The 144,179-nt window shown below is 40.8% G+C and overlaps 5 protein-coding genes, 2 long non-coding RNA genes and 2 pseudogenes across 39 annotated transcripts in view; 7 read left to right on the top strand and 2 right to left on the bottom strand.

Moving 5' to 3' along the window:
• Window positions 1-16,606, top strand: part of ZNF780A (zinc finger protein 780A) — a 20,861-nt gene extending 4,255 nt beyond the window's left edge. For 4 of the 9 annotated variants that reach the window (XM_063719491.1, XM_009232602.4, XM_063719492.1 and 1 more), the window contains 4 exons: window positions 1,849-1,902; window positions 3,426-3,552; window positions 5,743-5,841; window positions 11,477-16,606. In XM_063719491.1, the coding sequence (XP_063575561.1) occupies window positions 1,894-1,902; window positions 3,426-3,552; window positions 5,743-5,841; window positions 11,477-13,170 (1,929 nt within the window). In that variant the 5' untranslated portion in view covers window positions 1,849-1,893 and the 3' untranslated portion in view covers window positions 13,171-16,606. Of the gene's footprint in view, window positions 1-1,848; window positions 1,903-3,006; window positions 3,125-3,425; window positions 3,553-5,742; window positions 5,842-11,476 lie in introns of all 9 variants that reach the window. The other 5 variants (XM_063719493.1, XM_009232604.4, XM_063719494.1 and 2 more) reach the window with 2 other exon arrangements.
• Window positions 13,198-16,606, top strand: LOC103888607 (zinc finger protein 383-like; the record flags this gene model as incomplete). Its single annotated transcript, XM_063719789.1, has 1 exon — window positions 13,198-16,606. A coding segment is annotated over one exon (891 nt), but the record flags the coding sequence as incomplete, so codon positions are not given.
• Window positions 16,607-30,668: 14,062 nt separating this feature from the next.
• Window positions 30,669-57,081, top strand: ZNF780B (zinc finger protein 780B). Of its 17 annotated transcripts, none has more exons than XM_054538906.2 (6): window positions 30,669-31,494; window positions 37,334-37,387; window positions 38,654-38,792; window positions 38,914-39,040; window positions 40,230-40,328; window positions 51,375-57,081. In XM_054538906.2, the coding sequence occupies exons 4-6, from the start codon at window positions 39,007-39,009 to the stop codon at window positions 53,642-53,644; spliced, it is 2,403 nt and encodes an 800-aa protein (XP_054394881.2). In that variant the 5' UTR covers window positions 30,669-31,494; window positions 37,334-37,387; window positions 38,654-38,792; window positions 38,914-39,006; the 3' UTR covers window positions 53,645-57,081. The 17 variants fall into 17 exon arrangements, with proteins under 17 accessions (XP_054394881.2, XP_054394880.2, XP_054394879.2 ...); XM_054538905.2 differs by having other exon boundaries at window positions 30,669-31,582; XM_054538904.2 differs by having other exon boundaries at window positions 30,669-32,267.
• Window positions 57,082-62,399: 5,318 nt separating this feature from the next.
• On the top strand, window positions 62,400-63,110 carry LOC100443106 (protein PAT1 homolog 1-like; annotated as a pseudogene).
• Window positions 63,111-63,751: 641 nt separating this feature from the next.
• On the top strand, window positions 63,752-64,589 carry LOC129047372 (protein PAT1 homolog 1-like; annotated as a pseudogene).
• A 4,694-nt stretch (window positions 64,590-69,283) lies between these two features.
• Window positions 69,284-98,275, bottom strand: ZNF546 (zinc finger protein 546). 5 transcript variants are annotated; one of them, XM_063719486.1, is made up of 7 exons: window positions 96,595-98,275; window positions 93,217-95,678; window positions 92,272-92,325; window positions 84,153-84,239; window positions 82,941-83,067; window positions 81,775-81,870; window positions 69,284-76,679 (listed from the first exon to the last, which is right to left on the bottom strand). In XM_063719486.1, the coding sequence occupies exons 2-7, from the start codon at window positions 93,442-93,444 to the stop codon at window positions 74,563-74,565; spliced, it is 2,709 nt and encodes a 902-aa protein (XP_063575556.1). In that variant the 5' UTR covers window positions 93,445-95,678; window positions 96,595-98,275; the 3' UTR covers window positions 69,284-74,562. The 5 variants fall into 5 exon arrangements, with proteins under 5 accessions (XP_063575556.1, XP_054394873.2, XP_054394872.2 ...); XM_054538898.2 differs by lacking the exons at window positions 93,217-95,678; window positions 96,595-98,275 and adding an exon at window positions 93,027-93,111; XM_054538897.2 differs by lacking the exons at window positions 81,775-81,870; window positions 96,595-98,275 and having other exon boundaries at window positions 93,217-94,809.
• LOC129051772 (uncharacterized) lies at window positions 93,183-107,798 on the top strand. Its single transcript, XR_008516240.2, has 3 exons — window positions 93,183-93,376; window positions 98,219-106,495; window positions 106,999-107,798. It is a non-coding gene; the product is annotated as an uncharacterized LOC129051772 (long non-coding RNA).
• An 879-nt stretch (window positions 107,799-108,677) lies between these two features.
• PSMC4 (proteasome 26S subunit, ATPase 4) lies at window positions 108,678-119,451 on the bottom strand. Of its 4 annotated transcripts, none has more exons than XM_003779182.4 (11): window positions 118,876-119,451; window positions 117,867-117,965; window positions 117,555-117,741; window positions 115,700-115,846; window positions 115,507-115,616; window positions 115,312-115,405; window positions 110,134-110,301; window positions 109,972-110,048; window positions 109,664-109,832; window positions 109,401-109,456; window positions 108,678-108,927 (listed from the first exon to the last, which is right to left on the bottom strand). In XM_003779182.4, exons 1-11 carry the CDS (start codon window positions 118,909-118,911, stop codon window positions 108,814-108,816), a joined length of 1,257 nt encoding a protein of 418 aa, XP_003779230.1. In that variant the 5' UTR covers window positions 118,912-119,451; the 3' UTR covers window positions 108,678-108,813. The 4 variants fall into 4 exon arrangements, with proteins under 4 accessions (XP_003779230.1, XP_054394884.1, XP_054394886.1 ...); XM_054538909.2 differs by having other exon boundaries at window positions 109,401-109,482; window positions 109,568-109,832; window positions 118,876-119,075; XM_054538911.2 differs by lacking the exon at window positions 118,876-119,451 and adding an exon at window positions 118,415-118,579.
• LOC129051773 (uncharacterized) lies at window positions 118,566-125,495 on the top strand. Of its 2 annotated transcripts, none has more exons than XR_008516241.2 (3): window positions 118,566-118,812; window positions 119,595-119,747; window positions 124,866-125,495. It is a non-coding gene; the product is annotated as an uncharacterized LOC129051773 (long non-coding RNA). The 2 variants fall into 2 exon arrangements; XR_008516242.2 differs by having other exon boundaries at window positions 118,580-118,812; window positions 119,666-119,747.
• Window positions 125,496-144,179: the final 18,684 nt, after the last annotated feature.

Genomic DNA, 144,179 nt, shown 5'->3' with positions numbered 1-144,179 from the left:
GAATCCCATATACTAAGATAGGGTTTTTGTATAAGAATTCTATAAGAATTCTATCTAAAGGCATTCTATAAGAATTATATCTAAAATAATATTTTAATTGGTTATTTGGTGAAGAAGGGAACCAAGCATGGTGGTGTATATTCCACAAATTTTCTCACATAGTTTGCAAATGCCGCTTATCTGCATTGTGTTCATTCAAAGAAGAATCTTGATAATGAGAATATCTAATTATATTGGTGAGATACAGCTAAAGGATATTAAAACTAGCTGATGTTATTTGTTATAGTCACTTTAACCTCTTTTGTTGAATCTCATGACAGGCTCAGGTTTTTTTCCTGATAACTCTGTTTTTATTTTTTACTTCAAAAGTAGAAGTAGATTATCATTAATGCATACAGGACACTGGTTGAGGACTTGTAGACAATTTTTTCTAGAGATTGCTCCAACATACATAGAAAAACATAGACATCTTAGTGTTGGTCAAGAATTGGAAAATAAAGGAAACAAACTCGTTAAGTAAAAACAACAGCTCATTAGAGTATCCTGATTTTCCCCCCAAGTTCAAAGGGAGATATCTAAATAAAAAGTGTCTTTCATCTAATTTGGAGAAGTTTCCTCATAGGAAAGAAATGTGTATGTACATTTGTATATGTCCATATATAGAGATGCATACACACACGTGTGTGTGTATATATATATTTATATATATATGTGTGTGTTTGTGTGAATATAACTATATATATTCCAGGTTAATGCCTGGATGTAGTTACAGCTTTTTTTTTTTTTATATGAGGGTTCGCTCTGCTGCCAGGCTGGAGTGCAGTGGCGCGATCTCAGCTTACTGCAACCTCTGCCTCCTGGGTTCAAGCGATTCTTGTGCCTCAGCCTCCCGAGTAGCTGGGATTACTGGCATGCGCCACCACACCCAGCTAATTTTTGTATTTTTAGTAGAGACGAGGTATCACCATGTTGGCCAGGATGGTCTCGATCTCCTGACCTTGTGATCTGTCTGCCTTGGCCTCCCAAAGTGCTGGGATTACAGGTGTGAGCCACCGTGCCCGGCCGTGAAGTGCTCTTAAGCAAAAAGAAGAAAATTGGAGCTACAATACACAGAGGAGAACTCTTAACATGTATATAATTTTCTAAATTTTTTTCTATTAATGTCTGTTAGTCTTTTTATTAGTATTTCTATATACATATATTTTACAAATGTAATCATATTATCTATCCTGTTTTGTAACCTGATTTTTCTGTTAATCATATATCTTGAACATTTAATATTTACTTTGTATTCTATTAAGTGGATATTCTGAACTGTATTAACCAACTGGCTTTTGGTGAACTCAGAATGCTGAACACTGCCGGTGCAATTCTGTCTATATCCTTTCCAGTTCTCATGCCTTCCCCCACTGCACCCAATCCTGATTTCACAAAGAGGTTCTGGTTTGGATGATGTGATCCCTTCTCAGCTCTGAAAGGTGGGACTAGGGGAGGAGGATCTGCTAAGGGCAGGATCAGAGGTCCAGTCCTAGGCCAAGATAGGTATCCCAAGAATGGAGGACTGGCTGGAAGCCACAACTTCAAGGCAGAAATGCCTGTGCACGGCATTCATGCTTCTGCCGCAGGTTCCCTGGGATGCAGGCGAGGGCTTGGTTTCATCCCTTCTCTACCCGTTCACTGCCAGTTTATTTGTGAGAGAGTGTGTGTGGCGACAAGGGGAGTGATGGGAGGGGGTGGAAGTCTGCGTGTTAGCAGGAGTAGTTAAGAAATAGGAACGGAGGATAAAATAGTTATTTGCTTTTGAGACACAGCTTTAATTGTGGCCTTTTTGTTGTTGTTGTTTTCCAGGGGAGAAGCCTGAGGAAGATTGACCAGTTTTGTAATTCTAGAAACATGGTCCATGTAAGTTGGTATTTCTCTCTTTTCCTTGAAATATGATGACTTTCAGGTTAGGTGATGGTTATTATTTAACCTGAAGCTTCTTACCTAGAATCCACAATCTTACACCCCAGTTTGTCCCTTTACAGTAAAGGTTGGTGACAAAAAAAAAAAAAAAAAAAAAGGCACTGCTCTTCCTATTTGTACCTCTTTTTCCTACTGGCTTTGATGTTTTCTTTGAAAAAGTTATTCAGTCTGTGCTCTGTGCTCAGACCTTGGTCAGGAAGAATATTGGAACAGTGGAGGAATCAGTCCCCACAGGGAAACAGGGTCTTATGGGTTTGATAAGTTACAGATGATTGACCACACTTGGGAACACTTTGAAACTTTACAGACTAGAGCTTTCCAGGTAGCTAGGGTAGAATTCCATAGTGAGTGGCCTCAGTCTGCAAGTGTGACAAGGTGATCTGCTTTATGAGGCTTTTAGGAAAATGATCGGTGAGGACAGTGGGCAGTAACAAGGAGAAGATAATTCAGGGCATGAATGGTAGGTGATTACAGATTCTCTGGCTGGACGTGGTGGCTCACGCATGCAATCCCAGCACTTTGGGAGGCCGAGGTGGGTGGTGGATCACTTGAGGTCAGGAGTTTGAGACCAGCCTGGCCAACATGGTGAAACCCCATCTCTTCTAAAAAAAAAAAAAAAAAAAAAAAAAGATTAGCCTGTTGTGGTGGTGCGCACCTGTAATCCCAGCTGCACAGGAGGCTGAGGCAGGAGAATCACTTGAACCTGGGAGGTGGAGGTTGCAGTGAGCCGCGATCGTGCCACTGCACTCCAGCCTGGGTAACAGAGTGAAACTCTGTCTCAGAAAAAAAATAAAAAATAAAAAATTCTCAGAATTGGGGAAATCCTTAGAGGCCCTGGCCATCCTCAATGTATAAATAAAAAAAATGAATAAATCTAATATGTCAGTTCTATTGACTTTCATGCAGCTTATAAAAATCATTTGTCATGACAAGAAAAAATACTTTTGCTATCATCTCATACCATAATGTGAACTTGAGGATTAAGAACATTCTTCAATTGTACGCCACCTTTTTTTTTTTTTTTTTTTTTCTCTGAGACAGAGTCTTGCTCTGTGGCCCAGGCTGGAGTGCAGTGGCATGATCACAGTTCACTATAGCCTTGAACTCCTGGGCTCAAGCGATACTCCTACCTCAGCCTCTCGAGTAGCTGGGACTACAGGTATGTGATACCACACACAGTTACTTATTTAATTTTTGCAGAGACGGGATATCATTATGTTACCCAGGCTGGTGTCAAATTTCTAGGCTCAAGCAATCCTCCTATCTCTGCCTCCCAGAGTGCTGGGACTACAGGCATGAGCCAGCATACTCAGCCAGCAGGAGGCTTCTTGAAGAATGTTCAGGCACTCTGTGAATTTCCATATTACTTTTTTCTTGCAGTACACTCCTTCACTTCCTCTCCTTTCATCTTGAAACAACTTTCTTCGATTTCACCATAATACATATGTTTGTGTTTTCAGGGATCAGTGACATTCAGGGATGTGGCCATTGACTTCTCTCAGGAGGAGTGGGAGTGCCTGCAGCCTGATCAGAGGACCTTGTACAGGGATGTGATGTTGGAGAACTACAGCCACCTGATCTCACTGGGTAAGGTCATTGGTTCCAGCTATTTTTATATGTTTTCTGGAATATCAGCTTTCTTCACCGTGAATTTTAGGGCTATCTTTTAAGAGGTGGCTGAATTCCTTCTTCTTGTTCCCAAAGGAATGGATTGAGATTTGTTGGGTTGAAAACAGGCACCTCCCTGGAGTCTCTGCATCTTGCCTACTCCACAGTGGCCTCCTCCATTAACGCTGGTCCTCTCTGTAATTGTCTGTCTCTTCATGACCATGGGGCTGAATTTGAAATCTTGTACATTCATTGTAAGATATTGTCTAAGAACCAGGTTTCATATTATGTTTGATCTCAGAATTACTGTAGATTTTCTTTTTTTTATTTTTATTTTATTATTATTATACTTTAAGTTTTAGGGTACATGTGCACAATGTGCAGGTTTGTTACATATGTATACATGTGCCAGTTGGTGTGCTGCGCCCATTGCCTCGTCATTTAGCATTAGGTGTATCTTCTAATGCTATCCCTCCCCCCTCCCCCCACCCCACAACAGTCCCCGGTGTGTGATGTTCCCCTTCCTGTGTCCATGTGTTCTCATTGTTCAATTCCCACCTATGAGTGAGAACATGCGGTGTTTGTTTTTTTGTCCTTGCGATAGTTTGCTGAGAATGGTGGTTTCCAGTTTCATCCATGTCCCTACAAAGGACATGAACTCATCATTTTTTATGGCTGCATAGTATTCCATGGTGTATATGTGCCACATTTTCTTAATCCAGTCTATTGTTGTTGGACATTTGGGTTGGTTCCAAGTCCTTGCTATTGTGAATAGTGCCGCTATAAACATACGTGTGCATGTGTCTTTATAGCAGCATGATTTCTAATCCTTTGGGTATATACCCAGTAATGGGATGGTTGGGTCAAATGGTATTTCTAGTTCTAGATCCCTGAGGAATCGCCACACTGACTTCCACAATGGTTGAACTAGTTTACAGTCCCACCAACAGTGTAAAAGTGTTTCTATTTCTCCACATCCTCTCCAGTACCTGTTGTTTCCTGACTTTTTAATGATCGCCATTCTAACTGGTGTGAGATGGTATCTCATTGTGGTTTTGATTTGCATTTCTCTGATGGCCAGTGATGATGAGCATTTTTTCATGTGTTTTTTGGCTGCATAAATGTCTTCTTCTGAGAAGTGTCTGTTCATATCCTTCGCCCACTTTTTGATGGGGTTGTTTGTTTTTTTCTTGTAAATTTGTTTGAGTTCATTGTAGATTCTGGATATTAGCCCTTTGTCAGATGAGTAGGTTGCAAAAATTTTCTCCCATTCTGTAGGTTGCCTGTTCACTCTGATGGTAGTTTCTGTTTGTTGGTTTGTTTTTGTTTTTCTAACCCACCTGTAAGGAGCAGAGTGTCTTGAATTTTTCTACCATAGAAACCTCTATGATCACTGGGAGGTTGAGGCTGCAGTAAGCTGTACCCATCACTGCACTCCAGCCTGGGCAATAGACCGAGACCCTGTCTCAAAACCAAAAACAAACAAACAAAAATGTCTGTTATTTACATATACTGATTGGGTTGACAGAAATTCATTTAACACTAAAGTGAATGCATTTCATTTCCTTTAATAAACATTCTGTTGTTTTGTAGTTGAAAGTTTCAGGCCATGGAGTTTATGTATTTTCATTGAGTGAATATACTGAGTGAGCTGTAAATGTCTAAGGATGCAAAATAAATGACAATAATAAACATAATAATTCTTGACTTTGTGCTACTGTGTATCAGGCAATGTTAGCAGTATTTTGCATATATATAACTTATTTTGTCTTAGTATCAATCCTATAAAATAGGTATTATATCATCCCTATTTTAAAATTGGGAAAACTGAAGGACAGAATTTAAGTGACTTACCTGAGGTCATACTGCTAGTGAGTAGCAGAGACAGGATTTGAATCTGCCAGTCTGGCTTGAAGTTTCCTGCTCTCAACCATTCAGTTATACCTCTTTTCGAGGGATAAGATTCTGAGTTTAAATGAAAGAAAGTCCTTTTCTAACATAGTTAGGAAAGAGTTCTCAACCTCTTTACTTACTCAACCTCTCACTCTTATCTGAAGTCTCTTCTCAATATTGTTTTGACTTGTAATTTATTGTAAGTTTAAGCAGGTCACAAAGATTTGAAAAAAAATTTTGTATTAAAAAAATTCTACATGTGTCATTTCTTTTAAGCAGGAAGTTCCATTTCTAAACCAGATGTGATTACGTTACTAGAGCAAGAGAAAGAGCCCTGGATGGTTGTAAGGAAAGAAACAAGCAGACGGTATCCAGGTAAGTGAGGGTAAAGCAGGCGGGGGGAAGCCATCATTGTCCCGGACATGTGCTCAGAGAGGAGTCATACCCTTGAGATGTGGTTTGAAAAGCTTTCTTCAATGACCCAAGTCCTGTTGGGTAAAAATGCCCAAGACCTGGGAAGGAGGTAAAGATTACAGCAGAAGCCATCACCAAGGAACTTCATCATTTACTAATCACCTAATTTCTGTTCTCTTATTTCCTTCCCCTTTTAGTGGAGTAAGTTCCCTCTTTTTTTCCCAGTGTAAACTTTTTTTTTTTTTAAGGTGGAATCTTGCTGTGTCCTGCAGTGTGGAGTGCAGTAATGTGATCTTGGCTCACTACAACCTCTGTCTCTTGGGTTCAAGCAATTCTCATGCCTCAGCTTCCCAAGTAGCTGGGATGATGGGTGCCCACCTCCACACCTGGCTAATTTTTGTATTTTTAGTAGAGATGGGGTTTCACCATGTTGGCCAGGTTGTTCCTGAACTCCTGACCTCAGGTGATCTGCCTGCCTCAGCCTCCCAAAGCCCTGGGATTACAGGTGTGAGCCATCGTGCCCAGCCCATTTGCCAACTTTTTAATTGGATTTTTTTTTTTTTGCTGTTATTTGAGTCTCTTGTCAGAGAAATAGTTTGCAAATAATTTCTCTCATTTAATTTTGTCTATTCCCTCTGACGATAGTTTCCTTTGCTCTGCAGAAGCGTTTAGTTTAATATAGTCCCATTTGTCTATTTTTGTTTTTGCTGCCTATGCTTTTGCAGTGTTAACCAGAAAATTTTTGCCTAGGTCAATGTCCTGAAGTACTTCCTTTATGTTTTCTTTTAGTTGTTTTATAGTTTTGAGTCTTACATTTAAGTCTTTAATCCATTTCCAGTTGATTTTTGTATACGGTGAGAAATAGGGTCTGGTTTCATTCTATCACATATGGATATCCAGTTTTCCAGCACCATTTATTTATTTATTTTTAGTTATTATTTTCCAACTTTTATTTTAGGTCCAAGGGGTACATAAGTGGGTTTGTTATATGGGTAAATTGCATGTTGTGGTGGGTTTGGTGTACAGATTATTTCACCACCCCGGTAATAAGCATAGTACCCAATAGGTAGTTTTTGGATCTTCGTCCTCCCACCCTCTACTCTCAAGTAGGCCCTAATGTCTGTTTTTCTGTTCTTTGTGTCCATGTGTACTTGGTGTTTAGCTCCCATTTATAAGTGAGAATATGTAGTATTTGGTTTTCTGTTCCTTAATTAATTTGCTTAGGATAATGGCATCCAGTGCCATCCATATTGCTACACATAATCTTGTTCTTTTTTATGGTTGCATCGTATTCCTTGGTGTGTATGTACCCCATTTTCTTTATCCAGGTAGCCATTGATGGACATTTAGGTTGATTCCATGTCTTTGCTATTATGAATAGTGCTACAATAAACATAGGCATTCATGTGCCTTTAGGTTAGAACTATTTTCTTTTTTTGTTTCTTCCTTGTCTGGTTTTGGTTTCATGGTATGCCAGCTTCATAGAAAGAGTTAAGGAGAATTCCCTTCTCTGAAATTTTTTGGAATAGTTTGAGGAGAATTGGTATATTAGTTCCTTGAGAGTTTGGTAGATAGAATTCAGCAGTGAAGCCATCAGTCCTGGAGTTTTCTTTTTTGGGCGACATTTTATTACTGATTCAATCTCATTACTCATTATTGGCCTGTTCAGCTTTTCTATTTTGATGATCTTTTCTGTTTCTGTGGTGTTAGTGGTAATATCTCCTTTTTTATTTCTGATTTTACTTATTCTCTTGTTGGTTAGTCTAGCTAGTGGTTTATTAATTTTATTTATGTTTTTTAAAAAACAACTTTTCATTTCATTGATCTTTTGTATTATTTAGCCTGTATTTTATTTAGTTCTGCCCTGATTTCATTAGATTGTTTATTTGAAATCTTTCTACTTTTTCAATGTAAATGTTTATTGCCATCAACTTCGCTCTTAGCAGTGCTTTTGCTGTATCCCATAGGTTTTGGTATGTTGTATTCTGATTTTCATTTGTTTCAAGGAATTTTTTAATTTCCTCCTTAATTTCTTTCTTGACCCAGTGGTTATGTAGGAGCAGGTTGTTTAATTTTCATGTGTTGTACAGTTTCCAAAGTTCCTCTTGTTACTGATTTCTCGTTCTATTCCATGTCTGAGAAAAGACTTGATATAATTTTGGTTTTGAAGAATCTGTTAAGAATTGCGTCTTAACATATGGTCTATCCTAGAGAATGTTCTGTGTGCTAATGAGAAAATGTGTATTCTATAGCTATTTGATGAAATGTTCAGTAAATGTCTGTTAGGCCTGTTTTGTCTAATGTGAAGTTTAAATCCAATGTTTCATGTTAATTTTCTATCTAGATGATCTGTGTAATTCAGAGTGGGGTGTTGAAATCCCCAACGATTATTGCACTGGAGTACATCTCTCTCCCTTTTGGTCTAATAATATTCACCTTATATATCTGGGTGTTCCGGTGTTGGGATAATAGTATGTTTAGAATTGTTATATGCTCTTACTGAATTGATCCCTTTATCATTATACAGTGATCTTCTTTGTCTCTTTTTTGCTGCTTTTGACTTAAAATCTTTTTTGTCTGATATAAATATAGCTATTCCTGCTCACTTTTGGTTTCCATTTGCATGGAATGTCTTTTACCATTCCTTTACTTTCAATCCATATGTGTCTTTACCAGTGAGATGAGTCTGTTGGCAGCATATAATTGGGTCACTTTTTAAAAAATCCATTCCATCTATATCTTTTAGATGAAAAGTTTAATCCATTTAGATTCAATGTGATTACTGATATGTGAGGGCTTATTCTTGTCATTTTATTAATTGATTTCTAGTTGATTTGTGTATCCTTTATTCCTTTCTTTCTCTTTTATTTTTTATCGTTGTGGTTTGGTTGTTTTCTATAGGGGTAACATTTGAGTTCTTTCTGCTTATTTTTGTGTTTGCTGTGTCAGTGGGTTTTATAATTTTGTGTGTTTTCACAATGGTAGATATTCTTTCACTTCTAGGTGTAGGACTCTTAAGCTTATCTTGTGGAGCTGGTCTGCCCTCAGCTTTTGTCTGGGAAAGATTATTTCTTCTTCATTTATGTTTTATAATTTGCTGAGGATAGTATCCTTGACTGGCAAGTTTTTTCTTTCAATACTTTGAATATATCATTTCATTCTCTCTCCTTTCTTTCTGTTGAGAAATCTGCTGTTCAGCTGATGAGAGTTCCCTTGTAAGTGACTAGATGCTTTTCTCTTGCTGTTTTTAGTATTCTCTCTTTGTCTTTGACTTTTGTGTTTTGACCATAATGTGCCATGGAGAAGACCTTTTTGTGTCGTTATCTATTTGGGTATCTCTGAGCTTCCTGTATCTGGATGTCTACATCTCTTGCTAGAATTTTATATATTCTATATATATAATATATAATAACAGTTTTCAGCTGTTATTTCATTAAATAGATTTTCTTTCCTTTATTTTTTCTCTTCATCTCTGGGACCTCAAAATTTCAAATATTTGGTTGTTTTATGATGTCCCATATAGGGTCTTTGTTTCTTCTTCTTTTTTTGTTTTTCTATTTTTGTCTGACTGGGTTATTTCAAAAGAATTGGCTTTATGTTCTGAGATTCTTCTACTTGATCTAGTCTGTTGTGGAAGATTTTGAATGTATTTTATATTTTATTCAATGAATTATTCAGTTTCAGAATTTCTGTTTGGTTCTGTTTTATGATGAAATTGGTGAATTTCTTCTTCTTATCCTGAGTTTTTTTTTTTTTTCTGATTTCTTTGTATTGTTCTTCCAAATTCTCTTGTATCTCACTTAGCTTCTTTAATATAATTATTTTGAATTCTTTTGCTAGGATATAGCATTTTTACCCCATTGGAATGTTTCTGGAGAATTATTATGTTCCTGTGGAGATGTCATGTTTCCTTCTTTTTTTTTTTTTTTTGTTATTTCCTGTGTTTATTCTTATTTTTTTGAATTTGCTTTTGTAGGGGAGGCTTTTTTCCTAAAGATGTATCTATGGTTAATAGGGTTGGATAGGGCATTTTCACTTTGATTCTGGGTGTGTGCAGTATTGTTGTTATGTAGTGTTATGATTTTTTTTTTTTTGGCTGTAAACAGTGCCTTTGGTGTCTGTGATTTCTTCATTGGCTTTGGTTGTGATGGTTAGTGGAGGGTACGGTGAAGTTTTATTGGGGATGAGGAGTGATACAGTTTAGATATTTTCCCCTCCAAATCTCATGTTGAAATGTAATCCCCAGTGTTGGAGATGGGGCCTGGTGGGAGGTAATTGGATCATAGGGGTTGCTTTCTCATAAAAGGCTTATGGTGCTGTCCTCACAATAGTAAGTGAGTTCTTGCAAGACCTGGTTGTTTAAAAGTATATGGTACTTCTTCTTGTTCTCTTTCTTGCTCCTTCTCTTGCTGTGTGACATTCTTTGTCCTGTGTTGCCTTCTTTTATGAGTAAAAGCCCCCTAAAGCCTCCCCAGAAGCTGAGCAGATGCCAGCGCCATGCTTGTACAACCTGCAGAACCATGAGCCAGTTAATACTCATTTTTTCATAAATTACCCAGTCTCAGTTATTCCTTTAATGCAAGAATGGCCTAGCACAAGGACACAAGGTAGGCAAGTCCTTGGGCTCTGGTGGTGGCAGTGGCGGTCCAGACATGCCTGTTTTGGGGCCCCAGCGTAGTGTATGCTGGTACTAGTATTAGTGTGTCTAGGCACATTTATTCTTTGGCCTCCTTATAGTTTGGATGGTGCTGGCAATGGTAGTGGTATGCTGGGTAGGTGGATGGGTTCTTGGATTCTTGGGCAGCAAGTGTGGCATGGGTGATGGCAGTAGTAGTGAACAGGACAACCTTCTGGCTCCCAAGCAGTAAGTGCTTGGTGTTGGAGGTGACTGTGATGGACTGGGTGGGCCAGTCCCCAGAACTTCCGGTTATGAGTACCGGTGGGTACCAGTTGTGGAGGAAACAGCAGGTTGTATGGGTCCGACCTCAGGCTTCTGTGATGAGTGCTTAGGTAGCAAAGGTGGTAGATGGATCAGGGTGATCCCCAGTCCCCAGATGGTGTGCTTGGGGACTTGGGCACAGAGCTGGGTCTGCTGGACCTGACCTTAGGCCCCCCAGTTGTATGTGCTGGTTCTTCTGGTAAGCAGGGGTGGGGTGATCCCCAGGCCCTTGGCAGAATGCTGCTATTGATTTTCTTTTCCAATGTGAGTTGAAATTTTCTTGTATATGCCAGTATATTTGGACTGTATCCTGGACATTCTAATTACTGACTATGAAGCTATGGGTCTCATGGTCTTAAGTCCTATAGAACATATCAATATGTTTCAACAGATAGTCGACCTAGTTAGGTTCAACCTTCTGTGGTTCATTTTTCTATTTTTACATGTACATAACCAGGCTGGCTCAGATGTGCATTTGCTTCCACTGGAAACAGAAGTGATATGAGAAAGGTTCTATCTACCAACTTTGTTGGTTTTGGCTAATAAAACCAATAAAGGTTTTATTGGTTTGAATTGATGATTTCAGTTGATGAAAGGACTTTGTATGATGTGTGTTATAGGAAAATAAAATAGGTTTGCTTTCTTCATTTCTTTCAGATTTGGAGTCAAAATATGGACCTGAGAAAGTATCTTCAGAAAATGATACCTCTGAAGTAAATTTACCCAAACAGGTTATAAAGCAAATAAGTACAACTCTTGGCCTTGAGGCCTTTTATTTTAGAAATGACTCAGAATATAGAAGATTTGAGGGACTACAGGGATATCAAGAAGGAAATATCAATCAAAAGATGATCAGCTATGAAAAATTGCCTACTTATACTCCTCATGCTTCTCTTATTTGCAATACACATAAACCGTATGAATGTAAGGAATGTGGGAAATACTTTAGTCGTAGTGCAAATCTTATTCAGCATCAGAGTATTCATACTGGAGAGAAACCCTTTGAATGTAAGGAGTGTGGGAAAGCCTTTCGACTTCACATACAATTTACTCGACATCAGAAATTTCATACTGGTGAGAAACCTTTTGAATGTAACGAATGTGGAAAGGCCTTTAGTCTTCTTACCCTGCTTAATCGCCACAAGAACATTCACACAGGTGAGAAACTGTTTGAATGTAAGGAATGTGGGAAGTCCTTTAATCGTAGTTCCAACCTTGTTCAACATCAGAGTATTCATTCTGGTGTAAAACCATATGAATGTAAGGAGTGTGGGAAAGGCTTTAATCGTGGTGCACACCTTATTCAGCATCAGAAAATTCATTCCAATGAGAAACCCTTTGTATGTAAGGAATGTGGGATGGCCTTTCGATATCATTACCAACTTATTGAACATTGCCAAATTCATACTGGTGAGAAACCCTTTGAATGTAAAGAATGTGGAAAGGCATTTACTCTTCTGACAAAGCTTGTTCGACATCAGAAGATTCATACTGGTGAGAAACCCTTTGAATGCAGGGAATGTGGGAAGGCCTTTAGTCTTCTCAACCAGCTTAATCGCCATAAGAACATTCACACTGGTGAAAAACCGTTTGAATGTAAGGAATGTGGGAAGTCCTTTAATCGTAGTTCAAACCTTGTTCAACATCAGAGTATTCATGCTGGTGTAAAACCATATGAATGTAAGGAGTGTGGGAAAGGCTTTAATCGTGGTGCACACCTTATTCAGCATCAGAAAATTCATTCCAATGAGAAACCTTTTGTATGTAGGGAATGTGAGATGGCCTTCAGATATCATTGCCAACTTATTGAACATTCTCGAATTCATACTGGTGACAAGCCATTTGAATGTCAAGACTGTGGGAAGGCCTTCAATCGTGGCTCAAGCCTTGTTCAACATCAGAGTATTCACACTGGTGAGAAGCCCTATGAATGTAAGGAGTGTGGGAAGGCTTTTAGACTGTACCTACAACTTTCCCAACATCAGAAAACTCACACAGGTGAGAAACCATTTGAATGTAAGGAATGTGGGAAATTCTTTCGTCGTGGTTCAAATCTTAATCAACATCGAAGTATTCATACCGGAAAGAAACCCTTTGAATGTAAGGAATGTGGGAAAGCCTTTCGACTTCATATGCACCTTACTCGACATCAGAAATTGCATACTGGTGAGAAACCCTTTGAATGTAAGGAGTGTGGGAAAGCCTTTCGACTTCATATGCAACTTACTCGACATCAGAAATTGCATACTGGTGAGAAACCCTTTGAATGTAAGGAAGGTGGAAAGGTTTTTAGTCTTCCCACCCAGCTTAATCACCATAAGAACATTCACACAGGTGAGAAGCCATCTTGAATGTAAGGAATGTGGAAAGTCCTTTAATCGTGTCTCAAACCATGTTCAGCATCAGAGTATTCGTGCTGGAATAGGCTTCATTCCAGTGTGGGAAAGGCTTCATTCGTGGTTCAAACCTTACTCACCATCAGAAAATTCATTCCAGTGAGAAACTCTTTGTATGCAAGGAGTGGAGGAAGACCTTTAGATATCATTACCAACTTATTTAACATTACCAAATTCACACTGGTTAAAAACCCCTTTGAATGTAAAGAATGTGGAAAGGCCTTCAGTTTTCTGACACAGCTTGCTGGACTTCAGGTCATTCATACTGGCGAGAAGCCATTTGAATTTGAGAAATGTGGGAAGGCTTTTAATAGTGGCTCAAACCTTGTTCGACATCAGAGTGTTCATACTGGTGAGAAACTCTACAAATGTAAGGAGTGTGGGAAAACTTTCAGATTTTGTTTGGTCCTGACTGCATATCAAAGAATTCATACTGGTATGAAACCCTGTGAATGTACAGAATTTGGGAAGACCTTTAGTTGTAGCTCAAACATTGTTCAACATGTTAAAATTCATACTGGTGGGAAACCCTATAATGTAAGGAATGTGGGAAAGCATTTACTGTGGATGATCAGCTGTCTCAACATCAGAAAATTCATAATAGTTAGAAATTTTGTGACTATAAGGAGTGTGGACAAGCCTTCACTGTGTATGAAAAATTTACTCAACACCATAGAGCTCATATTGATGAGAAATCTTGTGAACATAAAAGAATGTGTGAAGAACTTTCATCACGGCCTGGGATTTGCTCAACTTCTGAGTATTCATACTTCTGAGAAATCTTTGAGTGTAAGGAATATGGGGCGTTTTATAGCCACACTAAATACCTTGGGGTTCGGAGAAGATAATTCTTGTGAGAAAGTCTTTGAATGAGGAATATAGGGTAGCTGTCATGTTCACAATATACTCCCTATGAAATAATTTACCAGATACAGGCATACCTCGCTGAATTGTGCATTGCAGTTATTGTGTTTTATACAAACTGAAGGTTTGTGGCAACCCTGTGGTGAGCAAGACGATCAGGTCCATTTTCCCAACATCAGATGTGCATTTCGTGTCTTTATGTCACATTTTGGTAATTCTCAGAATATTTCAAACTTTTTCATTGTTATATATCTATCATGGTGATCAATGACCAGTGATTTTTGATGTTACTATTGTAATTGCTTTGGGATACCACAAATTCTGCCCATAAAAGATGGTAAACCTAGTTGATACTTGTTGTGGGTTTTGAAAGAATAGTCAAATATACAATCATATACCCCACCCTAGATTCAAAATTGTTAACAATTTGCACGTTTATTTTTTGTATATTTGTTGTACCATTGAGAATAAGTTTTAGACATCATGACACTTTACCCTTTATTTAATCAACATGTGTATCAACCAAACATAAAGACAATATCATATAGCCATTGTACCATAATTACCCTTAAGGAAAGTATTCATAATTCTGTAATATCATTCCATTTTCAGATTTCTTCATTGGCTTCCAAACCATCTTTTACAGCTATTCATATTCAAAGGAGAATCCATTGCAGAATCTGCATTGCATTTGGTTATCTCTCTTTAGTAGCCTGGAAATCCTATGAATGTAGACTCTCAAATTTTGGTAGGTATTAGAATCAACAGTGGAACTTAGTAAAGCTACAGAGGCTTAAGCCCTAGCTTATAATTCTGGGCCTCTATGTTTTTTATTATTTCTCCAGGTGATTGTGATACCAACCAGAGTTAGAGAGCCACTGACCTAGAACATTTCTCCTCTCTCCTCATTCTTTTTTTTTTTTTTTTGCAGTTGCAAGATTTAATAGAGTGAAAACAGAGCTCCCATACAAAGGGAGGGGACCCAAAGAGGGTAGCCGTTGCCGGCTCGAATGCCTGGGTTTATATCCTGATCATTGTCCCTCCCACTGTGCTCTCAGGCAATAGATGATTGGCTGTTTCTTTACCTCCTGTTTTTGCCTAATTAGCATTTTAGCGGGCTGTCTTTCCTACCTGATTGGTCGGGTGTGAGCTAAGTTGCAAGCCCCGTGTTTAAAGGTGGATGTGGTCACCTTCCCAGCTAGGCTTAGGGATTCTTAATCGGCCTAGGAAATCCAGCTAGTCCTGTCTCTCAGTACCCTCTCTCAACAGGAAAACCCAAGTGCTGTTGGGGAGGTTGGCCAACAACTGCTCTAATTGCTTCCTGCTGAATTGGGGTGTAGTAGGAGTTGTGCAGTTGAGATTTCCTCGGGACGGGTGCCTTTGATGTCATTAACATTGGAGCATGGGCTAGCAGGCCGGTCCAGGGTCCGTGGTAGATTTTAGTCATGGACTGCATCTGGGGCCCCATTTGAAGAACTATTTGTAGCTTTACAGCTTCGATTCTGGAAAAGACAAACTTAACAAGGAGGTTAAAGATACAGGGATTGAAATGTATGGCCTGCAGTGCAGGGGATTATTTCTTTGGCACACTTCACAGGCCCTGACTATCTGCTTGATAGTTTTGAAAAGGCCTGGTCCATCTCCTCATTCTTAAAAAATGAGATTGAATTTTGATTAGCCCAGGAAAGTTGTCTATGTGTTTAGATTTCTTTCTTTATAGTGTCATTTAGTCTTATTCTCTTTGTTGCATATTCTGTACAAGGGAATTTGAGTCCAGAGGCTCTGTTAGGTCAGATTGAACATTTTGGGGAAGAATACTTTGTAGGCTATTTGTATGTCATGTTTTACTGTCAGAAAACATTTAAGTACAGGTCCTTGCATTAGTGAAACTAAGTTTGATCATTTGGGTAAGCTGGTAACCACCATAAGTCCATCGTAAAGATCTAATTTGTAGTGGGTAAATAATCTATGGAGAGACTTTGACCTCTGGATATTTATAGTCATGTGTATTTTAGCTGTGGATTGAATACAAAATGAAAATTGAGATAGACTATTCAAAAATGAACGCCATTAAGGTTGTCAACATAAGTCAACTTGTGTGATAAGGCTGACAGTATACGCAGTACAAAATTAGCACCCTCTAGTTTATTCAGGGAGCCAAGATTGTTTTGTCTGGAACCTTGTTTTTGTTCAGCATTTATCATCAGCACCTATATACATCATGGCTGGTACGTGAGCTGTTGATAAACTTTGAAAAAAAATTAAGCCTTTAAATCAAGCTATAAAACATGATCCCATTGTGGCATCATGAATTAGAGAGATTAACTTTTTTAAAGATCAATAATAATCCTTTGTGATTTTATTCCAGTGCATTTAAAAATCTATAAAATGATAATTTATATTGATAGCTTTCTTCTTTCTGTGAATATACCCTTATCAGATTATTATGCTTTTGATAGACTACTTAATTCTATTTCTTAACATTTAATTGTATCTATAATCATAAGTAAAGTTATAATTTTCTAAACATTTTTCAGGTTTTGTTAATGCAATGATCTTATAAATCTTACAAAACGAGGCTATTTAAAACCTGGCTTTCTAGTCTCATGTTCCTATTTTTTATTTCCAGTTTCATCTTTTTCGTATTGATTGTCTTTGACTTTCTTTTTTGAACTCAACAGATTCCGTGGGTATTAAGCCAGCACAACTCCTTTATGGGTCATTGCACATTCTGGTATCTCATTAAGAACTGTCATAAAAGAAAGATCCCTGGAGGCCTTCCAGTGAAACTCTATCATCATGCAATATTGGGATTTCTAAGCTGGAAGTCACAGTCCCTTTGCAAACATAATAAAACACTTTAAAATATTTGCTAAAGTTACAAACCAAGTATGTAAAAATTTAAAAATCACCTACTACTTTTAAAAGCAGAGAAGGCATCCATAGACTATTTCCTTGCTTACAAGCTCAGTGAACATAGTGAATTCACTTACGAAAAGAATTTTCTCAATTTTAGTTGCTTTTCAAAAAAATTCTTATTCCTTTTATTTGTAATTCTTTGACATTGTGGCTGCTTCACGGTTTTGGTAATTGGACAGTTTGGTCTTTATTATGCTATTAACATTTTTACCTGTCCTGAAACAATGAAATACAATCAAAGAAACAGAAGATTGCTGGACCTTGAACCACATTATGATATCAGATGACCCAGAGTCATGGTTACTAAGTTGCTTAAATTTTTAGTAACAAAGATGTATTAGAAAGTGACAGGTCAATTAAATAATGGTTTTTTTGGATACGTTTAATTATATAATCCCCTTAAGTTGTGCTTAGTCAGCAGTATTTAATCTGTTGTCTATTATATATCTAACTAGTCTGGTATGTTTATTATATATTTATGTATTGCTTATTCATATCTTATTGGAGTAACTCATTTTTAAAACAATATATTTCATCTCCTAGGAGAAGAGGATCAAGTATGTGTTTTTATTCTTTTTCTTTAGGACATTGGGGTATATTCTTATTGTGAAATGTATTGAATATTTCATTTATTTGGTTTGTGAGTCTGACCTTCACTCCCTAGCACTGATTTTTATTTGGACCTCCTTTTACCTGATTCATAGGAGTTATGAGTAGCCATTAATATGGATACATTTTTCCCATTTCTAGTACACTGCCCCTTCCAAAAGTGTCTGACTTACTCAAACTTCTCTGTATTTGTTCCATCTTGCTTTTACAGATCAATACAAATAGGTAACTATACCTTCTAAACAAACATCAAGTTAGTGGAAAAAAGGCATATGAACAGTTCTTTCTCACCTACTATCAACAGTAAATTAAACATTCCTAACTGCAGCCTCCTTTTGTAAAATTTATAACCATTTATCTTTTGAGTGTGACATGATACTAGATGTATGATAATAATGTTTTGTGTATCAGTATGAACATGATTTTTAACAGACTTGTTCCAATGAACTATTATAGAGATGGTCCCCAACAATGTCAACTAACAATTTCTCAGCTTTATGATGGTGCAAAAGTGATATGTTGCTATAGTTTGGATATTTGTCCCTCCAAATCTCATGTTGAAGTTTGATCTCAGTGTTGGAGGTGGGGCCTAATGGAAGGTGTTTGGGTCATGGCGGAAGATCCCTCATGAATAAATTAATGCCCTCTCTGGATTGAGGGGTGAGTAAGCTATCACTCTGTTAGTTTTTGTGAGAGCTGGTTGTTCAAAAGAACCTGGCACCTCCTCCCTCACCCTCTTGTTTTCTCTCTTGCCATGTGATGTCTGCATACACTGGCTCTCCCTTCATCATCTGCCATGAGTGGAAGCAGCCTGAGACCCTTAGCAGAAGCAGATGCTGCACCATGATTCTTGTACATTCTGCAGAACAGTGAGCCAAATAAGCCTCTTTATTAATCACCCAGCCTCAGATATTCTTTTATAGCAATACAAAATGGACTCAGACATACTTAGTCAGAGTATGCTCCTCAAATTAAGATGGGGCTATGTTACGTTGAAAATATTGTAGGTCATAAATACACATTTGGCATATGATGTGATGGGTTTATTTGGATATAACGCTGTCATAAGTTGAGAAGCATCTGTAGTAATTATGATAATTTGATGTGTAGCCAGTAGGAGTCCAGTTACATTTGTTTTTTTGACTTCTTTTTTTCTTTTCACTTTTTAAACGAATATTGTGTTCAGGTCCTAAGAAGATGTTTTAGACTGATCCTTCTTTGTTGGTCCATGTCCCCCATGCCTCTTGTCCTGAGTCATGGAATCAACCCACAATTCAGTACCCTCGTAAGGTGTCCTGGTTCTATTTAGAGGAAAAGAGCCTTAGAGACCAAGAAATCTGGCTGCTGTGGGTGCACATGGCAGTTACAGGTATGGAAAAAAGATGCTGCTTTTGTTAGAATTCTTTTAATAGTTTCAGAGTAGAAAATGTCATCGTCAGGTCAGAAGTTCACTCTGATTTTTCTCAACTTACATTTCTATGATCTGCTCTTGTTTGCATTTGGTATTTTATTGAATTATAAGGTTTTATGTATGGTGATAGCTGAGAAGTTTATCTCCTGCTAGGGCCTGCCTGAAATGACATATTAATCTGCTTGCCCATTTTTGGAGATATTGGTCTGATTCAAATTTGTCATGGTGTTTCTGAGCAGTGTTATGAAGAACATTCAATAATGGATAATAGATAGACAGATAGATGGATAGATAGATAGATAGATAGATAGATAGATAGATAGATAGATAGATTTATATTTGAGATGGAGTTTTGCTTTTGTTGCCCAGGCTGGAGTGCAATGGTGCAGTCATGGCTCACCACAACCTCTGCCTCCCAGGTTCAAGCGATTCTCCTGCCTTAGCCTCCCAAGTAGCTGGGATTACAGGTGCCTGTCACCATGCCCAGCTAATTTTTGTATTTTTAGTAGAGACAGCTTTCAGCATGTTGGCCAGGCTGGTCATGAACTCCTAACCTCAAGTGATCCGCCCGCCTCAGACCCCAAAGTGCTGGGATTACAGGTGTGAGACATCTCGCCCAGCCGACAATAGATAATATTTTGAATGTTCATAGATTCCCCAGAAAAAAACTGGACAGAAGATTTCTGTCATCCTTTTTTTTTTTTGAGACGGAGTCTCGCTGTCTCGCCCAGGCTGGAGTGCAGTGGCTCGATCTCTGCTCACTGTAAGCTCTGCCTCCTGGGTTCACGCCATTCTCCTGCCTCAGCCTCCTGAGTAGCTGCGACTACAGGAGCCCGCCACCATGCCCGGGTAATTTTTTTTTTTTTTTTTTTTTTTTAGTAGAGACGGGGTTTCACTGTGTTAGCCAGGATGGTCTCGATCTCCTGACCTCGTGATCCGCCTGCCTCGGCCTCCCAAAGTGCTGGGATTACAGGCATGAGCCACAGCGCCCAGCCTTCTGTCATCCTTTTATAGGGTATTATGATAATCCAGTTTGCAGTATGGGGGATGAGAGACCTGTGTGTTCTAATTTCTAGGATACCATTCCATTTCTATGAGTCTTCTGCACAAGTGTGGTCTCTCGGGTTTCACTGTGGTTATTTGTAATTGCTGAAAGTGAAACTTTCTCCTTGGATTCCCCAGCGGGTCAGAGTCTGTTATTATAGATTAGAGTCCAGGATTATAGATCTAGTAATTTTTATTAACAGTTGGCTATGACTATCTAGAGTAAGGACTGCATTTATTTTTCCAAGATGTTGTCATGTGACATAACTTATGGCCAGTAGGATGTAAGTGAATATTTTGGCAGTTCTAGAAACCTCTCTTAAAACACAGCTGGCTTAATATATTAATATTTGAGAAATCTGGGTGAAGGATATCCAGAAATTCTTTACGATTTTTCCCAGTTCTGTGTAAGCCTGAGAGCTCATACCATTCTGATGCCAGAAGTGGAAGAATTCATGATTGGTTTGGAACAAGGCCACAATATCAGGCTTACATCCATATTATATGACAGAGAAATTGACCTTATCTTGTTTTATCCGCTTTAATTTGGTGCAGTTTTACTATTTTACTCACAACCAAATTTAATCTTAAATGATACACCTAGATTGTCATATATTAAGACTAAGAACAGTCAATGTATTCTATGTTTTGTAGCTCAAAAGCACAGATCTGCAGAGAGGAGAGCATCTATCCCATGCGTGTTGTCATGTGCTTATCCCACACCCTATTAAAACCACAGTACCTGTAAGGGAGACATTTTTTTTTCTTCAAGAATATGTATTTCTGCCACATCTATGATTCTCCAAAATGAGATGACAGAAAATGCTAAACAATTGTTAGATGACTGTATGAAGTTCCACTTCTGGATAATAGGATACGGAGACTCTGCAGGCTCATTTACCAGCAAGACAAGTAAAAGTGGAAAAAAAAAAAACCCAAAAACTATTTTTAAAACCTTACTATTTGAGATCTGAAAGAGTGCAAAGAGTATACAGTGAATGAAATATCTAACAACAAAGTCTACTAAAACTTGGTAAGAGCAGTGAGAATTCATGGTATTTAAGACACAGCCCACTCTTTTCTTGTCTTCACAGCTCAGTTTTATGGAAGCTTCACACTGGGTGGATGCTGCCAAGATTATGTGGCTACAGCTCTCAATCAAGTTTTATAACAACAGGAGGGTCAGGCTTCCAGGGATTCTTATTCCCACCTCCTCTCAGTTGAAGAGGCTAAATTCCTGGTGATACAACTAAGAGGCTTGGGGCTCCATTGCTTCCCCCGCTCCCACCCATAGGTTGGAAGCTCTACCCAGGCACAGTGAACTCAGATTTGGGCCCTGATTGCCTTTGCCTCAGCTTGCTTGAAGGCAGAGGTTTCACAAGAAGAGAAACAAAATGGCTACCACCCAGCCCATTGCCCAGAATGGTGGTTCAGACATTTTGTCCAGAGGGAGAGACAGTCTATAAGAATAGAGCTCTGAAGCTCTCTCGAGAAGAATGGAATTTATTTGAAACAGTGTCAAAAACTTCCCTTAATTAAAAACAACATGAACCATAAGTCAGCTAGTTAATCAGATAATTCCAGGGGAAGACACAGCTAAGGAGCCCTCCTAAAGTCAAAAGAAACCTTAAAGACTGGCCTCGAAAACTAGCCCTGCTTGGCTTAAATTATACCAAACTGCTTAGTAATGAATGCTCCAAGGAATTGTTAAGAACAGTAGAGTGATCAGACAGAAGCCAGTGGAGCCTAGTGGGCTAGAAATAATATCAAAGGAGACAAACATCTTAACACAGAGATCAGGGAAAGATGGTCAAAGAGACTCCTGTTTAAAACCATACCAGGGTATACTCTGCATATGTCCAAGGCTGTACCCTCTGAAGAGCAACAAAATGCTTCCCATTGCAAACTATTTCACTAAAATAGCTTAGTGAAAACACAAAACAAATAACTACGGGTAACTCTGCGTATGTCCAAGGCTGCACCCTCTGAAGAACAACAAAATGCTTCCCACTGCAAGCTATTTCACTAAAATAGCTTAGTCAAAACAGAAAACAAATAACAACAAAACAAAACAAACAACAAAACCACTCTGAAGAACAACAACAAAAACCACTCTGAAGAAGGGGACAGGGAATCAGTATCCAGAATTGCCATAGTATGTTACCTAATATGTCCACTTATCAACAAGAAATTGTAAGACATACAAAGAAACTAAAATGTTCGACTTACAAACAGGAAAAAAGCAGGCAACAGAAATGGCCTTTGACAGGAAACATATCAGATTTAAAAGACAAAAACTTCAAGGTAGCCATTATATATACATTCACAGCAGTAAGGGAAAATATAATGTCTCATCAAATAAAGAATATCAATAAGGGAAATCATAAGATGAACCAAATGTAAATTCTGGAGTTGAAGGATATAATAACCAATATAAAAAAATCATTAGAAGGGCTAAATAAGTTTGAGCTGGCAGAAGAATTAGAAAACTTTCAAATAGATCAATAGAAATTATGCATCCTCAATTCCATCTTCCCATTAGAAAATAGAATAAGAAAATGAAGAGATAGGATGAGAAAATAGAACAAAGAAATATAAACAGAGCCTCAGAGAAATTCAGGACGCCTTTCAGTGCACCAATGTACATGTAATGAGAATACCATAAAGTGGGGAGAAAGAAGCACAAAAAGATTCAAAGAAATAATGGCTAAAAAATCCATAATTTGTCGAACAAACATTAATCTATACTCACAAGCATCTCAACAAACTGTGAACAGAATGAATGCAAACATGTCCACAAACAGACACATCATAGTAAAAATGTTAAAAGTGAAAGGAAATGTTGAAAGCTGTAAGAGAAAAACAATGTGCCACAAGGGTACCCCAATAGATTAACAGCAAACTTCTCATCAGAAACAATGGAGGGGATGTAAGACACTGGGATGATATATTCAAAGTACTCAAAGGACAAAAGCTTTGTCAGCCATGATCTTATGTCTAGTAATGCTGCCTTCAAAAAAAAGGTGAAACAAAGCCCTGCCAGATCTGCCATATGAGAAATTGTAACAAAAAAAATTATTAATTCTGAAAGCAAGTAAAACACATGAAAATTAAAAATCACATTTTTAAAAAGAACAAAATTAATATTTATAATTAAAGGTAATTATAGCCAGGCACAGTGGCTCACGCCTGGAATCTCAGCACTTTGAGAGGCTAAGGTGGGCAGATTGCCTGAGGTTGGGAGTTCAAGACCAGCCTGGCCAACATGGCAAAACCCCGTCTCTACTAAAAATACAAAAATTATCTGGGCATGGTGGCGTGCACCTGTAGTCCCAACTACTTGGAAGGTGAGGCAAGATAATCACTTGAAACCAGGAGGCAGAGGTTACAGTAAGCTGAGATCATGCCACTTCACTCCAGGCTGGGCAGCAAAGTGAGACTCTGTCTCTCACACACACAAAATGGCAATTATAAAAGGCAGCATAAGTGCACATTTCTTTTACTTTTTTCTCTTAATAGATTTAACAAGCAATTGTATAATACAATATGTACATAATTGTATTATTGGCCATATGACATGGAAATGTAATATATTTGACAATAGCAGCATAAAGGAAGTAAATGACAGCAGAGTTGTATTGGAGTAAAGAAATGATACACGATAGTAACTAGAATTCACAGGAATGAATAAAAAGAAGTAGAAATAGTAAATAAAAAGCTATATATTAAAAATACCATATAAATATATATATATTCTTTTCCATCCTTAATAGACATAAACCTATACAGAATAAGTATAATGTATTTTTGAGTCTGTAGCATGTGTAGACATAATAATGTAGAACAATAATAGAATTAAAAAGTAGGATAGATTAGAGCTACATAAATAACATTTATATATCTCACTGGGATCAAGTTAGTATTATTCTGAAGCTGATTCTAAGATGTATATAATAAACCCTACAGCAGTCATTAAGAAAATAACAAAAATACAATGAATAAAAAAGAAATTTAAATGTGTTATTGTAGAAAATCAACACAGAGGAAGGCAGTAAGAAAAGAAATGTGGGACTGGGTGAACTATAATACAGAAGAAAAACAACATGGCAAAAATAAGTCATTCCTTATCAATAGTTACTTTAAATGTAAATGGATCAAACTTGGCAATCAAAAGACATAGATTGGCAGATGATAAATGAACGAGATCCAACTAAATGCTATCTATAAGAAAGTCACTTTAGATCTAAGGACACACATAGTTTGAAAGTGAAAAGATGGGCCGGGCGCAGTGGCTCACGCCTGTAATCCCAGCACTTTGGGAGGCCGAGGCGGGCGGATCATCTGAGGTCAGGAGTTTTAGACCAACCTGATCAACATGGAGAAACCCCGTCTCTACTGAAAATACAAAAACTTAGCCGAGCTTGGTGGCGAGCGCCTGTAATCCCAGCTACTTAGGAGGCTGAGGCAGGAGAATGGCGTGAACCCGGGAGGCGGAGCTTGCAGTGAGCCAAGATCGTGTCACTGCACTCCAGCCTGGGCGACAGAGCGAGACTCCGTCTAAAAAACAAACAAACAAACAAAAAGAAAGTGAAAAGATGAAAAAAGATATTTCATGCAAACAGCAATTAAAAAGAGTGGGCATGGCTATATTAATATCAGACAAAATATACTATAAGTTAAAAAAGGTTAGAAGAGACAAAGAATATATAATAAAATGGTCAACTTACCAAGAAGATATATCAATTACAAATACATATACACTAAACACCTGAGCTCCAAAATTTATGAAGGAAACATTGACAGAATTGAAGGAAGAAATAGACATCTATGCAATAATAGTAGGAGACTTCAATACACTACTTTTAATAATATGTAGAGGAACAGGACAGAAGATAAATTAGGAAATAGGGGACTTGAACCAATTGGACCTAACACACATATATACATAACATTTCCACTCAACAATAGCAGAGTGCACATTTTCCTCAAGTGCATGTGGATTATTATCCAGGATAAACTATGTCTTAGGCCACAGAAGAAGTCATAATGTTAAAATATTGAAACTAGAATTCAATAGCATAAGTAAAACTGTAAAATCCACAAGTATATGAAAGTTAAGTACACTCTAAACTAGTGGATCAAAGAAGAAATCAAAACAAATGAAAATGAGGTAAATGAAAACACAACATACCAAATTTATGGGATGCAGCAAAAGCAGTGTTAAGGGAATTTTATAGCTGTTAGTGTTTACATTAAAAAAGATTTCAAGTCAGCAACCTGACTTTATGCCATTAGAAACTAGAAAAGAAGAAGAAACTAAATCTGAAGCTAGTGGAAGGAAATGAAAATATTAGGCTTGAGATTAACATATTAGAGAATAAAAAATAGAGAAAATTAGTAAAACTAAGAGTTGGTTATTTTAAAAGTTCAACGAAATTGAGAACCATTAGGCAGATTGATTAAGAGAGAAAGACTGAAATAACTAGGATCAGAAATGAAACAGGGAACATTCCATTCCTACCAACTGTATACTAATAAAAAGCATTATTCAAGAGTACTTTTTACAATGGTATTCCAATAAATTTGATAACCTAGACAAAATGGAAAAGTTTCTAGAAACACACACCTTTCTAAGACTCAATAATGAAGAAATAGAAAATCTGAATATACCTATGACCAGTAAGGAGACCGAATAGTAATCTAATACCTCCTAACAAAGAAAAGCCAAAGACTACATGGTTTCACTGGTGAAGTCTACCAAATGATTTTACATCTTTATTCTTTTCTAGCACTATAGGCATTTAAAGCTAAAAATAAAAACATATTTAGCTGCTCCAAAAATTTGGATTGTTTTTGTTTTTATTAAAAATGCATTCTAGGCAAGGTGCGATGGTTCATGCCGGTAATCCCAGCATTTTGGGAGGCCGAGATGGGAGGGTTGCTTGAGGCCAGGAGTTTGAGACCAGCCTGGTTAACATAGTGAGATCCCCATCTCTATTTTTAAGAAGTAAAATAAAAATTACATCCTAATCTCTCTTATAATTTATGCTTTGATCCATGGAGTATTTAGCAATGTGTTGAATAATTTCAAAATATTTTTACATTTCCCAAATTTCCTCAGTGTTTGATTTCTAATTTTATTTTCACTGTGGTCAGATAATATACTTAGCATGACTTACTTTTAAAAAATATTATGATTTGCCATATATAGGTCTAGTATATTGTTTAGTTTAGAAAATGTTGCATGTTGAGTATGTATTTTATTGTTGGTTGAGTGTTCAACCAACCATCAGTTAAGACAAACTAGTTTGTAGTGTTGTTGAAGTCTTCTATATCCTTGCAGATTTTCTGTCTAGTTGTTATATGTATTGAGAATAGAGTGTTAAAATCTCCACCTTCTATTGTTGAGCTGTCATTTTCTCCCTTCAGTTTTGTCAGTTTTCCTTTCATGTATGTAGTCTTCTGTTTTTAGGAGCATATATGTTCATTGTAGTTATATTTTTCTGATTAACTCGCCCTTTTATCATTAAATAAATCTCTCTCTTTTTCTCTAGTAACATTTTGAAAGTCTGTTTTGTCTGATGGTAGTATAACCATTCCTGTTCTCTTCTGATCACCATTTGTATGGTATCTATTTGTATGTTTTTCCATCCTTTTGTTTTCCATCTGTTTTCAGCTTTTAAAAAGAACTAATGTATATCTTAGCTTAAAAAAATCTATTTGAGATTATTGCTAAAATAATAACAATAGTCGTCAGGCATGGTGGCTCACACCTGTAATCCCAGCACTCTGGGAGGCTGAGGTGGAAGGATTGCCTGAGCCCAGGAGTTCACGACCAGCCTGGGCAATATAGTGAGACCCTGTCTCTACAAAAAATTAGAAATAAAATTTTAAAAATCAAGATAAATAAAATAATATCAATAGTGTACAGAAAGTTTACTCCAATATAGCTCCCTTCCTTTGTGCTATCATAGTAATATGAATGTGACACAAATTACAACTTTATACATTATGGACAAAATAATACAATTATATAATTATGGTTTTATGCAGTTATCTTTAATCAGTTAAAATAAAAAAGTAAAAGTGTATATTATCTTTTATTTACCTACGTAATGACTTTAATCAGTGCTCATTATTTCTTTGTGTGGATTCCAGTGACCATCACCTTTCATCCTAAAGAACTTTAATATTTCTTATTAGGAAAGTCTGCTAGCAACAAAGGCTTTCAGTCCTTATCTGCAATTCTCTTTATTTTGTCTATATTTTGAGAGAGAATATTCTGGATATAGAATTCTTGGTTGTCTGGTGGGGTTTTATTTGTTTTTTTGTTTTGTTTTGTTTTTTGTTTTTGTTTGTTTGTTTTTAGTACTTTGAATCTCATCCCACTGCCTTTTGGTCTCTGTTGTTTCTGATGAGAAGTCAGCCAATAGTCCTGTTGAGAATCTCGTTTATATGATGAATAATGTTTCCCTTGCTGTTTTCAAGATTTCCCTTTGTTCCTGGCTTCTGACAATTTGACTCTGGGGTAGCTCTCCTTGAGACATGTTGATTAAGTATTAATATCTGGGTTTATCTCACTTGGAGTGTGTTCACATTCTTGTAAATGTAGGTGTGTGTGTGTGTGTGTGTGTGTGTGTGTGTGTGTGTGATCAACTTCACAAAGAGTTTGGCCATTATTTTTCAAGCATTTTTTCTTTTTCTTTCCTTCTGACCCTCCTCTTATATGTATGCTGGTTTGCTTGATGGTGTGCTACATGTCTCTGATGCTTTCTTCATTTTTATTCCTTCTGTTTTTCTGTTCTTCAGACTGCATAATTTTATTGACCTATTTTCAAGTTCACTAATTATTTTTTCAGGTTAAATCTGCTATTGAGTTCTTCTAGTGAATTTTTCATTTCAGTTATTGTACTTCTCAACTCTAGAATTTCTACTTGATTCTTTCATTGCAGTAATAATTTCCATCTCTCTGTCGATAGTCTCTGGCAGGACATTATTGTCATACTCTTCTTTAAATTCTTTACATATGGCTTGTTTTAGTTCTTTGAACATAATTAAAATAGCTGCTTTCAGATCTTTGCTAAATCCAACATTTTTACTGTCTCAGAGACAGTTGTCTACTAGCTGCTTCATTCCCATCTTCTCTGAGTGAGCTACTTGGATTCTTTAGCTCCTGTGAAAGTTTGTTCATGCATAGATAGAAGTTTAAATTGATGTTTCTGTGAGAGCTAAGTGCTGGAAAGTCCCATTCTGCTATCTTGCTGACATCACTCCTGTTAAGATTTTCTATTTTTTCTTGAGTCAGTGATAGTTTGTGTGTTTCTAGGAGTTTTTCCTTTCCATTTAGGTTATTTTGTTGACATACAATTGTTTATAATTTTCTTCTATCATCATTTTCATTTTTGTAAGTTTAGTAATGTCTCCACTTTCAGCTCTGACTTTAGTAATTTTGGTGTTTTCTCTTTTTTCTTGTTCAGTCCTGCTACAGTTTTGCCACTTTTTTTGATCTTTTCAAAGAACCAGCTTTTAATTTTGTAAATTTTTTCTATTATTTTTCTATTTTCTATTTAATCTAACCTCACTTTTATCTTTATTATTTCCTTTCTTCTCCTGGTTTTGTTCTTTTTTTCTATTTTTCATATTCTAATTCCTAAATGTATACAGTTAGGTCATTGATTTGACATCTTTCCTCCTTTTTATAGGCATGTAGAGCTATAAATTTTTCCCTGAGTAGTAAGCATCTCATGAACTTTAGTGACATGTGTTTTTATTTGTATTTATCTAAAATGTTTTCTAAATTCTCTTTTTATTTGTTCTTTAACCCTTTGGTTGTTTAAGATTCTGTTTATTTGGCACAAAACAGCAATATCATCTATCCTTACTCCTATTCAGTATAGAAATTCAATAGAATTTCAGTTATCAGAACTTGCCAACATGAAGACAATGGGATTTAGTCCTACAAATTAAGGAAGAAACTGAATGAATAAAGTCATGAACTAACATATTATATACAGGATTTAATTTTGAAATTCTTCAATTTTGCATAGGAATTTCTTCAGTTATGGCAGTAGGCTTTTGATGGTGCTCCCATTTTTAACTGGATACATTTACAATTTGTGTTAGAATGGAATGCAATTGAGAAGGTTTATGTTTCTGTAACACCTAAATTTGGCTTAACATTCAAAGGTATCATAAATTGAGCCAATTTGTTTGGCTTTAGGAATAATTTTTAAATAAATGTACCCTTCCTAGACTAAGTGGCAAAAAAAAAAAAAATAGAGATGTCCTGTGAAGGCAAAATACGTCAACTGCTAAAATATTTGCAATCTAATATTCCATATTCACAATACTCATGAGGATATTTTCCATTTCATTGGATATATTCTAAGACTTCTGATTACCTTAGTATATGCAGAGTATATATCTCAATTTAAAAGGTATGGTGTTGAGAGAAGTGCCATTTGAAGGTAGCTATAATTTCAAGTTTATTAACCATAAAGTCCAGCATTGAAGATTACATAAAATTTTATCAAAATTTAAAAATAATAGACTGTTTTGAAAAAATATCCTTAAAAATATGGTGATACTGGCTAAGAAATTGATTAAAGCATTGGAATATATACCAAAAATAATTATTCTGCTCTTTAATGTACAGTCAATATACATAGCTTAAAATTTTTTCCTTACTACAAAAACATTATTTTGTTTTAATGCAAATATGTTATTGTTTACCCTTTAGGATATAACAGAAAATTATGACTCATAAAGGAAATTTTCAAACATTATATAATTTCAATTATCATAGTATTCATACATTTTAAAATTTTTACTACTTTGGACAATATATAGTGAGCTGTTATTGATTTCTAATTTAATTCCATTTTTGTCAAAAACATGCTTTGTATGACTTGAGTCCATTTACTCATTTATTGAGACTTGTTTTATGGCCCAGAATATGGTATATGCTGGTAAGTGTCCCCTGTCCACCTAAGATGAATTTTACTGTCTTTGAGAAGAGTGTTCCAGAAGTGTAAATGAGATCAAGCAGGTTGATATGTTGTTTAGATAATCTATACCCTGTTGCTTTTCTGCATTAGTTCTATCAATTACCAAGAGAGATATGTTGAAATATCTGATTATAATTGTGGATTTGTCTGTTACTTTATTGATCTAACAGGTTTTTACTCACATACTTACAAGCTGTATTAAGAGCATAATTTAGGTTTGTTCTTTCCACTGGATGAACTGTATCCTTCATCATTATTATGATGTAACTTTCTTTATCCCTGATATAGTCTTTTTGGTGAAGTCACTTTGTTTTTAATATAGCCACTCCAGCTTTCTTTTGACTAGTGTTAGGATGGTATATATTTTTCCATCCTTTTACTCTTAACCTATTAGTGCTTTTATATTTTAAGTATTACCTGTAGGTAGCACGTATTTGGGTCTGACTTTAAAAAAAAAATCCAACCTGACAACCTTCTTAAGTTAAGGTGTTAGACCAGTTACACTTAATGTGATCATTGATACAATTAAGTTTGATATGTTGCTATTTGTTTTCTGTCACAGTCGGGAACGAAAAGACATTTTGCTCTTCATTATTCCATGTTTCCGCTTTATGTAGCATAAGAAACTACAAAAATCATTTTGAAAGTTCAATGTTGCTAGATTACAACAGTGAAATCAAGCTTTTCCTACGAAAAACAAACCCCCTTTGGCATTTGTTTAGACTGTTTTAAGAAAATGTGTTAATTATTTCATCCTTCAAGATAAGGCAAGTAATTCTCTGTGTACTTTATCTGTTTCCATGCCGTCCTGAATCACGTTTTTCTCTCCAGGTAACAGGAAGATTGTCTTGAAGAATCAAGTATATTTGATTCTGAAATCTCTCATGTAAACCACACTTCCTCTTCTAGTATAAAACCAACCATTCCTTTTCTTTCTTTTTTTTTTTTTTTTTTTTTTGAGACGGAGTCTCTCCATTTCCTTAGTTCAGGCTTTTCAAATTTATCCTAAGTCCCTTCAAATAGCACAAAGGGGAAGCCTATGCTCGGATTTGAGACGAAGAGGTCAAAGCAGCTACATTTTGACGTAATTTTACTTTAAATTCTTCTTTAAAAGTTCTGCTCATTTGCATTCTTCTGCATGGAGAGAAAAGGTAATTTACACTGACGCACCGAAAACAGCAACGCTCCTCTCAGATGGGGATCCTCGCCCGTAGCCGCAACCTCTGCACCCCACGGTCTGGAACTCCCACAAATCCATTAGGCTAGGGTCCCTTAGGAGCCCCCAATGTATGCTGGGATCAACCTGAACAGACTGTAGACCAAGGCTTCTGAGGTTCTTTCTGCTCAGGACTGTATTTCCCAGAGGCCACCGCACCGGAATTAACGGTTCCACTTCCTGTCTCCCGGGGTTGACGACGTAGCTGGGTAAGGTCTTCACGTCCTAGGAAGAAATCGGTGGCTGCGGGAGGTCTTCGTGGACTGGGACTCGAACCTGACCGAGCCGGCAGTGCGGGTGGGCGAGAGCGAGGCGCTCAGAGGAGGAACCCGGGGCGCAGACGGAATCTGCCAGATCCCTAGGCGTGCGTGTGCGCGGGCAACAGAGGATGGGGATTGTGCGATCTTGAGTGACGGAGGGGACTGTGTGAGTGTGTGCGTGAGGCCCTGTGCACAGGACCGGGACGGCGTGTGGACGCAGTGCGTTTTGCTGGGGATGTGTGAGTGTCACTGTGCCGGTGGTACTAGGCTCCTGCTGCTTCCTCCGTCTTTCCCCTTCGAAGCTGCGGAGGCTGCAGCAGAGGAATGAAAATGGCCCCAGTAGGGAGGTCAGATATTGAACCGAGAATGCAGCTTTGCACAAGAAGGCGCAGATCTGGACTCGGGGTGGGAATATGAGAGCTGGAAGTGCCTCTTGAGGGTCCCCCAGGAGGGCAGCTACATGTTGAGAACCCAGCGTTCCTCAGAGATCTGTCCCCAGGAACCAGCTTCAAACTCAGACCGATTCCTCCTCCTTTTATTTCCTTCTCATTTCGTACGAAGTGAGGGAAGTTGTGGCCATGGAGGGTGCTTTCAAACTTAGTCTGCGCTCCAAGAAAAGCCTGGAGTCTCACGCTTGCTGTATCCTTCTCCAGTCGTATTATTATCCAAAAGAAGGACCGGGAGGAGGATGAGAGCGTTATTGTTGCACACTTAAGTCAAGGGTGAGTTTGTGCTTTGTATTTGTTTAAGACATGCGTTTTTGATTTTAGAATATAGAGGTTCCTGTAAATTTTTAGTGCATTTCAGGAGAATATGCAAATTGATTCTTGCCCCCTCCCATTGTGCCGCCTCCCAGTGAGCCGTTCCCTGCCCTGCCTGCTCCCCACCTTTCCATTGAATATTCACAGAACCATTTGGCAAATCGTTCACACTGTCCTGTACGCTCTCTTCTTCTAAGCTGGTATAAAAATAGTCCTCCAGAGGTTTATATTAAAGCTTTATTTTAGACTGTGCTTTGAAAAGAAGATTAGTTTGTGGAATCACACGCCAGGTACCTGACTATCTTTACAGGCCTCCTTTTCCAAGTAGGGAAGAATGGAGATGATTGGGTGATTTCCATTCGTCTGTGAGGCTTTCAGGAATCGGACAGTGATTGCACAGAAATTGGTATCAACCAGAGTCAGGATTTTTCGGGAGAGTCCATGAGATGATAATTGTAATTCTTGCCAGATCTCTGTGAGATTTGGCAGTTCCGGTTGCGTTTTGGGCTATTTGGGTGTGTGAACTGTGAGAGGCAGTACGCTGTTGTGGTTAAGAATAGGGGAGTGGATCCAGAGTATCTGGGTTGGAATGTTTGTTCTGTCCGTTTCTGGTCTTCTCAGGCTTGTAATGAACATTAGAATGAATTAATACTCTAAAACCTCTTAGAGCAGTGCTAGGCATATAATGATAAATATTTAATGTTTTAACTTTTGTTTTTGTATGGTCATTTTAGGTCATTTCCCTTGACTTTCTATAGGACAGGAGCATTGGGAATATGTGATTCATTGTGATTGCTGCTTGCGTAGTAAGAAAATGAGTGAGTTGCTCAAATGATCTAGGACAGAAATTCTTTTTAAATTGACAGATAAAATTGTATGTATTTATCGTGTGCAACATGATGTTTTATAGTATATGTACATTGTGGAATGACTAAATCTAGCTAATTAGCAATGCATTACCTCACATAGTTATCATTTTTGTGGTGAGAACACTTAATATCCACTCTCTTAGCATTTTTCAAGACTACAGAATAGTTATTAATTGTAGATAAGTTGTTGTGTAATACATTTCTTAAGCTTATTTCTCTTATCTTCCTGCAATTTTATATCCTTTGACCAACATTTCCCCAGCCAACACCACCTTCCCTCCCTCACCCACATTACCCCCAACCTGTAAACACCATTCTCTTCTCTAATTCTATGATATCAAGTTTTTTCTTTTTTTGAGAGAGTCTCGCTCTGTTGCCCAGGCTGGAGTGCAGTGGCGCGATCTCGGTTCACTGCAACCTCTGCCTCCCAGGTTCAAGTGATTCTCCTGCCCCAGCCTTCTGAGTAGCTGGGACTACAGGTGCGCGCCACCACACCCGGCTTATTTTTGTATTTTTAGTAGAGACAGCGTTTCGCCATGTTGGCCAGGGTGGTCTCGAACTCCGGACCTTAGGTGATCTGCCTGCCTCGGCCTTCGCCTCCGCTTTCAAAAGTGCTGGGATTACAAGTGTGAGCCACCACACCTGGCCTATATAAACATTTTTTAGATTCCACTGATGAGTGAGATCGTCTGTCTTTCTGTGCCTGGCTTACTTAATATAAATTTCTCCAGATTCATCCATGTTGTTGCGAATGACATCATTTCCCTTTTTCTATGGCTAGTTATCCATTGTGTATATATACCTGCATATATGCCGCATTTTCTTTATCCATTCATTGATAGACACTTAGATTGATTCCATGTCTTGGCTATTGTGAATAGTGCTGCAATAAACATGAGTGTGCAGATGTCTCTTTGATATATGGATTTCATTTCCTTTGGATAAATACCCAGTGGTGGATTGCTGGATCATATGGTAGTTCTATTTCTAATTTTTTGAAGAACCTCCGTACTGTTTTCCATAATGTCTGTGTCACTTTACATTCTCACCAACAGTGTGCAATGGTTCACATTTCTCTACATTCTCACCAACATTTGTTAACTTATGTCTTTTCAATAGCCACCCCAACACATATGAGGTGATATCTTATTGTAGGTTTAATTTTCATTTCCCTGATGATTAGTGATGTTGAGTATATTTTCATATACTGTAGGCATTTATATGTCATCTTTTGAGATATGTTTATCAGGTCCTTTGCCCATTTTTTAATTGGGTTGTTTTCTTGCTGTTGAGTTGAGTTCCTCACACATTTTGGATATTAACCCCTTATCAGATACATGATTGCAAATATTTTCTCTCATTCTGTAGGTAGTCTCTTCACTTTGCTGTGCAGAAGCTTTTTTAGCTTGATGTAATTTCATTTGTCTATGTTTGCTTTTGTTGCCTGTGCTTTTGAAGTCATTTCCAAAAAAAAAAAATTATTGCCCAGATCAATGTCATGAAGCTTTCCCCATACGTTTTTTTCTGTTTGTTTCATAGTTTGGGATCTTACATTTAAATCTTTAATCCATTTAGAGTTGATTTTTGTATAATGGTTTGAGAAAAGGGTCTGATTTCATTCTTCTGTGTATGACTCCCCAGTTTTCACAACAGTATGTATTGAAGAGACTGTCTTTTCCTTATTGTATGTTCTTCGCACCTGTCTCAAAAATCAGTTGGTTGTAAACATATGGATTTATTCTGGGGCTCTCTATTCTGTTCCATTTGTCTAGGTGTCTGTTTTTATGTCAGTACCATGCTGTTTTGGTTACTATAGCTTTGTAGTATATATTGAAGTCAGGTAGTTTGATGCCTCCAACTTTGTTCTTTTTGCTCCAGACTGCTTTGGCTATTTGGGATCTTTTGTGGTTCTATACAAATTTTAGGATTTTTGTTTTTCTATTTTTGTAAAGAATGTAGGACTGAAATTCTTAACCTGAGTTCCTGTAACTCCACTTATAGTCTTGGGGACCACAAAGCTCTTGAAATAATATGTTGAAGTACTATGGAAATTTATCAATGTGGATTTTAGAGGGAGAAATAGTATATCATTTCATAAGACTATCAAAACTGCATGTGACCCATGAGGTGTGGATCCATTGATCTAGATAGAACATTGATTCTCAGCGGGGGTGATGTTTAAAAACTTTTGGTTGTCACACTGTGGGGGAGGTGCTACTTAGATCTAGTGGATAGAGGTCAGGGATGCTGCTGAACATTGTACCGTGCACAGGATAACCCTCCCTATAGCCCCAACAAAGGATTATACAGCACAATATGTCAGTAGCGCGTAGGGTGAAAAACCTTAGTCTAGAATCAAAAGATTGTGATACCTGGAATGACACTGTAAATGATCTTATATAAATCAAGTGTCCTGTAATATGGAAATCACTAAGCAAATTATACTAGACTCAAGTGATAGAGTATTATGCAGCTAATAAAATGATGTCTATAAAGAATTATGAAAAGAAAAATATTTGATATACCATTAAGCAGTATTCATGCTGTGAACAATGATACTCAAGAAAATGTTACATGTATATGAATCCCATATACTAAGATAGGGTTTTTGTAAGGCATTTTGTAGGAATTATATCCAAAATGATATTTTAATGAGTTATTTGGTGAAGAAGGGAACCAAGCATGGTGATGTATATTCCACAGATTTTCTCATGTAGTTTCCAGATGCCACTTATCTACATTGTGTTCATTCAGAGAAGAGTCTTGATAATGAAAATGTCTAATTATATTGGTGAGATACAGCTAAAGGATGTTAGAACTAGCTGATGTTATTTGTTATAGTCACATTAATCTTTTTTGTTGATCCTCATGACAGGCACAGTTTTTTGTTTTTTATGATTAAAAGTACTCACTCTCTGATAACTGTTTTATTTTTATTTTTGAATTCTGTTGTAGAAATATGACCATCATTAATGCATACAAGAAATTGGTTGGAGACTTGTAGACAATTTTTTTTAGAAATTGTACTAACATACATAGAAAAACATAGACATCTTAGTGTTGGTCAAGAATTGGGAAATAACGGAAACAAACTTATTACATAAAAACAAGAGCTCAGTAGAGTTTCCTTTTTTTGTCCCCAAGTTGAAAGGAAGATGTCTAAATAAAAGGTGTCTTTCATCTAATTTGGAGAACAATTTCCTCACAGGAAAAAAAAAATGTGTATGTACATTTAAATATGTACATATATAGATACATACACATGTGTATATATATGTGTGTGTGTGAATATAATTATATATTCTAAGTTAATTCCTGGGCATAGTCACAATTATGACATACTCTAGCAAAAAGAAGAAAATTGGGGCTACAATACAGAGATAAGCACTGTTAGCATGCATATACCTGTCTAAATTGTTAATATGCAATACATGCATATACTATATTGATGTCTATTAGTCTTTTGCTTAATATTTCTATATACATATATTTTACAAATGTAATCATATTGTTTATCCTGCTTTGTAACCTGATTTTTCTGTTAATCATACATCTGGAACATTTAATGATTACTTCGTATTCTATTACATGGCTATTCTGAACTGTATTAACCAGCTGGCTTTTGGTGAACTCAGAATGCTGAACACTGCCCGTGCAATTCTGTCTATATCCTTTCCAGTTCTCATGCCTTGCCCCATTGCACCCAATGCTGAGTTCACAAAGAGGCTCTGGATTGGATGATGCAAGCCCTTCTCAGCTCTGGGACTAGCGGAGGAGGATTGCTTACAGCAGGATCAGAGGCCCCGTCCTAGGCCAGGATAGGTATCCCAAGAGTGGAGGACTGGCTGGAAGCCCTCCTGCTGGAGTGTCTTTTGAGCAACTTCAAGGCAGAAATGCCTGTGCTCGGCATTCATGCTTCCGCCGCAGGTTCCCTGGGTTGTAGGCGAGAGCTTGGTTTCATCCACACTCCACCTGTTAACTGCCAGTTTATTTGTGACAGAGTGTGTGTAGGGAAAAAGGGAGTGATGGGAGAAGGGTGGAAGTGTGCATGTGAGCAGGAGTAGTTGAGAAATAGGAATGTAGGATAAAATATTTATTTGTTCTAGTGCTTTTGGACACAGCTTGACTTATGGCCTTTTTTTTGTTGTTGTTTTCCAGGGGAGAAGCCTGAGGAAGATTGACCAATTTTGTAATTCTAGAAACATGGTCCACGTAAGTTGGTGTTTCTGTCTTCTTGAAATATGGTGACTTTCAGGTTAGGTTAGGTGACTGTTATTATTAAACCTGAACCTTCTTACCTAAGGATCCATGATTTTTTTTTTTTTTTTTTTTTTTTTTTGAGATGGAGTCTTGCTCTGTCACCCAGGCTGGAATGCAGTGGCGCGATCTTGGCTCACTGCAACTTCCGCCTCCCGGGTTCAAGCAATTCTCCTGCCTCAGCCTCCCGAGTAGCTGGGACTACAGGCACCCACCAGCACGCCTGGCTAATTTTTTGTATTTTTGGTAGAGACGGGGTTTCACCGTGTTAGCCAGGATGGTCTCGATCTCCTGACCTCATGATCCCCCTGCCTTGGTCTCCCACAGTGCTGGGATTACAGGTGTGAGCCACTGTGCCCGGCCAGGATCCACGATCTTACACCCCAGTTTGTCCCATTACAGTGAAGGTTGGTGACCAAAAAATAAAAGTCAGTGCTCTTCCTATTTGTACCTCTGTTTTCCCACTGGCTTTGATGTTTTCTTTGAGCAGGTTATTCAGTCTGTGCTTAACTCAGTCCTTGGTCAGAAAGAATGTTGGAACAGTGGAGGAGTCGGTCCCCACAGGGAAACATGGTCTTGTGGGTTTGATAAGTTACAGATGATTGTCGCATTTGACCACACTTGGGAATACCTTGAAACTTCTCCACAGACTGGAGCTTTCTAGGTAGCTAAGGTAGAATTCCATAGTGAGTGGCCTCAGTCTGCAAGCGTGACAAGGTGTTCTGCTTTATGAGACTTTTAGGAAAGTGATCAGTGAGGACAGTGGGCATTAACAGAGAAGATTATTCAGGGCATGAGTGGTAGGTGATTATAGATTCTCTGAATTCGGGAAAACCTTACAGACTCTGACCATCTTAAATGTATAAATAGAAAAATATAACTAAATCTAATATGTCAGTTATTTTGAATTTTACGCAGCTTATAAAAATCATTTGTCATGACAAGAAAAAACACTTTTGCTATCATCTGATACCACAATGAGCTTGAGGATTAAGGGCATTCCTCAATGTATGCTTACCACCTTTTTTTTTTTTTTTTTGAGATAGGGTCTCACTCTATAGCCCAGGCTGGAGTGCAGTAGTGCCATCACACTTCACTGCAGCATTGAACTCCCAGGCTCAAGCGATACTCCCACCTCAGCTTCCCAAGTAGCTGGGACTACAGGCACATGCCACCACGACAGTTATTTCTTTCTTTCTTTCTTTTTTTTTTTTTTTTCAGGGAGTGCATCTTGTTATGTTGCCCAGGCTGCTTGCCAACTCCTGGGCTCAAGCAGTCCTTCCATCTTGGTCTCCCAAAGTGCTGGTATAAGAGGCATGAGCCACCACACCAGGCCAGCAGCAGGATTCTTGAAGAACATGTAGGCACTCTGTGATTTTCCATATTGCTCCTTTATTGCAGTTTAATCCTTCACTTCCTCTCCTTTCGTCTTGAAACAAATTTCTTCAGTTTCACCATAATACATGTGTTTGTGGTTTCAGGGATCAGTGACATTCAGGGATGTGGCCATCGACTTCTCTCAGGAGGAGTGGGAGTGCCTGCAGCCTAATCAGAGGACTTTGTACAGGGATGTGATGTTGGAGAACTACAGCCACCTGATCTCACTGGGTAAGGTCATTGGTCCCAGTTATTTTTGTATCTGTTCTCTGGAATATCAGCTTTATTCATCATGAATTTCAGGGCTGTCTTTTAAGAGGTAGTTGGATTCCTTCTTCTTGTTCCCAAAGGAATGGATTGAGATTTGTTGGGTTGAAAACAGGCACCTCCCTGGAGCCTCTGCATCTTGCCTACTCCACTGTGGCCTCCTCCATTATGCTGGTCCTCTCTGTAATCCCCTCTCTCTTCATGACCATGGGGCTGAATTTGAAATCTTGTATATTCGTTGAATGATATTGTTCAAGAACCAGGTTTCATATTATGTTTGATCTCAGAATTACTGTAGATTTTCTTTGTTTGTTTTTGTTTTTCTGGCCCACCTGTAAGGAGAAGAGTGTGTTGAGTTTTTCTATCAAAAGAGCCTCTATCATTGCTTGAACCTGGGAGGTCAAGGCTGCAGAGAGCCATGGTCATGCCACTGTACTTCGGCCTGGGCAACAGAACAAGACACTGTCTCAAAAAAACAAAACAAAACAGAGCCTCAGTGATTTACATATACTGCGTGGGTTGACAGAATTTCTTTAGCACTAAGTCAATGTATTCCATTTCCTTCAACAAACAGTCCGTTACTTGTTTTGTAGTTGAAAGTTTCAGGCCATGAAGTGTATGCTTTTCTGTTGGGTGAAAATTCTTAAAATGAGCTGTGAATGTCTAAGGATGCAAAATAAATAATGACAATAAACACAATAATTGTTAACTTTGTGCTACTACATATCAGTGAAAGTTAGAAGTATTTTACATATATTACCTTATTTAATATTAGTATCAATCCTATAAAACAGGCATTATTATATTTCTGTTTTAGAGTTGGGAAAACTGAAGGACAGAGAGTTCAAGTGACTTGCTTAATGTCAAAGTACTAGTAGGTGGCAGAGACAGGATTTCAACCAGGTAGTCTGGCTTGAAGTTTCCTGCTGTTAACCACTAAATTATACCTCCTCTTGAGGGATAAGTTTCTATTATGAGTTTAAATGAAAGTCCTTTTTTTCTTTAAACATAGTTGATCCCCTACTCAATCCTCTCTTATCTGGAGTCTCTTCTCAATATTGTTTTGGCTTGTAATTTATTATAAGTTTAACTAGGTCTCAGGGTTTTAAAAACATTTTTATATTAAAAAAAATTCTACATGTGTTCTTTTAAGCAGGAAGTTCCATTTCTAAGCCAGATGTGATTACATTACTAGAGCAAGAGAAAGAGCCCTGGATTGTTGTAAGTAAAGAAACAAGCAGATGGTATCCAGGTAAGTGAGAGTAAAGCAGGCAGGGGGAAGCCATCATTGTCCCGGACAGCCCATGTGCTCAGAGAGGAGTCACATCCCTGAGATGTGGTTTGGAAAACTTTCTTCAGTGACCCAAGGTCCACCATTGGACAAAAATGCCCAAGACCTGGGAAGGAAATAAGATCACTATAGGAGCTGTCCCCAAGGAACTTCATCATTTACTAATCACCTAATTTCTGTTATTTTCTTTCTCTTTTAATGAAGTGAGTTTCTTCTTTCTTTCCCAGCATAAACTTTAAACAGTTTTTAAAATTATTTTTTAAGAGACAGCATCTTGCTATGTTGCCCTGGCTGATCTTGAACTCTTGGCCTCAAGTAGTCTTCCTGCCTCAACCTCCTAAGTAGCTGAAATTACAGGCATGAGCCAATGCTTCTGGCCCCCAGTGTAAACTCTCCTGGCCCCCAGTGTAAACTTTTAACACGTATTTTAGATCCAGCTACTTTCCAACTCTGCTTTTGCATTTAGATTTCTACATGTGTTTTCACTAAGAAATGTATTCATGTTCAGTAAATATGTATCAAGTGCACATTCCTAGAAGGCATGTGCTTGGCTCTGGTCAATACTGTAATGTACAGGTAATGAACAAGACTGAGAAAGTCACTGCTGTCATGGACTTTACCAGCAGTTGGTGAGACATGCCTCAAACAAGTAAGCAAATGAATAGATAAGGAATACCAAATAATCATGCTCTAGAGACAAGGAAATAGGAGTGACGGGGTGAGAATGGCAGCACTTGGGTGCTTAGGGCACCTGTCTGGAAGTGCGCTTGCTTGCATAGAGATGTGAAGTAAGGGTTCAAGTACTCTAGTCAGACTGAGCAGGAAACACAAAGGTGGAGTAAGTAATGGAACAGCGGGAAGAGAGGTCTGAGAGTTAGGTCAGAATCGTATCATACAGGGTTTTGACTGTCATTGTGAGGAATGTGGGAAATTCTTTGAGAGTTATTTATTCATTTTTAATTGATACCCAATATTTGTACATATTTATGGAATACATGTTATGTTTTGTTCCATGCATAGAATGTGTAATGAGCAAGTGTCACGGTATTTGAGGTATTCATCAGATCCACCAGAGGAGTGTTTATCATTTCTTTCTGATAGGAACATTTCAAGTCTTCTAGCTATTTTGAAATATACAATACATTGTTGTTAATTAGAGTCACTCTACTCTGCTTATGAACATTAGAAGTCATTCCTCATATTTAACTGTATGTTTGTAACATTAACCAACTCCTCTTCATCCCCCACCCCTCACCCACACACCCTTCCCAACCTCTGGTTTCTATCATTCTATTCTCTACCTCTGTGAGATCTTTTTTTAGCCTCCAGATATGAATGAGAACATATGATATTTGTCTTTCTTTTTTTTGAGTTGGAGTCTCATTCTTGTCGCCCAGGCTGGAGTGCAGTGGTGTGATCTTGGCCCACTGCAACCTCCACCTCCCGGGTTCAAGCAATTCTCCTGCCTCAGCCTCTTGAGTAACTGGGATTACAGGTGCGTGCCACCATGCCTGGCTAATGTTTGTATTTTTAATAGAGACAGGGTTTCACCACGTTGGCCAGGCTGGTCTCAAATTCCTGACTTCAGGTGATTCACCTACCTCAGCCTCCCAAAGTGCTGGGATTACAGGCGTGAGCCACTGTGCCTAGTCTGATATTTGTCTTTCTGACCTCCGATTCCCTCCATGTTGCTGCAAATGACATGATTTCATTTTTTAAATGCCTGAATAGTATTCCATTGTGTTTGTGTCACATTTTCTTTATCTGTTTGTCTGTTGGGGGACACTTAGGTTGATTCCATACCATTGGTATTTTGAATAATGCTACAATAATCATACAAGTGCAGGTATCATTTTGATATACTGATTTCTCTTCCTTTGGATTAATACCCAGTAGTGGGATTGTTGGATCATATGGTAGTTCTATTTTCAGGTTTTTGAGAAATCTGCATGCTGTTTTCCATAGTGATTGTACTAATTTATATCCCACCAACAGTATATAAGAGTTTCCTTTTTCCCTCATCCTCTCAGGTATGTTTAAACCCAATGTTTCTTTGTTAATTTTCTCTCTAGATGATCTAATTCTGAGAGTGGCACATTGACGTCCCCAATGATTATTGTACTGCAGTATCTCTCTTCCTTTTGCTCTAATAATATTTGCCTTATATATCTGGGTGTTCTGGTGTTGGTATTATATGTTTAGAATTGTTATATCCTCTTGCTGAATTGATCCCTTTATCATTATATGATGACCTTCTTTGTCTCTTTTTGCTGTTTTTTACTTAAAATCTGTTTTTTTCTGATGTAAATGTAGCTATTTCTACTCACTTTTGGTTTCCATTTGTATGGAATATCTTTTCCTGTTCTTTTACTTTCAATCCATATGTGTCTTTACCAGTGAGAAGAGTTTCTTGTAGGCAGCGTATAGTTGGATCATGTTTTTTCATCCATTCAGCCCGTCTGTATCTTTTAAATGAAGTTTAATCCATTGACATTCAATGTGATTACTGATATGTGAGGGCTGATTCTTATCATTTTATTAATTGATTTCTAGTTGTTTTGTATATCCTTTGTTCCTTTCTCTTTTATTTTTTATCATTGTGGTTTGGTTGTTTTCTTTAGGGGTAGTATTTGAGTCCTTTGTCCTTATTTGTATGTTTGCTTTGTCAGTAGGTTTTATACTTTTGTGTGTTTTCACAATGGTAGATATTGTCCTTTCACTTCTAGGTGTAGGACTCTTGAACATATCTTGTAGGGTTGATCCAGTGGTGATGAATTCCATCACCTTTTGCTGTCTGGGAAAGACTATTTCTTTTTCATTTTTGTAACATACATTTCATGTATGTTAAACATTGGGTTTAAACATACCTGAGAGGATGAGGGAAAAAGGAAACTCTTATATACTGTTGGTGGGATATAAATTAGTACAATCACTATGGAAAACAGCATGCAGATTTCTCAAAAACCTGAAAATAGAACTACCATATGATCCAACAATCCCACTACTGGGTATTAATCCAAAGGAAGAGAAATCAGTATATCATTTTTGTAGAATACTTTGCTGAGGATAGTGTCCTTGACTGGTGATTTTTTCTTTCAACACTGACTGTATAATCTCATTCTCTCTCATTTCTCTCTGTTGAGAAATCTGCTGTTAGGCTGATGAGAGTTTCCTTGTAAGTGACTAGATGCTTTTCTCTTGCTGTTTTTAGTATTCTTTTTTGTCTTTGACTTTTATATTTTGAGCATAATATGCCATGGGGAAGACCTTTTTGTATTGTATCTATTTGGGTATCTCTGAGCTTCCTGTATCAAGACATCTGCATCTCTTACTAGAGTTGGAAAGTTTCCTGCTATTATTTCATTAAATAGATTTTCTATCCTTTATGTTTTCTCTTTGTCTCTAGGACCTCGAAAATTCAAATATTTTGTTGTTTTATGATGTCCCATATGTTATGGAGGCATTATTCATTCATTCAGATGTTCTGAGGAAAACATTTATCCTAAGGCTTAAAAGATGAGTTGGGAAAACATTTATCCTAAGGCTTAAAAGATGAGTTGGGGGGTGGAGTCAAGATGGCCGAGTAGGAACAGCTCTGGTCTACAGCTCCCAGCATGAGTGACGCAGAAGATGGGTGATTTCTGCATTTCCATCTGAGGTACCGGGTTCTTCTCACTAGGGAGTGCCAGACAGTGGGTGCAGGACAGTGGGTGCAGCGCACCATGTGCGAGCTGAAGCAGGGCGAGGCATTGCCTCACTCGGGAAGTGCAAGGGGTCAGGGAGTTCCCTTTCCTAGTCAAAGAAAGGGGTGACAGACGGCACCTGGAAAATCGGGTCACTCCCCCTCTAATATTGTGCTTTTCCAATGGGCTTAAAAAACGGCACACCAGGAGATTATATCCCGCACCTGGCTTGGAGGGTCCTATGCCCACAGAGTCTCGCTGATTGCTAGCACAACAGTCTTGAGATCAAACTGCAAGGCGGCAGCGAGGCTGGGGGAGGGGCACCTGCCATTGTCCAGGCTTGATTAGGTAAACAAAGCAGCCGGGAAGCTCAAACTGGGTGGAGCCCACCACAGCTCAAGGATGCCTGCCTGCCTCTGTAGGCTCCACCTCTGGGGGCAGGGCACAGACAAACAAAAAGACAGCAGTAACCTCTGCAGACTTAAATGTCCCTGTCTGACAGCTTTGAAGAGAGTAGTGGTTCTCCAGGCACGCAGCTGGAGATCTGAGAATGGGCAGACTGCCTCCTCAAGTGGGTCCCTGACCCCCAAGCAGCCTAAGTGGGAGGCACCCCCCAGTAGGAGTAGACTGACACCTCACACGGCCGGGTACTCCTCTGAGACAAAACTTCCAGAGGAACGATCAGGCAGCAGTATTTGCAGGTCACCAGTATCCACTGTTCTACAGCCACTGCTGTTCTGCAGCCACCGCTGCTGATACCCAGGCAAACAGGGTCTGGAGTGGAACTCTAGCAAACTCCAACAGACCTGCAGCTGAGGGTCCTGTCTGTTAGAAGGAAAACTAACAAACAGAAAGGACATCCACACCAAAAACCCATTTGTATGTTACCATCATCAAAGACCAAAAGTAGATAAAACCACAAAGATGGGGAAAAAACAGAGCAGAAAAACTGGAAACTAAAAAGCAGAGCGCCTCTCCTCCTCCAAAGGAATGCAGCTCCTCACCAGCAATGGAACAAAGCTGGACGGAGAATGACTTTGATGAGTTGAGAGAAGAAGTCTTCAGATGATCAAACTACTCTGAGCTACAGGAGGAAATTCAAACCAATGGCAAAGAAGTTAAAAACTTTGAAAAAAAATTAGATGAATGGATAACTAGAATAACCAATGCAGAGAAGTCCTTAAAGGACCTGATGGAGCTGAAAGCCAAGGCTCGAGAACTACGTGAAGAATGCAGAAGCCTCAGGAGCCAATGCGATCAACTGGAAGAAAGGGTATCAGTGATGGAAGACGAAATGAATGAAATGAAGCGAGAAGGGAAGTTTAGAGAGAAAAGAATAAAAAGAAATGAACAAAGCCTCCAAGAAATGTGAGACTATGTGAAAAGACCAAATCTACATCTGACTGGTGTACCTGAAAGTGACGGGGAGAATGGAACCAAGTTGGAAAACACTCTGCAGGAGATTATCCAGAAGAACTTCCCCAATCCAGCAAGGCAGGCCAAATTCAGATTCAGGAAATACAGAAAACGCCACAAAGATACTCCTCGAGAAGAGCAACTCCAAGACACATAATTATCAGATTCACCAAAGTTGAAATGAAGGAAAAAATGTTAAGGGCAGCCAGAGAGAAAGGTCGGGTTATCCACAAAGGGAAGCCCATCAGACTAACAGCGGATCTCTCAGCAGAAACTCTACAAGCCAGAAGAGAGTGGGGGCCAATATTCAACATTCTTAAAGAAAAGAATTTTCAACCCAGAATTTCAATTGAATCCAGCCAAACTAAGCTTCATAAGTGAAGGAGAAATAAAATACTTTACAGACAAGCAAATTCTGAGAGATTTTGTCACCACCAGGCCTGCCCTAAAAGAGCTCCTGAAGGAAGCACTAAACATGGAAAGGAACAGCCGGTACCAGCCACTGCAAAAACATGCCAAAATGTAAAGACCATCAAGGCTAGGAAGAAACTGCATCAACTAATGAGCAAAATAACCAGCTAACATCATAATGACAGGACCAAATTCGAACATAACAAAATTAACTTTAAATGTAAATGGGCTAAACTCTCCAATTAAAAGACACAGACTGGCAAATTGGATAAAGAGTCAAGACCCATCAGTGTGCTGTATTCAGGAAACCCATCTCACATGCAGAGACACACATAGGCTCAAAATAAAGGGATGGAGGAAGATCTACCAAGCAAACGGAAAACAGAAAAAGGCAGGGGTTGCAATCCTAGTCTCTCATAAAACAGACTTTAAACCAACAAAGATCAAAAGAGACAAAGAAGGCCATTACATAATGGTAAAGGGATCAATTCAACAAGAAGAGCTAACTATCCTAAATATATATGCACCCAGTACAGGAGCACCCAGATTCATAAAGCAAGTCCTTATTGACCTACAAAGAGACTTAGACTCCCACACACTAATAATGGGAGACTTTAACACCCCACTGTCAACATCAGACAGATCAATGAGACAGAAAGTTAACAAGGATATCCAGGAATTGAACTCAGCTCTGCACCAAGCAGACCTAATAGACATCTACAGAACTCTCCACCCCAAATCAACAGAATATACATTTTTTTCAGCGCCACACCACACCTATTCCAAAATTGACCACATAGTTGGAAGTAAAGTACTCCTCAGCAAATGTAAAAGAACAGAAATTATAACAAACTGTCTCTCAGACCACAGTGCAATCAAACTAGAACTCAGGATTAAGAAACTCACTCAAAACCACTCAACTACATGGAAACTGAACACCTGCTCCTGAGTGACTACTGGGTACATAACGAAATGAAGGCAGAAATAAAGATGTTCTTTGAAACCAATGAGAACAAAGACACAACATACCAGAATCTCTGAGACACATTCCAAGCAGTGTGTAGAGGGAAATTTATAGCACTAAATGCCCACAAGAGAAAACAGGAAAGATCCAAAATTGACACCCTAACATCACAATTAACTAGAAAAGCAAGAGCAAACACATTCAAAAGCTAGCAGAAGGCAAGAAATAACTAAAATCGAGCAGAACTGAAGGAAATAGAGACACAAAAAACCCTTCAAAAAATTAATGAATCCGGGAGCTGGTTTTCTGAAAAGATCAACAAAATTGATAGACCGCTAGCAAGACTAATAAAGAAGAAAAGAGAGAAGAATCAAATAGACGCAACAAAAAATGATAAAGGGAATATCACCACTGATCCCACAGAAATACAAACTACCATCAGAGAATACTACAAACACCTCTACGCAAATAAACTAGAAAATCTAGAAGAAATGGATAAATTCCTCGACACATACACCCTCCCAAGACTAAACCAGGAAGAACTTGAATCTCTGAATAGACCAATAACAGGCTCTGAAATTGTGGCAATAATCAATAGCTTACCAACCAAAAAAAGTCTAGGACCAGATGGATTCACAGCCGAATTCTACCAGAGGTACAAGGAGAAGCCTGCACCATTCCATCTGAAACTATTCCAATCAATAGAAAAAGAGGGAATCCTCCCTAACTCATTTTATGAGGCCAGCATCATCCTGATACCAAAGCCTGGCAGAGACACAACCAAAAAAGAGAATTTTAGACCAATATCCTTGATGAACACTGAAGCAAAAATCCTCAATAAAATACTGGCAAACAGAATCCAGCAGCACATCAAAAAGCTTATCCACCATGATCAAGTGGGCTTCACCCCTGGGATGCGAGGCTGTTTCAACATACGCAAATCAATGAATGTAATCCAGCATATAAACAGAACCAATGACAAAAACCACATGATTATCTCAATAGATGCAGAAAAGGCCTTTGACAAAATTCAACAACGCTTCATGCTAAAAACTCTCAATAAATTAGGTATTGATGGGACGTATCTCAAAATAATAAGAGCTATCTATGACAAACCCACAGCCAATATCATACTGAATGGGCAAAAACTGGAAGCATTCCCTTTGAAAACGGGCACAAGACAGGGATGCCCTCTCTCACCATTCCTATTCAACATAGTGTTGGAAGTTCTGGCCAGGGCAATCAGGCAGGAGAAGGAAATAAAGGGTATTCAATTAGGAAAAGAGGAAGTCAAATTGTCCCTGTTTGCAGATGACATGATTGTATATCTAGAAAACCCCATTGTCTCAGCCCAAAATCTCCTTAAGCTGATAAGCAACTTCAGCAAAGTCTCAGGATACAAAATCAATGTACAAAAAATCACAAGCATTCTTATACACCAATAACTGACAAACAGAGAGCCAAATCATGAGTGAATTCCCATTCACAATTGCTTCAAAGAGAATAAAATACCTAGGAGTCCAACTTACAAGGGATGTGAAGGACCTCTTCAAGGAGAACTACAAACCACTGCTCAATGAAATAAAAGAGGATACAAACAAATGGAAGAACATTCCATGCTCACGGGTGGGAAGAATCAATATCGTGAAAATGGCCATCCTTCCCAAGGTAATTTATAGATTCAATGCCATCCCCATCAAGCTACCAATGACTTTCTTCACAGAATTGGAAAAAACTACTTTAAAGTTCATATGGAACCAAAAAAGCGGCCACATCGCCAAGTCAATCCTAAGCCAAAAGAACAAAGCCAGAGGCATCACACTACCTGGCTTCAAACTATACTACAAGGCTACAGTAACCAAAACAGCATGGTACTGGTACCAAAACAGACATATAGATCAATGGAACAGAACAGAGCCCTCAGAAATAATGCCACATATCTACAACCATCTGATCTTTGACAAACTTGACAAAAACAAGAAATGGGGAAAGGATTCCCTATTTAATAAATGGTGCTGGGAAAACTGGCTAGCCATATGTAGAAAGCTGAAACTGGATCCCTTCCTTACACCTTATAAAAAATTAATTCAAGATGGATTAAAGACTTACATGTTAGACCTAAAACCATAAAAACCCTAGAAGAAAACCTAGGCAATACCATTCAGGACATAGGCATGGGCAAGGACTTCATGTCTAAAACACCAAAAGCAATGGCAACAAAAGCCAAAATTGACAAATGGGATCTAATTAAACTAAAGAGCTTCTAAACAGCAAAAGATACTATCATCAAGAGTGAACAGGCAACCTACAAAATGGGAGAAAATTTTCACAATCTACTCATCTGACAAAGGGCTAATATCCAGAATCTACAATGAGCTCAAACAAATTTACAAGAAAAAAACAAACAGCTCCATCAAAAAGTGGGTGAAGGATGTGAACAGACACTTCTCAAAAGAAGACATTTATGCAGCCAAAAAAAAAACATGAAAAAATGCTCATCATCACTGGCCATCAGACAAATGCAAATCAAAACCACAATGAGATACCATCTCACACCAGTTAGAATGGCGATCATTAAAACGTCAGGAAACAACAGGTGCTGGAGAGGATGTGGAGAAATAGGGAGACTTTTACACTGTTGGTGGGACTGTTAACTAGTTCAACCATTGTGGAAGTCAGTGTGGCGATTCCTAAGGGATCTAGAACTAGAAATACCATTTGACCCAGCCATCCCATTACTGGGTATATACCCAAAGGAGTATAAATCATGCTGTTATAAAAACACATGCACACGTATGTTTATAGCGGCACTATTCACAATAGCAAAGACTTGGAACCAACCCAAATGTCCAACAATGATAGACTGGATTAAGAAAATGTGGCACATATACACCATGGAATACTGTGCAGACATAAAAAATGATGAGTTCATGTCCTTTGTAGGGACATGGATGAAACTGGAAACCATCATTCTCAGCAAACTATCGCAAGGACAAAAAACCAAACACCACATGTTCTCACTCATAGGTGGGAATTGAACAATGAGAACACATGGACACAGGAAGGGGAACATCACACTCCGGGACTGTTGTGGGGTGGGGGGAGGGGGGAGGGATAGCATTAGGAGATATACCTAATGCTAAATGACGAGTTAATGGGTGCAGCACACCAACATGGCACATGTATACATATGTAACAAACCTGCACATTGTGCACATGTACCCTAAAACTTAAAGTATAATAATAATAAAATTAAAAAAATATATATATAAACAGAAAAAAAAAAAAGATGAGTTGGATGTTTGTTATAAAGAGCAAGGCCAGAGGATTCTTGGAAGATGAAGCAGTCTAAGCAAGCAAGAAGATAAGAGAAAGGTTATATCATGTTCTGGTTGCTAAAAGGAGGGAGTGGTTAGAGATCAGCCACAAATGAGGACAGTGCCCCGATAGGAAGTTTTGTTCTCTGTGTTAAGGTTTTTGGATTTTGTGTTAAGACTAAAGATAAATCATTCAAACCAGTTTTAAGTATGATCTGTAAACTTTTATCTGAATCAGAATCATCTGGTAGAGATATTAAAAATACAGCTTTGGCTGGGTGTGATGGCTCCCACTGGTGATCCCAGCATATTGGGAGATCAAGACAGGAGGATTGCTTGATGCCAGGAGTTCAAGACCAGCTTGGGTAACATGGTGGGACACCATCTCTACAAAGTAAAAATAAAAATAAAGTAAAAATTAGCCAGACTTTGGTCTGCAAGAAGACTAAAGAAAAAAAAATTGTCCAGACATAGTGGCATGTGCCTGTAGCTGTAGCCACTTGGGAGGCTTAGGCAGGAGGATTGCTTGAGCCTGGGAGTTTGAGGCTGCAGTGAGCTGTGATCATGCCATTGCACTATAGCCTATGTAACAGAGACCCTGTCTCTTAAAAAAAAAATAGAGGCCGGGCGCAATGGTTCACACCTGTAATCCCAGCACTTTGGGAGGCCAGGGTGGGTGGATCACCTGATGTTAGGCATTCCAGACCAGCCTGGCCAACATTGTGAAACTCCTTCTCTACTAAAAATACCAAAATTAGCCAGGCGCGGTGGCAGATGCTTGTAATCCCAGCTACTCTGGAGGCTGAGGCTGAGGCAAGAGAATCACTTGAACCCAGGAGGTAGAGGTTGCAGTGAGCTGAGATTGTGCCATTGCACTGCAGCCTGGGCAACAAGAGTGAAACTCCGTCTAAAAAAAAAAAAAAGCTTTTTTCACTAAAAATTCTGATTCTGTACATCTGAGTTGCTTGAATATCAATATATTTAATCTTACCAAATGGTTTTGATTCACACCTAAATTTGACAAAGTTAACCTGTTCCCTTATGCACACCACCATCTTACTTACATAAACTTTCTTCATTATTGGCACCCTTTTCCTTTTTCAGATCCCTTCCCTGAAAGTATTATATTTTATACTTAGGCCATTTGTTTAATGGATTTTGTATGCATGTGTGTTATAGGAAAATAAAATAGGTTTGCCTTCTTCATTTCTTTCAGATTTGGAGTCAAAATATGGACCTGAGAAAATATCTCCAGAAAATGATATTTTTGAAATAAATTTACCCAAACATGTTATAAAGCGAATAAGTAAAACACTTGGCCTCAAGGCCTTTTATTTTAGAAATGACTCAGAATATAGTAGTAGATTTGAGGGACCACAAGGACATCAAGAGGGATATATCAATCACAAGATCATCAGCTATGAAGAAATACCTGCTTATACTCATGCTTCTCTTATTCATAATACACATAAACCATATGAATGTAAGGAATGTGGGAAATACTTTAATCGTGGTTCAAATCTTATTCAGCATCAGAGTATTCATACTGGAGAGAAACCCTATAAATGCAAAGAATGTGGGAAAGCCTTTCAACTTCACATACAGCTTACTCGACATCAGAAATTTCATACTGGTGAGAAAACTTTTGAATGTAAGGAATGTGGAAAAGCCTTTAATCTTCCCACCCAGCTTAATCGCCATAAGAACATTCACACAGGTGAGAAACTGTTTGAATGTAAGGAATGTGGGAAGTCTTTTAATCGTAGCTCAAACCTTACTCAGCATCAAATTATTCATGCTGGTGTAAAACCATATCAATGTAAGGAGTGTGGGAAAGCCTTTAATCGTGGTTCAAATCTTATTCAGCATCAAAAAATTCATTCCAATGAGAAACCCTTTGTATGTAGGGAATGTGAGATGGCCTTTCGATATCATTACCAACTCATTGAACATTGCCGAATTCATACTGGCGAGAAACCCTTTGAATGTAAAGAATGCAGAAAGGCCTTTACTCTTCTGACAAAGCTTGTTCGACATCAGAAGATTCATATGGGTGAGAAGCCCTTTGAATGTAGGGAATGCGGGAAGGCCTTTAGTCTTCTCAATCAGCTTAATCGCCATAAGAACATTCACACAGGTGAAAAACCCTTTGAATGTAAAGAATGTGGGAAGTCCTTTAATCGTAGTTCAAACCTTATTCAACACCAGAGTATTCATGCTGGTGTAAAACCATATGAATGTAAGGAGTGTGGGAAAGGCTTTAATCGTGGCGCAAATCTTATTCAGCATCAAAAAATTCATTCCAATGAGAAACCTTTTGTATGTAGGGAATGTGAGATGGCCTTTCGATATCATTACCAACTTATTCAACATTCCCAAATTCATACTGGTGGGAAACCCTTTGAATGTAAAGAATGTGGAAAGGCCTTTAGTCTTCTGACACAGCTTGCTCGACATAAGAACATTCACACTGGTGAGAAACCATTTGAATGTAAAGACTGTGGGAAGGCCTTCAATCGTGGCTCGAACCTTGTTCAACATCAGAGTATTCATACTGGTGAGAAGCCCTATGAATGTAAGGAGTGTGGGAAGGCTTTTAGACTTCACCTACAACTTTCTCAACATGAGAAAAGTCATACAGGTGAGAAACCCTTTGAATGTAAAGAATGTGGGAAATTCTTTTGTCGTGGTTCAAATCTTAATCAACATCGAAGTATTCATACCGGAAAGAAACCCTTTGAATGTAAGGAATGTGGGAAAGCTTTTCGACTTCATATGCACCTTATTCGACATCAGAAATTTCATACTGGTGAGAAGCCCTTTGAATGTAAGGAATGTGGCAAGGCCTTCAGTCTTCACACCCAGCTTAATCGCCATAAGAACATTCACACAGGTGAGAAGCCATTTGAATGTAAAGAATGTGGGAAGTCCTTTAATCGTGTCTCGAACCTTGTTCAACATCAGAGTATTCATGCTGGTGTGAAACCATATGAATGTAAGGAGTGTGGGAAAGGCTTTAGTCGTGGTTCAAACCTTATTCAGCATCAGAAAATTCATTCCAATGAGAAACCCTTTGTATGTAAGGAGTGTAGGAAGACCTTTAGATATCATTACCAGCTTACTGAACATTACCAAATTCATACTGGTGAGAAACCCTTTGAATGTAAAGAATGTGGAAAGGCCTTTAGTCTTCTGACACAGCTTGCTCAACATGAGATCATTCATACTGGTGAGAAGCCATTTAAATGTGAGGAGTGTGGGAAGGCCTTTAATCGTGGCTCAAACCTTGTTCAACCTCAGAGTATTCATAATGGTGAGAAACCCTATGAATGTAAGGAGTGTGGGAAGGCTTTTAGACTTCATCTACAACTTTCTCTGCATCAAAAACTTGTACAGGTGAGAAACCCTTTGAATGTAAGAAATGTGGGACAGCCTTCAGACATCAGTAGCAACTTACTGAACATCAGAAAATTCATACTTGGGTGAAAACCTTTGAATGTAAGGAATGTGGGAAGGCCTTTCAATATCATTACCAATTTCATGGACATTATAGATTTCATATTCGTGAGAACCCTTATGAATGTCAAGGATGTGGGAAATGCTTTACCAGTGGTAGAAACCTTAGAGTACATCAGAGAATTCATACTGGTGAGAAACCATATCAATGTGAAGAATGTGGGAAAGCCTTTAGTCATAGTTCAAACCTGTTAAACATGTTAAAATTCATACTGATGAGAAACCCTATGAATGTCAGGAATGTGAAAAGGCCTTTAGCAGTAATTATGAACTTACTGTACATCTGAGAATCCATACTGCTGAGAAACCCTGTGAGTGTAAAGAATGTGGAAAACTTTTGGATTTAGCTTAGTCTTTACTGCACATCAAAGAATTCATACTGGTATGAACCGTATGAATGTAAAGAATGTGGAAAGACCTTTACTTGTTGCTCGAGCCTTGTTCAACATGTTAAAATTCATACTGGTGAGCAACCCTGTGAATGTAAAGGATGTGGGAGGACCTTTAGACTTAGTTCAGTCCTTTCTGTACATCACAGAATTCATACTGGCATGAAACCCTACGAACGTAAAGAATGTGAGCAAACCCTTACTGTGAATGATCTGCTTACTCAACATCAGAAAATTCATTGTAGTTAGAAGTTTTATGAATATAAGGAGTGTAGACAAGCCTTCACTGTGTATGAAAAATTTACTCAACACCAGAGAATTCATATTGATGAGAAATCCTGTGAACATAAAAGAATGTGTGAAGAACTTTCATCGTGGCCTGGGATTTGCTCAACATCAGAGTATTCATACTGTTGAGAACTCCTTTGAGTGTTAAGGAATGTGGGATGTTTTATAGCCACACTAAATGCCTTAGAGTTCAGAGAAGGTAATTTTGGTGAGAAAGTTATTGATGTGAGGAATGTAGAATAGCTGCCATGTTCACAGTTTACTACCCATGAAATATTTTACTGGATACAGGCATACGTTGCTTAATTGTGCATTGCAGTTACCGCATTTTATACACATTGAAGGTTTGCAGCAACCTTGCAGTGAATAAGTCTATGAGCACCATTTTCCAAACAGCATGTGCACATTTCATGTCTTTGTGTCACACTTTGCTAGTTTTCATAATAGTTCAAACTTTTTCATTGTTAAATCTGTTATGGTGATCTGTGACCAGTGTTTTTTGATGTTACTAGTGTAATTGTTTGGGGATACCACAAATCCTGCCCATAAAAGATGGTGAACCTAGTTGATAATTGTTGCAGGTTTTGAAAGAATAGTAAAATATATACCCATATCCCCCCCCACCTAGATTCAAAATTGTTAACAATTTGCCACATTTATTTTTTGTATATTTGTTGTACCATTGAGAATAAGTTTTAGACCATTGAGAGTAAGTTTTAGACATCATGACACTTTACCCCTTGTTACATCAGCATGTGTGTTACCCAAACATAAAGACAATATCATATAACCATAGTACCATAATTACCCTTAAGGAAAATATTCATAATTCTGTAATATCATTCCATCTTCAGATTTCTTCATTGGCCTGCAAACCATCTTTTACGGCTATTCACTTTCTCTCTCTTTTTTTGTTTTTTTTTTGAGATGGAGTCTCGCACTGTCGCCCAGGCTGGAGTGCAGTGATGCGATCTGGGCTCAATGCAAGCTCCACCTCCCAGGTTCACGCCATTCTCCCGCCTCAGCCTCCCGAGTAGCTAGGACTACAGGCACCCGCCACCACGCCCAGCTAATATTTTGCATTTTTAGTAGAGACAGGGTTTCACTGTGTTAGCCAGAATGGTCTCGATCTCCTGACCTCGTGATCCACCCCCCTCGGCCTCCCAAAGTGCTGGGATTACAGGCGTGAGCCACCGCGCCTGGCCTACAGCTATTCATTTTCTAAGGAGTATCCATTGCAGATTCTGCATTGCATTTGGTTATCTCTCTTTAGTGTATTGTAGCATGGAAACCCCATGAAGGTATGCTCTCAAATTATGGTGGGTATCAGAATCACCTGTGGAACTTGGTAAACCTACAGAAGTGTAGACCTAGCTTATAAGCCTGGGCCTCTGTTTTTTATTATTTCTCCAGGTTTTGTGTCTGTGATACCAACCAGAGTTAGAGAGCCACTGGTCTAGAAAATTTCTCCTCATTTAAAAAAAAATGACATTGGAGTAGCCCAGAAATGTTGTCGGCTATGTGTTTAGATTTCTTTCTTTATAGTGTCATTTAGCCTTGTTCTTGGTTGTATTTTCTGTACAAGGGAATGTAAGTCCAGAGGCTTTCTTAGGTCTAGATTAAACGTTTGGGGAAGAATACTTTGTAGGTTATTTGTATGTCATATTGTACTGTCAGAAAACATTTAAGTACAGGTCCTTGCATTAGTGAAACTAAGGATGATCATTTGGGTAAGCTGGTAACTGCCATAAGTCCATTGTAAAGATTTAGTTTGTAGTGGGTAAGTAATCTATGGAGAGACATTGTCATCTCTGAAAATTTATAGTCATGTGTATTTAAGCCCTGGATTGAATACAAAATGAAAATTGAAATAGACCATTGAGAAATGAATGCCATTAAAGCGTCAACATAATTCAACTTGTGTGATATGGCTGACACTGTACTCAGTACAAAACTGGCACCCTTCGGATTATGTAGGGAGCCAAGATTGTTTGGAACCTTTTTTTTTGTTCAGCATTTATCACCAGCCCCTATACCATGGCTGGTACATGAGCTGTTGATAAACTTTGAAAAAAAATTAACCCTTTAAATCAAGCTGTAAAACATGATACCATTAGGCCAGGAGCAGTGGCTCATGCCTGTAATCCCAGCACTTTGGGAGGCCAAGGTGGGCAGATCACCTGAGGTCAGGAGTTCGAGACCAACCTGGCCAACATGGTGAAACTCCATCTCTCCTAAAAATAAAAAAATTAGCCGGACGTGATGGCACATGCCTGTAATCCCAGCTACTTGGGAGGCTGAGGCAGGAGAATCACTCGAACTTGGAAGGTGGAGGTTGCAGTGAGCCGAGATTGCACCACTGCACTCCAGCCTGGGCGACAGAGTGAGACTTCGTCTCAAAAAAACCCCAAAACAAAACATGAGACCAATGTGGCATCATGAATTAGATTATTTTTTTTTTACGATTAAGAATAATCCTTTGTGATTTTATCCCATTGTGTTAAAAAATCTATAAAGTGATAATTTATATTGATAGCTATCTTCTTTTTATGAATATACCCTGGTCAGGTGATTTTTCTTGCGATAGACTACTTAATTCTATCTTTTACCATTTAATTGCTTCTATAATCATAAGTAAAGTTATAATTTTCCAAGTATTTTTCAGGTATTGATATTGCAATGATGTTATACAACTTATAAAACAAGATTATATAAAACTTGGCTTTCAAATCTTATGTTCCTACTTTTTATTTCCAGTTTCATCTTTTTTCTATTCATTCTCTTGAAATTTCTTCTTTGAAATCAAAAGATTCCCTGGGTATTAACCCAGCGCAACTCCTGTATGGGTCATTGCACATCCTGGTAGTATCATTAAGAATTGTCATAAAAGAAAGATCCCTGGCAGCCTTTCAATGAAACTCTATCATCATGCAATCTTGGCAGTACTATGTTGGAAGTCAGAGTCCCTTTGCAAACATAATAAAACACTTTAATATATTTGTTAAAGTTACAAACCAAGTATGTACAAATTTAAAAATCATGGCCAGGCTTGGTGGCTCACGCCTGTAATCCCCAACTTAAAATGGTTTGACTTATGATTTTCAGCTTTATAATAGTACTAAAGTAATATGCTGCTATAGTTTGGATATTTGTCCCCTCCAAATCTCATATTGAAGTTTGATCCCAATGTTGGAGGTGGGGCCTAATGGGAGGTGTTTGGGTCATGGGAGAAGATCCCTCATGAATAAATTAATGTCCTCTCTGGATTGGGGGGTGAGTTATCACTCTATTAGTTCCTTTGAGAGCTGGTTGTTCAAAAGAGCCTGGTACCTCCTTCCTCACCCTCTTGCTTCCTCTCTTGCCATGTGATGTCTGCATACATTGCCCCCTTTCATCTTCTGCCACGAGTGGAAGCAGCCTGGGGCCCTTACCAGAAGCAGATGTTGCACCATGATTCTTGTAAATCCTACAGAACAGTGAGCCAAATAAACCTCTTTCTTTATTAATTACCCAGCCTCAGACATTCCTTTATAGCAACACAAAATGGACTAAGACATACTCAGAGTATGCTCCTTGACTTAAAATGGGGCTATGTCTAGATAAACCCATAGTTAAATTGAAAATATTGTAGGTCATAAAAATGCACATATGGTGTATGATGTTTTCAATTTATGATGGTTTATTTGGATATAACCCCACCATAAGTTGAGAAGCACCTGTAGTAATTATGATTATTTATGCTCAAATTGACATAATGTGGCCAGTAGAAATCCATTTGCTTTTTTTTTTTACTTCTTATTTTTTTCTTTTGATGTTTTAAAGGAATATTGTTTTCAGTCCGTAAGAAGATATTTTAGACTGATCCTGTTTGTTGGTTCATGTCCCCCATGCCTCTTGTCCTGAGTCATGGAATCAACTCATTATTTAATACCCTCTTATTTTAGGGAGTCCTGCTTCCTTTTAGAGGGAAAAAGCATTAGAGACCAAAAAATCTGGCTGCTGTGGGTGCACATGGCAGTTACAGGTATGGAAAAAAAGATGCTGCTTTTGTTAGAATTATTTTAGTATTTTCAGAGTTGAAAATATCTTCATAAGGTCAGAAGTTCACTCTGATTTTTCTCAACTTACATTTCTATGATCTGCTCTTGTTTGCATTTGGTATTGTATTGAATTATGTTTTATGTAGGGTAACAGCTGAGGAGTTTATCTCCTGTTAAGGCCTGGCTCAAATGATACATAAATCTGCCTCCCATTTTTGGAGATACTGCTCTGATTCAAATTTGTCATGGTGTTTCTGAGCAGCGTTGTGAAGAAACTTGTTTTAGAATATTCAATAGTGGATGTTATCTTGAATGTTCATAGACTCCCCAGAAAAGAAGAAAAAGTAGACACAAGATTTCTGTCATCATTTTACAGGGTATTGTGATCATCCAGCTTGGGGTATGAGGGATAACAGACCTGGGTGTCTTAATTTCCAGAATCCCATTCCATTTCAATGAGTCTTCTGCACAAGTTGTAGTCTCTAGGGATTCACTGTCTTTATTTGTAATTGATCAAAGTGAAACCATCTCCATGGATTCCTCAGTGGGTCAGGATCTGTTATTTATTAGGCCCCCATATCCATTCTATCCTGCTTGCATGATTATAGAACCAGTAATTTTTATTAACAGTTGGCTATGACTGTCTAGAATAAGGACTGCAGTTATTTCTCCAAGGTGTTGTCATGTGACATAACTTATGGCAAGGAGGATGTAAGTGAATATTTTGGCAATTCTGGAAACTTCTTAAAACACATTAGCTTAATATATTAATATTTGAGAAATCTGGGTGAAGGGTATCCAGAATTATTTACTATTCTTCCAAGTTCTGTATAAGTCTGAGTGCTCATTCCATTCTGATGCCAGAATGGTAAAATTCATGATTGGTTTGGAGCAAGGCCACAATATCAGGCTTACGTCCATATTATATGACAGAGAAATTAATTTTTATTATCTTTTATCCACTTTAATTTGGGGCACTTTTACTATTTTACTCACAACCAAATTTAATCTTAAATGCTACAACTAGATTGTCACATGTTAAAAGTAATAACCATCAATATATATTATGTTCTCTAACTCAAAAGCACAGATCTGTAGAGAACAGAGTGTCTATCCCATGCATGTTGTCATGTGCTTATCCCACACCCTATTGAAATCACAGTACCCATAAGGGAGACATATTTTTTTCTTCAAGAATATGTATTTCTGCCACATCTATGATTCTCCAGAATGAGACGACAGAAAATGCTAAACTATTGTTAAATGACTATATGTAGTTCCACTTCTGGATGGTAGATGGGGGGCTCTGCAAACTCATTTTCTAATAAAACTGGCAAAAAAATGTATAAAAACCTTGCCATTTGAGGTCTGAAAGTGTCCAAAGAGTATATAGGAAGTGAAATATCAAGAAATTCTACTAAAACTTGGCAAGAACCAAGAACTTGGTAAGAGAATTTGTGGCATTTAAGACACAACCCACTCCCTTTTACTCCTCACAGCTCAATTTGATAGAAGCTTCACTGTGGGTGGATGCTGCCAAGATGATGGGGCTGCAGCTGTCAATCAAGGTTTGTCATATATCAACAGGAGGGGCATGCCTCCAGGGTTTCTTATCCCCAACAGCTCTTGGTTAAAGTGGCTAAATTCCTGGTGAACGCAACTAAGAGGTTGGGGGCTCCTTTGCTTCCCCCAGCCCCACCCACAGTTTGGAAACTCTACCCAGGCACAGTGAACTCGGATTTGGACCCAGATTGCCCTTGCCTCCACTTGCTTGTAAGGCAGAGGTTTCATAACATAAAAAACAAGATGGCTACCACCCAGCCCATTACCCAGAATGGTGGTTCAGAGATTTTGTCCAGAGGGAGTGGCAGTCCGTAAGAACAGAGCTCTGAAGCTCTCTCCAAAGGAATGGAATTTATCTGAAACAGTGTCAAACAAATAGCTCCCCTAAAGTAAACACAACAACATAAACCATAGGCCAGGTAGTTAATCAGATAATTCCATGGGAAGAGACAGCTAAGGAGCCCTCCAAAGGTCAAAAGAAACCTTAAGAACTGGCCTCAAAAACTAGCCCTGCCTGACTTAAATTATATTAAACTGCTTAATAATTTATGCTCCAAAGAAATGTTGAAAACAATGGAGTGACCAGATAGAAGGCAGCGAAGCCTAGTGGGCTGGAAATAATACCAAGGAGGCAGTCATCTTAACAGAGAGATAGGGAAAGATAATCAAAGAGACTCCTGTTTAAAACCATTGTCACACCAGGGTAACTGCATATGTTTAACACTGAGGAACAACACAAAATACTTCACACGGCAAGGGGAAAGGGAAATCAATTTTACTAAAATAGCTTAGCCAAAACACAAAATACATAACCAAGCAAACAACAACAAGAACAAGCTCTGGAGAGTGGACAGGCAAATCACTACAGTATGTTTCCTAATATGTCTACTTATTAGGAAAATAATAAAAACATTGACATGCAAACAAATGGGAAAGTTGGACCTATACACAGGAGAATAGCAAGCAGGCCAGGTGTGTGGGTCACATCTGTAATCCCAGCATTTTTGGAGGCCAAGGTTGGCAGATCACTTGAGCTCAGGAGTTTGAGACCAGCCTGGACTACATGATGAAACCCCATCTCTACTAAAAATACAAAAATTAGGCAGGCATGGCAGCATGTGCCTATAACTAGGCTAAGACACAAGAATCGCTTGAATTCAGGAGGGAGAGGTTGCAGTGAGCCAAGATCACGCCACTACACTCCAGCCTGAGCAACAGAGCAAGACTCTGTTTCAAAAAACAAAACAAAACAAAAAAAACAAAACAACAAAAAAACAGGCAACAGGTTGGCCTATGACAGGGAACAGAAGTCATATTTAATAGACAAAAACTTCGATGTAGCCATTATATATTCACAGCAGTAAAGGAAAATATAAAGATAACGTCTCATCAAATAAAATCAATAAGGAGAAATGACAAAATGAACCAAATGTAAGTTCTGGAGTTGAAGACTACAGTAACCAAAATAAAAAATTCATTAGGAGGGCTAAATAAATTTGATCGGCAGAGTAAATAGAAAACTTTCAAATAGATCAATGGAAATTATGCAACCTCAATTCCATTTTCCCACTAGAAAAAAGAATAAGAAAATAAAATGTAAAATAGAATGAGAAAATAGAACAAAGAAAATATGAACAGAGGCTTGAAGAAATAACTTTTAAGTGCACGAACATACATGTAATGAGAATACCAGAAGGAAAGGACAAAGAGAAATGAGCACAAAAATATTCAAAGAAATAATGGCTAAATACATCCACAATTTGTTGAATAAACATTAATCAATACCCACAAGCATCTCAAAAAACTGTAATCAGAATGAATGCGAAGATATCCATGAACAGACCTATCACAGTAGAAATGCTACAAGTGAAAGAAAATGTTGAAAAATACAAGAGAAAAATGATGTGTCACTTACAATGGAACACCAATCGACAGCTGACTTCTTATCCAAAGCAATGGAGGGGATGAAGGTAGTGGGATGATATATTCAAAGTACTCAAAGGACAAAAGCTCTGTCAAGCAGTAACACACTGTCTTTCAAAAATGAAGGTGAAATAAAGCCCTTCCCAGACCTACCACATAAGAAATTGTAAAGGTTATTCAAACAAAGCAAGTAAATCCACATGGAAATTCAAAATCACATTTTTAAAAATAACTAATATTTATAATTAAAATTACAAAAGGCAGTACAAATGCACATTTCTTTTACTTCTCTTAATAAATTTAAAAGGCAATTGTGTAATACAATATGTACATAATTATATTGTTGGGCCTATAACATGGAAATGTAATATATTTGACAATAGCAGCATAAAGGAAGTAAATGACAGCAGAGTTGTATTGGAGTAAGGAAATGATACATGACAGTAACTAGAATTCATAGGAACAAATAAAGAGAAACAGAAATCGGTGGCCAGGGGTTGCGAGCTGGTGGAGGACCTGCCCATGGAGGAGCCCGGGGAGTCAGTTCTTCTTCCTTCCCTCCCCCACTCCCCTTCCCGCTCCCTCCCCACTTCCCCAAGAATGTTCCACTATGAGTCTTGGGAGGATTGTCTTCTGGATGAAGATGAAGATGGATTTCAGGGACTGAGAGAAGAAGATGAGGAGATTGATCAATGATGATACACTTGGGTCAGGTGCAGTTGATGATGATTGGCAGGAAGCACGAGTGCCTGGCTGAATTGGAAGCTACCAGTGGCAGTTAATGAACAAACAGGCAATGGAGAAAGGGAAGAAATGGACTTGTTGGGTGACCATGAGGAGAATCTGGCAGAAAGGCTCAGTAAGATGGTGATTGAAAATGAACTAGAAGATCCAGCTATCATGAGGGCAGTGCAGACCAGGCCAGTTTTACAACCCCAACCAGGAAATCTGAATTCTAGTATCTGGGATGGATCTGAAGTTATGAGGCAATTCCGAGGGCCACTGCTCGCTTAGGAAATGTCTGCAGTGTCTGTATTAGAATATGCCTTGCCTCAGAGGCCCCCCAAGGGTCCAGAAAATGATTGGGACCTTTCTGAACATGCATTACCAAGGTGGTCAAGTTCACCTGTCATTGGCAGTCCTCCTGTTAGAGCTGTCCTCATAGGCACCCCACCTGAGCAGATGGCTGTACCCAGCTTTACCCAACAGAGCCTGTGCAGTCCTATTCCATAGACTTTCCTCCACCTGAAACCAGCAACTGAAAAGGAAAGCCAATTTGGAAGACTCTGCGTTCGAAGCCTGTCCATGTTCAGCCCCCAATGCCACCATGTTATCCTGGCCCCTATGATGAGAGGATGTCTCCAAATCAGCTCTACAGTGTCCTGAACTCTTCCCTCCTGGGTCACCCTTTTCCTCCTAGTGTTCCTCCTGTTCTCAGCCCCCTTCAGAGAGCACAGCTTCTTGGAGGAGCACAGCTACAGCCTGGACAGATGTCTCCCAGCCAGTTTGCATGGGTCCCTGGATTTGTTGGTAGTCCACTTGCTGCTATGAATCCCAAGTTGCTACAAGGGCAAGTTGGGCAGATGCTTCCCCCAGCACCAGGCTTCCATGCCTTCTTTAGTGCTCCACCCTCTGCTATACCACCTCCACAGCAGCGGCCTCCTGGCCCAGGACCTCACTTGCAAAACCTAAGATCTCAAGTCCCAGTGTTTAGACTGGACACAACTCACCTCCATCCTCAGCACCATTGACTCTTGCATCAGAGGCAGCAACAGAATAGAAATCAGCATCAGAATCTCAGTGGTGCAGGAGATAGAGGAAGTCACTGGAGCAGTCATCAAGATCATCTCCGAAAGGATCCATATGCCAATCTGATGTTGCTGCGGGAAAAGGATTGGGTCTCTAAAATTCAGATGATGCAACTGCAAAGCACTGATCCCTACCTGGATGATTTTTATTACCAGAATTACTTTGAAAAACTGGAGGAACCATCAGCTGCTGAAGAAATACGAGGTGATGGCCCCAAAAAAGAGCACACCAAGCTTATCACCCCTCAGGTGGCCAAACTGGAGTGCACCTATAAGCCAGTACAATTTGAGGGCTCTTTGGGAAAGCTTACTGTTTCTAGTGTGAATAATCCCCGAAAAATGATTGATGCTGTTGTGACATCTTGGAGTGAGGATGATGAGACAAAAGAAAAACAAGTTTGAGACAAGAGGAGAAAAACCCATCATAATTGAGAAAACCTACAGTTTACTCCTTGCTGTGGAGGACTATGAAAGACATTATCTCCTAAGTCTAAAAGAGCGACCTGCTCTAATGGATGAGCGAAAGTGCAGAATTTGTAGCATGTATGACAACTTAAGAGGGAAACAGCCTGGACAAGAGAGGCCTACTGATGACCACTTTGTGCAGATCATGTGTATCCAAAAAGGGAAGACAATTGTTGCCCGTATTCTTCCTTTCCTCTCCACAGAGCAAGCAGCTGACATTTTCATGACAATAGCCAGGGACCTCCCTTTCCTTATCAAGAAAAATGCACAAGATGAGGTGCTGCCATGCTTACTGAGTCCCTTCTCTCTCCTCCTCTATCATCTTCCAACAGTGACTATCACCAGCCTTTTACAACAGCTAATGAACCTACCTCAAAATGCAGCTACACCAGCACCCTCCAATCCTCACTTCACTGCTGTGCTCCAGAACAAATTCTGACTGGATTCCACTGAATCCCTAGATCAATTTGAGAAATGACTTCTAAACATTGGGTCTTCTCATCTGTGATTATGGTGGATGTTTCAATTTATTAAGGCTTTCCCTAGCTTCTCTCAACAAAATTGTGTAATTTTTAGGTAGTAGTCTTGCATGTGTTTTGTTAAATATATTCCTAAGTATTTTATGTTCTTTATCAATGAAAAATTTTTTTATTTCATTTTCATTTGTTTGCTGTGACAGAAAAATTCAATATTTTTGGTATATTGTCCTTGAAACTACCATTAAAAATCCTTTCCACAAAGAAAGGTTGACTCAGATGACTTCAATGGCAGATTGATCCAAGATTTGTCAAAAAAACAGAAAAACAAAAAGAATATCTAAGGAAAATAAACAGCTAACATAGAACTTTATGATAAATTATTGACGGCTTTTTCACTAAAGTCAGACTCAAGGTAAGGATGTCTGCTCTGATAATATTTTTTTTAAGACAGCATCTTGCTCTGTCACCCAGGCTGGAGTGCAGTGGCACGATCTTGGCTCACTGCAACCTCCATCTCCAGGGTTCAAGCGATTCTCCTGCCTCAGCCTCCTGAGTAGCTGGGATCACAGGTGCACCACCATGCCCAGCTAATTTTTGTATTTTTAGTAGAGATGGAGTTTTGCCATGTTGGCCAGGCTTGTCTCAAACTCCTGACTTCAGGTGATCCAACTGCCTCAGCCTCCCAAAGTGTTGGGATAACAGGCATAAGCCACCATGCCTGGCCTTGCTTTGAGCATTTCCATTCAACACTCTACAGAATGCCCTAGCCTGTGCAGCATGGCAAATAAAGGAAGTATAAATTAAAAGGAACTGTCTTCACAGATGTCCTGATTGTGTTTATAGAAAATTCTAAGTAATTTATAAAAAATAAGCCCTGCTAGGCCGGGCGCGGTGGCTCACGCCTGTAATCCCAGCACTTTGGGAGGCCGAGGCGGGTGTATCACGAGGTCAGGAGATCGAGACCATGGTGAAACCCCGTCTCTACTAAAAAATACAAAAAATTAGCTGGGCGTTGTGGCGGGCGCCTGTAGTCCCAGCTACTCGGGAGGCTGAGGCAGGAGAATGGCGTGAACCCGGGAGGTGGGGCTTGCAGTGAGCCGAGATTGCGCCACTGCACTCCAGCCTGGGCGACAGAGCCAGACTCCATCTCAAAAAAAAAAAAAAAAAGTCTCTCAGCATTTGCTTGTCTGTAAAGTATTTTATTTCTCCTTCACTTATGAAGCTTAGTTTGGCAGGATATGAAATTCTGGGTTGAAAATTCTTTTCTTTAAGAATGTTGAATATTGGCCCCCACTCTCTTCTGGCTTGTAGGGTTTCTGCCGAGAGATCTGCTGTTAGTCTGATGGGCTTCCCTTTGATGGTAACCCGACCTTTCTCTCTGGCTGCCCTTAACATTTTTTCCTTCATTTCAACTTTGGTGAATCTGACAATTATGTGTCTTGGAGTTGCTCTTCTCGAGGAGTATCTTTGTGGCATTCTCTGTATTTCCTGAATCTGAATGTTGGCCTGCCTTGCTAGATTGGGGAAGTTCTCCTGGATAATATCCTGCAGAGTGTTTTCCAACTTGTTTCCATTCTCCCCGTCACTTTCAGGTACACCAATCAGATGTAGATTTGGTCTTTTCACATAGTCCCACATTTCTTGGAGGCTTTGCTCGTTTCTTTTTATTCTTTTTTCTCTAAACTTCCCTTCCCGCTTCATTTCATTCATTTCATCTTCCAGGGCTGATACCCTTTCTTCCATTTGATCGCATCGGCTCCTGAGGCTTCTGCATTCTTCACGTAGTTCTCGAGCCTTGGTTTTCAGCTCCATCAGCTCCTTTAAGCACTTCTCTGTGTTGGTTATTCTAGTTATACATTCTTCTAAATTTTTTTCAAAGTTTTCAACTTCTTTGCCTTTGGTTTGAATATCCTCCCGTAGCTCAGAGTAATTTGATCATCTGAAGCCTTCTTCTCTCAGCTCGTCAAAGTCATTCTCCGTCCAACTTTGTTCCATTGCTGGTGAGGAACTGCGTTCCTTTGGAGGAGGAGAGGTACTCTGGTTTTTAGAGTTTCCAGTTTTTCTGCTCTGTTTTTTCCCCATCTTTGTGGTTTTATCTACTTTTGGTCTTTGATGATGGTGATGTACAGATGGGTTTTTGGTGTGGATGTCCTTTCTGTTAGTTTTCCTTCTAACAGACAGGACCCTCAGCTGCAGGTCTGTTGGAGTACCTGGCCGGCCGTGTGAGGTGTCAGTCTGCCCCTGCTGGGGGGTGCCTCCCAGTTAGGCTGCTCGGGGGTCAGGGGTCAGGGACCCACTTGAGGAGGCAGTCAGCCCGTTCTCAGATCTCCAGCTGCGTGCTGGGAGAACCACTGCTCTCCTCACAGCTGTCAGACAGGGACATTTAAGTCTGCAGAGGTTACTGCTGTCTTTTTGTTTGTCTGTGCCCTGCCCCCAGAGGTGGAGCCTACAGAGGCAGGCAGGCCTCCTTGAGCTGTGGTGGGCTCCACCCAGTTCAAGCTTCCAGGCTGCTTTGTTTACCTAAGCGAGCCTGGGCAATGGCGGGCGCCCCTCCCCCAGCCTCGCTGCCGACTTGCTGTTTGATCTCAGACTGCTGTGCTAGCAATCAGCAAGACTCCGTGGGCGTAGGACCGTCTGAGCCAGGTGCGGGCTATACTCTCCTGGGGCACCGTTTCCTAAGCCCGTCGGAAAAGCACAGTATTCGGGTGGGAGTGGCCCGATTTTCCACTGGCCATGAGAGAAATGCAAATCAAAACCACAATGAGATACCATCTCACACCAGTTAGAATGGCAATCATTAAAAAGTCAGGAAACAACAGGTGCTGGAGAGGATGTGGAGAAATAGGAACACTTTTACACTGTTGGTGGGACTGTAAACTAGTTCAACCATTGTGGAAGTCAGTGTGGCGATTCCTCAGGGATCTAGAACTAGAAATTCCATTCGACCCAGCCATCCCATTACTGGGTATATACCCAAAGGACTATAAATCATGCTGCTATAAAGACACATGCACACGTATGTTTATTGCCGCATTATTCACAATAGCAAACACTTGGAACCAACCCAAATGTCCAACAATGATAGACTGGATTAAGAAAATGTGGCACATATACACCATGGAATACTATGCAGCCATAAAAAATGATGAGTTCATGTCCTTTGTAGGGACATGGATGAAATTGGAAATCATCATTCTCAGTAAACTATCGCAAGAACAAAAAACCAAACACCGCATATTCTCACTCATAGGTGGGAATTGAACAATGAGAACACATGGACACAGGAAGGGGAACATCACACTTCGGGGACTGTTGTGGGGTGGGGGGAGGGGGGAGGGATAGCATTGGGAGATATACCTAATGCTAGATGACGAGTTGGTGGGTGCAGCGCACCAGCATGGCACATGTATACATATGTAACTTACCTGCACATTGCGCACATGTACCATAAAACCTAAAGTATAATAATAATAATAATAATAATAAAAGAAAAAAAAAACAAAAACAAACAAACAAACAAAAAAGACCCTGCTAAAGCTAAGTGAATTTAGCAAATCATAAAATATAATATCAAGATACAAAAATGTAAATACTTTAAGGACAAGTTGTTTCTAGGTGTTAAAGAACAGACCATTACAACTCTAAAATCTTATCAATAAAATAAAAAGAAACTATAATACTGCCTTATTTGGCTATAGATGAAAAAGTTCTAATTAAAATATCACCAAATGGACTCTAGCAGTATGACAAAAATTATAGCGTATTACAAGAAATGTTTAAAATTTAAGAAAGTCATAAATACAAATCAATACATCAATAAATTTAAGGAGAAAAACATAAAATTAAAATAGATAACAAAATGGCCTTGGACAAAATTCAGCAGTTTTTAAATTAACAATCACTAAAAAAGTAGGCATCCTCCCTCTGCCCCCGCATATATTGAAGGAAATTTAAAGTCAGCAGAGAATTTATCCCCAAATGAAGAGTGAATATTATAGTAAATGATTAAATGTAGGTTCTTGAGTAAACATAGGACCAAAGAAAAAAATGTTGGGAAATATTCCATTAAATTTGGAAAAAAAGATACCTATTACCATAATATTCAACTGTGTTCTGAAGATTCTAGCTATTGCAATAAGAAAAATAAATATAAATACTGGAAAATAAAATTTTATATATTCTGCAAAGATTACATAACTGATAACCTATAAATCTTAAAATGTCTCATAAAGAGAGAATGCATGGTCAGACTATATGCATGTAGGTAGAAAATACTTCATCAATATAGCAAAGTATCCAGAATGACATTCAAGTCAATTAGAGGGAAGAAAAAAACAAGACAAAAATAATGGAGAAAGCCAAGAATATGAAAGTCAAAGTAAAGGAATGATGATAGGCCAAGAAATACATTTGAAAAGTGGCTTAAGTCAAAATTTAGGAATACATACAAAAACATACCTAAACTGAAGCTATAGCACTCAATTTACCAGTTCTCAGGAGTCTAAGAGAACAATTTGGAAATATCTAGTAGGGTATACAGAATCTATGGTTGATTTAGTATTATCTAACATAACTGAAAGAGTGTATGATGTAAGAGCAATTGTACTTCCATGTATATACAGCTACTGAAATTCCAATTCACATAAACCAATGATCACAGACAAGGATATTTATTGAAGTATATTTGAAATTGTGAAAACCTGTTAAAACATAAATACCAATGAAAGTTTAAATTCATTATAGTATGTTCAAATAAAAAATTGAGCCATCCTCATTAGTATAGTAGTGAGTATATAAAAACAAAACTGGGCCAGCAATTTATTGCAGAGGAATATGTGAGCAGCAGAGAAATATACCATTCATTTCCTTTCCCAGCATAGCTAAGCATCTGCCATTAGATCTGAATATTCTATCTTTAGGGCCACTCTTTTTTGGTTATGGCATTTCCAGTGTGGGCTCACGTCCCAAAATATTAGATATTCTGAATGAGACTTCCTTAGTAAAGTTTATCATGCATTAGATAAAATTAAGCAAATTTTCTTTATTGTAAGACTCAAATCTTTTGATAGCCTGATAATAAGCATTTTTTTAAAAAAGGGATTTAGTATTCAAAACTTCAGAAGGCTGTGTGCCCACAAACCATTTCTCAAGTGCCATTAAGTACTACTGTTCCCAGAGACGTTCTTTTAGATATGTTGTGTTAAGGCACTGGTACTTTGGAGGAACAATCCACTGATACATTAACAATATTTTGCATTAATATATGTCTCAAAATACTCTGCTTTTTGTTACATCCAATTATTGTTATTTGTAAAAATAATTTGTGAATGTTGAGCAATGATATAATTAGATAGTAAATGACTTGTACAATGATATATTATGGCTGTCTTATTTGCATAAAATGGACCTGGAGTTGCAAATCATAATGGATCCATGAGATCCCAGACATTTTGGTTGACAATGGACATTAGTCTAAGTTGAGGAAAGTGGTAGTATGGTAGTCTTCAAGAAATGAGTTACAGTTCTTTTTAGGGAAGAATTGAATTTCAACTGTATATATTCACGCAAACCTCTACATGCCATTAAATCTATATATTTTGGTGCAGGTGCTTTTGTATTCTTACCAGGAAGGCTTTTCACAAAACTGCTTGATGACTGCCACCTGGTTGGAAGTATTGTCAGATGCCATAAATTTTAAGATACACCTTGATTTCAAATATGTGAAAAATTGTGCTCAGTGTTAAGCATTGAGGAAATTATCATATCCAATCTAAGCCATAATTTGGCCATTTAAAGCTAAGAAAAACTGAGAACATGGGTCTTGAAGATACTTGGACTGGATCAGCTCTTCCTTTCCCATCATTAATTTGGAAAACTAGAACAGATCTATCCCTGGACAGTCCAAGTAAATAAATTATTTTGCTTAATTGCTTTACTAGGTTTTTGAATGAATGTGCTGATGGTTTAGAATTTCTGCTTTCTTCATAATGACTCACCTACATTTTTGCCTTTTAAGAACTATCCTCATCTGTTGTATTAGGATTATAATATCAGTGTAGAAAGAGCTAGTGAAATTTTGATAGTACCTCCTCCTTGAAATTTTCAATAAAACAAAAAATATCTCCTCCATCTGTACTTACATCCAATTCTCATTCACAATGCTGTAATTATCTTTTTCCTTTGATTAGCTATACTAAAATCAAGTATTAATATTTTTTCACAAAGCCTTAATAAGTCTACTTTATTTTCAAATTCATTAACTCCTTTTAATGATCCTCCCTTCTTTCTTATATTGACTTATTTTTCCCTTAGTTTCTTGAGTTTAATGCGTCTTCATTCTTTTAACAGTTTTATAAGTGATTATTATGTTAAAGAAACAGTATTAAGTCACTGGGAGTAGAGTGGTGAGCAGGAGAAACAAAGTGCTGGCTCTCAATATTTGTTTCCTGAATACATTAACAGGTTATTGATTTTTCACTGAGCACAGGTTTGGCCACATTCACAAATTCTGATCTCACCATTCATTTCTAAATTGTCCTTTATGGTTTCATTTTCTTTTTAATCTGGTGTCATTATATTATTGGAGATTTTAAAGTTCCAAAATGCCAAAGTACTACTCTACAGATCATTTACTAAATTAAAAGAAATATTTAGCTCTACAACAGAGAAACTTGGTGATTACCATATGAAGCAAGTATTTCAGTTACCTATTGCTGTGTAACAAACTACACCAAAACTTAGTGGCTTAAAACAGACCATATTTTACACGTAAATCTGCAATTTGGGCAGGCTCATGGGGGAAAGCTTTTCTCTGCTCCACTTAGCACCAGCTAGGACAGCCTGAAGGCTAAGGGTTAGAATCATCTGAAGGCTCATACCCTCATACACTTGGTGCTGGATGCTGGCTGTTACCTCAGCTACAGCTGTAATCAGGACAGCTTTACTTAGCTTTTCTATGTGGTTACTTGGCATCTTCATAGCATGGTGGCTGGGCTTCATCCCAAGTGGGTCAGGCAGAAGCTGTATTGCCTTTTGTGACTTAGTTGTGGAAATCACAGTGTTACTCCTGCCATAAACACAGGCCCACCTGGCCAGATTCAAAAGGAAGGACCATGAGCTCTACCTCTTGGGGAGTGTCGGTATCACCTTGTAAGGTAAACATGCAGAATGGGATATATTGGTGTGGCCATCTTTGGAATGTATGTTCTGCTACACCAAGTGAATGAACTAAGGATACCATACTGGTATAATGACACTGTATGCCACCTAATGGGTTACAAATTGAAATACAAAATTTCTCCCATTAAGTATTCTCGCCAAAATATTTAATCTGTCCCTAATTGGGTCTCTAATCCCAAATTCCAGTTAATGGGAAATATTGGGGATAAAAAAACACATTTAAAAATACTTTGAGAACGCCAGGTGCGGTGGCTCACGCCTGTAATCCCAGCACTTTGGGAGGACGAGGCGGGCGGATCATGAGGTCGGGAGATCGAGACTGTCCTGGCTAACACGGTGAAACCCCATCTCTACTAAAAACACAAAAAATTAGCCGGGTGTGGTTGAAGGCGCCTGTAGTCCCAGCTACTGGGGAGGCTGAGGCAGGAGAATGGCCTGAACCCGGGAGGCGGAGCTTGCAGTGAGCCGAGATCGCACCACTGCACTCCAGCCTGGGCGACAGAGTGAGACTCCGTCTCAAAAGAAAAAAATATATACTTTGAGAAAATGAGAAAAATCCAGAATGTGATATTCTATAAGACAACTATCCTGAGTGCTTAAAAAGTTAATGTTGCAATAAAGTTGTGGGGGGAAGGGCCATTCTTATTTTAAGAGACGAACAATGCAAAAATGTAATTCATGAATTTGGTTCCTGAATTTAAAAATAACCTATGAAAAGCATTCTTTACACAAGTGAAAAGAATGAACACAACTGAGAATATGAACACAGACTGAATATCACAGATTATGGAATTATTGCTAATCTTCTTAGGTGTGAAGTTACTGGGGGTCAAATCTTTTGGCTTCCCTGGGCTACACTGGAAGAATTATCTTGGGCCACACATAAAATATACTAACAATGGCGGATGAGCTTAAAAAAAAATCACAAAAAAATCTCATAATGTTTTAAGACAGCTTACAAATTTGTGTTGGACTGCATTCAAAGCTGCCCTGGGGCACAGACAGGTTGGACAATTGTTATATAGCAATTAAGTAGGAGGCAGCCTTTATTCTTAGATGTGATGTGTTTTATAGTATCTACAATTTATACTCAAATACTACATATTTACAAATATGTAAATACTATGTATAAGCAAACCAAATGTGACAACATATTAACAACTGCTGAATCTAGATAGAACATAACAGTGTTCATTATTCTTTTAAGTTTTCCAAATGGATAGTGGCTGTTTTTAATTTATCATTGTAGGCAGAAAAAGCAGACTGACATACCTGCTTTTTGGGTTTAAAAAGAAAAAAGCATTACAGCTATCCCTGAGTCTTCAAAACTTTACTCTCATAATCTTCACACCCATCAAATCTAGAGATTTCTTTCTCACATTAATTTTCAGAGATGGGTTCTGACTTTATAAATGGAAGTTTAATCTATTTTACTGGATATTATCCCCAGTTAATTATCCCAATCTAAATAAGGAATTAAAGGTAATGGACGGTTTTTACAAATTCCTGACACCCACAGGGCCTTTCTCTCACATGAATGTACTAAGTGTATCCCTAATGAAAAAAATAAAGCAATATTTATTGATAAAATGCTGTGTGCCAAATACTCTTTTAAAGGTTTTATCTTTTATTAGCATTTCATCCTCACAAAAATACTATTAGGTGGTACTATTAATTATTACCATTTTAAAAACCAAGGCACAGGGACATGTTTTGCCAAACACCACATAGGCAGAGGTGGAATTATGAGAATTATATTATTTTTATATATCATAAAGATATGCCAAGGCTGGTCTTTCCCATGTTCATTACATTAACAGAATCATTTTCCATTATAGTGCTATATAAAGTGTGGCCATGTGTTGACACTGGTCCACAAATTGTTTGCAAAAGTTATAGATACTGAGAGCAAGTATTTAGAAATGTTTGCAGCAATCTGATAGAGTTAACTCAGTTAAATACCATAATAAAAAACTGGGGCTTTTATTTTGCATGTCTGTTTTTTTTCTTTTCATTTTTCTGGTAATCTATTTATTTAAGAGACGGAGTCTTGCTCTGTCGCCCAGACTAGAGTTGCAGTGGTGTGATCTCGGCTCACTGCAACCTCTGCCACCTAGGTTCAAGCAATTTTCCTGCCTCAACCTCTTGAGTAGTTGGGATTACAGGCACCCGCCACCACGCCTAGCTAATTTGTGTATTTTAGTAGAGAAGCGGTTTCACCATGTTGGCCAGGCTGGTCTTGAACTCCTGACCTCACCTGGTCACCTGGGCCTCCCATAGTGCTGGGATTACAGGTGTGAGCCACTGTGCCTGGCCTACGTTTTACTTATTTATTTAGAGACAGGATCTCACTCTCACCAAGCTGGAGTGCAGTGGCACAATCTTGGCTCACTAAAGCCATGAGGCAGGGTCTCACTATGTTGCCCAGGCTGGTTTTGAGCTCCTGTCTTTCCACGTGCTGGGATTACAGGTGTGAGCCACTTCACCTGGCCCATTATTATTGCTATTCAACAACAGTTTGCAGGGGAAAGGTCCTTGATGGTCTGGGATGCAGTGCATCAGTATCAATCTTCTAAAGTCTAACAGGGACTGAGTGATGCTATAGTCTTTCAATTCTTTAACATATGAAATAATTTCTGATAAATTGTGAGCATGAAGTAAAGGGGATTCCCACATGTTCCGTAACAAACAGAAAATTTCTTAAATTACAAATTCTCTGCTAAAGGGCATTTTCTAAAAGCCATCATATTCTCTTTATATTATGCATAAGACTTCCTCACTAATATGATTTCTCTGATGTAAAGTAAGTTGATCACTACGAATAAAGTCTTTTCCACATTCTTTACATTTATAGGGTTTTTCACCAGTATGAATTCTGTGATGTCGAGTAAGTCCTGAATTAACACTGAAGGCCTTCCCACAGTCGTTACATTTATAGGGTTTCTCACCCGTGTGAACTATGTGATGTCGAGTAAGTTCTGCTTGAAGACGAAAGGCATTCCCACATTCTTTACAGCTATAAGGTTTCTCACCAGTATGAAGTCTAAAATGTTGAGTAAGATGATACCGACGACTAAAGGTCTTTCCGCATTCCTTACATTCATATGGGATCTCACCAGTGTGAATTCTTTGATGTAACGTAAGTCGATAACTGCAAATAAAAGCATTCCCACATTCATTACATATGTAGGGCTTCTCACCAGTATGGCCTCTGTGATGTTGAGTAAGATGATAGTGCCGACTAAACGTCTTCCCACATTCCTTACATTCGTAAGGTTTCTCGCCAGTATGAATTCTGTGATGTTGCGTGAGATGAGTGCTACGAATAAAGGCCTTCCCGCATTCTGTACATTTATAGGGTTTTTCACCAGTATGAATTCTATGATGCTGAGTAAGTTCTGTTTGAAATCGAAAGGCTTTCCCACATTCATTACATATGCAGGGTTTTTCACCAGTGTGAATTTTAAAATGTTGAGTAAGATTATAGCGACGACTAAAAATCTTCCCACATTCCTTACATACGTAGGTGCTCTCACTGGTGTGAATTCGCTGGTGTGAAATAAATTGATTGCTACGAATAAAAGCCTTCCCACATTCCTTACATTCATAGGGTTTCTCACATATATGAATTCTGTGATGTCGGGTAAGTTCTGCTTGAAGACGAAAGGCTTTTCCACATTCGTTACATATGTAGGGTTTCTCACCAGTATGAATTCTGTAGTGTTGAGTGAGATGATAGCGACTACTGAAGGTTTTTCCACATTCCTTACATTCATAGGGAATCTCACCGGTGTGAGTTCTCAGATGTAAAGTAAGTTGATAACCACAAATAAAGGCCTTCCCACATTCCTTACATTCATAGGGTTTCTCACCAGTATAAGTTCTATGATGCCGAGTAAGTTCTGTTTGAAGACGAAAGGCTTTCCCACATTCTCTACATTCATAGGGTTTCTCACCAGTATGAATTCTATGATGTCGAGCAAGTTCTGCATGAAAACTAAAGGACTTACCACATTCTTTACATTCATAGGGTTTTTCACCAGTATGAATTTTCTGATGTTGAACAAGGTATGAGCCATGACTAAAGGCCTTCCCACATTCATTACATTTATAGGGTTTGACACCAGTATGAATTTTCTGATGTTGACTAATATGTCGTTGTACCCTAAAGGTCTTGCCACAAACCTTACATTCATAAGGCCTCTCACCAGTATGAATTCTTTGATGTTCAGTTAGTTGATAATGAAGTCTAAAGGCCTTCCCACATTCTTTACATTCATAAGGTCTCTCTCCAGCATGAATTGTCTGATGTACTCTAAGGTCTCTAACACGACTAAAGGCTTTCCCACATTCCTTACACTTGTAGGGTTTCACACCAGAATGTATTCTCTGATGTTCAGTAAGGTGATAATGAAGTCTAAAGGCCTTCCCACATTCTTTACATTCATAGGGTCTCTCCCCAGCATGGATGGTGTGATGTACTCTAAGGTCTCCTACTCGACAAAAGGCCTTTCCACATTCCATACATTTATAGGGTCTCTCACCAGTGTGAATTCTCAGATGTTGAATAAGGTATGACTGTTGTCTAAAGGCCTTTCTACATTCCTTACATTCATATGATTTCTCTCTAGCATGAATTTTTGGATGTAGAGGATGAGATATTTGTTTTTGGGTTAGCGTTTGACTAACGCATCCCATCTGATGTCTCTCTTGTCTCTCAAATTCATGTTTACACTGCAAACCATTTCTGAAAATGGTATCCTCATGGATGGTGTTTTTACTTTTTTCTCCTGTCTGCAATTGAGATAAATAGATTTTGCAAACATTCTTTTCTGAAAGTAAATTCTTGGTAATATACTTGTATTCCAAATCTGCAAAAAAAAAGCAAAGAGCAAACAAATGCTATAATGCTATTTTTCTGTGTTGGGGCAGGGATGGGGGTTGTACCTTATAGTAGAAATAAAAGATAAACAGAAATAACATACATTAGAAATAAATGGTTTAGAGCAAGATTCAACAAACTTTTTCTTTAAAAGACCAGATAGTGAAGATGTTAGGCCTTGCGAGGCATATGGTCTCTGTCACAATTACTTAGCTCTGTTATTACAGCACAAGGGTAGCCACAGATGATAATAAGTGTGGCTGTGTTATAATAACACTTGACTTATGGACACTGAAATTTGAATTTCAAAAAGTGTTTACATGACACAAAATCTTGATTTTTTCAACCATTAAAAAAATGGAAAAACCAGTTGTAACTTATGAGCCATGCAAAAACAGGCAGTGAGTTATTTGGCTCATGGGCTATAGTTTGCTGGTTCCTGGCTTAGAGAACTCTAAATTATTGTAGTGCAATTTAAAAGAAGGCAAAATACCTCAGAAAATGATGTGACTTTTAAGAATGGTAAAATAGGCCGGGTGCGGTGGCTCATGCCTGTAATCCCAGCACTTTGGGAGGCTGAGGCAGGTGGATCATGAAGTCAGGAGATTGAGACCATCCTGGCTAACATGGTGAAACCCCGTCTCTACTAAAAATACAAAAAATTAGCTGGGCGTGGTGGCAGGTGCCTGTAGTCCCAGCCACTCGGGAGGCTGAGGCAGGAGAATGCCGTGAACCCGGGAGGTGGAGCTTGCAGTGAGCCAAGATTGTGCCACTGCACTCCAGCCTGGGTGACAGAGCGAGACTCTGTCTCAAACAAACAAAAAAAAAAGAATGGTAAAATAGCTGAGTAGGATAATAGGGTAAATCAGTGGTCCTCTTATTTAGGATGGATTTAGGGGAATTTCTTACATATACTGTTCTTCAGGCACCAAACCAGACAAAATCAAAATCTACAGGAGCAAGTCCTGGATATGTGCATTTAAAATCTTTTTCATCACATGGCTTTGATGGAGATCATTTTGAAAATCTGTACCTAATTCTTCTCCCTTTAGAATAGAGTTTCTCGCTCCCCCTAGAATAAAACCCAAACATATTACCATTGATAAAAAGACCTTTCTTATTTGGAAGACCTCTGGAAACCACCTCTGTAAATATTACAAACAAGTCACTGAGAGGGCAGCTAAGTATAATAACTTCATTTCCCCAAATTGCAACATAGTTATGAATATATCTTCCTGATTCCAATCTCATCCTACCTAGTACAGCAATTAAATATGCTCTTTCCTGGATCACTTCCCTTCTGAAAGGGAACAAAGGTACATCCAAAATTGCTCAGTCAAAAGTATAAATGGAAAAGTCATGTTTGTATTTCATCATTTTCCAATTACCTATTGTTACCTTGAACATTAGGCATCTCCAAAACTGTTTACATTTGCCCTGTGTGTGTGTGGCTACTGTTCCTTCTCTTTGTCTCTGTCCCAACTCAAGTACTGAGATATTTTATTTGGTGAGCATCAGTTGTGTTTTATCATTACTCATTCACAGATCCTCAAACTCATTGCTAGTCAATAATTACACTGCAGGTCCCGGCTAGTAGAGTAAGGCAAGGTGAAAAACACAGGCTTTAGAAAGGAGAAAAATAAATGCCTTTATTCTCAGATGTAGTAGGTTGAATTGTGGCCCCCAGAAAAGACATGTTCCTAACTCCCAGTGCCTGTGAATGTGACCTAATATGGAAAAAGGGTGGGCCCTAAATCCAATAACAGGTGTACTTATAAGAGCGAGGCACAGGGAGATCAAGAGAGGGTGCCATGAAGATGGAGGCAGAGACTGGAGTGATGCATCTGCAAGCCAAGGAACACCAAGAATGGCCAGTAACTACTATTCTTTTCATAAATTGTTGGATTCAAATGGCTAAAACTTAGTCTAGAATTTTTGCATTTGTGTACACGAAAGATACTGACTTATAGATTTCTTTTCTTATAATGCCTTTGTCTGGTTTTGGTATCAGGGTAATGCTGGACTTGAAGAGTGAGTTTGGAAGTATTCCCTTATCTTAAAGTTTCTGGAAGAGTTTGTGTACAATAGGTACACAAATGTAAATCTAAAACTATAAAATTTCTAGAAAAGCTGGGGGCAGTGGCTCACGCCTGTAATCCCAGCACTTTGGAAAGCCCAGGCAGGCAGATCATGAGGTCAGGAGTTTGAGACCAGCCTGGTCAATATGGTGAAAACCTGTCTCTACTAAAAATACAAAAATTAGCTGGGCGTGGTGGCGTGTACCTGTAGTCCCAGCTACTTGGGAGGCTGAGGCAGAAGAATTGCTTGAACCCGGGAGGTGGAGGTTGCAGTGAGCCGAGATTGTGCCACTGCACTCCAGCCTGGGTGACAGAGCGAGACTCTGTCAAAAAAAAAAAAAAATTATAGAAGAAAACAGAAAATTTTTGTACTTTTTATACTGGGCAAAGATTTCTTAAATATGATCTGAAAGGACAATCCATAAGAGAAAAATGTGATAAATTGAACTTAATCAAATTAAGAGCTTATGCTATTCAGAAGACACTGTTAAGAGTTTACAGATCATACATTTGATAAAAGACTATAAGGGACTCTCGAAACCCAATAATTAGCAAACAACCAATGCAATTAGAAAATGGGCAGAAGGCCAGGTACAGTGGCTCACGCCTGTAAGCCCAGCACTTTGGGAGGCTGAGGCGGGTGGATCTGAGGTCAGGAGTTCGAGACCAGCCTGGCCAATGTGGTGAAACCCCATCTCTACTAAAAATGCAAAAATTAGCTGAGCATGGTGGCACATGCCTGTGGTCCCAGCTACTCAGGAGGCTAAGGCAGGAGAATTGCTTGTGCCCAGGAGGCGGAGGTTGCAGTGAGCCGAGGTCACGCCACTGCATTCCAGCCTGGGCAACAGAGCGAGACTCTGTTTCAAAAAAAAAAAAGAAAGAAGGAAAGAGAACGAGCAGAAGACTGTAACAGACGCTTCACCAAAGAAGATATATGGATGATAAATTAAGAATAAAAAGTTGCTCAGGATTATTAGGCATTAGGGAAATGAAAATTAAAACTACAGTGTGATACCATTACTCATCTATTAGCAAAGCTAAAATTTAAAAGACTGACCATACCAAAGTGCTGACAAGAATGTGGAAGAACTGGAATTTTCATAAACTTCTGCTGGGAAAGTAACAGGATACAATCACTTTCTTCTTCTTCTTTTTTTTTTTTTTCCAGACATTATCTTGGTCTGTCACCCAGGCTGGAGTGCAGTGGCACAATCTCGGCTCACTGCAACCTCTGCCTCCAGGGTTCAAGTGATTCTCCTGCTTCAGCCTCCCGAGTAGCTGGGATTACAGATGCCTGCCACTATGCCTGGCTAATTTTTGTATTTTTAGTAAAGATGAAGTTTCACCTTGTTGGCCAGGCTGGTCTTGAACTCCTGACCTCCAGTGATCCAACTGTCTCGGCCTCCCAAAGTGCTGGGATTACAGGCATGAGCCACTGCTACTGGCTGATACAACCACTTTCAAACACAGTGTGGCAGTTTCTTAAAAAATAGACATATATTTATCATATGATCTACCCATTCTACCCCAGAGAGTTACCCAAGATAAATGAAAGCATAAGTCTATACAAAGAATTTTATGTGAAAGTTACCAGTAGCTTTATCTGTAATAGCCAAACACTGGAAATAACTCAATGTCCATCCTTATAGGTAAATGGATAAGTAAATTGTGGTACATCCATACAATGGAATACTACTCAACAATGAAAAGAAATGAAGTACTGATACATACAGCAACATGGATGAATCTCAAAATAATTTTGCTGAGTGAATGAAGCTAAATTTTAAAAATCACCATATTTTTAAAAAAGGAAGAAAAAAATCACCATATAATTCCATTACACAAAATTCTAGAAAATGAAAACTAAGTTATAGTGACAGAGAGATGATCAGTGTTTACCTGGGCAGTGGGTAGAGAGGGACATGAGGGAGGGATTTCCTTTTGGAGGTGATGGATATGTTTATTATTTTGATTGTGAAATGGTTTCACAATATACAGGGCAACTTAGCAAATTTTATACCTTAAATGTGTGCAGTTTATTGTATGCCAATTACATGTCAATAAAACTGTTTTAAAATGTTATAAAAATTGACACTTAAAATGAGTACATTTTATACTATATAAATTATACCTCAAATATATATGATTAAGAAAATACACTTGTCCTATGACCCAGAAATTCCACTTCCATATATTCCCAAGAAAAATGAAAACCCAAGAGAAATGAAAACATCTGAACACAAAAACAATTGTACAAGAATGTTCACATCAGGTGGCATAATCTGCTTTGGGAATAAACACAGATGGTTCTTCATTTCAGAACCTTTGCATTTGCAGCTTTTTCTGCTTGTAATGTTCTTCCTCAATATTCACATGGCCTGAGATCTTACTTTATGTCTCTGGTTCAAAGATCATCACCTCAAAATGGCCTTTCCTGATCTTATCTAAATTAGTCCTACTAACTCCCCAACACTCTAGCTCCTTACTCTACTTAACTTTCTTCACAACACATATGAAAACCTGATTATTATCTGTTTACGTATTGACAACATGTTTCTCTTACTATAATATCAACATCTCTATGACAACAAGAGTGTCTATCAATAGTGCCTAAACTCTAGCGCAGTGCCTGGCTTAGGTTAGGTAAATGGGAAATATTTGATGAGTAAAACTTGGACAATGGAGAAATGAATATAAATCAAAATGTAAAAGGAGGCCTGGAAACACAGGTAAAATGGTCATCAATGGGGAAGAAAGAAAGCAGCCCCACTTTGAAAGAGGAGAGAAATACGAGAGAAGAGAAACAAGGAGTATGGCAAATTGGGTAAAGTTCCTTTGGCAGCTAATGTAGAGAGAATCTGAATGCTTCCCAGGTACCAGTCCTTTCTCCACAGGCCTCAGGCCTTTGAAGGGAGCTTTCCAAACAACTCAGTGCTGTGCCTCCTCCCTGACATCATGGGTCATAACTTGCGATAGCACCCTCCTGCCTGATTTGCTGTAACTCACCTGTGTACCAATTCCTTGTCCCTTCCCTCATTACTATCCAGGGCTCTTTCTCTTGCTCCAATAAAGTAATCACATCTGGCTTAGGAATGGTATATCCTGCTCATGAGAAAAGAAATGACGCATGTTGTAGAAAAATACAAAAACAACCGTAACCTTGAAATGACAATTCAGACTTGGTTACATTTGTAAGAAACTGCAGGTGAAAATGGTACTAGACAATGCCATGACAGTAAAGAAGAAAAAGGCCATCTGAGAATATTCACGTTAACATGGACTCACAATTACAGGACTAAAGAGACAAGGTAAGAGAGCGAAAAGGTCTGCTTTGCTGTTAAAGGCAGTAGAGAAAGGGCACCAGTGAGCATACCCTCTGGAGCCCTATGGCCTGGGTTCAAATATTCTGCCACCTACCAGCTGTGTGACCTTGAAAGTTACCCTGCACGTATTCACTTTTATCAAATGCAAAATGGGGCTGATATTACCGACTTCTTAGGGCTGTGGTGAGAATTAAATGAATTAATATATGCAAAAGCATACAATATGCCCAGTATATAGTATTATTTTGTTGTTGCTACTATTTTCCTAGGAGAAATATACTAAGTTTCCTAAAACATTTCCAGGTTCTTCCTTAGATACTCCTTCAACAGAAAATGTAAATTCACAGACTTTAACTTTCAACCGCAAAGCAGGTTAAGGAGAATATGTCTCCTTTAGGATGGGGTGTGTTGGCTTGAATTTTAAATGACTATTGTTAACTCAATCCACCACTGTATAATCCATGGAGGTTCTTTTAATAATCAAGGAAAACTAGAATTCTGAGACTAGCTGTTGTCTTGTAGGAGGGCCAGATATTAACACAGAGCAGCTATAGGAATTCTGAGTATATGCATTATATGAAATCTGATGTCACACAACTCAAACCTGGAAATTATTTAGAAAAGCAAGCAATGACAGGAAGAGTCAGAGGGAGGAGTGAATGTCACTAAGGGTCAGAAAGGTGAAGTTGCTTAACACAGGTGCCCATTTCCACCCCAACACTGCTGAAACTATGAGTTTAGAAATAGGGGGTGTCAGTCAGCCTCTTAAAACAGAGTTCTAAAGTTTGACAGTGGAGAAAGCTGATACTCCAGAAAACAGATTATAAACGATTTCGAAAGATACCTTACCCAGTGAGACCAGGTTGCTGTAGTTCTCCAACATCACATCCTTGTACAAGTCCCTCTGCACAGGGTCCAGGCACTCCCACTCCTCTTGGGAGAGGTCTATGGACACATCCCTAAATGCCAAGGATACCTGAAATGACAAGCCTATGTATTAAAAAGAAATTAAATGTATTTTCAAGATGGAAAACTGCTTTGCAGGAAAGAAGCAACACAGTAACCAAATAAACTGGGGCTCAAGCCTGCAATGTGTATAAAAGAATAAATTAATATTTCTGAAATAAAGTGTTTATACGCTTTTAAACAATATTGTTGATGCAAATTAAGTGAAATAGCATAAATAAGCACATTGCCCATTATGTGCCTGCAGTTTAAGTTCTGAATAAATGCAAGTTCCATCATCCTCTCTTCTCTTCGAAAAATTTTTGGAAAAAGAATTTTTTCACCAAAAAGTACTCTAAAATCTCTCTTAGAAAACAGGATTTGACTGACATTATGTGATTTCGTTAAAACTCAGGTTCATCATGATGCAAAATAACCTCATAAGAAAAGTCTTCAGTTAGTATATTTATTGGCTAGCTAATAATATCATCCATCTTGTAGATACAGCAGACTAATTCTTCTTTTATTCTTAGGCATTTAGGTTGGCCAAAATGTTTAAGGTCTTCCCCAATTCTGTTTCCACCCATCATTAGGGATCAGAGACTATTTCCAGCTATCATTAGGGATTGGAGGATCTTCCTACCTGCTACCCCTGCCATACCTCAGGAATACTTGCTTTCTTCCTAAGCCAGAGGATGCTGACGTATCCACAATGACACTGATGTCACTGGAGACCAGCACCACCTCCTCAACCACAAAATTGACTTTTGTTTTCTTATTCATCCCTTGGAAATTCCCTGGCTAGATGCCTGAAACTACCATATGCAGACCCCAATCATACTCCAATCTAGTCCTCTAAGCCTTTCAATGCATGGGATCTGACCTCTGCCTCTGAGGCTGACATGGAAGACAATGTTTGAGCACAGATAAGAGAAAACAGGAGCAAATGAGGAAGACACTAGGCTATTTGGCACTATCCTTCACTGTGATCAGAGTAATTAGGGAGCAGGTTCCACAACAGGGTTGTCTTAGGAAGGAAGTCTCAAGATAATGAGACTTCAATGATCACATGAATTTAAAAACACAGTATTTCAAGGAAGAAAAACACAAACTTACATTGGCCATGGTTTTAGAACCACAAGAACTTGTCAGTTCTCCTTGAGTTTCCTCCATGGAGAAGCACAGAATCCAGAGAAACCAGGGCTGGGGAGAAGAACAAGTGACTCTGAAACCAGATGTGTGTCAAAACTCCTAAAATGACTTAAGTTAATAAGATCCTGTTTTGCCATCATTTCTACTTCCAACCCCACCATTCTGCACATATAAACTGGGGAAGATATCTCAATATCAAGGCTGGGGTGGTGTAAATTCATGCCCACGGTTGCCAGGTGATGACAACAAAAGTAGCTATTTTTAGGATCTTCTGCATGATGGGTCCTTTATCATATTAACATTTAACCATGCAATGCATTTATCTCCATTCAACAGATGAGGTAATGAGGGCTTAAAATAAAGTAACTTGCCCAAATTCACAGTTAGTAAGAGGCAGAGCTGTGTTTTGAATCCACAACATTTCTCTAATTATAAAGCCAATTATCTTTTTTTTTTTTTTTTTTTTTTTTTTGGAGACAGGGTCTTGCTCTCAACTCTGGCATTTGCCTCTGAAGCCCAGAATTTTTTCAAATGAAACTTAAGCATGAGCAATTCACTAAAAATAGCAGCATATCATCCACCAAAGTTATTAAATTTCAATACAATGAAGCAGATCCTAATTAAGGAAATACCAGTTGACAGTTATTAGAATGGCAGACTTAAAAGATTAATAATATGCCAGATGAGCAACATCACAGGGAAATGAATACCGTGTAAATGCTACAGATTTGTAGGACCTTAAAACATGGCATGTAGAAGGATGTGAGAGACTTTTACCATACAAACCTAATTTTGGGACTGTACCCAAAGCAAATGATATGTATTAAGATGCATGCAGGTTAGGCCAGGCGCAGTGGCTCACACCTGTAATCCTAGCACTTTGAGAGGCCAAGGCGGGCAGATCATTTGAGGTCAGGAGTTCGAAACCAGCCTGGCCAACATGGTGAAACCATGTCTCTACTAAAAATACAAAAAAATTAGCTAGGCATGGTGGCACATGCCTGTAATCCCAGCTGCTTAGGAGCCTAAGGCAGGAGAATCGCTTGAACCCGGGAAGCAGAGGTTGCAGCGAGCTGAGATTGCGCCACTGCACTCCAACCTGGGAGACAGAGCAAGACTCTGTCTCAAAAAAAAAAAAAAAAAAAAAAAAGATGCATGCAGGTTAGGGTGCAAAAGGCTTATTGGAAAAAACAAAAATAAAAAAGATGCATGCAGGGAGGGTGGAATTCAGCATTCCGAGTCCAGCAATAGCTGACTGGTTAGATAAGTTACAGATCATCTATGTAACAGAATATTAAGTAGATATTAAATACTATACTAAATTGGAGAAAATATTTAAAGGACTTGGGAAATATCCAAGATATGTTCTAAATTTAAAAATAAGGTTAAAACCCAGAATGTACAATATAATTACATTTGTGAAAACATACACACACACATACATAAAGAAAAAACGAAGGACAGGCAGAAACTAAGAGACAGAAAAAAGTTTAAAAATGTATATATCTATATGTCAGTACTGCCAAGCTGCATGACGTTACTTGATATATTTTTAAAGTATAATCTGTAACTTTTAAAAATAACTTAGGCTAGGCGCGGTGGCTCACGCCTGTAATCCTAGCACTTTGGGAGGCCAAGGTGGGTGGATCACCTGAGGTTAGAGACCAGCCTGGCCAACATGGCAAAACCCCATCTCTACTAAAAAATACAAAAATTAGCTGGGCGTGGTGGCGCATGCCTGTAATCCCAGCTACATGGGAGGCTGAGGAAGGAGAATCACTTGAACCCAGGAGGTGGAGGTTGCAGTGAGCCGAGATCATGCCACTGCAGTCCAGCCTGTGCGACGGGAGTGAGACTCATCTCAAAAAAAAATAATAATAATTTAAAATATACACACAGGCATATATATGTACTTATTTTTCATTTTGATAAGAGAAAGCCTTTCCTTTGTTGAACAATCTTCTCTTCAACTTGAAGGAAAAGCTTAAGATAATCTAAAAACAGATTTTATATATATATATATATATATATATATATATATATATTTTTTTTTTTTTTTTTTTTTTTTTTTGAGATGGAGTCTCTCTCTGTCACCCAGGCTGGAGTGTAATGACACAATCTCGGCTCACTGTAGCCTCCGCCTCCTGGGTTCAAGTGATTCTCCTGCCTCAGGTTCCCGAGTCACTGGGATTACAGGCACCCACCACTGCGCCTGGCTAATTCTGGTATTTTTAGTAGAGACGGGGTTTCACCATGTTGGCCAGGCTGGTTTCAAATTCCTGACCTCAGGTGATCTGCCCTCCTCGGCCTCCCAAAGTGCTGGTATTACAGGCATGAGCCACTGTGCCTGGCCAACAGCGGTTATATTTTTACTGAATGTCTTTTTTCCCTTTACCTCATAACATTGGAACCAATTCTTTTGATTTTTCACATATGTCTATGTATGCTAATATATTGCAATGTCTTATACATATGAATGCTGGTCACAATGAAGTGACTTTTCATGTACTCCTGACAAACGTATTGACAGTTTGTGCTCTGAAATTTTCCTTTCAGCCACAATATCCTCCAAACTGCTGCTGAATAATCTTGTCCCATTAGCCTCACTTTGAATCTAACATAATTACAATAAAAACTTAAGGTATGAAATTGTGCTGTTCAATACAAATATGGTTATTTAAATCAAATTTTAAGCTGGGCGCAGTGGCTCATGCCTGTAATCTTAGCACTTTGGGAGGCCAAGGCAGGTGGATCATGAGATCAGGAGATCGAGACCATCCTGGCTAACATGGTGAAACCCCGTCTCTACTAAAAATACAAAAAAAATTAGCCGGGCGTGGTGGCGGGCGCCTGTAGTCCCAGCTACTCGGGAAGCTGAGCTAGGAGAATGGTGTGAACATGGGAGGCAGAGCTTGCAGGGAGCCAAGATCGCACCACTGCACTCCAGCCTGGGCTACGGAGTGAGACTCCGTCTCAAAAAAAAAAAAAAAAAAAAAAATTAAATCAAATTTTAAATAAAATTAAAAGTTCAGACCGGGCACGGTGGCTCATGCCTGCAATTCCAGCACTTTGGGAGGCCAAGGCGGGTAGATCATTTGAGGTCAGGAGTTTGAGACCAGCCTGGCCAATATAGTGAACCCCCATCCCTACTAAAAATACAAAAATTAGCTGGGCATGGTGGCGGATGCCTGTGGTCTCAGCTAATCAGGAAGCTGAGGCAGGAAAATCGCTTCAACCCGGGAGGCAGAGGCTGCTGTAAGCTGAGATCTCACCACTGTACTCCAGCCTGGGCAACAGAGTGAGACTCTGTCTCAACAACAACAACAAAAAAAGTTAGTTTCCCAGTCACACTAGCCATATTTCAGGTGCTTATTAGCCACATGTGGCGAGCAGCTACCATACTGGAAAACATAGAACAAATCCATTATCATGGAAAGTTCTATTGGACAGCACTGGACATCTCCTTCCTATGAACTCCCAAGGCCTGTGACCTGAATTTCTTTACTGTTTTTTATTATCTTCTACCTTATACTTATTCAGTCTATTCTGATTTTAGACTCCCTGCTGTACAGTAGCACCTATGTGTTTTCAGTTCTTGTATTCCTCTAATTACTAACACAAGATTCAGTATACTGTGAGCCCTTATGTCTGATATTTGACTAAAATTCCATTTTTAGGCATTTTTTTCTTGCAAGTGGCTATTAAAGCATATTAAGACATATACATAAGATATTTATCATATAACAACTTATAATAGTCAAATATTAAAAATACTAATAGCTATAGTAGGCAGCAGGTTAAATAAACTATGGTCAGTTATGACGGCACACTAAGGCCTGACTAATACTAATTATATTGGTCCATATTTATTTTTGGAGGAAGACATCAATGATGAGTTACTGACTGATACAGGCAAATTAAAGGACCATATGCCATATGGGCAGGGTTATAACGTTGTCATTAATAACACAGACTCTGTTGTCAGATTTTCAGAATGTGAATCTTAGTCTGACAGCTACATACTTTTCAGTTAGTTTGTTGGTAAATTAGGGATAAGAACAGCACCTATCTCATAGGGTTGTCACGAAGATTGAGATAATACATATATCCCACTTAATGATATACAAGTACGTAATAAAAGTTAGCCAGTATTATTAAAATAGAGGATATTATGTCCTTTGTTCCACTGCTATTAAATAAAATTATTTTATATTATTTCATTTTTTCTAGTAAAGTTTGAGTCTCATGCCCATTTTTTAATAATGATATTTTAAGTATTTTAGAGCTGAGCCTTGAAGATGCAATTATTTTTAATTAACAACATTCGTAAAACAGACTCCCAGAAAGATAATCAAGAAATCTCTTCTTGGTCAGGCACGGTGGCTCACACTTGTAATCCCAGCACTTTGGGAGGCCGAGGTGGGTGGATCACCTGAGGTCAGGAGTTCGAGACCAACCTGACCAACATGGTGAAACCCCCGTCTCTACTAAAAATACAAAAATTAGCCAGGTGTGGTGGTGGGTACCTGTAATCCCAGCTACTCTGGAGGCTGGGAAGAATTGCTTGAACCTGTGAGGTGGAGGTTGCAGTGAGCTGAGATTGTGCCACAGCACTCCAGCCAGGGCAACAGCGTGAGACTTCATTTAAAAAAAAAAAAAAAAAAGAAATCTCCTCTTTTGTTCTTGCAACTACCAAAGGGGGACATCATTCTTCAATATAAAACTAGCTAAAATAATCTAATTAAGGCAGGGGTCCCCAACCCCCAGGCCACTGACTGATACTGGACCACAGCCTGTTAGGAACTGGGCCACACAGCAGAAGGTGAGCAGCAGGCCAGCAAGGGAAGCTTCATCTGTATTTACAGCTACACCCCATTGCTAGCATTAACTGCTTGATCTCTGCCTCCTGTCAGATCAGCTGCAGCATTAGATTTTCATAGGAGTGCGAACCCTATTACGAACTGACCATGTGAAGGATCTAGGCTGCATGCTCCTTATGAGAATCTAATGCCTGATGATCTGTCATTGCCTCCCATCACCCCTAGATGAGACCATCTTGTTGCAGGAAAACAAGCTCAGGGCTCCCACTGATTCCACATTAGGGTGAGTTGTATAATTACATGTTATAATGTAATAATAATGGGAATAAAATGCACAATAAATGTAATGTGCTTGAATCATCCTGAAACCATCTCCCTCTCCCTGTCTGTGAAAAAACTGTCCTCCATGAAACCAGCCCTGGTGCCAAAAAGGTTGGGGACTGCCGTAATAAGGCATTCAAAAGATAATTTTAATATGAGGTTCAATCTTGTTCTCCTGTTCTATATGGAAAGATTTACATGAATATTTATAGCTGTTACCATCTTATTCTGTTTTCTTTTTCTTTTTTTTTTGAGACGGAGTCTTACTCTGTTGCCCAGCCTGGAGGGCAGTGGTGCTATCTCGGCTCACTGCAACCTCCCAGGTTCAAGCAATTCTCTGCCTCAGCCTCCCAAGCAGCTGGGATTACAGGCGCACGCCACCACACTTGGCTAATTTTTGTATTTTTAGTAGAGACGGGGTTCCACCATCTTATCCAGGCTGGTCTTGAACTCCTGACCTCATGATCCACCTGCCTGGGCCTCCCAAAGTGCTGGGATTACAGGTGTGAGCCAGCATGCCCACCCTTATTCTGTTTTCTACTGTTATAAATCTGTCCTAGAAAATGTTATTTGCATAATGGAACCCTGAATAAAACCTAGCCAAGATAGAGTATTGCTATGTCCTGTAAAAGCAACCTTAAAAATCTAAAAAAAAAGTATAATCCTGAAGAACTATCCTATTTGATAAATTGTCATATTAATTAATTATCCTTAATTGGTTTATATAAACCTAAAAGGTGTAAATTTCTCAAAGGTTAATCAAACAGCAGAATTCATTGGTGTTTTCCTCTTCTGCCTATGTGCACAGAGATATAAGAAAGCCATGGTTAGGGAGAATTAGTTTTTCTAACTAGGAGCTGGAAAGTCTCGTGTCCTTTGAATAATCAGTTAGTGCAATTTCTATTCCGCAGGAAGAAAAGTGCAGGTGCGTGTGCACACACACACACACACACACACATACAAGTGTGCTGAAAAATCTTGCTAAAATAGGTTGGGCATGGTGGCTCACACCTGTAATCCCAGCACTTTGGGAGGCTGAGGCGGGTGGATCACCTGAAGTCAGGAGTTCGAGACCAGCCTGGCCAACATGGCGAAAACCCATCTCTATTAAAAATACAAAAAATTAGCTGGGCGTGGTAGCGGGCGCCTTCCCAGCTACTTGGGAGGCTGAGGCAGGAGAATTGCTTGAACCTGGGAGATGGAGGTTGCAGTGAGCCGAGATCGCACCATTGCACTCCAGCCTGGGCAACAAAGTGAGACTCTGTCAAAAAAAAAAAAGTTGCTAAAATATAGCTCCCCAAAGTGTTAATAGTGATGCTGGGGCTATTTTAACTTTCTTCTTTATAAGTCCTTTATGTAATATAACTGAGTAACTAAATAATTTATAAAAGGTGAATATTAATTCTATAACCAGAATTATACAATAAATCTATATCCAATTATAAAATAAAATGTTTTAACACATCAGAAGCAAATTGGTTTGACATGTATGGAAACAATAGGAAAACAGCTTGACCATTATAAATAAATGCCTGCCAGTTCTTGAACATTCTTCTTCAATTCAACAAGACCTTTTCACTATTAAGATTCTTCCCTGAATACACAAGCCAGGTGAACAGCGTCTGCAGACTGAATAAGAAAATTTGAGCAAAGCAGACAGAAAAGTGTTTGGTTCTCCTCTACTTCTCCAGCAAATAATCAGTTGAAATGTTAATTTAGATATAATCCTTGTTAAATGTGTTTAAATCCTAATATTAGTGAGATTCATATAAAATTTAAAATTGGCGGCCGGGTGCGGTGGTTCATGCCTGTAATCCCAGCACTTTGGGGAGGCCAAGGCAAGTGGATCACCTGAGGTCAGGAATTCGAGACCAGCGTGGCCAATATGGTGAAACCCTGTCTCTACTAAAAATACAAAAATTAGCCGGGCGTGGTGGCAGGCGCCTGTAATCCCAGCTACCTGGGAGGCTGAGGCAGGAGAATCACTTGAACCCAGGAGGCGGAGGCTGCAGTAAGCCGAGTTCACGCCATTGCACTCCAGCCTGGGTGACACAGCGAGACTCTGTCTCAAAAAAAAAAAAAAATTGCGTATTATTCTTCATCACTATGACTATTACTTTACTCATATGTACTTTTTATTCTTAGGACTAACTCTGTATAAAAATAAATCTCAACTCATGGATTCCTTGGAAAAAAATCCCTGCTCATGTTCACACAGATTTCTATGCTTGGACTTCCAATCACATTCCCACTTCTAAAAGCCTTAAAAGCAGACGACCATTATCACTTGCTTACTGACACCAGTCAGGTCATCTCTAATCCTGTCATACTTTAAAACTGAGGTCTTTGGAGAAGATTGGAGAAGATGGATGATGTGATTCTACCTAAACATTAATCTCAATAAAACAAAGTTTTAACTTTAGACTCCAGGATATGCATTTCTCTACCATTATAGAAAGTGAGTGCAGAGGAATGATTTGAAAAATGAGAAAGTCATTTGGAGGCCGGTGAAGAGGAGGGTCCACCTGCATGGTCTATTGTTCACTGGAAAGGAAGGCCTGGGATAGGTCACTGGACAATTCAGGAAAAGCAAAGCAATGTTTCCATTTCCTAAAAACAAAAACATTTTATGCATTTATTTAAAGATTTATTTAAAGATATAGACCAGAGAGTTGCAATTTATGTGACAAATAATTTAGTCTTTTTAGATTTAATCAAATGAACTTTTTCAAAGGGAAAAATGCAAATGAAAGCTATAGAAAGTACCTGGGGATGTGATTTTTGTGACTGTGAGCAATGAGGTGACAGGCTCTGTGGTAGATTGTGGCTGTGCTTGACATAGCAGTGTGGTACCACGCCATATGACTGGATGCAGGCAAGGCTGTGTGAAGATTAGAATGTGTGATTTCCATTTTATGAATAAAAAGGAAATATAAACTTACCTGGACCTGAACTTTTAGAACTGCTACAACAATTGTTCCCTCCTTTTCAGGATCCTTGTTTTGATGAATAGCAGAATGGGGGAAGAAAAAAAATCATGAGACAGCAGGCCTTTCTTAGAGCACAGACCGACCTAGATTATCCCTCCAGCGCCACATCTGCGCGGACCTCACGCACGTAACAGCTGTGTGAGAGTGAAGCTGGGATCTGTCTCTGAACTCACACCAGATTTCTAGATCAAAGGTATGGGAATGCAGTGGTTCTGAAAAATGCAGCTGCCCACACAGCGGCTCCAACTGGGCAGTCTTCCAACCTGTCGTCCCAGGAGTCTGTTTTAGGGAAACTTCTAATTCAAAAGTCCAATCGCCAACCCAGGTCTGTACCTTCTTGCTGGGAACCTTCATCCCAGAGCTCAATATTTGACTTCCCTCTTGGGGACACTGCTCTGTGCAGACACTGAGGCCGTGAGGGGGGTACAGGGTCAGTGACACACACCAGAGAGCCAGGCACCTGTCTCAACCTCACGCCCGCACCCACACCGGCGCAACCCGGTTTGACAGGCGCCCCGTCGCGCGCACACACACACATACACCGTCTGCCACATTTTGTCACACAATTTCCCTTCTCCGCTCCCCACGCACGCACAGGCCTGAGGCTCCCTCCAGGCAAGACACGCCAAGTCTGGGCCCTGGAGCGCCTCACTTCGGGCGGCAGTTCCATCCCCAGTCCTACTCGTAAGAGTCCCGTTCCGCCTCACCTAACTCGGACTTCTTGCCCGCCTGTGAATAATGCACCGAGGTGACTGAACCGTTAAGAACGCAAGGTAAAGGGCCCTTGGGGTCCAGGCAACACTGCCCAAGGGGCTTCTGGGAAATGTAGTCCACAGCCGGAAACTGGTTCTTTTGGGCGGAGGCGCAGGCGCGCGCGCATCCGGCGGTTCGACTCACCGGGAACCCACGCAGGAAGCTGAGGAGGAGAACAGACGCCTCTGAGCCACTCGCCAGGCCACTTGAACGTGAGACCGCCGAGTGCGACCCTGAGGCCGAGTGCGTGCTGGACTGGGCGACAGCTCCGCCAGGCGGGATTTTGTCTGTTTCACCCCTTGAGGTAGTCCCGGCGTGCAGTACATAGTAGGCGCTTAATATGTGTATTGTAAAGAATGGGTGCCTGGCCATTTGTATTTGTCTTGTGAGCGCGTGTGTGTGGCACCGTGAGGGGTACGGGACCGACGGAACCTCTCTGGCTGTGGCGGGTTGTGTTTCCGCGTGTGTGTGATTTGAGTGTGAGTCGGTGTGTAGTGAGTGAAGGGCTCTGACTGGAGAAAAACACAGAAAATACCCGGGGCTGTGATTTTTGTCAATTTGGTCAATGAGACGACAGGCTCTGTGGTGGACTGTGGCTGTGCTTGACGTAACAATGTGGTAATATGCCGTGTGACGGTTGCCGGCAAGGCTATGTGAAGATGAGAATGTGTGATTTGGAAAATCTGGATGTGGAACGTCACGGGTGCCAGTGGAATTGTGACTCTGTGTGTGTATAAAAGTTTGCAACCATAGGCCTATATGTCTGTGGAATAAAGAGAATATGTTGCGTCTTCTTGGAGTATCAGCTTTATTTAAAGATTTGCATCATAGAGTTGCGATTTATGTGCCAAAGATTTTTGTCTTTTTATATTGAATTAAATGAATTTTTTACAAAGAGAAAAATGAAAATAATAGTAACTTTTAAAAAATATTAAGAATTTCCATCCACTCTTCTATTCTGGCAATGGATCTTTGGCAATGGGTCTTTGGCAGATCAATTTGAAAAGCTTGGACTGAGGAAATTATACTTGGAAAGCACATTAGGCAGTCAGCCCTTGGTTCCTAAATACCATGCTCCACTGAAAGGAGAAAGGCTCCATGGAGAAATGGCAGATTCCAGAGCTGGGGAAGGGAAAGTTCAGAATGAACTTGGAACATCTTGTGCTTGAAAGTAAGGAAGTGCTCAAAGAATGGTGGGGACGTGTTCAAAGAACATGGAAACCAGATTGAAGGAACTTCCACTGACCAAACTTGACATGGTTTGTGCATCAAAATAAATAATGCTAGTTATAGATTAAAACCCATTAAATAACAGAGGGAATCATAATTCCAAACTTATATAAATTAGTACGTGAAAAAAAATTGGAAGCTTGATGAGGGACTGGATGTTTACATTGTTTCAAAGAACCCCTGCCCCACCCCCCCCAATCCCTTAAAAATGTGTCAATATAAGGCCGGGCGCAGTGGCTCATGCCTATAATCCCAGCACTTTGGGAGGCCGAGGCAGGAGGATCATGAGGTCAGGAGTTTGAGACCAGCCTGACCAACATGGTGAAACCCTGTCTCTACTAAAAAAATACAAAAATTAGCTGGGCGTGGTGGTGCGTGGTGGGTCCTGTAATCCCAGCTACTCAGGAGGCTGAGGCAGGAGAATTGCTTGAACCCAGGAGGCGCAGGTTGCAGTGAGCCTAGATCGCACCACTGCACTCCAGCCTGGGCGACAGAGTGAGGCTCCATCTTTTAAAAAAAAAAAAAAAAAAAAGTGTCCATATGAAAAAATGCACAACATTACTAATCATCAGAGAAATGCAAATTAAAACCACACTGAGATACCACCCCACAGTGTTAGAATAGCTGTAATCAAAGAGACAAAAGACAACAAGGGTTGGTGAGGGTATGGATATAAGGGAACACTTGATCACTATTTGTGGAAATGTAAATTAGTACAAACATTATAGAAAATATCTGGAGTTTTCTCAAATTAAAAATATAACCACTATATGACCCAGCCATCCCACTACCAAGTATATATCTGTATCAGTCCATTCTTGCATTGCTATAAAGAAAACCCGAGACTCGGTAACTTGTAAGAAAAGATGTTGAATTGGCTCATAGTTCTGCAGGCTGTACAGGAAGCATAGTGGCATCTGCTTTTGAGCAGGCCTCAGGAAGTTTCCAATCATGGTGGAAGGCAAAATGGGAGCAGGCACATCACATGGTGAAAGCAGGAGCAAGAGAATGAGGAGGGAGATGCTGCACACGTTTAAATGTCCAGATGTCATGAGAACTCACTATTATGAGGATGGAAACAAAGGGCTGCTAAGCCATTCATGAGGAATCTGCTCCCATGATCCAATCACCTCCCACCAGTCCCCACTTCTTATATTGGGGATTACATTTCAGTATGAGATTTGGGTTGGGACACACATCTAAACAATATCATTCTGCCCCTGGCCCCTCTCAAATCTCATGGCCTTCTCACATTTCAAAATACAATCTTGCCTTCCCAACAGTCCCCCAGAGTCTTAACTAATTCCAGCATTAACTCAAAAGTCCAAAGTCTGAAGCCTCATCTGAGACAAGGCAAGTTCTTTCCTCCTATGAGCCTGTAAAATCAAAAACAAGTTAGTTACTTCCAAGATACAATGGGGGTACAAGCATTAGATAGACATTCCTGTTCCAAAAGGGAGAAATTGGCTAAAAGAAAGAGGCTACAGGCCCTATGCAAGATCAGAACCCAGTAGGGTAGTCATTACATCTTAAAGCTCCAGAATAATCTTTGACTCCATGTCCCATGTCCCATGTCCAGGGCACACCAATTTAAGGGGTGGGCTTCCAGCCTTGGGTATTTCTTCCCCTGTGGCTTTGCAGGGTTCAGGCTCAGAGGCTGCTCTGATCTACCATTCTGGGATCTGGAAGATGGTGGCCCTCTTCTCATAGCTCCACTAGTCAGTGCCCTAGTGTGTACTCTGTGTGAGGGTTCCAACCCTACATTTCCTTTTTGCACTGCTCTAGTAGAGGTTCTCTGTCAAGGCTTAGCCCCTGCAGCAGGCTTCTGCCTGGACACCTTGGCTTTTCCATATATCCTCTGAAATCTAGATGGAGGCTCCCAAGCCTTATTGACACTCTGTGCACCTGCAGGCTTAAGACCATGTGGAAGCCACCAAGACTTATGGCTTGCAACCTTTGGAGCTGCAGTCTGAGCTGTACCTGGGCCCTTTTAAGTCACAGCTGGAGTTGGAGAAGCCAGGATGCAGGGAGACATGTCCTGAGGCTGCACAGGTCACTTCTGGCCCATGAAACCATTTTGACCTCCTAGGCCTCAGGGCTTGTGATGGGAGGGGCTGCCTGTTAGATCTCTGAAATGCCTTAGAGGCCTGTTTCCCATTTCTTGGCTATCTGCACTTGCCTCATTTTTAGTTAGGCAAATTTCTCTAGCAAATGGTTGCTCTTCTGAAAATGAGCTTTTCTTTTCTACCACATGGCCAGTGCAAAGTTTCCAAACTTTTACACTCTGCTTACCTTTTACATATAAGTTCCAGCTTTAAGTCATTTCTTTGCTCCCACATCTTAGCATAGGTGGTTACAAGCAGCCAGGCCATATCTTCAATGCTTTGTTATTTAGGCATTTCTTCTGCCAGATACCCTAGGTCATCACTCTCAAGTTCAAACTTCCATAGATCCCTAGGGCATGGACACAATGCAGCCAAGCTCTTTGCTAAGGCATAACAAAAGGGACCTTTGCTCCAGTTCCCAATAAGTTCCTAATTTCTATCTGAGACCTTGGCAGCCTGGACTTCATTGTCCGTTATCACTATCAGCATTTTAGTCACAACCATTTAACCAGTCTCTAAGAAGCTCCAAACTTTCCTTCATCTTCCTATCTTCTGAGCACTCAACTCTCTTCCAACCTCTGCCTGTTATCCAATTCCAAAGCTGCTTCCACATTTTCAGGTATCTTTATAGCAATACCCAACTTCTCAGTACCAATTTTCTATTAGTCCATTCTCGAATTGCTATAAAGAAAAACCTGAGACTAGGCAATTTCTAAGTAAAGAGGTTTAATTGGCTCACAGTTCTGCAGGCTGTACAGGAAGTATAATGGCACCTGCTTCTGGGGAGGCCTCAGGAAGTTTCCAGTCATAGTGGAAGGCAGAGGGGGAGTAGACATGTCATATGTCGAAAGCAGGAGCAAGAGAATGAGGGGGAGGTGCTATACACTTTTAAACAACCAGATCTCATGAGAACTCACTATTGGGAGGATGGTACTAAGAGGGATGGTACTAAATCATTCATAAGAACTCCACCCTCATGATGCAATCACCTCCCACCAGGCCCCACCTCCAACATTGGGGATTACATTTCAATATGAGATTTGGGCAGGGACACACATTTAAACTATATCAGTATCCAAAGGAAATAATATGTTTAAGAGATATCTATGCTCCCATGTTTAATGCAGCGCTATTCACAATAGCCAAGATGTGGAAGCAATCTAAGTGTTCATCAAAGGATGAATGGAGAAAGGAAATGGGATATATATATAATGGAATAGTATTCAGACTTTAAAAAGGAGGAAGTCATGTTGTTTGCAACAAGGATGAACCTGGAGGACATTATGTTAAGTGAAGTAAGCCAGGCATAGAAAGACAAATACTGCATAATCTCACTTATATGTGGAATCTAAAAAAGTTGAACTCATAGAAGTAGAGCATTGAATTGTGGTTACCAGGGCCTGGCAGGGGTAGTGGTGGTTGGAGAGATGTTGGTCAAAGGATATACAGTTTCAATTAGGAGGAATTAAAGAAAAGTGTGTGTCAAAATCTGAGTCAGTTCTGAGTGAGACTAGAATGTCCATAAGAAACTGGATGTGATGGAGGCTCAATAATTTAGCAGAATTATGACAAAGAGACAGGGATGATAAGGTGAATTATATGCCAACAAACTTCTCTCTTGCACCAAGCACTACCTAGGATATTCAGAGCCCATATGGGATGTGGTTAGAGTTCTATGAGTTTCATGTACAAGTGTGTATTTTATATATATATATATGTGTGTGTATGTGTGTGTATACACACACACCAAGGTATGTATGTACAGTATTTAAACAAGTCACATGTGACCTAGAGGTTTTGCTATTATTCAGACAACGTGAACTGCTCAAGAAGAAAGTGGATTAGCAAAGAGCTCCATCTCTTCGTTTGTGAGGGATACGGGAGGAGGCATAACAAGGACAAGGCACAGAGAAGGCCATGCCCTGCAAGGAGACAGTATAAGACTGTACACAGCAAAGTCTCAATGCCTCGAAAGTGAGGCAAAAGTGCACTCTGGAATAATCAATCAGTTCTGACACTCTGCCACCCTTTGGCCTCCTTTAGCCCTGATGTAGGAAAACACAGGGCCAGGATGACTGCCAGATGGATTAAGCGTTGTATTGCCAGTGGTACTCTTATACCCCTTGGTGAGCATGAACCTCTAAAGGGTGCATGGGGGTGGGAGCATACTGGATGCTGGTGTAAGGGAAGTCCCAGTGAACAGGGTTCTGCATTGGGCCAGTAATAGCCTCTACTCCAGATGCCGTCTTCTCATGAGTCATTCCAGGTGGTTTCTCCTCTAAGAGCCTCTGCTCAATATGTTTCTCCCCTTGTTCAGAATATGCCATGATTCCAGGGGTCCCAGGAGAAGTAAGACTTTTTATTTCTTCCTGATTCCATCTTGGAAAGTTGTATGTTTCTAGGAATTTATCTATTTCTTCTATATCCGGGTCCACAATCTCTGGGCCATGGACCAGTACCAGTCCGTGGCCTGTTAGGAACTGGGCTGCACAGCAGGAGCTCCACTTACTGCCTGAGCTCCACTTCCTGTCAGATCAGTGGCAGCATTAGATTCTCAGGAGCATGAACCCTATTGTGAACTCTGCATGCAAGGGATTTAGGTTGCCCGCTCCTTATGAGAATCTGATGATCTGAGGTGGAACAGTTTCATCCTGAAACCATCCTCGCCTGTCCCCTCATCACCCTGGTCTGTGGAAAAATTGTCTTCCATGAGACCAGTCCCTGGTGCCAAAAAGGTTAGGGACCACTGTACTATATTTTCTAATTTGTTGTTGTATACTTGTTTATAATAGTCACTTATGATCATTTTTATTTCTTTGTCATTCAAGGTAATGTCTCCTGTTTCATTTCTGATTTTCTTTGAGTCTTCTCTATTTTTTTTCTTAGTCTACATAAGGGATTGTTGATTTTGCTTATCTTTAACAAAAACACAACTGTTAGTTTTGTTGATTTTTCTTTATGGTTTTTCTGTTCTCTATTCGATTTCTTTTTCTTTTTTTGAGATGGAGTCTTGCTCTATTGCTGAGGCTGGAGTGCAGTGGCGAGATTGGCTCACTGCAACCTCTGCCTCCTGGGTTCAAGCAATTCTGCCTCAGCCTCCTGAGTAGCTGGGATTACAGTCGCCCACCACCACACCCAGCTAATTTTTGTATTTTTAGTAAAGACAGGGTTTCACCATGTTGGCCAGGCTGGTCTTGAAACTCGTGACCTCAAGTGATCTGCCCACCTCGGCCTCCCAAAGTGTCGGGATTACAGGAGTGAGCCACTGTGCCCAGCCTATTCCATTTATTTCCATTCTAATCTTTATTATTTTTTTTTCATTCTGCTAGCTTTGCTTTTAGTTCTTTTTTTTTTTCTACTTCCTCGAGTTGTAAACTTAGGTTGTTTGAGATATTTCTTCTTTTTAAATGTAGACATTTATCCCTATAAACATTTCTCTTAGGACTGCTTTTGCTGCATCCCATAAATTTTGGTATGTTGTATTTTTGTTTTCATTTGTCTCAAGGTATTTTAAAAATTCCTTTTTGATTTCCTCTTTCACCCAACTGGAAGTTCAAGAGTGTGTTGTTTAGTTACTATGTGTTTGTGGATTTTCCTTATTTATTGCTGTTATTATTTCTAGTTTGATTCCACATGGTCTGAGGAGATAATTGGTATGATTTCAATCTTCTTAAATTCTCAAGACTTGTTTTGTGACCCAACATGTGATCTGTCCTGGAGGATATTCCAAGTGTGTTTGAAAAGAATTTGTTGCATGAGCTAATTCTTCTTCTGCTGGGTGGAAAGTTATAGATATGTTTGTGGGGTCCATTAGGCTAGAGTGCACAAGTCGGGTTTTTTAAAAATTGATTTTCTGCTTGAGTGCTCTATTCATTATTGAAATTGAGTGTTAAAGTTTCCTCCTATGATAGCATTGCTGTCAATTTCTCCCTTTAGCTCTGTCAATATTTGTTTTATATATTTCAGTGCTCTGATGTTGGGTGCATATATATTTACAATCTTTATATCTTCCTGTTGAATAGACCCTTTTATTATTATATAATGACCTTTTCTGTCTCTAATAACAGTTTCAACATAAAGTCTATTTTGTCTGATATAATTATAGCCACCCTGCTCTGTTTGGTTACCAATTGCATAGAATAATTTCTTCCATCCCTTCACTTTTAGTGTATATGTCTTTAAAATTTTTAAAAATATTTTTATATTGATAATGTTTATACATATTCATGGGGAACATGTGATATTTTCTTTTTCAAAAAATTTAAATAGAAACGAGGGTCTCATTTTGTTGCCCAGGCTGGTCTCAAACTCCTGGGCTCAAGTGATCCTCCCTGCTCAGCCTCCCAAAGTGTTGGGATTACAGGCATGAGCCACTGCATCCAGCCAGGTGTGACATTTTCTTACATTCATAGAATGTGGGATGATCAAATCAGGGTATTTGGGGTATCCATCACCTCAAGTATTTATCATTTATGTGTGTTGGGAACATTTCAAGTCCTCTCTTCTAGCTATTTTGAAATATACATTGTTAATTGTGATCTCTCTACTCTGCTATTGAACATTAGAGCTTATTCCTTCTGTGTGTTGTGTACCCAGTCTTTCTTCATCCCCTCACAAACACCCCTCCTAGCATCTAGTATTATTGTTCTACTGTATACCTCCATGTGTGACTTTTCTTTTACATCTCCCAAATGTGAGTGAGAATATGTGATATGTGTCTTTCTGTGCCTGGCTTATTTCACTTAATGACCTCCAGTTCCCTCCATGTTGCTGCAAATAACATTATTTCATTCTTTTTTATGGTCAAATAGTATTCCATTGTATACACATATCACATTTTATTTATTTATTTATGAGACAGAGTCTCCCTCTGTTACCCAGGCTGGAGTACAGTGGTGGCTCACTGCAACCTCTGCCCCCCAGGTTCAAGTGATTCTCCTGCCTCAGCCTCCTGAGTAGCTGGGATTACAGGCACCTGCCACTGCGCCCGGCTAAGTTTTGTATTTTTAGTAGAGATGGGGTTTCAACATATTGGTTAGGCTGGTCTTGAACTCCCGACCTTGTGATCCACCCACCTCGGCCTCCCAAAGTACTGGGATTACAGGTGTGAGCAGCTGCGCCTGGCTATCACATTTCATTTATCCATTCATCTATTGATGGACGCAGGGTGATTCCATATTTTGCTATTGTGAATAGGGCTGCAATAAACATGGGATTTAAGGTATCCCTTTAATATACTGATTTTTTTTCCTTTGAGTAGATACCCAGTAGTGGTATTGCTGGATCATATGGTAGTTTTTAGTTTTTTGAAAAATTTCCACATTCTTTTCCACAGGAGATGTACTAATTTAAATCTCCACCAAGAGTGTGTAAGAGTGGTGAAACCCTGTCTCTACTAAAAATACAAAAATTAGCCAGGTGTGGTGGTGTGCGCCTGTAGTCCCAGCTACTGGAGAGGCTGATACAGGAGAATTGCTTGAAATGGGAGACAGAGGTTGCAGTGAGCTGAGATCGTGCCGCTGCACTCCAGCATGGGCCACAGAGCGAGACTCCATCTCAAAAAAAAAAAAAAAATTCCCTCTTCTCTGCATCCTCACCAGCATCTATTATTTTTTATCTTTTTAGTAATGGTCACTCTAACTGGGCTAAGATGATATCTCATTCTGGTTTTGTTTTGCATTTTCCTGATGATTATTAATGTTGGGCGTTTTTTTTTCTATTCCCGTTGGCCATTTTTATGTCTTCTTTTGAGAAATGTCTATTCATGTACTTTGCCTGCTTTTTAATAGGATTTTTTTTGGTTGGGTTTTGTTTTGTTTTACTGTTGTGTAAGTTCCTTTTTTATTCTGGATATCAGTCCCTTGTCAGATTAATAGTTTGCAAATATTTTCTCCCATTCAACAGGTTATCTCTTTATTTTCTTTTGTGATGCACAAGCTTTTTACCATAATATAGTCCCATTTGTGTATTTTTGGTTTTGTTGCCTATGCTTTTGAGTTCTAAGCCATAAAATTTTTGCCTAGACCAATGTCCTGAAGTATTTCCCTTGTTTTCTCTTCATAGGTTTATAGTTTGGGTCTGCCATTTAAGTTTTTAATCCATTTAATCCATTTGCAGTTGATTTTTGTATATGGTAGGAGATAGGGGTCCAATTTCATTCTTCTGCATATGCATATCCAATATTCCTAGCACCATGTATTCAGGAGGGTATCCTTTCCCCTGTACATGTTCTTGGTGCCCTTGTTGAAAATCAGTTGGTTGTAAATGCACAGATTCATTTCTGGGTTCTCTATTCTCTTCCACTGGTCTGTGTGTCTGGTTTTATACCAACACCGTACTGTTTTGGTTATCATAGCCTTGTAATATATGTTGAAGTCAGGTAGTGTGATGCCTTCAGCTTTGTTGTTTTTGTTCAGGATTGCTTTCCTATTGGTTTTTGGCTACATCAGATCTAAGAGTTTTTTGTGGAGTCTTTAGTTTTTCCTAGAAATAAGAGCATATCATTGGTAAAGAGGGACAATTTGACTTTCTCCTTTCCAATTTGGATGTCATTTATTTATCTTGCCTGATTAATCTGGCTAGGACTTCCAGTACTGTGCTGAATAGGAGTGGTGAAAGTGGGCATCCTTGTCTCGTTCGAATTCTTAGAGGAAAGCCTTTAGACTTTTCCTCATTCAGTATATTAGCTGTGGGTTTGTCATATATGGCCCTTACTTTGTTCAGGTTTGTTCCTTCTATGCCTAGTTTGATGAGAGTTTTTATCTTGAAAATGTTTATTTTCATCAAGTGCTTTAAAATCTATTGAGGTGATCATATGGCTTTTTTCCTTCATTCTGTTATGTGGTGTATCACATTTATTGATTTGAATATGTTGAACTATCCTTGCATTCCTGGGATAAATCCCATTTGGTCATGGTGTATTACCTTTCTGATGTGCTGTTGGATTTGGCTAGTATTTTGTTGAGAATTTTTGCATCTATGTTCATCAGGGATATTGGCCTCTAGTTTTTTGTAGTTGTTGCATCCTTGTCTGGTTTTGGTCTCAAGGTAATGCTGGCCTCTTAGAATGAGCTAGGGAGAATCCCTTCTCTTCAATTTTTGGGAATAGTTTGAGAATTGGTGTTAGTTCTTTGAAAGTTTGGTAGAATTTGCAGTGAAGCACCAAGTCCTGGACTTTTCTTTGTTGGGAGCCTTTTAATTACTGATTCAATATATTTGAATCATTATTGGTCTTACTCATTATTGGTCTGTTCAGGTTTTGTATTTCTCCCTGATTTAATCTGGGTAAATTATATGTATCCAGGAATTTATCCATTTCCTCTAGGTTTTCCAGTTTGTTAGTGTATAGTTATTCATTGTAGTCTCTGATGATCTTTGGTATTTCTGTGGTATCAGTTGTAATACACTTCTGGTTTTGTTTATTTGGTTCTTTTATTTTTTCTTGGTTAGTCTAGCTAGTGGTTTATTAATTCTGTTTATGGATTTAAACAGAATCATAATGGATTCTGTTTCAACTTTCCATTTTGTTAATCCTTTGTATTTTTTTGAGTCTCTATTTTGTTTAGTAATTCTCTGATCTTTATTATGTCTTTCTTTGTACTAATTTGGGTGTGGTTTGTTCTTGCTTTGTAGTTCCTTAAGGTGCATGATTCGATAGTTTAAAATTTTCTACTTTTTTGATGTAGGCATTTATTGCTATAAACTTTCTTCTTAGCACTGCTTTTCCTGTATCCCGCACATTTTGGTATGTTGTGTTTCTATTTTCATTTGTTTCAAGAAATTTACTTCCTCCTTTATTTCTTCCTTGACCCAGTGATCATTGAGGAGCTTAATTTCCATGTACTTATACAGTTTCCAAAGTTCTGCTTCTTACTGATTTTTAGGGGTTTTTTTCTATTGTGATCTCAGAAGATACCTGATATGATTTCAATTTTTAAAAATGAAACTGTTCTTCCTGCCCCTTATGTTGGTTATTCTAGGTGTTTTGCTCCACTGTGTTGCCGCAGCTTAACTGGATTCCAGAGCTCTCCTACAGCTATTTTTATTCATGGATAGCTAATTGTCCACTTTTGTGGGAGGAAGGGAGCAAGAATCCCCTACTCTGATGTCATATGATATTACTACCCTTTCTTTGTTTCTTATGACAACATTTTTGAAGAAAAAAGTTGTTACTTTATATAACATCTCTCAATTTTGTAGTTTGATGTATCCCCATAATGAGATTCAGGTCATAGATTTTTAGTGGAATACTGGAATCACTGCATAATTTATGTGTGGCAAAGGCCATAGTGCAAATTAAATTACATGATCTTTGAATAAGATCAAGACTCCTTTTGAAAGGCTGTTTGATCAGGGAAGCTGCGTTGCTCTACCACCTTATTTCATGGCTATGAGCATCAAATTTTAGGGAGTTGATTCTGACCTATAACAAATTTAATGCCTTAGCTATGCACTGATACCTCCAGTTTAACCACTACTTATTTGGTATTCCAAGAACTACCCATTTGTCTTTTTACAATTTTGAAATTTTCTTACAAAAGCTATACAATACTGGAACTTTTGGGCCCATGAAGTCCAAGAGGACTTTATTAACATTAAAACCTAGGGGTTTGCTGCAACTTGGCCTGGCTTTCTAGACTGTACAAAACACCACCTATCTTACGATTTATATTGAGAGACAAGTCTTGTGTTTCTGCATGGGCCAGGTCCTTTGAGTGGAGATATTTACAACCAAGTTAAAACTGTTTGTATAAGAATGTGTGGCTGGGCGCGATGGCTAATGCCTATAATCCCAGCACTTCGGGAGGCTGAGGCGGGTGGATCACCTGAGATTGGGAGTTGGAGACAGGCCTGACCAACATGGAGAAACCCTCTCTCTACTAAAAATACAAAATTAGTTGGGCGTGGTAGCGCCTGCCTGTAATCCCAGCTACTTGGGAGGTTGAGGCAGGAGAATCACTTGAACCCAGGAGGCGGAGGTTGTGATGAGCCGAGATTGTGCCATTGCACTCCAGCCTGGGCAACAAGAGTGAAACTCCGTCTTAAATAAAAAAAAAAAAAGAATGTGTGCCACCAGCCGGGTGCAGTGGCTCATGCCTGTAATCCCAGCACTTTGGGAGGCCAAGGTGGTCGGATCATGAGGTCAGGAGTTCAAGACCAGCCTGGCCAACATGGTGAAACCCCGTTTCTACTAAAAATACAAAAATTAGCTGGGTGTGGTGGCACGCGCCTGTTATCCCAGCTACTTAGGAGGCTGAGGCAGGAGAATTGCTTGAACCTGGGAGGCGGAGGTTGCAGTGAGCCAAGATTGCACCACTGCACTCCAGTCTGGGCCACAGAGTGAGACTCTGTTTCAAAAACAAACAAACAAAAAAACTATTTTAAAAAATGATTAATATTGCCAAACCAAAGGTCATGAAGCTATCCTTCTATGTAATTATTTGAAACTTTTTTTACCTTTTACATTCACAATTAGATTGTAGGGGTCCAAATGAGGCAGGAGAATAGGGTTTGGAGACAGGGAACCTAAGGCCAACCCCTGCTGACTTCTTGGAATTGGACTAGGAGGAAAACCCCACCTCCCCATGACCAAATAACGAGGCCAAAGGCCCTCCTTCTCTGAACCTCCCCTCCCTTATGTCACAGTGGGAATGCCTGTGATTGGTTCATTCTGAATCCCTCATTTGCAGGGTGCCTCTGATTGGTCCTGGGCAGAATTCTTCATTCCTATAGAGTATGACCTATTAGAGGCTTCTAAAGGATGTTTAGGCGGGTTACTATGCTCTTTTAGTTTAATAAAATCCTCAAGGAACATTACAATCTGGACTCTTGAGCCACTTGTTTGAGCGCTCTCTAACTCTGTGGAGTGTACTTTCACTTCAATAAATCTCTGCTTTTGTTGCTTTTTCTTTGTCTGTGCATTTTGTTCAGTTCTTTGTTCAACATGCCAATAACCTGAACAACCCAATTAAAAACTCTTCATCTGGTAACACAGATTTATTTTATCTACATGGAGTTGACAAGGCAACATTTAATAAAAGATCACTCATACTCCAGTGCACCACAGGATTAACTTTGTCAGAAATCAAGTGAGTATATGATTTTCTTTTTGGACTCTGTATTTTGTCCCATTGATTTGTCCATTGGTAAGGCCATACCACACTATATTAGTTACAACAGCTTTACCATCAGTCTGGATATTTGGTATTGTAAGTCTTCCAGCTTTGCTTTTTTCTTCAAATATTCTCTTGGCTATTTCTGAGCCTTTCATTTACTTATATATTTCAGAATCAGTTTGTCAATTTCCAGCAGGACAAAACTGCTGGGATTCTGATTGGCACTGCATTGTTTACAGATCAATTTGTGGAGAATTAATATTTTTACTCGTAATCTTCCAGTACATTAACATGTTGTATCCCAACATTTATTTGTCTTGATTTCTGTCAATATTTTATAATTTTAACTATTTATATCTCATATATTTTAAATTTATTCTTGGCACTTAAGAATTTATTTGATAAATAAATGTTATAATTTAAAATTTAATTTCCTATTTATTTATTGCTGATATATGTATTTGATTTTTTTTCAGAAACAGTGGGTCTTGCTGCATTGCCCAGGCTGGACTTGAACTCCCAGGCTCAAGCAGTTCTCCTGCCTCAGCCTCCTGAGTAGCTGGGACTGTGGATGCATGTCACCATGCCTGGCTTATATTTGATATTTTATATTGACCTATGTTTAGCCACATTGCTAAATTCACTATTTAATTTTAATAGGTTTTGTGTAGACTTAGATTTTCCATATATGCAATCATGACATTTGTGAATAATGAAGAGTTTCATTTCTTTTCCAGTCCCACACCTTAAGTTTTTTTACCTTATTGTGCTAGGTGGAACTTCAAGTACATTTATGTATGTAACTATTAGTTTTTATTGGGGTATCAATAAAAGTACAATAAATTAGGTACAATTTGATAAGTTTTGACATACACACTTGAAAAACCATTACCACAGTAAAAACAAACAAACAAGCAAAAAAACTAAACATGTCTATCACCTCCTACTCTTTTCTCTATAATCAGTCCCACCCGCTCCAAGCCCCAGATACCATTGGTATGCTTTGTCACTTAGTTTGGATTTTCTAAAACTTTATGTAAATAGAATAATACAGTATGTATTATTTGTGGTCTAGATTCTGTCACTCAGCATAATTATTTTGAATTTCATGTTTTTGCATACATTAGTAGTTCATTTTCATATTACTGAGTGGTGTTATATTGAATACAAATATTACAATTTGTTTATCCATTCACTTGCTGATGGATATTTGGGTTGTTTCCAGTTTTAGCTATTTCAAATAAAAATAATGAGAACATTTATTTACAAGTCTTCATATGGATGTATGCCTTATTTTTTCTTAAGTAAATACCTAGAAGTGGCTAAATCATCTGATAGGTGTGTATTTAGCATAAGAAATTGTCAAACTGTTTTCCAAAGTGGCTTACCATTTCACATTCCCACCAGCAGTGTGTAAGAGTTCCACTTCTTGACCAGGCGCAGTGGCTCATGCCTGTAATCCCAACACTTAGGGAGGCCAAGGCAGGCAGATCATTTGAGATCAGGAGTTCGAGACCAGCTTAGCCAATATAGTGAAACCCTGTCTCTACTAGAAATACAAAATTTAGCCGGGTGTGGTGGCAGGTGCCTGTGGTCCCAGCTACTCGGGAAGCTGAGGCAGGAGAATCACTTGAACCTGGGAGGCAGAGGCTGCAGTGAGCCGAGATCTCACCACTGCACTCCAGCCTGGGTGACAGAGCAAGACTCCATCTCAAAAAAAAAAAAAAAAGTTCAGTTTCTCAGTCATGCTAGCCATATTTGAGGTACTTATTAGCCACATGTGGCGAGCAGCTACCATACTGGAGAACATAGAACATATCCATCATTGTGGAAAGTTCTATTGGACGCCACTGGACATCTCCTTCCTATGAACTCCCAAGGCCTGTGACCTGAATTTCTTTACTGTCTTTTACCTGTAGGAAATGAGGGAGATGCACAGGGCTTTATCCCATGATTAAGGACTGCCATCTCAGGTTCATTTTCCATCCCTTTCCCCACATTTCAGAAGTCATCTGGTTTGAATTCTTTGGTTCTCTCAAGCTGCAACCCAGGCCATGCACCTCGTCTGCTCATCTGTCAGATTAAGAGGGACCCAGAGGATCCTATTCAAGGCCCACATTCTCCAAAGGAGTTAAACTTCTAAGAAGAAATTAAATGGATTCGATCTTATCTATTTATTGAAGAAACCAATCCTGGGTAAAGAAAAAAGGGAATGAGGTTTAGGGACAGAGGTGCTGGGGGAACGAGAGAAACCCCAGCCCCTGAGTGGTGTGGTGGAGGGAAGAGAGGGGTCACTTGTAAAACTCATGCTCCTGCTCGTCCTTCTTGATGACAGTCTTGTATGCTTTCTCGAAGTCCTTGGCCAGGACAATGTAGCGGTTTTCACGGACAGCCAACATTCCACTCTGTTGAAGGATGAGAGTTAAAATCTACTTCCTGTGGCAGGGCACAGTGGCTCACACCTGTAATCCCGACACTTTGGGAGGCTGAAGTATACAGATCACTTGAGCCCAGGAGTTCGAGACCAGCCTGGGCAACATGGTGAAACCCTGTCTCTACAAAAAATACAAAAATTAGCCAGACGTGGTGGTGGGCGCCTGTAATCCCAGCTACTTGGGAGGCTGAGGTGGGAGGATCACTGCAGTGAGTCATGATTGCCCTACTGCACTCCAGCCTGGGCGACAGAGCAAGTCCCTGTCTCAAAGCAAAACACAAAAAACACTACCCCTGTACTATCCACCCCTAGTGATGGCAGAGGAAGAGAGAGATGGCGCCCACGACCCAGGGCAGCCATGAGGGGACAGGACTGCAGCAGAGTGGTTCAGAGAAGGGTCCTCACACACCCGCTGCCTGGATCCAGAGAGAAACCACCACTTACCTCCTGACAGATGGAATTGATATCAGCTCCTGAAATCTTATCTGGCCGGGCCACATCTGCAGCGAGTTAAGGAAACTATTCCCTGTGTGATGGGGTAAATGCCTGGGGCTGGAAGTCATCTTTGGCCATCTCTGTCACCTCCCCTCCTCCCTGGACCTTGGTCCCACCTGCACAGTCTGGGCTGTGGTGATGGCAGAAGTGGAGCTGAAGATCTAATCCCCGTTCCCAACTAGGGCCCCTCCCTGACTTCTGGAGCAAGATACAATCTTCCAAGTCAACCTCCTCAGAGAGGTTCATCTTGCTAGTGATAGTGGAGAAAATCAATCTCTTCTGGCGGCGGTCAGGAAGTGGAAATTCAATTTTACGGTCCAGCCGTCCTGGCCGTAGCAGGGCCGGATCCAGGGTGTCTGCTCTGTTTGTGGCCATGATTACCTGACATTGGGGGGCAGGCCAGCTCAGATCTCTGCACTCCTACCTCCTTCCTGTCACGATAACCGCCCCTTAGGTGCCAGTCCCCAACTTTCCCCAGTTCCTACACCACACCTCCCCTTGTCCATCCCAAACCCCAAACCTTGACATTGACATTCTGATCAAATCCATCCATCTGATTCAGCAGCTCCAGCAGGATCCTCTGAACCTCCCTGTCGGCTGAGAGTGCACAGCATGGTCAGTCCCAGGCATCCCATGCAACAAGCCTGTCCAAGACCCTAGGCCTTGTTTTGGCATCACTTACCCCCTGTCTGAGCATCGAATCTCTTGGTGGCGATGGCATCAATCTCGTCTATGAAGATGATGGCAGGTGCATTCTCCTTGGCCAGGCGGAACACATCCCGGACCATGCGGGGGCCCTCACCCAGGTACTTCTGTACGAACTCCGAGCCCACGACCCGGATGAATGCAGCTGATGACAGGATGACAAGGGTTAGATGGGGATGAGCCTCTTGAGGGGCCCATTCCGCTTTAACAGAGACTGAGAATTCCTTGAAGACATCCTTTAACTTGGATACCCGTACCTAGTAGTTGTGTCATTCTCTCATGCCCAAGGGTGGGTCCCACATCCAGCCCTGAGGAACAGCCATCTACTTGTACCCCACAGTGACCCAGTGGCCTAAATCATGAATCCTCCTCACAAACGTGTCACTTTTTTTTTTTTTTTTTTTTTTTTTTTTGAGACAGAGTCTTGCTCTGTCGCCCAGGCTGGAGTGCAGTAGCACAATCTCAGCTCACTGCAACTTCTGCCTTCAGGGTTCAAGTGATTCTCCTGCCTCAGCCTCCTGGGTAGCTGGAATTACAGGCGTGCACTGCCATGCCAAGCTAATTTTTGTATTTTTAGTAGAGACGAGGTTTCACCATGTTGGCCAAGCTGGTCTTGAACTCTTGACCTCAAGTGATCCACCCGCCTTGGCCTCTCAAAGTTCTGGGATTACAGGCATGAGCCACCATGCCCAGCCAGATGTGTCATTTTTTTGGCCCAACATTTAAAAATCAGGATATGAAATACTAAAAAAAAGAAAGGAAAAAACCAGTCTAGATTTCTGGAGCACTTGCAAAATCAGCAGGAAAACAGACATGCTGCCCATACACTAAGACATCATACTGCCTCGCCAAGAGCTCTGAGTTCCTGTTTGCTAGAAGGACCAGCTTTTTAATTTCCTGAAAAAGATCAGGGACCACAGGCATGTTCTGATATAACTGACAATTGGCAATGGGGTTGAAGACAGATTTGTTCTGGGCCCTCCCTTTGGACTTGGAGTACAGTGGTATGATCATAGCTTACTGCAGCCCCAATCTCCTAGGCTCAAGCAATCCTCCCTCTTCAGCCTCCTGAGTAGCTAGGACTATAGGCATGTACCCACACCTAGCTTTTTAAAATTTTTGAGGAGATGGGTCTTGCTATATTGCCCAGGCTGGTCTCAAACTCCTGGCCTCAAGCGATCCTCCTGGCTTAGCCTTCCAAAGTGCTGGGATTATAGGCATGAGCCACCCCATGCTTGACCTTGGCCTTGTTTCTTAAAGTTACACTTGTTTCTTAAGGATCAGATGCTTTGTGTTGTATGAAGCATACCCCCAGGACTCTCCTTCCAGCCACCAGAGAAGGGGGACATGCAGTCCATAGACAGACTGAGTGGTTTTATGTCATAAACTAGGAACTGTTCAAGGCTTCAGCCCTGCCCTGTTCACTCCCTAAGATCCAGACTTTACACCTGGCTCAAGGGGTCCCTCTTTCTTGGTACTTGCATCAGCTGGGGGCTCATTCAGCATCCTAACCTCAAGATTTCTGACTTTTTCTGCTCCAAACACACCTTGACTACCTGACTTTGGCCACACATTTACTTGGCTGTTCTGCAAATGTCCAACCAGTTCCACATGAAATCCCCATCCCTGGAATTGCCTTATCTGGCTCAGCCTGTCTGTCAGCCTTTCCTACTCAATCACTACAGTCCCCTTCCTACCCCAACCTTCCCTGTCCTCCCAATCTCTCAGCCCCCTCTGGGCTCTACTACTCCTTCCACCTACCCTGGAATGGGCTCCTGCTTCAGTTACTCACTCTTAGTAAGCTGTGCTGTCACCGGAACAAATAGATGAATTCCCCCCGAAAAACGAGAGGAAAAAAAGGCTCACACCTGTGATCCCAACACTTTGGGAAGCTGAGGCAGGAGGATGGCTTGAGCCCAGGAGTTCAAGACCAGCCTGGGCAACATAGCAAGACCCTGTCTCTACTGAAAATGAAGATACAAAAATTAGTTAGGCATGGTGGCACATGCCTGTAGTCCCAGCTACTTAGGAGAGGCTGAGGTGGGGAGGACTGCTTGAGCCCAGGAGATTGAGGTTGCAGTGGGCTATGATCACACCACTGCACTCCAGCCTGGGTGACAGAACAAGACCCTGTCTCTCTCTTTTTTTTTCTTTTGGAAACGGAATCTCGCACTATCGCCCGGGCTAGAGTGCAATGGTGCAATCTTGGCTCACTGCAACCTTGGCCTCCCGGGTTCAAGCGATTCTCCTGCCTCAGCCTCCTGAGTAGCTGGGATTACAGGTACCCACCACCATGCCTGGCTAATTTTTTTTGTATTTTTAGTAGAGATGGGGTTTCACTGTGTTTGCCAGGCCGGTCTCGAACTCCTGACCTCGTGATCCGCCCACCTCGGCCTCCCAAAGTGCTGAGATTATAGGCGTGAGCCACCGCGCTTGGCCAGACATGACCCGGTCTCTAGAAAACAAAACAAAACTCAACCCCAGTCAGCAGCTTTTCCCATTTCTACATCCCTTCTACACCTTCTCTCTTCCCTCCCTCTGCCAGTGACAAACCACCCCAATTCACTCAGAAAAACGACAGAACCTGAAGTGAGGGTCTCTAGTGGGAAAAGCTGATAAAATTTGAAGGAGGTCTAAACTTTAGTTCATTGTATTGTACCACTGTTAATTTCCTGGTTTTCCTAATTGTACTATGATTACATAAGATAATAACATTAGGGAATCTGGGTGAAGGGTACACAGGGCCACACTGAAGAACTGTCTTGGGCCACACATAAAATACACTAACACTAATGATAGGTGATGAGCTTAAAAAAAAAATCACAGCCGGGTGCAGTGGCTCACACCTGTAATCCCAGAATTTTGGGAGGATCACCTGAGGCCAGGAGTTCGAGACCAGCCTGGCCAACATGGTGCAACCCCATTTCTACCAAAAGTACAAAAAAAAATTAGCCAGGCGTGGTGGCATGTACCTGTAATTCCAGCCACTCGGGAGGCTGAGGTAGGAGAATCGCTTGAACGCAGAAGGCGGAGGTTGCAGTGAACCAAGATAGCACCACTGCACTCGAGCCTGGGCTACAGAGTGAGACTCTGTCTCAAAAAAAAAAAAAAAAAAAAAAAAACACACAAAAAATCTCATTATGTTTTAAGAAAGTTTACAGGCCGGGCACGGTGGCTCACGCCTGTAATCCCAGCACTTTGGAAGGCTGAGGCGGGTGGATCATGAGGTCAGGAGATCTAGACCATCCTGGCTAACACAGTGAAACCCTGTCTCTACTAAAAAATACAAAAAATTAGGCAGGCGTGGTGGCGGGCACCTGTAGTTTCAGCTACTCGGGAGGCTGAGGCAGGAGAATGGTGTGAACCTGGGAGGCAGAGCTTGCAGTGAGCCGAGATCGCACCACTGCACTCCAGCCTGGATGACAGAGCGAGACTCCGTCTCAAAAAAAAAAAAAGAAACTTTACGAATCTGTGTTGGGCCACATTATCTGTTTGCTTTTCCAACTAAGACATCACCTCCATAAGGAGGTATTCTGTTTACTGCCACGTCTCTATTCTTTTTTTTTTTGAGACAGAGTCTCACTGTCACCCAGGCTGAAGTGCAGTGGCGCCATCTCGGCTCACTGCAAGCTCCGCCTCCCGGGTTCACGCCATTGTACCTCAACCTTCTGAGTAGCTGGGACTACAGGCACTGGCCACCACGCCCGGCTAATATATATTTTTTTTTTTTGGAGATGGAGTCTCGCTCTGTCGCCCAGGCTGGAATACAGTGGCATGATCTGGGCCCACTGCAAGCTCCGCCTCCCGGGATCACGCCATTCTCCTGCCTCAGCCTCCCAAGTAGCTGGGACTACAGGCGACCGCCACCGCGCCCGGCTAATTTTTTTGTATTTTTAGTAGAGACGGGGTTTCACCGTGGTCTCGATCTGATCTCGTGATCCGCCCGCCTCGGCCTCCCAAAGTGCTGGGATTACAGGCATGAGCCACCGTGCCTGGCCCACGTCTCTAGCATCTACAACACATCCGGGCACATAGTAGGTGTTCAATAAACAGTCACCAAATGACTGAGTTCTAGGTGTCTATTTCTTTTTTCCCAGTCAAGGCAAGGGACATCTCTGATTGTCATCTTTGCATTCCAGCACAAGGCTTGGTACAGAGTAAAAGTTCAATAAAGTGCCAAGCAAATGAGTAACAATGACAACAGCTAACATTTATTGCCCATTCCAGATGCTTTGTATCAATTTGCTCTTCTGAACACCCATCCAAGAAAAATAGGTACTATGATTGTTTCCATCTGACAGGTGAGGAAACTGAGTCACAGAGAGGTTAACTTACCCAGGATCACATAAGAAGTTGCTGGGGGAGTAAGATTTCAAAGCCAGGCAGTCTAGCCCCAGAAAACATACTGCTTAACTACTACCTCCTATTGCTCCCTGGCTCACATGTATTAAGATCTGAACATATGCTTAAGATTTTAGGGCTTTAAAAAAAAAAAAAAAAAAGAGTTATAGAGTGAGTGACTTTCAGACATTTTTGTCTGGCACCTACAATAAAAAATACATTTTTGGGGCCAGGCACATGACTCACGCCTGTAATCCCAGCACTTTGGGAGGCAGAGGTGGGAGGATCCCTTGAGCCCAGGAGTTCAAGACCAGCCTGGGCAACAGTGAGACCCTGTCTCTACAAAAAAATTTAAGAATTAAAAAAAATATACATTTTTGAAGAACTACAAGTATACATGAGTGTGCACATGTGTATGAAACAAGTTTCATGAAACAGATGAACTTGCACCATGTATACTTGTACCATGGTATAAATACCATGTGGATGTTCTCTGGCGCTTTCTGTTCTATTTCATGTTTCAAAATACTGGCTGCAACCCACAAATTGAAATTCATAATTACTAATAGGTCACAACCCATTGCAGGAAAACACTGCATTATTTCATTAACTGCTCACAATCACCGGGTGAAATGAGTCTTTAACTACTAGGAAAGGCCCAAGGAGGTGAAGTCAGCACAGCCAGTAACATGCACACATGGGCTGTGACCCCAGAGTCTATGTTTCTAATCACTGTGCAGTGCCAGTGAGCGAGCAGGGAGCAAGGCGAAGAGGCCAGAAGATGAGAGCTCGGGGCAGGGGCGAAAGGGCTCACCTGTTGTGTGATGTGCCACCGCCTTTGCCAACATGGTCTTCCCGCAGCCAGGTGGGCCATACATGAGGACGCCTCGGGGGGGATCGATGCCGATCTGAAACCCAGAGGAAGGAAGAGAAGTGGGAGTCAGGGGTTCCACCTCCAACCCCAGACCCAATGGGGCCTCTCCCTTCCCTGCCACCTGCACCGCCTCACCTGCTTGTAGAGCTCGAAATGCGTGAGCGGGAGCTCCACGGCCTCCCGCACCTCCTGCTTCTGGATGTCCATGCCTCCGATGTCCGCGTACATCACATCTGGCTTCTGGTCTGGAGGGAGAGCAGAGCTGGGGCTCCTGGCCAGGTGCTCAAGGTCCCCATGGGGCCCTCCCAGCTGCAGGCTCCCCCTTTACCTGAGGTGAGCATCATGATGCTGCTGTCGGCTTCGGGGGGCAGCACGTCCACCAGTGCATTGCTGTGCTTGTGGAGGGCCACTGAGGCGTTGGGCTTGAGCAGCTCCCGATCAATGGTGCTCAGGATGCGCACATAATAGTTGGAGCCTGCGAGAAGGGAGAGAGGAAAACGAGAAGTGTCAGCCTGGAAACTGCCCCTTCCCCCTTCCTCCCTCCTAATCTCCACGCCACCAACATCTCTGGTTCAGACCCTGAGGGGTCCCCTCTCGGCCTCCAGCCTTCCTTCCTGCTGTTTGTCCCCAATATTCACACGAACTCCTTGTCTACCGCCCTGATTCTCTCTTGAGCTCCAGCCCTGGCTGTCCAGCAGGCCTCCCCCTGCATCTCATACTAGTGAGGCACACTTCTCTTTCCAGGCTCAGTCTCTCTTCTGACTGTCAGACCTGGCTGACCAGCAGCCTCCTGGACACCTCCCATGATGCTCTGGACTGCCCTCCCTGTCTTCCCACAAACCTACTCCTCTATCCATGGTGCCATCTCAGGGAAAGCCACAGTATCCCAACTACCACAGGTCAAAGATAAAGGCCTCATCCTGGATACCACCCTCCCCTCATTTCCTCATAGCCCACCAGTCCAATTCCAGGCACAATCGCACACCTTTCTCCATAGCCTTTACAAGAACATGGCTTAGTCCAGAGGAACAGAGCCCAGAAACGAAAAAACAGATAAGATGCCAGTGACAATGACTATCAAGAGGGCAAGGCCTGGACCTATATAAACAGCAGCAGCTACAGTATACTCTGATAAGGACTCTGAGTCCCTATCAGGGACCATTATTTCTTTTTTTTTTTAGACAGTGTTGCTCTGTCGCCCCAGGCTGTAGTACAGTGTCGCGATCTCGGCTCACTGCGACCTCCACCTCCCGGGTTCAACAGATTCCTGTGCCTCAACCACCCGAGTAGCTGGGATGGCAGGTGTGTGCCACCACACCCGGCTAATTTTTATATTTTTAGTAGAGATGGGGTTTCACCATGTTGCCCAGTCTGGTCTCAAACTTCTGGCCTCAAGTGATCTGCCCACCTGAGTCTCCCAAAGTACTGGGATTATACGTGTGAGGCACCATGCCTGGCCTCAGAGCTCAATCTCTTAACACTACTACTCATTGTTTCAAACTGCAGGCCCCAAACCAGTAGTAGTTGTGAAATCAATTTGGAAGGTCATGACCAGAACTGTGTTTAAAACAAAACAGACTAGAATAGGATAGAAAACATCAGCATATACCACACCTAGTAAGGCTAAATATTTCATGGTGAAACTTACGTTTTATACATCTATCTAAAAAGTAAGAGACAGAGACACATATTCACAACGTAAAATATATTTCTGGCCGGGCGCAGTGGGGCTCATGCCTGTAATCCCAGCACCTTCAGAGGGTGAGGCGGGTGGATCACCTGAGGTCAGGAGTTCACGACCAGACTGGCCAACATGGTGAAACCCTATCTCTACTAATAATACAAAAATTAGCCAGGTGTGGTGGTCCATGCCTGTAATCCCAGCTACTTGGGAGGCTGAGACAGGAGAATCGCGTGAACCTGGGAGGCGGAGGTTGCAGTGAGCTGAGATTGTGCCATTGCACTCCAGCCTGGATGACAAGAGCAAAACTCTGTCTCAAAAAAAAAATATATATATATATATATGTATGTATGTATGTATGTATGTATGTATTTCTACCTTTTGATCAGTCAAAATACTCTGAAGAACACTGCACTGCCCTGCCTTGTTTGCTGCTGCCTAGCACATGGTAGGAAATAGTTGTTAAGTGGACAAATGAATGAATGAGGTGTCCTTAGCACACCTGTGGTAGAGCCCACAATGGCTGTATTCTGATCCACAGCCTCCAGAAATTGTCCGATGACCAGCGGGATGCTTTGGATTCGCTTCACCTCCTCCTGGGCATGGAGAAATTCCTTTTTCAGGTTCTTTTGCTCATCCTTGATGTATTCCTCCTGCACCTCCAGGAACTCCAGCTCTTGCTGCAGCTTCTGTGAGCAGAGAGGGGACAGAAGGGGATGGCTCCAGCCCTTGCTGATCCAGAGAGTGGTGGAAAGTGGGGAAGAGTAAGAGATGCCAGGTCCGGTGCAAGGTCTGGGTTGGGGGTTGAATGTACCTTGTAGCGGCTGTACAGGTCCTCCAGGTCCTCAGGCTCAGGGCCCAGGAAGGACAGGCCGGTTTGGGGCCGGGACACGGACAGTGCTGGGATCTCATCCTAGACCAAAGGGGATAACTTACATTGGAAGAAGAGAAGACGGTCCTCTCATGAAAGCATCTCAACTTCACTAATGTTTGTTCCCCTCCCCACTTCACCCTGAAGTCACTTAGCCCCTAACAGACCCCTGATATCATAAGACCCTCTAAATAGATCCTGGAAACCTTTTGGCCCCCTAAACAAGCTCTTTATGTCAACTTGCCCCTCAAACATCTTATGTTATCATATACCACTCATAACATGTCCCCAGTGTCACACAACCCCCAACTAGGATCTAAACGTCACATCAACTCCTTATCAGACCCAAATGCCACCTAATCCCCTTCAAGAGGTTCCTAATGTCACATGGCTCTCCTAGATAGGCTGTTAAAGTGCCTGCGCCTTCAACGAGTCCCAACATTCCCCAGTTTCCCCTCAAAGATCCCTTATGTCACAGTCTCCTAACTCACCTTAGACCTAAACATCACTCAGCCAAGCCACAGATAATACTTAACTACCCGCCCCATTACCCCCATCAGCAAAGCCCTGAACATCAGTCAGCCCCGCAGCCTAGCCCTGGGGATCACTTGGCCGCACGGCGGGATCCCATACATCACTCACCGCCTGACCCAATCCCAACGCCGGGCCACCGACGTCACTAAGCATTACCGGCCAGGGTTCGAAATCAATCCGTCTCAAAGACCCACTAACGTCACTCAATCCCCCAGCCCCGCTTTCTGAGCCTTACCTGCTACCATCACTTGGCCACCCACACAGGCTTTCGAACGGCACAAAGCGCTCCACCGAGGCCTCCGAAATCACCCCAACCCGGGCCGGGGTCCTGGAAGCCATTCATCCCCCCACTCAGGTCAGGCTTCACCCTCTCCCCGCGAGCCCGGCCCGGACTAAAAAGCCCAAGTCCCCACTGTACCTGAGCCTTCTCCACCAAGATGCCTATCTCCTCCATAGTGACCAAGCCGGCCTCTGTGTGGCCTGGGATGATCTGTCACCGCTTCCGCTGACGACAACGGAAGTCCCTGGCTGAGGAGGCTTCTGGGAAGCGTAGTTTAAGTTACCACTGAGAGGGGCTGGAAGGGCAGGATAGGATGAAGGGCTGGTCTGGGCTCCGCCCTCAACATAGGCTCATGCGCTCTCCGTACCCGCAGGCGCGAGGGCGGGACCTGAGCTGGGCGCGTGCGCAGTATCACGCGATGGCGCCATCTCGCCCTGAAGTAGAGGGTTGGGGGTTCTCTCCGGGAGGTGGCGCAGCCTTCAGCGGAGTAAGTTCGTAGAGCTCTGGCACGGACAGTCCGGCGGCCAACTGCTCTCTTCGCTCTCTAGTGTCTGAACTGGAGGGGTCTTGAGCGGGGCTCCACAGAAGGGATCGTACGGGCGGGTAGGGTCTCCACGTAGGGCTGATCCCAAGATTGTGCGCCGCGCCGGCGTGGGAAGGTCCGAGCCGCCCCTGAAGGTGACCCTTCATACCGGGCTTTACCCCGGGAGTGAGGAGCCCGGAGCCCGCAGTGAGCAACCAATCAAGTAGAACCCACGCGTCTGGGTTGGGGAAAAGGAGGCAGCGAGTGCCCAGAAGTTGGGCTGCACAGGAGATTCATAGACCTTAATTCTGTATCCCAGGTTTCCGCCTTACAGATCTGTGCCAGGTCCTGTGCTTAAGCTTTACAGGCATCATCGTAGCAGGTATTATATTTCCTCATTTATAGAGAAGGAAACAAGCTCAGAGCCACGAAGCCACCAGCCACAGTCACAACGTGCCGAAGGGACAAAGCATAGATTGGGACCCAGGTCTGTCTGTCCCCAAAGCCTGTACTCTTGGCCCCAGGGATACACTGCTACCCTTCACACCAGCTACAATTTTTGTTAAGTAAACCTTTTATTGAAGTTAGATAAAGAGCACAAATCATTACAGCTCGACGAAATTACACAAAGTGAACATGCCCATACAACCTGAATCCAAATCGCAAAACCAAACAGTAGAAGCCTCATGTGCTCCCCTTTCCCCCATCCCTTCTTCTCCCCGCTCCACCCCCCACCCCGAGACAGAGTCTCACTCTGTTGCCCAGGCTAATATTTGTATTTTTAGTAGAGACAGGATTTCACCATGTTGGCCAGGCCGGTCACAAACTCCTGACCTCAAGTGATCTGCCTGCCTTGGCCTCCCAAAGTGCTGGGATTATAGGCGTGAGCCACCACACCCGGCCTCCCTGATCCCTTCTAAAGGTTATCACTCATCTGTTTTTTTGGTTGTTTTTTTTTTTGTTTTTTTTAAGAGATAGAGTCTCTGTCGTCCAGGCTGGAGTGCAGTGGCACGATCATAGCTTGCTAGAGTCTGCAACTCCTGGCCTCAAGCTATCCTCTCTCAGCCTCTGAAAGCACCGGGATTACAGGTATGACCCACCCCATGTAGCCTTTAAAAATATATCTTTTGAAACAGGTTCTTGCTCTGTTGCCAGGCTGGAGTGCAGTGGTGAGATCACTACTCACTCCAGGTTCAACCTCCCAGACTCAAGCGATCCTATACCTCAGCCTCCCAAGCACCTGGGACTACAGGCGTGTGCCACCACACCTTGCTAATTTTAAAATGTTTTTTGTAGAGATAGGGTTTTGCTATGTTGCCCAGGCTGGTCACGAACTCCTGGACTCAGATGATCCTCCCACTTCAGCCTTCCAAAGTGCTGGGATTACAGACATGAGCCACTGTGCCTGGCTGGACTCACCCTGACTTGTGACAGCTGGGTTACTTTTGTTTGTTTTGAATTCTCTTTCTCTCTAGACCAGTACTCTGTGTACCGCGTTTGGCTTCTTCTAGTTAATGTTATTTTTGTGAGATTCATGCATACTGTGTGTAGAGATAATTCTTTCATTTTCATTCTGAATGGTTTCCATTTTATGACTATGCCCTATACCTCAGACTGGATATTTTCCAGTTTAGGGCTGTTATGGTGCTGTTGCTACCGGGGGTCCTTGTTCTTAGAGCTCCCAAGATGGTGGTGGGCTGCTTCCAAGATGGCAGCAGGTCTCTTGTTCTCTGACCTGGGGTTCTTGGCCTCAAGGATTCCAAGGAATGGAATCTTGGGCCATGCAGTGAGTGTTACAGCTCTATTCAGCTCGATTAGGAGGAACCCCGGGCACTTAGCCCGCGCAAGAACAATGGCGAGCCTCTAGCCCAACTGGGAGCGGCAATGGGTGCCGCCTCAATGGATCAGAAGTGCAGTGGCCACCCGGATCCTGAGGGGTGGAAGTCAGTGGCAGGTCTGCCACGGCTGCCATGGCAGCAGACAGCAGCAGTGGACAGTGAGCGAAAGCTCAGCTCAAGCCCTAACAAACACGGACCAGAAGAGTGTGCAGTTGCAAGATTTAATAGAGTGAAAACAGAATTCCCATAAAATGGGGGGAGACCCAAAGGGGATTGCCATTGTGGGCTCCAGTGCCTGGGTTATATCCCAATCATTGTCCCTCCTCCTGTGCTCTCAGGCGTTAGATGATTGGCTATTTCTTTACCTTCTGTTTTTGCCTAATTCACATTTTAGTGAGCTCTCTTTACTACTTGATTGGTCGGGTGTGAGCTAAGTGGCAAGCCACTTGTTTAAAGGTGGATGCGGTCACCTTCCCAGTTGGCTTAGGGATTCTTAGTCAGCCTAGGAAATCCAGCTAGTCCTGTCTCTCACTATGAAGATTCTAGTACATTTCTTTGGGCAAACTTATGTATTCATTTCTTCTGAAAATATATCCCCCTGCCAAAGAAAAACAAAAACAAAATAGACCCAAGTGTGGAATTGCTGGTCATAGGGCAGGTATGTGTTTAGCTTTAGTAGACACTGTCAGACTGTATTAATTTACACTCCCACCATTTGTATGTATACTTTTGATATTTTTTGTGTTTGAACATTGTTTTCTATTTGGTGGATGGATCATGGGTTGTCACATGAGACACTACTTGTGCATTTACTTTTGGCCAGGAAAATTCCAAACCATGATCTCATAACAGCCCTCAGAGGTAGGTTTGCTTTTCCTCATTTTACAAATGAAACTGAGGTGCAGACGGGGAAAGCCACTTCCATTAAGTTACAAAGAGAATTGGTGGCTCCTGCTCAGTGGAGATCACTGAGTAGGGAGGATCGCTGTGCTGGGAGAACCTAGAGATTCATTAGATCTGGCTCCTGCCTTTCTTAAGGTCCTAGTGTCTGTGTTTCCACAAAAAAAAGGAAAATGACAATGACAATAAATCTTTTTTTTTTTTTCTCTGCATGAGCAACTCTTAATTCTGTAAGTTTTTTTTTTTTTTTTTTTTTTTTTGAGACAGAGTCTTGCTCTGGCGCCCAGGCTGGAGTGCAGTGGCACAATCTCAGCTCACTGCAACCTCTGCCTCCCAGGTTCAAGTGATTCTCATGCCTCAGCCTCTGGAGCAGCAGGGACTATAGGCGTGGGCCACCACACCTGGATAATTTTTTGTATTTTTAGTAGAGACGGAGTTTCGCCATGCTGGCCAGGCTAGTCTCAAACTCCTAACCTCAAGTGATCTACCCTCCCAAGCCTCGAAAAGTGATGGGATTACAGGTGTGAGCCACTGTGCCTAACTTGGGCAATTCTGTATCCCAGGTTTCTACCTTACACCCAAAAGGCAACCTGGATTTTTACTTGAGACTTAGAATCTATTACTTAAAATGGAATCCATCATCTTGCCCCTGGCCTCCTATCCTCCCTGTTTCCAGGCTTCAGACTGAAACTCATCTGAGAGCTTTGCCTTTATTCCCCTAAGCCCAAATAATTGCCAGGTTCTCTCTGGCCCCTTTGGTAATGACAAATCAGTGTATCCCTTTGGAATTTTTATGGATAATAATCATAAATAACCATTTCCTGAACACTGACTATTGTCAACTAAAACAAAAATCAGGCCAAGTGCTCATTCCTGCTCCTATAATCTCAGCACTTTGGGAGGTGCAGGCAGGAGGGTTGCTTGAGCCCAGGAGCTCAGGACCACCCTGGGCAACATAGTGAGACCAAAAAATGTTTAAAAATTAACCCAGCATGGTCGTGTGCCCATAATTCCAGCTACTCAGGAGACTCAGGTGGGAGGATCACTTGAGCCCAGGAGGTCAAGGCTTCAGTGAACCAAGATTGTGCCACTGCACTCCAGCATGGGCGACAGTGAGACCCTGTCTCAAAAAAAAAAAAAGGAAAGAGAAAAACATACTTTTAGAGAATTAAAGTTAGTTTTATTCAGATGTCTTACTGAGGATCACAACCTGGGAGAGTCTTTCAGAGTAACTGTTGGACTGCTCCGAAGGGTTTCAGCCTGCAGTTTTTATACAGGTGGCTGCAGCTCATGTGCTGAGAAGTTACATCAGATGTTCTCAGAAGTTACATGACAGCAAAATCTCATTAAGGTTTGGGTGTGACACATAATCATTAATCGTGTTCGATATTTTCGTATGCACAGGCAGAGGCAAGGGCTAGGATCAATGAACTTTTCTTTTTTTGTTTTTTGTTTGAGACCGAGTCTCCCTCTGTCACCCAGGCTGGAGGGCAATAGCGCAATCTCGGCTCACTGCAACCTGTGCCTCCTGGGTTCCGGTGATTATCCTGCCTCAGCCTCCCAAATAGCTGGGATTACAGATGTCTGCCACCACGCCCAGCTAATTTTTGAATTTATCTTTTCCAAAATACAGTGATTTGGGTCGTGCGGTGGCTCACTCCTGTAATCCCAGCATTTTTAGGAGGCCGAGGCGAGTGGATCACCTGCAGTCAGGAGTTCGAGACCAGTCTGGCCAGCATGGTAAAACCCCGTCTCTACTAAAAAATACAAAAAATTAGCCAGGCGTGGTGGCGTGTGCCTGTAATCCCAGCTACTCGGGAGGCTGAGGCAGAAGAATCGCTGGAACCTGGGAGGCAGAGGTTACAGTGAGCTAAGATGGCGCCATTGCACTCCAGCCTGGAGGCAGAGCGAGACTCCGTCTCAAAAAAAAAAATCTCTTTTCTTAGAAATTAAAAAAAAAAAGGCCAGGTGTAATGGCTCACGTCTGTAATCCCAGTACTTTGGGAGGCTGAGGCAGGCGGATCACTTGAGGTCTGGAGTTCGAGACCAGCCTGGCCAACATGGTGAAACCCCGTCTCTGTTAAAAATACAAAAATTATCCTGACATGGTGGCGTGTATCACTGTGGATTTTAAGTCCAATTTATCAATTTTTTCTTTTATGAATCATGCTGTTGGTGTTGTATTTTTAAAAACCTTAGCCTGGTGAAAACTCACAAAGTTTTTTAAAATGTTTTCTTCAGAAGTTTGATAGTTCGATTGGCTAGGTGTGGTGGCTCACATCTGTATTCCCAGCACTTTGAGGGGGGAAAAAAAGAAGTTTGATAGCTTGATATTTCACATTTAGATCTATGTTCCATTTCGAGTTTGTTGTTGTTGTTTTTGAGACAGAGTCTCATTCGGCTGCCCAGGCTGGAGTGCAGTGGTGCGATCTCGGCCCACTGCACCTCGGCCTCCAAGGTTCAAGCTATTCTCCTCCCTCAGCCTCTGGAGTAGCTGGAATTACAGGTGCCCGCCACCACGCTCGGCTAATTTTTGTATTTTTTGTAGAGATGGAGTTTCACCATGTTGGCCAGGCTGGCCTCGAACACTTGACCTCAGGTGATCCACCTACCTGCCTCGGCTTCCCAAAGTGCTGGGATTACAGGCCTGAACCACTGCGCCTGGCCAAAGTTTCATCTTTTTGCATGTGAATACCCAGTCGCTCCAGTACCATTTATTGAAAATATTATCTTTTCCCACTGAAATGCCCTGCAGCTTTGTCAAAAATCAGTTGATTATGCATGTGTACATCTACCTGTGGACTCTTGATTCTGTTCTGTTGATCTAATTTTCTTTCTTTTTTCTTTTCTTTTTTTTTTTTTTAAAGATGGAGTCTCACTCTGTCGTCAGGCTGGAGTGCAGTGGCGCAATCTCGGCTCACTGCAACCTCTGCCTCCTGGGTTCAAGAGATTCTCCGGCCTCAGCCTCCCGAGTAGCTGGGACTACAGGCGTGCACCACCACACCCGGCTAATTTTTGTATTTTTAATAGAGATGGGGTTTCACCATATTGGCTAGGATGTTCTTGATCTCCTGACCTCGTGATCCCCCCACCTGAGCCTCCCAAAGTGCTGGGATTACAGGCATGAGCCACCGCACCCAGCCAGCATTAAATCTTATAATCTATGAACCTGGTATATCTCCCAATTTATTTATTCATTCCTTAACTTCTACCAGCAATGTTTTTTAGTTTTCAGTGTATAGGTCTTGTACATCTTTTGTCAGGTTATCTCTATGTATTTCATATTTTATGATATTATAAATGTTATTAAAATTTTTTAAATTTCTGATTTTTGTTTCCTTATGCTTAAAAATATGATTGACTTTTGCACATTATTCTGTGATCTTGTAAAAATCATTTATTAGTTTTAGGAGTTTCTGTAGATTTCCTGGAGTTTTTTTTTTGTGACAACTATGTCATTAGTGAATAAAGACAGTTTTATTTTTCTTCCTTTTCAATCGACATTAGTTTTGTTTCCTTTTCCTACCTATTACATTGGCCAGGACTTTCAGTACAATATTGACTAGGAGTGGTGAATGCAAACATTCTTTTCTTTGTTCTCAATCTTTGGTGGAAAGCATTTAGACTTCTAACATTGTGTCTTTCAAAATGCCCTTTTAGCAAATTAAGGAAGTTTCTTTCTCTTCTTAGTTTGCTGAGTTGGTTTTTTTTTTAAACCCTGAATGGATGTTCACTTTTTTTTTTTTTGAAATGAACCCTTGCTCTGTCACCTAGGATGGAGTACAGTGGTACAATCTTGGCTCACTGCAACCTTCGCCTCCTGGGTTCAAGCAATTCTCCTGCCTCAGCCTCCTGAGTAGCTGGGATTACAGGCGCCTCCTACCACACCCGGCTATTTTTGTATTTTTAGTATAGAGACAGGGTTTCACAGTGTTAGCTAGGCTGGTCTCAAACTCCTGACCTCAGGTGATCTGCCTGCCTCAGCCTCCCAAAGGGCTGGGATTACAGATGTGTGCCACCACGCCCTGCCAGATGTTCACTTTTGTCAAAAAAATTTTGAACACACCTTGTATTCCCAGGATAAGCCCTACTTGGCCATGATGAATTGTCCTTTTTATATTGCTAGATTCAATTTGCTAATATGAGGGATACTGATTTATAGTGTTCTTTCATTGTAATGTCTTTGGCTTCTGGTATCAAGGTAATGCTAGCCTCATAAAACAAATTGGAAAGTATTTCTCCTCTTATACTTTCTGAAAGAGAATTTTTTAGAATTCATGTTATTTCTTTCAATAATACTTGATAACATTCTCCAATAAAACTGGGCCTGGAGATTTTCGGGGGAAGATATTTAACTATAAATTTAATTTCTTTAATAGTTCTAAGACCTCTTTATCTTGTTCATCTTTGGTGAATTGTGGTAGTTTGTATCTTTCAAGGGACTGATCTATTACATGTAAGTTGTAAAATTTATAGATACTGTAGTGATATCTCTTCTATCATTCCTAATATAGGTAATTTTTGTCTTCTCTGTTTTTTTCTTGGTTAGTCTGGTTAGAGGTTTATTAGATGTATTGACCTTTCATAAGGAAAATTTTTGGTTTCATTGATTTTTCTGTTTTTTTTTCTGTTTTTAATTTCATTGATTTCTGCTCTTTATTTTTTTTTTCCTTCAGTGCTTTGGATTTCATTTACTTTTCTTTTTCCACAATGTTAATGTGGAGGGTTAGATTTGAGATTTTCTTTCATAACATATGTGTTTGCTAATATAAATTTACCCCCTAAAAACTGCCTTAATTGCTTACATACATTTTGTTAAATTTTATTTTCATTAAGTGAAAAATATTTTCTATTTCTTCTTAATACTTCTTCTTTGACTCATGGATTATTTAGAAGTGAGTGATTAATTTCCAAATATTTGGGGATCTCCTAGACATCTTTCTGTTATTGATTTCTACTTTAATTCTATTATGGTTAGAAAACAGTAGCATTGTTTTGCATTTTTGCAAATCTCTTTAATGTCCAGCTTGATGGAAAACAACTGGATCTTAAAGTCCGCTTTTTTTTTCTGCCTTTTTTTTTTTTTTTTTGAGACAGAGTCTCACTCTGTCCCCCAGGCTGGAGTGCAATGGCATGATCTTGGCTTGCTGCAACCTCTGCCTCTCGAGTTCAAGTGATTCTCCTGCCTCAGCCTCCCAAGTAGCTGGGATTGCAGGTGCGAGCCACTGCACCTGGCTAGTGTTTTGTATTTTTAGTGGAGATGGAGTTTCGCCATCTTGGCCGGGCTGGTCTTGAACTCCTGACTTCAGGCAATCCTCCTGCCTGAGCCTCCCAACATGCTGGGATTACAGGCATGAGCCACTGCACCCGGCCAATGTCTGCTTTTGCATTCAATGTGCTGTGATAGTTTGTTTCGGTTAACGTATACCAAAAAAAATGCAGCCACACATATATAAGTAGTAGTAATATGGAAGTATATTTAATCTGCCACCATGAGCTTGACAGCTTCCCAAATGCTTATTGCCTTTCAGATTAGAATGATGTGGATATCTATGACTATAATTTTTCAGTATTTTGTAACAAATGTTTCAACATTTGGAAAGCTGTATAACTCACTGCACCAATATTTTCCAAATTCCTGTTGCATGATGCTATAAAACTATGAATGGGTAAAAGATCCATGCAAAGTGCAATATAGACCAAGGGATTTTACTGTAATAGCATGGAAATAATTCACTGATACCGTTTCAGACACCATATTGCAACTAACCTTTAAGATACTTCCACTTGTAAAGTTTTGGTGTAATATTAAAACAAGAAGATTCCATTAATCTGATGACTATTAGCTAAATTGATTTGGGGCAAGGGCCAGTAGTCTTACTTACCATTATTTTTGCACTACCAGTGCAAATATTAAGAGTGAAAAATTTGAATAACATCTTAGTATTACTATAAAAATAGTTTTGACCTCAGGGACCCTCTGAAGGGATCAGGAACATGCAGGGGTCTGCAGTCCCACTTTGAAAACTTCTCTACTAAGGAAAAAGAGAAAAGTCCAGTGTTTTCCTGCAGGAATTAGAAAGGTAGAGCATTGATCCTGTCAGGAGGTTAGAGCCAAGGTGAGACCTGAAGGACAAGTAGTAATTAGCTAAGAAAGGTGAGGAGAGCCAGGCACAGTGGCTCATGCCTGTAATACCAGCATTTTGGGAGGCTGAGGTGAGCGGATCATGAGACCATCCTGGCCAGCATGGTAAAACCCCCGTCTCTACTAAAAATTCAAAAAATTAGCTGGGCATGCTGGCACGCCCCTGTAATCCCACCTACTCGGGAGGCTGAAGCAGGAGAATTGCTTGAACCCAGGAGGCAGAGGTTGCAGTGAGCTGAGATTGTGCCACTGCACTCCAGCCTGGGTGACAGAGTGAGACTCTGACTCAAAAAAAAAAAAAAAAAAAAGGAAGGGGAGGAGAAAGACATTCCAGACTTTAAAAAAGCAAGGCAAGTGGGAGTATGTGTGGGAGACATGTAGGGTGAGAACAGGAGTTTTGGGTTGAGATAGGAGAGGAAGGCTTGAATTACAGGAAGTCTTGAATGTCACCTAAGGAGCTTACAATTTATCCTGAGGGCAAGGGCCAACCCATGAAGGGTTTTAAGTGGCAGGGAGTGGGGGGTTGGGGGAATGACTTGACAAGATTTGCGTTTGTTTAGGATGATCATGCTTACTGTGGTGTAGATAGGGACTCAAAAGGATAAGACTCAGCAAAAAACCCAGAAAGCTGTTGGAATAATCCAGTTGAGAGGTGGTTGCCAGAATCACTTGTAAAATGGTTGTGGATTTAGAAATAAATAGATTGTTTTGAGAGATATAAAGAACATATAAGCAATGAGATTAAGAGAGTGATTAGAGCCGGCTGCAGTGGCTCATGCTGTGGGAGGCCGAGGCAGGCAGATCACCTGAGGTCGGGAGTTTGAGACCAGCCTGACCAACATGGAGAAACCCCGTCTCTACTAAAAATACAAAATTAGCTGGGCAAGGTAGTGAATGCCTGTAATCCCAGCTACTCTGGAGGCTGAGGCAGGAGAATCACTTGAACTCGGGAGGCAGAGGTTGTGGTGAGCCGAGATCGTGCCATTACACTCCAGCCTAGGCAACAAGAGCGAAACTCTGTCTCAAAAAAAAAAAATTAGAAAGGGGTGAAAGGAAAAAAGAGGAACCCAGGATGACACTCCTAGCTTGGACTGCTGGATGATGGCATAGTGTTTGACTAGAATCTAGACATAGGAGGAGGGGCATATTGGAAGGAGAGCAATGAGGTTGCGTTAAGGTACCTGTGGGACATTCGAGTGGAAATTTTCCATAGTCAAATGGGTACATGGGACTGGAGGTGACATACTTTCTGATTCCATTTGTATGACATTCTTGAAAACACAAGATTAAAGGAACAGAGAAGAGGTCACTGGTTTCCAGGGGTTGGCGGGGAGGGATACTACAAAAGGATAGCATGAGAGACGTTTTGGGGTGATGAAACTGTATCTTGATTGTGGAGGTGGTTACACAAATCTATACATATCAATTTTACTGTTTTTTTTTTTTTTTTTTTTAGACAGGATGTCACTCTGTTGCCCAGGCTGGCGTGCAGTGGCACAATCTCAGCTCACTGCAACCTCCACCTCCCAGGCTCAAGTGATCCTCCCACCTCAGCCTCCCGAGTAGCTAGAACTACAGGTGCATACCACCATGCCTAGCTGATTTTTTGTAGAGATGGGGTTTCACCATGCTGCCTAGGCTGTTCTTGAACTCTTGGACTGAAGTAATTCTCCTGCCTCAGCCTCCCAAAGTGCTGGGATTACAGGCGTGAGCCACCACACCTGGCCTATTTTGCTTTTTTTTTGTAAAAAAAAAAAGATAAACGTGAATACTGTCTGCTTTTCTATTATTCACAAAGGTAAACATGAAAATATATATACATAGAAGGGCAATGGTTTTGGATAGGACAACATAATAAAAATATCAATTCTCTCAAAAAGTTAGTTTAAAAATGTAATGAAATCCCTCCAAAAATATGAGGTTTTTATCTAGAATTAGAGAAATTATTATAAAACTTATTTGGAAGAATGAGAAAAACAACAGCTAAGAAAACTCTGAAAAAGACCGGAGTAGGGAGGCACCACTGACCTGACTACATATATATATATATATATATATATATATATATATATATATATCGCCAGGCTGGAGTGCAGTGACACAATCTCGGCTCACTGCAACCTCTGCCTCCCGGGTTCAAGTGATTCTCCTGCCTCAGCCTCCTGAGCTTTTCAGAACTTTCTTAGCTGTCCTTGTTTTTTGTAATCCCGAGTAGCTGGAATTACAGACACGTGCCACCACACTCAGCTAATTTTTGTATTTTTAGTAGAGACGGGGTTTCACCATGTTGGCCAGGCTGGTCTTGAACTCCTGACCTCATGATCCACAGGCCTTAGCCTCCCAAAGTGCTGGGATTACAGGCATGAGCCACTGCGCCTGGCCGACCTGACTAGATATAAACACAGAAAACCTCTAATGAAAACAGTGTGGTATTAGCACATGAATGGGTAGGCCAAAGGAACAGAATAGAGAATCCAGAGCAGACCCAAATGCATATAGATATTTAGTATATGATAAAGGTTGCATCTCAAATCATTGAAGACAAGAAGAACTTTTTAATAAGTGATACTGTACTAAGCTGACAACTCTATGGAAGAATATAAAATTAAACCCATTCCTCAAACCACACAGCAGGACAGATGTAAAAGGGTCAGAGATCTAAATTTTAAAACATGAAACCGTGTAACTATTAAATGTGAATGAATTTATTCATTTATGTTTTAAGTTGAGATGTGTCTCAACTGGCTGTGCCGTCCAGGCTGGAGTGCAGTGGCATGATCTCGGCTCCCTGCAACCTCTGCCCCTTTGGTTCAAGCAATTCTCCTACCTCAGCCTCCTGAATAGCTGGGACTACAGGCACACGCCACCATGCCTGGCTAATTTTTGTAATTCTTTGGTAGAGATAAGACTTCCCCATTTTACCCAGGCTGGTCTCGAACTCCTGGGCTCAAGTGATCCTCCTGCCTTGGCCTCCCAAAGTGCTGGGATTACAGGCGTGAGCCACTGTGTCCAGCCGATGAATTTCTTTATAACCTGGCAGTGGTCAAATTTTTTTTGCTACCTGATTCAAATTACAGAAGCAATAAAAGAAAGGACTGATACATTTGACTACATAATAGTTAAAATTTTAGGCATGACAAAAACACAATGAACAAGGTAGGAAAACAAAAGAACAGAATTCATAGAAAATGCAAACCCTTCAATGAACAAATGATTTATCTCATTTATAATACTACAAATGCAAAATAAAACTGTATTGAGATACCATTTCTCACCTATGAGATTGATAACATACTCTCTTGCTGAGGTTGTGGGAAAATTGGTACTCTTACATTGCTAGTGGGAATGAAAAATAGTACATGCCTGCCGGACGCGGTGGCTCATTGCTCATGCCTGTAATCCCAGCGCTTTGGGAGGCTGAGGCGGGCGGATTACCTGAGGTCGGGAGTTCGAAACCATCCTGACCAACATGGAGAAACTCCGTCTCTACTAAAAATGCAAAATTAGCCGGGTGTGATGGCACATGCCTGTAATCTCAGCTACTTGGGAGGCCGAGGCAGGAGAATCACTTGAACCCGGGAGGCAGAGGTTGCGGTGAGCCGAGATCGTGCCATTGTACTCCAGCCTGGGCAATAAGAGTGAAACTCAGTCTCAAAAAAAAAAAAAAAAAAAGTCAAGTAAAAAAAGTAAAATAAAGAACAGTGTAAGCTGGGCACAGTGGCTCATGCCTGTGATGTCAATACTTTGGGAGGCTAAGGTGGGAGGATCACCTGAGGTCAGGAGTTCAAGACCAGCCTGGCCAACATGGTGAAACCCGTCTCTACTAAAAAATACAAAAATTAGCCAGGCGTGGTGGCACACACCTGTAATCCCAGGTACTTGAGTGGCTGAAGCAGGAGAATCGCTTGAATCTGGGAGGTGGAGGTTACAGTGAGCTGAGATCGCGACACCGTACTCCAGCTTGGATGGCTGAGTGAGACTCTGTCTCAAAAAAACAAAACAAAAAAAAGAAAACACAGTATGTATGATATGCTATAATATGCTACCTTTTGCAAAAGAAGGAAAGGGAAATGCACAGACACGCACACTTGTATATGTATATCTTTGCATATATTTTCAAAAAGAAATGATGGAAAGTTGAACGAAAACCCCATAAAAATGGTTACTCACAGGAGAAGGGAGGAAATGTGGAGAAGACAGGGATGGCAGCTAAAGCTCTGTGAAGATAACTTATTGTCAAGTTTTGGCTCTGGAACTGTGCAAATGTTTTACAAAATTAAAAATATTAAACAAAGGCAGTTCCTCCCCTAGTGTTCAAATTATGGTCTCTAAATTCAATTTGGGGCCAGGCACGTGGCCCACACTTATAATCCCAGCACTTTGAGAGTCCAAGGCAGGAGGATCACTTGAGCCCAGGAGTTCGAGAGCAGCCTGGGTAACATAGGGAGACCTTGTCTCTACAAGCAATTTAAAAATTAGCTGGGTGTAGTGTTGCACATCTGTAGTCCCAGCTAATTGGGAGGCTGAGGCGGGAGGATTGCTTGAGCCCAGGAGGTCAAGGCTGCAGTGAGCCATGATCATGCCACTGTACTCCAGCCTGGGCAACAGAGCAGGACTTTGTCTCAAAATAAATAAATACATACAATTCGGTAATCATAGGAATTGTGGCTCTTTTAGAAATGGATGATTGTGGTTCTGGGTAGGAAATATACCATAAACCAAGACAGCTCCCATTGGTCTAAGGTTTGGCCACTTCAAATGTTAAAAATCCATGCATTCATAAGGATTTCACATACACTCACACACACATGCACACACGCGCGCGCACACACACATGTTTTGGTTACCTTTAGAGAGAACGTACTAAAACTGAAAATTGAAGCATTTAAGTTGCTTTTTCTGTATTAACTACAATTTAGGGTAACCAGAGAATTAATGAGGGGATGCTTCTTTGTATAATTGCATTGTAGTTAATAAATGAAGAGAAAATGATACATTAAAAATCCCCATTTTGCAAAGCCCTGGTGAAATAATGGAACTAGACAGGTTTCCAGATTTAGCCAATAAATGGCATGGGACATATTTATACTAAAAATTAATTGTTACCTGAAATTCAAATTAAACTGGAGGTCTTGTATCTTAGTTAGCAAGATAGATATAGATACCTTGTATCTATATCAAGGTAATGATCAACAATGGATATTAATATCATTGAGACAGATGCAGAAAAATCATTTGATAAAGTTAAACATCTATTTATGATTAAACAATTAAAAGTAGAAGGAAACTTCTTTAATACAATAATGTATACTTTCAAAAATGCTACGGTAAGCATCATACTTAACAGCAAAATATTGAAAACAGGCTGGGTGTGGTGGCTGATGCGTCTAATCCCAGCACTTTGGGAGGCTGAGGGAGGTGGATCACTGGAGCCCAGGAGTTCGAGACCAGCCTGAACAAAAACCCCATCTTTACAAAAAAATACAAAAATCAGCTGGGCGTAGTGGCATGTGCCTGTAGTCCCTACTACTCGGGAGGCTAAGATGGAAGGATCGTTTGAGCCCAGGAGGCAAAGGTTGTAGTGAGCTTAGATTGTGCCACTGAACTCCAGCCTGCGTGACAGAGCGAGACTCCCTCTCAAACAACAACAAAAACCAATTGAAAGTATTTTCTTTGTGATCAGAAGCAAGACTAGGATGCCCCCATCATACCTTTTATTCAATTATGTATTGGAAAGCCTAAAGAAAAGTTATAAAGATGAGAATGGAAGGAATTAAACTAATTCATAAGCAGTATGATTGTATGTGTAGAGAACCCAAAAGAACCTACAAATACATTATTCAAATAATAAATCATTTTATTTATTGACTTCTGGTTTTGTGACAGGCAAGCTGGCTGACTTCCTGTTTTGATGTGGTCCAGAGAAAAAAAAGAAAAGCCCCTTACTCAAGCTGTAGCTTACCTAATCTCCAGCCAATCAGCATCAAAGGCCCAAGAAGCTATTAACCACAAGTTCCTGCTTTAGGGGGCTAGGGACTTCCCCAGGGACCCACAAGTACAGCTAGGCTTGTTTCAACTTTTCCTTATTTTAATGCTAAAAATCATGCCCAGAGGTTATTTAAAATGCTAATGTTACATACAATGTATGAAAAAGCGTGTTGAACCACTCTGCAGGCGCCAAAGAAATCCCTCCTAAACATTCAATGACGGGCATGTCACAGCAGCTAGGCCCCTATAAGACAGATCAACCTGCTCCCTTTGGGGTGCATCCCACCCTTTTCCTTTTGCAGTGCTAACCTCTCTTGTGCACAAGCTAAAATAAACATTTTCTTTTTCTTTCTTTTTTTTTTCTTTTTTTTGAGATGGAGTCTTGTTCTGTCACCCAGGCTGGAGTGCAATGGCACAATCTCGGCTCACTGCAACCTCTGCCTTCCAGGTTCAAGCAATTCTCCTGCCTCAGCCTCCCAAGTAGCTGGGATTACAGGCGTGCACCACCACACCCAGCTGTTTTTTTTTGTATTTTTAGTAGAAATGGGTTTTCACCATTTTGCCCAGGCTGGTCTTGAATTCCTGGGCTCAAGCAATCCACTTGCCTCAGCCTCCCAAATTGCTGGGATTACAGGGGTGAGCCACCACACCCAGCAATCTCACTTGATTTCTATCCTGGGAGATTACAAGAACCAAGGATGATTGTAACATCTCCTGGTACCCCAGATGGGACCCTCATTTTAGGTCCCCACAGGAGTTAGCAAGACTTCCTGGAGGACAGAGGCAACTGACCAGGTGGTAACAAAGGTGGCCCCTCTGGACCATTGCTTTGGTGTTGGTGCTTTGGAGAGTCAAGTCTGGACCCTAGGTGAGTCTGCTCTTCTCTCTCTCTCTCTCTCTCTCTCTCTCTCTCACCAGATGCCTAGTAAATGACATGGCCAGGATTATATCTGGCCATCTCCTCTGCGTATTTCTTACCATTTCCAAGATTTGAACCTTTCATCAGGAGTACAGTGAGTCAGGACTACTAGAACATCTTGTCAAGTCAAAGGAAAGGTTAGACTAAACTTAATACATTAATCACTAAATCTATCTGGATTGTTCAAGAACCGGCCAAACCAATCCTTGCCTTGACTTATGTCTGACATTGATAAGGGCCTCTTTCTTTCTTTTGTCTCTCCTTCTCTCCCTCATTTTTGGAAATTTGGGTGGGAAGTTGGGGTGATTCCAGTTAGCCCTTCTGGGAAACTTTGCGTGGGCAGTTAGAGTGATTCTGGCTGGCTCTTCTGAGATTGGTCTAGGGAATTGCCCAGACATGTGTGGGCTAGGTACCAGCCGGCAATCTGGAATTCTCTTTTGTTTCAAATACTGAAACCACTCAGTATTTTCCCACTCATTCTTCTTTGTGGAGCCTGGACGTTTATAATCTGTTTTGTCAGTTGTCTGAATGGAAATGTGTTCTTGTTTCTGGTCCTTGTTGCATGGGTGAAGCCACCCTCCAGGATTCTTGGAAGGAAGCCTTACTCATTAGGCCAGATGAAATTTTTCCTCTGTTTGTCTAGTACATCATCTCGTTTCTTGTTAGAGTCCATGTTAATAAATGTGGGTGTAGAGTAAGTTCTACTTGGAGCTGATGTAAAATCTACTACTTGCTAGACTTTGTGGGTTGAAGCTGGCAAATCCAAGAGCTAAAGGCTCTCAAGCCCACTTGTTCTGCTCTCCTCCCTCTGTCCTCTTTGGCTTGCTTAGTTCTTGCCAGGGATTTGAAGGTCTGGGATGAGTCAGACCAGGATGTGTGCTGCAATTGTGAAGACTGTCAGAGTCAGAGGCTGCATCCCTCACCAGACCTCTTGATTACGGGACACCAGCTCTACCATGGGAAACACTACAGATGTCCCAAAAGATTCCCCTCCTTGGATGCATCCTCTGTAATTGGGATCAGTTTAAATGAGATATTACAAAGAAAAAGAAGCTCGTGTTCCTCTGTGATGTTGCTTGGCCTCAGTATCCCCTGGGATACCAACAGAAATGGCCTGAGAATGGGGTCCTTCAGTTACAACACCATTTTCCAATTGGATGTATACTGTAAAAAATTCTAATAAATAGCTTGAGATTACATACATGCAGACCTTCAGGAAATTATATCTGGATCTCAAACTGTAGGACTCCTGCCAGGTTTATATGGCACCTCTCAAGCAACAGCTGAGAGATGAGCCAAGTCCTGTCTCAGATTTTAACCCCTAGGGCTCAATTCTCTCACTATCTTTCTAAGGGCAGGGTGGGAAGCAGGCCTCTCTGCTACTGTGGATCCTTTCTCCTTCTGTCTGGAGGCTCCTCCATACGACACTGGGTCAGGAAGGCTTTCCCCTTCTACTCCTCAACAACCTTCAGTGCTGTCCCCAGTGTGGCTCCAACTGGGCTCCAAGTCAGCACCCTCCTTCACTTCCCCACCATACTAGGGCTGCTTTCCCCCTGGAAGGTAATGGATGGAACTAGAGGGGCAGCTCAGGTACATGGACCCTTACCAATGTCAGACGTAAGTCAAGGCAAGGATTGGTTTGGCCAGTTCTTGAACAATCCAGATAGGTTTAGTGATGAATTTATTAAGTTTAGTCTAACCTTTCCTTTGACTTGACAAGATGTTCTTGTAGTCCTAACTCATTGTTGTACTCCTGGTGAAAAAACTCAAATCTTGGAAAGGGTAAGAAATATGCAGAGGAGATGGCCAGATATAATCCTGGCCATGTCATTTACTGGGTATCTGGTGAGGCAGTCCCAGAGCAGAACCTGCAATGGGTTTATACAGATGACAGGGACTGGTTAAGGATCAATCACTTCCTTAATTGCATATCAGAGGGTGTCAGACAAAACCAGTAAAGTACAATAAAGTAAAATAATTGCTCAGGAAGTGGATGAAAATCCAGCTGGGTACCTTAATAGGCTCTCTGAGGCTTTCAGAAAGTATAGTAACATAGACCCAAGGACCAATGAAGGCCTAACACTTCTGGCCATGCATTTTATAACCCACGCTGTGCCAGACATTTGGGAAAAGCTTCAAAAGCTGGAAGCTGACCCTTAGACCACTCAAGCAACATTGGTAGCAGAGGTCTTCAACATTTTTAACAATTGGGACCAGGCAGAGAAGGTGTAGAAAAATGAGAGAATAAAAAGGAAGACACACGTTTTGGCTGCTATAATCACAGGCCCACCTTGAGGTGACCTTAGGTAACAGAGAAACCTGAATGGGGGGGAGGGGAATTAAACCCCACCCAATGTCTGTGGAAATGGGGTGCAACCAGTGTGCTTATTGTAAGAAGAGGCACTGGAGAAAGGACTGTCCATTCTTTTCTGGGAAGCCAGGATGGAGTGGACCTCCCCAGCCCACTCCTCTCAAATAAAAAGGCTACCCCCTCTGAATGAGGTGTTCTCAAATGCTTATCTGCCTCCAGTCCTGAAGAGTTCTATCACCATCACCACTGTGGAGCCTTGGGTCACCCTCAATATGGCAGGTAGGAAAACTAAATTCCTTATGGATACCAGAGTCCCCTACTCTGTCCTGACCCATCCTGATGGATCTCTGTTCAGTGCCAGTTGTACAGTGACGGGAACAGATGGTCAACCCAAGGTAAGACAGTTTACCTTTCCTTTGACTTGTAAAATTGGATCTAAGGCTATCACTTATTCCTTCCTATATGTCCCTGAGTGTCCCCTTCCTTTAATGGTTCATGACTTATTATCTAAGTTGGGAGCCTCAGTTTCCCTCCAGGGTAATGCCATACAAGTCTCAGTGCCCCCTGAGAAAGGAATCCATTTACTGGCCCTTTTGGCTCCCCAAGATCAGAAGCTACCCCCAGTCCTAGAAAAGATATTGATTTGAGTGGAAAAGTCTGTATGGGATACCAACATTTCAGGACAGGTCATCAATGAGGACAATATTAAAATAAAGCTTAAGCCAGGCCTACCCTACCCATGCAAGCCAAAATACCATTTGAGGCCAGAAGCCCTACAAGGGAGATGGCCCCTCCTGGAAACATTGATACAGAACAGACTAATTCAGCAGTCCCCTTGTAATACTCCAGTCCTGCCTGTGAAGAAACCAAATGGGGAACACCACTTTGTTCCACACTTTAGAGTAGTGAATGACTCAGTTGTTCCATGATCCTTCAGTCCCTAATTCATACACACTCCGCTCTCAAATCCCTGGGTGCACACAGTTTTACACTGTGCTGGATCTAAAGGATGTTTTCTTTAATATATGCTGCATCCTGACTCCACCTACATTTTTGCCTTTAAATGGAAGGATCCAGAGACTCAGGAAACTCTCCAGTGTACTTGGACAGTGCTACCCCAGGGGTTTCCAGATAGCCTCCACCTCTCTGGGCAAGCCCTGGAAGTCCTAATTCAGAAGTTAGGGCCTGTCCAAAGGCCAGTGACTTATTTTTTAAACCAACTGGACCCAGTAGCCCAGGGGTGGCCTGGCTGTCTTAGGGCAGTGGCGGCCACCAGCCTCCTGGTCAGGGAGGTCTCCAAACTCATGCTAGGCCAATCCCTTGAGGTTTATACTCCTTACCAGGTCCAGAATGTGTTGGAAATCAAAGGGAGCCACTGGCTAAGTCGGGGAAGGTTAACTCAAAATCAAGCCCCACTGTTAGACACCCCAGACTTGACCTTAAAGATATATGAGTCCTTGAATCCTGCCACCCTCCTTCCCTTGCCCACCTTGGGGACACTGGAACACACTTATGTGGAAACTTTAGAGCAGATCTATTCTAGTTGGATAGATTTACGGGAGACGCCTTGAGAGAATCCAGATGAAGAATGGTTTACAGATGGGAGTTGTTTTGTAGAAAATGGAGCCTGCAGGCCAGGCATGGTGGCACGCCACCACACCCAGCTAATTTTTTGTATTTTAGCAGAGACAGGCTTCACCATGTTGCCCAGGCTGGTCTCGAAGTCCTGGGCTCGTGATGCACCTGTAATCCCAGCTACTCAGGAGGCTGAGACAGGAGAATCGCTTGAACCTGGGAGGCGGAGGTTGCAGTGAGCCAAGATCACGCCATTGCACTCCAGCCTGGGTGACAGAGCGAGACTCCATCTAAAAAAACAAACAAACAAACAAATAAAATGGAGCCAGGAAGGCAAAACATGCAATTGTCAGCCTACGCTGGACCAGAGAGGCAAAATTAGTTCCCCCAAGCACTTCAACTCAGGAAGCAGAGCTCCAAGCCTTAGTTAAGGGCTCTTCAGCTTGAAGAAGGGAAGAGACTTAATATATATACTGATTCTAAGTATGGATTCCTAATGCTCCATACTCATGCAGCTGTCTGGAAAGAGGAGAATGCTTACTGCCAGGAGCACCCAGACAAAACACAATGAAGTGATTCTATTCCTCCTTGAGGCAGTTCATCTCTATATTAGTCCGTTCTTACACTGCTATAAAGACATACCTGAGGCTGGGTAATTTATAAACAAAGGAAGTTTAATTGACTCACAGTTCTGCATGGCTGGGAGGCTTCAGGAAACTTACAATCATGGCGGAAGGTGAAGGGGAAGCAAGGCACATCTTGCATGGCAGCAGGAGAGTGAGTGAAGGAAGCCACACACTTTTAAGCTATCAGATCTCATGAGAACTCTCGTACTACTGTGAAAACAGCATTGGGGAAACTGCCCCTGTGATCCAATCACCTCCCACCAAGTACTTCCCTTGACATGAGGAGATTACAATTCGAGATGAGATTTGGGTGGGGACACAGAGCCAAACCATATTAAGCGCCCTGCCCAAATAGCTGTTATGTCCTGTAAAGGGCAACAAAAAGACAATTCTTTAATCAGCCAAGGAAACAACCAGGCTGATAGAGCTGCCAAACAGGCAGCTGGGCCGGGCACGGTAGCTCATGCCTGTAATCCCAGCACTTTGGGAGGCTGAGGCAGGCGGATCACGAGGTCAAGAGATCAAGACCATCCTGGCTAACATGGTGAAACCCCATCTCTACTGAAAATACAAAAAATTAGCCGGGCGTGGTGGTGGGCGCCTGTAGTCCCAGCTACTTGGGAGGCTGAGGCAGGAGAATGGCGTGAACCCGGGAGGTGGAGCTTACAGTGAGCTGAAACCGCACCTCAGCACTCCAGCCTAGGGGACAGAGCAAAGAGCGAGACTCCGTCTCAAAAAAAAAAAAAAAAGAAATTGGCAGTGGTTGGCCGGGAGCGATGGCTCACGCCTGTAATCCCAGCACTTTGGGAGGCCAAGGCGGGAGGATCACCTAAGGTCAGGAGTTCGAGACCAGCCTGGCCAACATGGTGAAACCCTGTCTCTACTAAAATACACAAAAATTAGCTGGGCATGGTGGTGCATGCCTGTAGTCCCAGCTACTTGGGAGGCTGAGGCAGGAGAACCGCTTGAACCCAGGAGGGAGAGATTGCCATGAGCTGAGATGGCACCACTGCACTCCAGCCTGGGCAACAGAGTGAGACTCTGTCAAAAAAAAAACTGAGCAGATGAAGGAGGGTATAATTTAAATGGTCAGAGTGGATAGAAGATCAGCAACAATGCCTCTTCCTACCAGAAGCTGACCAATGGAAAGTCATCAAAAGACTTCATGAGGAAACTCATTATGAGAGAGACTCACTATGGAATTTAATCCAAAATCTCCTAGTGAGCAAGGCTTTAAAAGCTACAGCATAACAAGCATGGTGGTTCACACCAGTAATCCCAGCATTTGAGGAGACTGAGGCAGGAGGATTGCTTGAGCCCAGGAGATCAGGACCAGCCTGGGCAACATGATAAGACTGTGTCTCTACAAAAGCATTTTTAAAAATTATCTGGGCATGGTGGAATGCATCTGTGGTCCTACTTGGGAAGCTGAGGTGGGAGGATTGCTCGAGCCCAGGAGTTTGAGGCAGCAGTGAGTCAAGATTGCACAATTGCACTCCAGCCTGGGTGACAAAGTGAGACCTTGTCAAAAAAAAAAAAAAAAAAAAAAAAGCCACAGTGGGCCAGGTGCAGTGGCTCACACCTGTAAGCCCAGCAGTTTGGGAGGCTGAGGTGGGTGGATTACCTGAGGTCAGGAGTTCGAGACCAGCCTGGCCAACTTAGTGAAACCCCGTCTCTACTAAAAATACAAAAATTAGCTAGGTGTGGTGGCGCATGCCTGTAATCCCAGCTACTCAGGAGGCTGAAGCAGGAGAATTGCTTGAACCTGAGAGGCAGAGGCCACAGTGAGCAAAGATCATGCCACTGCACTCCAGCCTGGGTGACAGAGTAAGACTCAGTCTCAAAAAATAAAAATAAAAAAGCCACAGTGGACTCTGTAACTCAAGCATGTGAAATTTGTCTTAGAAATAATTCCTGAGCCCATGCACTGGCTCTGCCCCAGTGCAGCATAAGAAGACCTATCCTGGAGAAGATTGGCGAATTACACAGATACCCCTAAAGGGGAATTCAAATATATTCTGATTTTTATAGACACTTTCACAGGCTGGGTGGAAGCTTTCCCCACACAAACAGAAAAAGCAATTGAAGTTTGTAAATGACAGCTTAAAGCCCGGGTGCGGTGGCTCACGCCTGTAATCCCAGCAGTTTGGGAGGCTGAGGTGGGCGGATCACCTGAGGCCAGGAGTTCGAGACCAGCCTGACCAACATGGTGAAACCCCATCTCTACTAAAAATACAAAAATTAAGGCCAGGCGCGGTGGCTCACACCTGTAATCCCTGCACTTTGGGAGGCTGAGGCAGGCGGATCACAATCAGGAGATCGAGACCATCCTGGTTAACACGGTGAAACCCCATCTCTACTAAAAATACAAAAAATTAGCCACGCATGGTGGCAGGCACCTGTAGTCTCAACTACTTGGGAGGCTGAGGCAGGAGAATGGCATGAACCTGGGAGACGGAGCTTGCAGGGAGCTGAGATCGCACCACTGCACTCCAGCCTGGGTGACAGAGCGAGACTCCGTCTCAAAAAAAAAAAATACAAAAATTAGCTGGGCCTGGTGGCACAGGGCACCTGTAATCCCAGCTACTAGGAAGGCTGAGGCAGGAGAATCACCTGAACCCTGGAGGTGGAGGTTGCAGTGAACTGAGATCATGCCACTGCATTCCAACCTGGGTGACAAGAACGAGACTCTGTCAAAAAAAAAATTAAAAACCAAACCAAACCAGACAAACAAAAAGTAAATGGCTGCTTAAACAAGGAATTCCTAGGTTTGGGCTTCCAGCCTCCCTACAAAGTGACAACAGGCTGTCTTTTATCACCTAGGTCACCAAAGGGCTGTCTAGCAGTCTTAGCATCCAATACAAACTTCACTCTGCCTGGCATCCTCAATCTTCTGGGAAAGTTGAGAGAATGAATCAAATCTTGGCTACACTATGCCAAGAAGCCCAGAAATCATGGATTAAGTGCCTCCCTATTGCCTTACTAAGAATAAGATCCACCCCAAAGGGGAACTTAAAGCTCAGCCCTTTTAAAATGACCTATTGGAGCAGTCCTCTCTCAAGACAAACTTTCTAATAGATGAAGACTTAAATCAGGCTTTAAAATACATTATCAACTTGGGGGAAATTTGGCAGACAATATAATAATAAAATATTACCCCAGCTGGGTAAGATGGTTTGGGATCATTTCCTTATTAGCTCAGGTGCACAGGTCATACTCAAGACATGGTGAGGGCCTGGCATGAATCATGCTCCCACTGTACCCTCTTCTTTTTTTTTTTTTTTTTTAGACGGAGTCTCACTCTGTCGCCCAGGTTGGAGGGCAGTGGCATGATCTCGGCTCACTGCAACCTCCACCACCTGGGTTCAAGGGAATCTCCTGCCTCAGCCTCCCGAGTAGCTGGGACTACAGGTTCATGCTACCACACCTGGCTAATTTTTTGTATTTTAGAGATGGGGGTTTCACCGTGTTAGCCAGGATGGTCTCGATCTCCTGACCTCGTGATCCACCCGCCTCGGCCTCCCAAAGTGCTGGGATTACAGGCGTGAGCCACCGCACCCAGCCACTGTACCCTCTTCTATCTCACTGTAACCTCTTCCTTTTAGTCTGGGTGCAGGGTACCTGGAGTCACAATAGCCCTAGGCATATAGTGGACCAGGTGAGCCTGGAAAGGCTAAAAACCTCCCTCAATTCTCTTGCTAATGTGGTGTTGGACAATTGCTTGGCCTTACCCTCCATAACTTGGTTCCTTCCTTTCTTAAGCCCTTATTAGCTATCTTTCTTCTTTTAATCTTTAAACCATGCTTCTTTAACCTGCTGGTAAAATATTTGTCTTTCAGACTGCAATAGTTTCATGTCAAGTTAATTGTCATGCAAGACTTCTAGATTACTTATTAGCTGAACAGGGAGATGTTTGTACAGTCACCAAACCTCCTGCTGCACTTGGATAAATACTACTGGGCAAGTAGAGGTTAACACCCAGGCAATTTACTATCAGGAAATTGGTTACACTCTTTTGGTAAAGGAAGTCAACTTAGTGTAGAATGCTGTCAGATCAACCTTACCCTTGTAAGGCTTGTAACTCGGTTCCTCCCTTTCTTAAGCCCTTATTGGCTATCTTTCTTCTTTTAATATTTAAAGTTTTTAATCTTTAAATTTTTAATTTTTAAACCATGCTTGTTTAACCTGCTGGTAAAATTCATGTCTTTCAGACTGTAATGCTTTCATGCCAAGTAAATGGTCTTGCCTTTTACAGCCTGCTTCCAGCCTGTTTCAGAGACCACTAGCCCAGAGCCGTATCAGCCCCTTCAGCAAGGCACAAGAAATTTCTACTCCTCCTGGAAATAGATGTAGAGACTATGTCCATGCTTAGCAGGAGGTAGTTCCAGAAGAGACCTTTGCTCCTTAAGAATAAGGATAATGAAATCTCTTGGCTGGGAATGAGACAGCTGGCTGGCTTCCTATTTTGAGGTGGTTTAGTGAAAAAGAACAAAAGCCCCTTACTCAAGCTGTAGCTTATCTGCAGCAGGATAATTAAGGAATCAGAGAGACCGTGGGGTTGAGGAGGACTTATTTAATTATTCAGGTGCACCGACACAGTCAGATTAACATCCAAAG

Source organism: Pongo abelii, chromosome 20 (assembly GCF_028885655.2).
Source record: "Pongo abelii isolate AG06213 chromosome 20, NHGRI_mPonAbe1-v2.0_pri, whole genome shotgun sequence".
Classification (NCBI taxonomy): Eukaryota; Metazoa; Chordata; class Mammalia; order Primates; family Hominidae; genus Pongo; species Pongo abelii.
The sequence above is the reverse complement of the archived record's forward strand: the minus strand, read 5'-3'. Positions and strand labels throughout refer to the sequence as shown.

Bases quoted from the DNA above. Each gene is read 5' to 3' on its own strand.
- ZNF780B (XM_024237561.3), top strand. The intron at 39,041-40,229 runs GTAAGGTCATTG...TGTTCTTTTAAG, and splicing joins CAGCCACCTGATCTCACTGG to CAGGAAGTTCCATTTCTAAG. The intron at 40,329-51,374 runs GTAAGTGAGAGT...CATTTCTTTCAG, and splicing joins AACAAGCAGATGGTATCCAG to ATTTGGAGTCAAAATATGGA.
- ZNF546 (XM_063719486.1), bottom strand. From the start codon at position 93,444: ATGGCCAGGCACCCATTCTTTACAATACACATATTAAGCGCCTACTAT. The intron at 92,326-93,216 runs GTGAGTCGAACC...CATCAAAACAAG, and splicing joins GCTTCCTGCGTGGGTTCCCG to GATCCTGAAAAGGAGGGAAC. The intron at 84,240-92,271 runs GTAAGTTTATAT...TCTTCTCCCCAG, and splicing joins TTCTAAAAGTTCAGGTCCAG to CCCTGGTTTCTCTGGATTCT.
- PSMC4 (XM_054538909.2), bottom strand. From the start codon at position 118,911: ATGGAGGAGATAGGCATCTTGGTGGAGAAGGCTCAG. The intron at 117,966-118,875 runs GTACAGTGGGGA...CCTTTGGTCTAG, and splicing joins TCTTGGTGGAGAAGGCTCAG to GATGAGATCCCAGCACTGTC. The intron at 115,406-115,506 runs GTGAGGCGGTGC...TCTGGGTTTCAG, and splicing joins ATTTCGAGCTCTACAAGCAG to ATCGGCATCGATCCCCCCCG.